Below are 121,896 nucleotides of genomic sequence, written 5' to 3'. Positions count from 1 at the left end.
CGAGCACTCGATACTTATGTTCATCGGACATCTTCAATGAGGAAGTCCGACCAGTTATTTATTTGCTTTGGATCACCTAAGAAGGGTCTTCCTGCTTCTAAACAGACGGTTAGTAAGTGGATAGTCGAGGCTATTTCACTTGCATACGAGTACTCTGACCATCCGTGTCCCTTGGTGGTCAGAGCTCACTCTACGAGGGGTATGGCGGCCTCTAAAGCCTTGTTATTTGGGGTTTCTCTCCAAGACGTTTGTGATGCGGCAGGCTGGTCCTCACCGCTCACATTCGTCAGGTTTTACAGTTTGGACCTGGATGCTGCCCCAGGTTCTCAGGTGCTTAGTGCTTAGTTCCAACAGACTGACACTCAGGTACTTGGAATTCTGGCGTTTTGGGTATTCTCGTTCCCAAAGCGTCGATGACGCATCGTGAGTTCCCTCGAAAGGGAACGTCTCAGGTTACTACTGTAACCATAGTTCCCTGAGAAAGGGATCGAGACGATGCGTCACCCTGCCATACTTCCTGCATCCCTGTGATCGGCTTGCTTCGACTTTTTGAAGCTAATGCCGCGTTTCACCGGATGTGCTCTTATGCCTTCCTGGTCATGACGTCACCCGCCCGTGACGCTCATTCTTTCCATTGGACTAGTTGACATTGATGCTCAGACGCATTCACGCTGGGGGCGTTCCCAAAGCGTCGATGACGCATCGTCTCGTTCCCTTTCTCAGGGAACTATGGTTACAGTAGTAACCTGAGACGTTTCCTTTGTTTGCTCTGTATATTGAAGCCCTCAGTTTGAGTTGGTTCCCTGTTGAAAGTGAAAGTGTTTTTTTTTTTCTAGTTCTTCATCTTTATTTATTGGCACCCTTGGTGAATATGATCAAAGAAGGCTGTGAAAATAAATCTGCATTGTTTATCCTTTTGATTTTTCTTAAAAAATCTAATCTTTCATTAAAGTAAAACTAATGAATGTGTGTGTAGGCAATAATTAAGAATAATCTGCATGGAAGAGGATAAGTGTGTTGTCTTAAAGTGCCCCTATTAAGCTTTTTCAGATATTCCATGTTGTGTGCAATAGATGTTTGTGAATGTAAAATAATTGTAATAAACATAATATTGTATTTCGCTTCGGAGCCGAACGATTCTACTGTTCCTGCTCTACAATCTTCTGACAGTGTTCAACTTCAAAAGAAGAAAACGAGTCTGCTCTTCAGCGGAACGCCTCTTCAAAGCTGGTGTTGGTGTTACAGCGCAGACAGTGCTGGCTGCGATCTCACGAGAGCCGGCAAACACGGTTTGACGGTCATTCAAACCGTGTGTTTCTGGACCCTCAACTCCTCTATCGCATCGCATATATGTTGAGACTCTGTTTGTGGGTGGTTGTATTCCACCCACAAAGAGAACATAAGAGAACATAACCACGTCAGCATGTTGTTCGTCTTGCCTTTTTCATTAAGGTTAAGCGATCAGCGTGCTGTGTGCCGTCCAGGTGACGGCCACATTCACTGTCTCACATGCCTGGCAGCTTCTGGATGGGATGCTGGTCATTCTCATGATAGACCTAGCATTTCATTCGGGGCTCCAGGAGAGGATAGACGTCGATTGCTACATCAGAGAGAGGGTTGTTACGCTCTGGAAATGAAGATGATGCTGAGCTCACACTATAATGGTGTGCATGCTCATGCTGAATCAGTTTCAGACTTGACAGCCATGCTTTCCCGGGTTACACTGGGGGCGCAGTGCGATGCGTAATCGCCTTTCCCCGCCGCCGTGCCTTCCCGGATGTGTGTGAAAAACTTTTTGCAGTAAGGCCACCCCTTTCAAATCAGATCGAAATTCCAATCGGATCGAGCTCAATCGGATCGATTAAGGTGTTTATGTAACCCGTGTCGTGGCAAGTGTGTTACCCTCACTCTCCTCAGTAAAAGACACAGAGGGGAGTGAAAGAAGACACTGCTTCAATCTATGGACCAGCGATCAGAAGACCAGAATTCGCTCAAGAGACTGTGTTAGCAGCAAAGAAGCACAGGGACACACTGTTTGAGTTAGAAAAACAGGTACGATATATTTAAAAGGAATAACAAGCAATTAAGACAAAAAAAAAGAAAATGTTCAAAAAGACAATAAAATTAAATTATTACCACATCACATAAAAGAAAATAAACCAGAAATAAATAAACTCTTATTTGAATCCTAATTGTAACCTTTTATTCTTTCTTTTTATCTACTATAATTTATACTTTCTATTTAGTTTTAAATCTAATTTCACCTAATTAGCTTTTATTTTGGTATAAGTAAGATATACGGTTTCTTTAGTTATTTGAATTATTCCTAATTTGACTTATTTATATTAAGAATACTTTTCTCCTCTGGTCTGATTTAAATGTAACTTTTCAATTTCAACCTTTCAAATTACCTTTCAGTTCACTCTTATTACCCAAAAATAGAAATTATGAACACTTAATAGACAAATCAAAAGAAATAAATCACAATAGAATTGAAACAAAATAACAATAAAGAAAATAAATCACCGTCCAATTATCTCAGTGTTCACAGAAATCTCAATGTGATATGAGATTTTATCTCAGTTCTCAGCTCCAGTTCAATGTTCCTTCACGAGATCCTTCTTCCGCAACTCAAGTTAACTCACAGTTCAATAGCAACAGGAAGAGAAAACCTGTACTCAATCCTACCACAATATTCACAGTTCGATTCGCAGTTCGATCCTTATTTGGGCATGGCTCGCCAGTTCCTGCTTGCACCAACTCTCGAACTTTCGCTGTGAAGCAGGGACATCTCACGTGCAGCTTCCTTGATTCTCGTTCAGCATCCAAACTCAGCAAATAGAAAATATCAGACAAAACCAAAAGAAAATCCAGAAAGGATATAAAAAGAAATGGAAAGCCCAAGGGGGGGAAGGAAAAAAACCCAACCTTGAAAAAACAAGGCCAAAAGTACAATTAGGCACTTTTCTCAAAAATACACATATTACCACACTTAATATCAATATATTCAACTATTAACATTTCAAACTTCACTTTTCATATAATGTTAACACATTAACTTCTCATTTATATTAAAAAAACAGGATTTCAAATGACGCGCTAGGCCACATCTGCTCATTTTTCACGTGCGTCACACTCATCCGTTAGCTCAAACTCAGTTATTCGACGAAAACTACAAATTTACATTTCACAAATCATCAAAAATAACTTCTCCCTTTATAATATCACTTATTTAACACATTTATGAAGAAATCTTCTATTATTTTTCCCTTTTTTTTTTTACAGAAGGTTGACTCTTACATAAATTTAGCTAAATATAACACACATATTTGGCATTTGAACACATTTTATCGGATATTTATACATAAGAACCTTGGTAATAACAATAAAACGAAAACTTCACTTACCAAGAGTACTCTAATATCAATTAGAAAAAGTTCGCGGCAGCTCTCTCAGCTTTAGGCCCGTACTTCAATGCACGTACAAAAGCTAGTTTCACTTTTACTCAAAATCAATCAATCACAGCATCAAGTTCTGTTTCTATTACTCAAAATCTTTATGTTCTATATCTCTAAATCTCTCTAAACAAACTACTAGCTCGCTCAGTCTAATTCTTTCTCTTCTCAGATCGCGCTCAGTGCTTCTTTCTCGGTGCTTCTCTCGGAAAAAATGATCATTGCATCATCTCTCGACTCCGATGACTCCACCCACTAAGGCGGCCAACTCTGATTCGTCTATTAGGACCAATCATTGTCTCATTTAATCAAATCACTCTTCTCTAATTTATGTATTCTTGTTTTCTCTTTTCTTTACAGATATTTAATAAAATAACTGTTTATTCACATAAGTGTCAGTTTCTTTCTTTTCTATTTCAAAAAAATAAAACATCTTTAGTAACCTGGGTTACACCCTCCCCTCTTGAATACATGCACGTCCCGCTGCATCTACACATTTTTGGGATTGAATCAAAACCACAGGTACATCAACAGAAGAAGCATTTACTTCCTCTAAGGCAGTACTGAATGCCACACTTAGACCTTGCAACAGAGATTGAATCACTACGGTAAGTGGGTTCCCTAACTGGGGATATTCAAGCCTTTTTGCAGGTTTTCGCTCTCTCTGCGAACGTCTGGGAATAGTTCCCTCTTCAAACTCTGTGTCGTTCTCTCGTTCACTTTGATCAAGTTCAACATCTCCAGCTTCAATCAAAACTGGACTCTCTTCATTTCTGTTCTCACCTTCACAACCAATTTCTGTTTCAGCTCCCTGGGAAGGAAACTCAGAACAGGGATCAATTTCTGGATCTTCTCTCACTGGAATCTCTAAATCAACACGAACAGGTTCTATCTCAACAGAAGGAGCTTCTGCTTCTCCAGATTCAGGTAAGTTCTCTCTCACAGGTTCATCCACAGTTAAGTCAACAGGGACGTTACAAGGATTTCGACAAGGCAAGTGCTCGGGGCTCACCAAAACTCGGGTTTCAAAATCAATTGTATCCCTAAATGCAGGATTAATGAATCGATCAGTGTCAGACTCATATTCACACTCAGATTCTGGCTCTTGTGAATCATTATCATCTGCACAGGCTCTAGTTCTGGGCCTGCGACCCCTTTGCTTAGGCTGTTTCTCATGTTGACTCGGCTGCAAAAATCCACAAGGTAACAACAAGTCACGATGTCATGTCCTGAGGGGACCACTCTGCCCAACTGGTCGGACAGTGTACACCGGTAAATCTCCCGCTCTCCTAACCACTTCTTGAACTCCTTGCTCCCACTTGTCTGCGAGCTTGTGCTTTCCTCGCAACCTAACATTGCGCACAAGAACTCTGTCACCCTCTTCCAAGGTTGAATCAACCACACATTTATCAAACCTTCCCTTGTTGCGCTTTGCTATCTTAGCAGAATTCTTCTTAGCTATTTCATAGCTCTCTCGCAACCGTTCTTTCAAATCTTTAACGTACTGAGAGTGAGATTTAGCTGGAGATTCTGCTGGCAATCCAAAAGCTAAATCTACAGGCAAACGAGGAAGACGTCCAAACATAAGCTCGTAAGGAGCATACCCTGTTGTATCATTACGCGTACAATTGTATGCATGTACCAAGGGCTTTACAAACTCCTTCCACCTAGACTTCTTCTCATTCTCTAGCGTTCCCAACATTTGGAGAAGCGTCCGGTTAAAACGCTCTACCGGGTTACCCCTGGGGTGATAAGGCGTAGTACGAATCTTGTGAATACCCGCTACATGACACAACTCTTTTATTGTACTGGATTCAAAATCAGGTCCTTGGTCACTATGTAGCTTTTCGGGAAACCCATAATGTACCAGGAAATTTTCCCACAGACACTTCGCAACTGTACGAGCCGTTTGATTCTGGGTCGGTACTGCTACGGCGTATTTCGTGAAATGATCCGTAATAACCAATATGTTACTGGTATTACTGCGGTCTGGCTCTAATGACAAGAAGTCCATACAGACCAATTCCAAGGGTCTACTGGTTTGAATGTTAACCAGGGGAGCGGCTCTGTCTGGAGGTCTTTTTCTACGCACGCAACGTTCACACGTCTTGATCTTCTTCTCCACGGCTTGGGACATTCTTGGCCAAAAGAATCTGGACCTCACTAAGTCTAAAGTCCTCTCAATACCTAAGTGCCCCATATCATCGTGAAGACTACGCAACACCATGTCTCTTAGTCCAACTGGCAACACTAACTGATAGTGAGAGACTCCGTTCTCTTGCTTCTTCCTATACAACACTCCGTTCTTCAACTCAAATCGACTCCATTCTCTCAACCACAATGCTAAATCAGATGGCTGACCCCTCAGGGTACCTGGCTTAGTTCCATTCCTCATCCACTCAACTATCACCTTGAGCTCTGGATCCTTCTCTTGCCATTCTGCCAATGCTGCCTCCGAGAGATTGGGAAGAACAGGCAACCCATGCTCAGTCTCATGTTGCAACTCCTTCGGCAAAGCATTAACACAATGAGCGAGAGACTCAACTAATGTAATAGAAGGGTGTGTCAAACTGAGACTTTCAGGTGAACTAATCACCTGATGCCTTTCACATATAGCTTTCACTACATCAGCCATGAGAACATCAGACTTGTTTTCAGGATCTGCAAGGTGATGAAGTGTAAACTTCTCAATTCTTTCTCGTTCTTTCTGAGAGACCAAATCATCTAAAGGCTCACCATGTGGACGCCGGGAAAGACCGTCCGCATCCTGATTCTGGCTCCCAGCCCTATATTGGAGCTTGAAAGTGTAGGTTGACAAACTAGACAGCCAACGGTAGCTGGTAGCATCAAGTTTCGCAGATGTTAAAACGTACGTCAAAGGATTACTGTCTGTTACAACAGTGAAGTCTGTACCATACAAATAATCACTAAACTTAGCTGTGACAGCCCACTTCAATGCAAGAAATTCCAACTTATGGGCCGGATATTTCGCCTCACTTTTTGTCAATCCCCTACTGGCGAACGCTATCACTCGCATCTGCCCGTCCTGCTCCTGGTACAATGCCGCACCCAGCCCCGTAGTACTAGCATCAGTGTGAAGCGTATACGGAAGTCTGGGGTCAGCAAAGCCCAGGACAGGAGCAGAGGTCAACTTTGAAATAACATCATCAAACGCATTCTGACATGCATCAGTCCATCGATCACCAAACTGCTCTTTCGTGTTAAAATACTCGCCCCCCTCTCGTTTCCCACTGCGGCCCCTGCGAAGTGGAGGGTACCCCTCAGTGAGTCCCGTGAGAGGTTTGACTATTTTCGAGTAGTCACTCACGAACCTCCTATAGTACCCCGCGAAGCCTAAGAAAGCTCTTAACTCTTTCAAGTTGGTAGGTCTCGGCCAAGTCTTTAAAGCTTCGACCTTAACTGGGTCGGTCTTTACTCCGTCCTTTGAAACAACATGCCCCAAATACTTGACTGATGTCTGAAAGAAACGGCATTTTTCAGGCGCTAGCTTTAACCCGTACTCCTTAAGCCGGTTTAGGACCTGTACCAACCGCGACTCATGTTCTTCTAAAGTAGTGGTTCTCAACGGGGGCGGTACCGCCCCCCAGGGGGCGTTCAGAGAACAACAGGGGGCGTTGGAAGCAAGATTTTTGAAAGGGGGGCGTTCAGGTGTTAATGGGGGGCGTTCATGAGTTTAAATATAACGCAAATATTTGTTCATTTACTTTTATTCATTTTAAGCATTTAATAATTTATTTGTAATAAACACTTTAAGTGGGCTATTTATATGTTAAATTATGTTGTAAAACATATGCGCAGAACGTGAGGTCATATTGTGTGTGCGCGTCTATGGTGCACGTAGAAAAATTCGTCAGCACAGCAGCCTCTCAAAAAACAACAAAAAAAAAAACATTCGTCCACTCTACTCCTGACCGCAAGTCCACCGTCAGTGTTGTAGGTAGGCACTATGCAGTTTTTTTTGTGTTCATTTCTATTGCATTACCATTGAAAGCAGTACCAATAATGTCAAAAATATGATGTGCAGTCAAGTTTGGGTGTGTGTATGCTGTTTAAATGAGTGTTCTCACCGATATGCTTGTTGTGATTGGCGAAGTTTTGACGAGTTGTATTTTGACGACTTGAATCCAGCGCTGACTAGAATCATGCAGCGGAGGAATGGAAAGTTGACAAGCCATTAAAAAGTATTGACTTAAGAAACACTTATTTTCAATAAATCATGTTCCCATTCACACTAAATTCTATTTATAAGGTAAAACCTTTTTTTTTTTTTACATTTTTAGTCATTATCAACCCCAATGCCTAATGCCAAAATGTTTTATTTGTTCACCAAGTAATTTACTGGTCAGAAATTTTTTGTTAACTCGCAAGATAGTAAGGAGAAAATGACAATTTGATGGATAATTTAAATATATTCTGTTTTCACATTTTGGTAATGTAATAATTCCGCCATCACATCTGAGCGCGAAACGCTGCTTGGATAGTTTCAAGATAGTTAAAAAATAATTAATAATACAATAATAATTTAATTGAATTTAATTAATCATATGTGTTTATTCTTGTTATTTTTTTTTACTGATTATGAACACAAATTAATCACGACAAACCAAATCAATTGTATTAATTATGCCATTGATGAAAACCAGCTGATACCAAGGTATTTTAGGCCTACAATTCTAACATAATTTTTCATGAAAAATCAGGATTGTATTTATTTTTCGAAAGTAAGGTTAATGTAAGTAGCTTCTTGCAATACTCTCCTAAATGAGTAATAAAACCTGCATGCAAACATTACCGCTTTAATGACCGTCCTTTATTTTTCAGTGCATTTGTTTTACAAATATATATTACTGTCATGGGATTAATATTATAACTATTATGTAGTAGTGTAATGTAGACAGACACAACTAAAAGAGGTTTGAATTTTCAAATTTTTGAATTTTTTTGGGGGGGGGGGGGTTAATCACTGTGGAGTATAGTTTAATTGTATAAATAAATTACAATTTTGTACTTATTTTTTATCTGTTAACTCTCGCTCGCTTGACTCGCTCATAACATGGCATTAGTTGGGGGGGGGGGGGAGGGGGAGGGGGGGGGGGCGGTCAGGGACCTGGATATTGGATAGGGGGCGCTGGCCCAAAAAAGGTTGAGAACCACTGTTCTAAAGTCTTTGAAAAGACAATCAAGTCATCAATGAAAACTAAGACCTGCTTCCTATGGAGATCACCCATACACCGCTCCATTAACCTCTGGAATGTACTAGACGCATTTGTGATTCCCTGAGGCATCCTATTGAATTCCCAGAAGCCTTGGGGACATACGAAAGCAGTCTTACACTTATCAGCTTCATCCATTTCGATCTGGTAGAATCCAGACTTCAGATCAAGTACCGAGAACCATTTGGAACCAGTAAGCACAGAAAAGACCTCCTCTAGATTAGGTAGCGCGTAAGCATCCTTAATCGTTTGAGAGTTCAACTTCCGAAAGTCGATGCAGAGCCGAACCGAACCATCTTTCTTCCGGACCACCACTATGGGCGAAGAAAAGGAAGACTCGGACTCGCGAATGACTCCGGCAGAAATCAATTCCTGAAGATGCTTTCGAACGGCATCGATGTCTTGAGGGTGAATTGGACGCGCCCTATGCTTAAAGGGTGTCTCATCTGTCAATCTAATCTGGTGCTTCACTTGACTTGTACAACCGAAGTCAAGATCATGCAAAGAGAAAACTTCAGGCATGGAATTTAGCCGGTTCGAAATTTGCTCTTTCCAATGTGAAGGCAAAGGAGAATCTCCAAAGTCAAAGGTAAGGTTGGCAGAGGTAGGTGCTGATGACTCTACTCCGCAATAACTCTTGGTGCTCTCTATCACTTTCTCTACAGCGTGGATCTCTGCAAGTATAGCTTTAGGAGGAATCGTTATATCAGTCCGAGTGTCATTCTTAAGCAGAACTGACAGCTGGGAGGATCGTCTGGATGGCAAAGTGTGTACACAACTCGCCACCGAAAGACCGCTGAACGCTGGGGTTGAAGGCGGTTCAAGAGCTATCAATTTCTCTAAGCAAGGTTCCCGAAGCTGAACATAACCATTCAAGACTACTGTGTTCCCGGCAGGCACAACCTCGGGTATACTTCCCATCAACTTCACATGTCCTAACGGTTCACTGCCAGCTTGTCTCCATCTCGCTTCAAGAACTCTAAGCACTGCTTGATACCCGTGAAAGTCTGAACAAGGATTGTTCTGTTTCTCGTTGATACAGTGACCATAAAGCACATCCAATGAGTTGGTACCTACTAGAACTTGCGACAGACTCTTGAGATCCGGAACTACCAAAGCTAAGGTAGGGATTTCAACTTCTGCACCCACAAACTCTTTCGGAAACTTCAAGACCAACTCTATGTACCCTAGATATGGAACTGCTTGTCCATTGGCCCCTTCTACCTCTAGTAGGTTTCCCAATGACTTCAACGAATGATCAGACAGATGCGACTTGTAAAACGACTGAGGAATGGTAGTAACCTGAGATCCTGTGTCTAGGAGACAACTAACTTCTTTACCCCCAATAACAATCTGCGCTGTGCACTTTACTCCTACTAACCCCTCTGGCAGGTTCTTTAATGGTGATCTATTCTGGTTACTCGTGACGGCCGCTTGTCTATAACACTTAGGGCGGTTCAAATTACACCTCGTCTCTGTATGCCCCGCTACAGAGACGTCCCTTGGTTTAAAGACAAGGAAGAATTCCCTTGCAGAGAGTCCCACTGGGCCTGCTGCTCTCTCAACTTACGACGCTTTTCTTCAACTCTCAAGGGGTTTGCTGGATTATCACAGGCAACAGCCAAATAACCATTCTCTCCGCATCGGAAGCAATATCCGGGACGAGGCCGATTGGTCATTGGTTGGGCCCTTCTAACATCTCGACCAGTATCTGTCTCTATTAAACTCTGAGGCGGAAAAACTCGAGGACTAGCAGTCACATGGGAGTGATCTCTAAAATTTCTCTGAGCAACATTCTGAGCTTGCAGTTCAGCTACCTGTCGTCGTAGGTTAGCGACTTCTAAGCTATCTGAATCTTCACGTTTTGCTTCTTGAGTCATGGAAACTCGCATAGCGGCTATCTGAGCACGCAACTCTTCCACTACTTTTCTCAAAGCATCAAATTCTGTTTTCTCAGAACATCCGCTCTGGCGTTTCTGATCTGAATTTCCACCTAAAGTAACAAGTTGGGCCTGAGCTTCTGCAAGTTGCTTTCTTAGAGAATCTGTTTCAGAACTACTGGCATTTGGTGCTTCATGAGAATACACTGCCACTTGCTGGGTGGCAGCTCGAGGTTTCGGGTAAACAACAGGAGTTTTTGGCAACCCAAGGTGCTTTTTCATTCTTTCTTCTTTGGAAGTACGTTTACTCTCTTCTGTTCGAATTAACACAACCAACTCAGCGAAAGTGAGTGGCTGGGCTCCGCTTTTCCCTAACTGAAGGCTGTCAATGAGACCATTGTCCCAACATCCCCTCACAAATTGCTTCAAAAGACAACGGTCATGATCTTTCTCCGCGATGCCTCCCCTCTTAATCGTTGAACTCAGAAGAACTTGCAACCGGTGTAAGAAATCTGATGACTTTTCACCTTGGTTCTGCAAGGTGCCCATAAACTTGGCCAACAGTTCGTCACCATCCTCTACAGAACCATACACTGATTCTAGCAACTCAAGGTACACCGCAGGCAAAGCGGGAGGTCGTACATGCTTCACTACGTCTGCGGCAGGGGACAACAAGCGATCTAGGATCCTACGTACTCTTTGCAAATCGGAAATAGCCGGATCACTTAGCAGGAGTTCTACACTTACTCGCCAAGTGTCAAAGTCAGGTTCATTTGGAGGACGCGGGCACCTCCCTGAGAAATTCCTAAGACGGACTGACGTTTGCTGTAACATCGTAGCATCAGCCGATTTCACTATGTGCTCTACAACCATCTTCTGAACACCTGGTGGGTCTACAATGTTCATGGGGAAACCAGAACGAGTAGTCACTGTAACACCATCAACGGTGGTTTCTGGAAAGGCCATAGGGCCCGTCTGTCTCTTGATTGGGTTTTTGAATTCTAAATCTCGCATTTCTACTGTTTCTGCTTTCCTAGAATCATCACAGCTCACATTTCGCACTCTCTCTGGAGTACAGTTGGTAGAGTGAACTTCCTGGAGTTCATTCAACTCCTCCTGAAACACATTTGAAAGAGGTTTCTCACTGGTCGTCTGGTTACGGACACTAGCCAAAGCTCGTACTTGGAACATGACGCTTGGATTCGAAAGACTTCCCAAAGTTATGGGTAACATTGGCGCTAAGTCCAGCATTGCAGAGCTGTGAGCATATTCTACAATGGCATGCTGATGGAACTCAGACGTTTGATCGTCAATTATCAAATTACGTTTAACCGAGCCATACCTTTGCAAGAAAATACTCAGCTCATCATCCGTTTCGGTCAACGTGAGACCTTTGACAAGAAGCGCATTTGCTACGTCCACACTCTCTCTCTCAATGATTTCCATCGTCACAATGTAAGATCAACACTCTGAGAAAATTTCGGTTACTAATTAGCTCGTTTCCTACTACTATCCTTGTTGCTAAGCAACAGTCTCCTGGCTGGCTCGCCAACTTTCTGTAACCCGTGTCGTGGCAAGTGTGTTACCCTCACTCTCCTCAGTAAAAGACACAGAGGGGAGTGAAAGAAGACACTGCTTCAATCTATGGACCAGCGATCAGAAGACCAGAATTCGCTCAAGAGACTGTGTTAGCAGCAAAGAAGCACAGGGACACACTGTTTGAGTTAGAAAAACAGGTACGATATATTTAAAAGGAATAACAAGCAATTAAGACAAAAAAAAAGAAAATGTTCAAAAAGACAATAAAAAATTAAATTATTACCACATCACATAAAAGAAAATAAACCAGAAATAAATAAACTCTTATTTGAATCCTAATTGTAACCTTTTATTCTTTCTTTTTATCTACTATAATTTATACTTTCTATTTAGTTTTAAATCTAATTTCACCTAATTAGCTTTTATTTTGGTATAAGTAAGATATACGGTTTCTTTAGTTATTTGAATTATTCCTAATTTGACTTATTTATATTAAGAATACTTTTCTCCTCTGGTCTGATTTAAATGTAACTTTTCAATTTCAACCTTTCAAATTACCTTTCAGTTCACTCTTATTACCCAAAAATAGAAATTATGAACACTTAATAGACAAATCAAAAGAAATAAATCACAATAGAATTGAAACAAAATAACAATAAAGAAAATAAATCACCGTCCAATTATCTCAGTGTTCACAGAAATCTCAATGTGATATGAGATTTTATCTCAGTTCTCAGCTCCAGTTCAATGTTCCTTCACGAGATCCTTCTTCCGCAACTCAAGTTAACTCACAGTTCAATAGCAACAGGAAGAGAAAACCTGTACTCAATCCTACCACAATATTCACAGTTCGATTCGCAGTTCGATCCTTATTTGGGCATGGCTCGCCAGTTCCTGCTTGCACCAACTCTCGAACTTTCGCTGTGAAGCAGGGACATCTCACGTGCAGCTTCCTTGATTCTCGTTCAGCATCCAAACTCAGCAAATAGAAAATATCAGACAAAACCAAAAGAAAATCCAGAAAGGATATAAAAAGAAATGGAAAGCCCAAGGGGGGGAAGGAAAAAAACCCAACCTTGAAAAAACAAGGCCAAAAGTACAATTAGGCACTTTTCTCAAAAATACACATATTACCACACTTAATATCAATATATTCAACTATTAACATTTCAAACTTCACTTTTCATATAATGTTAACACTTTAACTTCTCATTTATATTAAAAAAACAGGATTTCAAATGACGCGCTAGGCCACATCTGCTCAATTTTCACGTGCGTCACACTCATCCGTTAGCTCAAACTCAGTTATTCGACGAAAACTACAAATTTACATTTCACAAATCATCAAAAATAACTTCTCCCTTTATAATATCACTTATTTAACACATTTATGAAGAAATCTTCTATTATTTTTCCCTTTTTTTTTTACAGAAGGTTGACTCTTACATAAATTTAGCTAAATATAACACACATATTTGGCATTTGAACACATTTTATCGGATATTTATACATAAGAACCTTGGTAATAACAATAAAACGAAAACTTCACTTACCAAGAGTACTCTAATATCAATTAGAAAAAGTTCGCGGCAGCTCTCTCAGCTTTAGGCCCGTACTTCAATGCACGTACAAAAGCTAGTTTCACTTTTACTCAAAATCAATCAATCACAGCATCAAGTTCTGTTTCTATTACTCAAAATCTTTATGTTCTATATCTCTAAATCTCTCTAAACAAACTACTAGCTCGCTCAGTCTAATTCTTTCTCTTCTCAGATCGCGCTCAGTGCTTCTTTCTCGGTCGGTGCTTCTCTCGGAAAAAATGATCATTGCATCATCTCTCGACTCCGATGACTCCACCCACTAAGGCGGCCAACTCTGATTCGTCTATTAGGACCAATCATTGTCTCATTTAATCAAATCACTCTTCTCTAATTTATGTATTCTTGTTTTCTCTTTTCTTTACAGATATTTAATAAAATAACTGTTTATTCACATAAGTGTCAGTTTCTTTCTTTTCTATTTCAAAAAAATAAAACATCTTTAGTAACCTGGGTTACACCTACATGAAGGTTTTTTAGTCCGATTGAGCCGTCAATCCGATTATAAGTGTCCATGTAAACGCAGCTACTGACACTGTTTTCCGCCCTGCAAAAGTTCTCTTTGTAAACACTTCCAAAGAATGAGGATGTAAAGAGTCACTGGTTAAAATGACCACAGTGATACCAAAGCAGTAAAACCTTTTGTTCAATTCCCATCATTTTACTGATGATTGCTTCTCAAATCTCTGCGAGGTCTATGCGGAATTTGCAAAACACTTATCCATTAAAGATGGGACAGTTTATTTAGACCAGCTTGTTCCTATAAATCACAGATTAATTATTGATGTATATATATATTCTACCGAGTGTTTTAATGTTTAAAATATAAAATCTTTGTGAAATAAATGTAGGCAACATGGCACTGTTCTGACCTTGACAAATATCATGGCATGTTTCTTAAAATGTGTCTGTTATAAGTGAAACCTATCTGAATTATTACTTTAGTTCTTAAACCGAGTTAAATAGCATCTCTAGTCTTTATGATGGAACTTTCCACAAGAGATTTTTTTATCTTGTCATCTTGGTACAGAACAAAGCAGAAAATATGGAGAGACAATGTGAGTGTGTGGCAGAATGTTTGTGTGGATGTGAGTGTGCAAGGTCATAAAAGACAGACAGCAATTCAATTACTGTGACTATAGAGAGGTTATTCAGCTGCAAACCATCACCGTATTCATGTTTTCTTTTTGTGTTAAAATTACTATTGCATACATTTAATTGTTTGCCATAATTCATATATAGCAAAAGCTACACTTCATGAATGTTAAAAAAGGATCGTGATTTTAACGGTAAAATACTGTAAAAATGCTACAGTGAAAACCTGTTAATTGGTTAACAGAAAGTTTCCTTACTATATATGGTAAATAACTGTGATATATATAATGGTACATTTAATTTAATTTTACTGTAAAATACCGTTAAATTTACAGTTTTTGGAAGTGAAAAAGAACAAGTCATTGTATAATTTACAGTGAAAAAATTTAAATTGACATTCCCACAATTCTCTGCGTGACACTTCACATTTGATGTATTTTGTTTTTAAATAACTGTTTCTTCATAATTTTCTTAGTTTTTTTTCTAATCAGTTATGTACATTAGGGTTTTATGTTACATTTAATGTTGTTAAATTAATGCTTATTGCATTTTTTAAATTTCAACATGTTACCATGATGGTGTTTAATGTTTGTGTGAATGACACTGTGCAGCTTCTGTATATTAGTATTAACTTTCTTGTGGAAAAGCTGCTTATGATGAGCTTTGGTTGACCATTTGACTCTCATCACTGCTTTGATTGTTGGCTGTCAGTGTATTACAATGGAAAAAAACAGATATTAATACTTCAAAAGGTCAGTATATTAACATCATATCAGATAATGAAATACGGTTTATTGCTGTAAAATTATATACGGTTAAAAGTTGTAAAACCTAAAACGTTGCTACCGTATTTTTAACAGGAAAACTCTGGTAACCACAGCTGCCAGGGTTTTCCTGTAAATTTAACGGGGGTTTTTTTACAGTGTGTTTAGGAGCATTTGCATTGTTCCAAGAACAATTTTTTTTTCAATAATCCTTTGACCAAATACTCTGACTGAACTTTAGTTCCATTCTGTGTCTTGAAATGTTATTCTTTGTGTAGAGTAATTTGTTCTCTAAAGTGTCAAGATGATTTTTATTGACAAGAGTTTCTCTGTTGAATGGAAGTTGCTGTCTGATGTATAGTTTTTACAGAGCTGGTCTTGATAGCCTGCTGTTATCACCACAACTGTCTCAAAAGAACAAACACAGAATGTTGGAAGTGCTTTTGATTGCTGGATTTTTCTGATGACGTGGTTTTGTTGAGTAAAGCTTTGAAAGTTTTGAAGGAAATCAATGAATTATAAAATGAAATCACAGGGTTTGTTATCCTTGATCTCTCTCTCTCTGCATTTCTGTACTTCTGTCATTGGTAATCCAAGAAAAGTTTTTCAACATATTACTTTTTACAATAAAAATTCCTGCTTACACATCCATAAAATGATTTGTGCTATTATTATTGAAAATACTATTATATGTGAATCACAAGATCACAGTAAGATAAAATATAATATGTCATCCACACAGAGGACAGAGTGAGTATCATCTGCGTCATCTATAAAAGATGGCGTTCAAAAGACCCGCTAATGACCTTGAGATCAGAAAGATGTTGTGTTTTTTAGGTTCTAAGACTCTTTGATGTAATAAACAGACAGTAGATAAAATAAAAAAGTTAACCATGAAAACACAAAAACAAGATATCTCATCTCTGAATCTTTTGTTTGAATTCTAATAAAAGAAAAATCTATGTCTCTCTTCTGGTTTCTTTTTGCTCTTTGTTTCCCCTTTCTTTCCCCCCTTTGTTTCCCTACATCTTTTCCTCTATGTTGATGTAATGGAAATATACGGTATTATAAATATACAGATGAAATGTAAAAAAAAAAAAGTGCAAATACACAATATTAACTAATCAAATGCAATATTAGAGCAAAATAAGTAAAAATGAATTAAAATAAAATAACCTAGACAGTGCCAATTAATAAATAGAAAAAAAAATTAAAGTAGGCTAATATTAAATTAATCAATTAACAACAATAGACTAAATGTCACATTAAAGTCCAAAGATGATGAAGATGAAGGCAGGTTAAGAGTTTCAATATAGTAGCAATGTTTATTAACAAAAGCGGACAATGGTGTTTGCAATGGTGTATGGTGTTGCATAGCAAACACCAACAATACCGGCACAAAACAAAGGAAATGCGGAACTAAAATACTCAATGATAATGAACTCAATAATGATCAGCTGCGATAATTAAATTAATATCCATGGTAACAGATGACTGATGGGAAAACTAGAACAAAGGAAACAGATGATAAACAAACTAAAAGTCCATGAAAGAAAACTAACTGAACATAGTCGTAACAGAACACCCCCCTCCGGGAAGGTGCGTGAGGTGGAAGAGGGAAGCTGCGCAGGATCAGCGACAATAACTCCATCTCAATACAAGATGATGAAACCGGGCAGCGTGAAAAGCATTACCTCCATTTCCCAGTCTATCAAGCACTCGTCAGTGTCCAGCTCCACCAATGTCCCTCTGTCACAGATGTTGCCGGCTCACACACCTGGTCAGACTTACTTTGCAAAGCACGGACACACCGGCACGGGCACACGGACACACCAGCACGGACACCGGCACGGACACCGGCACAGGCACACCAGCACCGGACGCACCGACACGGACACCGATACGGACAGCGGCACCGACACGGACACATCGGACACACCGACACTGGCACGGACACGCCAGCATGGAAACCAGTACGGACACACCGGCACAGAAACCGACACGGACACACCGGCACGGACATCGACACGGACAAACTGGCATGGACACAGACACCGGCACGGACACGGACACACCGGCACGGACACACCGACACGGACACACCGGCACGGACACCGACACGGACACACCGGCAACGGCAGGGACACACCGGCACGGACACGCGGTCACCGGGACAGGCACTGGACACACCAGCACCGACACACCGGACACACTGTACGTTTTTTTCTGAGTATTGTTATGAGTTCACTGATTATGTTGCTTTACTTTCTTTATGCAGTGCTAATGTGCAAATTAATCAAATGTATATTCAACTACATGGACAAAATGGGGAAAAAAAAGGGACTCTTGTTTTGTCATTCTGGGGAGTCATAAACAGAATAGCGTACTGCGCATGCTTCCTCATATCACCAGAGGAGCTGCGAAAGACCAGACGCGACTCTCCTGATCTTCTTCTCACTTTATCCTATTTTACAGGCAACAGTTAATCTGTCAGCCGGGTCTCCTGAGCCGGGGCCTGCAACAATAACCTAATTACTAACAATTATTAGTCGAAATGTGTACAAATGTAAAACCCTACTATGTATTTCTTTCAGACATACTGGTGGTAATTTGTTTTGTGTGTATTTAATTTCATTTTATCATGGTTAATAAGGGGAGGTACGACTGCTTCATGACCGATTTAAAAGTTCTGTGACTACATCTCTAGGTGACAATCATACATGAATTTCGGAGACAGTGGGAACTAAGCTGTCTTAAATTTAGTGATGGAAACACAAACCCAAATCAGATCTGTCCCTGATCTTGTAGCAGTCGGACACATACTGTGTTGCTATCAAACAGCATTCCTTGTAATCATTATTTGTTAATTTATCAAACATGTTGTGTATAATTTTAATTTAGTTATAAAACCTTTCTGCAGATCATGGATTTGCTTTGATCACACTGTCTGACCGTTTAAATAGTGAGGTTGTGTCTGCTCTCTCTTTCTCGCAGTCTCTGTAATTGACGATCACATTCCATGAGCTGTGATTGTGAATAAGAATGGCAGCAGACCAGAGGCTTTAATTGGGAATGCCTGGTCTTGTCTGGTCTAGTGCCATCAAAAGGCCTGTAAAAGAAAAAAAACAGCTTATGACACAAGCCCACATTAATGTTCATATCTACTGCATGATATCAGTGACGCATGCAGATTCAATTTCACACTGGATATAAGAGGACATAAAAGGGATAGTTCACTCAAAAAAAAATAACATTCATCATTTAGATTAAAATATCATATGACTTTCATTTTTCTGTGGAGCACAAGATGATTTTTGAAAAGCATTTCTACTGTTGTTGACAGAAATGGTTAAAAAATGATGGAGCAAATAACAGCAGACTGACAGCAGCTAATAAGAGTGATAATAAGAGGACAACAGATGAGTAGTGTGATGAATGCTGAATGAAAGACGAAAAGATGCCATGTGATCTGGAACGCAGGATGACAAACTGACAGTATTGGAGAGGACAGATAGTGTGAGTGTGTTTCCGTGTGTTTTGCATGAAGTGAGTGTATATTCAAAGCCTGGGCCGGCAGCAATTTTCAGTGACATTGATCTTATTGCCCTCCCTTATTATCTTTCTCTTTTCCCCTTGCTTCTTTCTCTCACATTGAAATGCACCACACGTATTTGTGTCTCCATAACCAAATGTTTTCATCAGGTGTTGATTCGTCACACTTAGGTGTGTTGGATAAATGTGTCACTGGAGGCTAATGAAATAGGAGACAGAGCTCCTTAATTAAAGCTACTAAAAATTAAAGAGTGCTGTCATTGGGTCATGACCTTCCTTTTCCTAGAAATGTGGCATATTGAATTTGTGGAAAGGTCCTGTTTAGTATTCGGTGTGCGTGGGTTTAAGGGGGATGGGCAGAAGCCAGTGGTCTCCATTAGGAAAATATATAAATAATGGTGTAATGAAAATCTAAATAAAGGTTTCTGTTAGGGTTAGTTTTGAAAATAGAAAATATCCCTATAGTGTGCGTTCAGATTTTATATACATTGTGAGTAAGGTCCAAATGATCCTAGTGTCACAGTTCTGTCACCCTTATCTGTGTCTTCTCTGGGCTGGTTTGTCATGTGTTTGTGTTGGTCTGGTTTATTGTGAGCACATGGCTTGTCTTTTATTCATTGTGCCATGTGCTCTCCTGTCAATTGTCTAGCCCCTCCCATCTCGTTTCCTAGTAATTAATTTAATGTTTCCCACCTGCCTTGTTCGTTACCCTCCTTGTTTGTTCCCTATTTAGTCTCCCTGTGTTTGTAGTCCTGTGCTTGTTCGTTATATTATGTTTCCTAGTGTTCCTGCCGTTAGACCTGCTTATCTGTTTGCCTGCTTTTGTTTTCAGTTTGTACCTGGATTTATTTTCTATTTTTATTAAACCTTCATTCTCTGCTATTGAGTTCTCGCTTTCCTTTTCTACACCAATCCGTGACAGAACGAACAAGCCATTATGAGGACTCAGCGGAGGAAGGGTTTTTTCAAACCACCGGCCTCTCCAGTGTCATGCCCTCAATATGAACGCATATTGAGAGTCAGAGATCTGACATCTCTTCGCCAACAGGGGACCAACGTGAGGGAGTTTGCCCAGAGGTTCAGTGCTGCTGCTGAGGGACTGAATCTTGGTGATGCAGCATTGAAGGATTTGTTCAGTTATGCCCTTGATGAGCCCATATCCTTTGGGATCATGAGAGGATTGTCGTTTTTGACTTTTGAGGACTTTGTAAGCCTCCTTGATCGTCACAACAATTCTCCAACTAAAGGGATTATGGTTTCCCCAAAAGTGGCAGCATCTCCAGAGGTGGTTACTCCCACACCACATCAACCTCGGAAGCGCAGGAGAGGGAGGGCTACTGTTGCCTCCCCTGATTCGGAGGTTCCTAGTCTGGTGGTCCGGGAGAACCCGTCTTCGGTGGTCCGGGAGGAACCGACTTCGGGGGTCTCAAGTCCGGTGATCCGGGAGATCCCGTCTTCGGTGGTCCAGGAGGGCCCGACTTCGGTGGTACGGGAGAACCCGTCTTCGGTGGTCCGGGGGGGGGGGGACCGACTTCGGGGACCTCAACCCTGGTGGTCCGAGAGGACCCGACTTCGGGGGTCTCAAGTCTGGTGCTCCAAGAGGCTGCAGCATATCCAGTGGCGACTGGGGAGGTTGCAGCGCCCTCTCGCTCTAGAAGGAGGAGAAGGACTTCCTGCATCCCACAGGGCCCGGGGGTTAGGCCTAAGCCTACAGTCAACCCAGAGACCGTTTCCAGACTCCTCGCCCAACCAGCGCTGCCCCAACGCCTCGCCCTGACGGCGCCACCCAAGCGTCTCGCCCTGACGGCGCCTCCCAAGCGTCTCGCCCTGACGGCGCCTCCCAAGCGTCTCGCCCTAACGGCGCCTCCCAAGCGTCTCACCCTGACGGCGCCTCCCAAGCGTCTCGCCCTGACGGCGCCTCCCAAGCGTCTCGCCCTGACGGCGCCTCCCAAGCGTCTCGCCCTGACGGCGCCTCCCAAGCGTCTCGCCCTGACGGCGCCTCCCAAGCGTCTCGCCCTGACGGCGCCTCCCAAGCGTCTCGCCCTGACGGCGCCTCCCAAGCGTCTCGCCCTGACGGCGCCTCCCAAGCGTCTCGCCCTGACGGCGCCACCCAAGCGTCTCGCCCTGACGGCGCCACCCATGCGTGTCACTTCTGCCGATCCAGAGACCGTTCGAGTCACTTCTGCCGATCCAGAGACCGTTCGAGTCACTTCTGCCGATCCAGAGATCGTTCGAGTCACTTCTGCCGATCCAGAGACCGTTCGAGTCACGACCGTTCAAGTCACTTCTGCCGATCCAGAGACCGTTCAAGTCACTTCTGCCGATCCAGAGACCGTTCAAGTCACTTCTGCCGATCCAGAGACCGTTCAAGTCACTTCTGCCGATCCAGAGACCGTTCAAGTCACTTCTGCCGATCCAGAGACCGTTCAAGTCACTTCTGCCGAACCAGAGACCGCTCATCTCACTTCTGCCGATCCAGAGACCGTTCACGTCGTGCCTGCTGCACAAGAGACCGTTCACGTCGTGCCTGCTGCACAAGAGACTGTTTGCGTTGGGGTCCCTGAGCCGGTGTCTGTCCCTGAGCCGGTGTCTGTCCCTGAGTCGGTGCCTGTTCCTGAACCGGTGCCTGTTTGTCCACCATGGCCACCTGAATGGTCATCTCCACCATGGCCGCCCGAAGGGTCTACACAGCCTGATCCGCCCTGGTGTCCTGCACAGCCTGATCCGCCCTGGGGTCCGGCACAGCCTGATCCGCCCTGGTGTCCTGCACAGCCTGATCCGCCCTGGTGTCCTGCACAGCCTGATCCGCCCTGGTGTCCTGCACAGCCTGATCCGCCCTGGTGTCCTGCACAGCCTGATCCGCCCTGGTGTCCTGCACAGCCTGATCCGCCCTGGTGTCCTGCACAGCCTGATCCGCCCTGGTGTCCTGCACAGCCTGATCCGCCCTGGTGTCCTGCACAGCCTGATCCGCCCTGGTGTCCTGCACAGCCTGATCCGCCCTGGTGTCCTGCACAGCCTGATCCGCCCTGGTGTCCTGCACAGCCTGATCCGCCCTGGTGTCCTGCACAGCCTGATCCGCCCTGGTGTCCTGCACAGCCTGATCCGCCCTGGTGTCCTGCACAGCCTGATCCGCCCTGGTGTCCTGCACAGCCTGATCCGCCCTGGTGTCCTGCACAGCCTGATCCGCCCTGGTGTACTGCACAGCCTGATCCGCCCTGGTGTACTGTCCAGCCTGCACCACCCTGGACCTCAGCCAGGACTCCTGACAAGCCTGAGGTTACTTGGCTCAACCCTCCCGTCCCTCCCTGGTCTATGCTTAGGACTTTGTGGCCCGCTAGGCGGGTAGTGACTGGACTGGCTTCCCTCACTCCCCTCCCTGTATTGGTGTTTTGATCTGTCTGTCTGTCTGGTCCGTTGTTGTGTTCGGGTGCTTTGTATTTTCTTGTTCCTGTCTTGTTCTTGGTGTCCCTCCTTGGGAACGCCAGGTGGCGTCCCTTTGAGGGGGGGTAGTGTCACAGTTCTGTCACCCTTATCTGTGTCTTCTCTGGGCTGGTTTGTCATGTGTTTGTGTTGGTCTGGTTTATTGTGAGCACATGGCTTGTCTTTTATTCATTGTGCCATGTGCTCTCCTGTCAATTGTCTAGCCCCTCCCATCTCGTTTCCTAGTAATTAATTTAATGTTTCCCACCTGCCTTGTTCGTTACCCTCCTAGGACACCTAGGACAGTAAAATATTTGGGATACCAGATGTTCCCCACAAACCCAGTAAATTGTCTTAATGAAAATGTAAAAATGCTGAATGATTTAGGGTTGGGGGATACAAGAAAACAGCTCAGTATGGAACTCAATGGAAAGTCTTTGCCATGATAGAATGTGCGTGTGTACTGCCAGGATAGACAAATGGACATAGACCATTGAAATTAAAAACATATTGAATTTGTGGAGGAGCTAAGTCTTTGAAGACGTCAGGAACTGTTTTGTGTGCGAGAGGGTGAGAACATTTTATTCTTTCTGGCTTAAGTATCACTGTCTGCTCTACAAGGCAAAATATGTGCAATTACACCTGTCAGCATCTCAGCGGGTACACAAGACCCCAGATGTACAGGTGAGAACAGGTGAATGAACAGCCGAGGCCGGTTTTGTACATGATGTTCTACACACATGAGGTCGCATCCTCTGTGTAACTGCATAACCTTTTCAGACTCTGATGGAATTCGAGATATTTGTCATCACTTATTATATCACAACTAGAATAGGCTTAAAGAAGCTTCATACAAGTCATTGTGAGATTAATTATGTCTGCCATCTAGTGGACTAGATAGGACAATACATTAATGCATTAAATATTGTCATTTAACAGGTATTTGCTCTTTAATCCTTAATACAAACTATGTATTTTTAGTTAATAGCACGTAATCCCATACTTATTAGGCTAGCAGACTATATATTTGTATTTCAGTAGTAAATATTAATTAGGGGCTAATACAGTGGCTATTGCATGTAGTTACTGACTATTGTTAAAACAATTGAATCGCTAGTTTAATTCTGCTCACATCTCACATGAGTCTTTTTCAAATCAAACAGCTTTCTGTTGGTCAACGAATCCGCGTGACCAACTTGAGGGGGTGCTACTCGAGCACTGATAGTAGCAAAGCAATAGTTGTAGTAGCCTTTCTATCTACTAGTCACTATTGAATTTCTTATTAGTATTTAAAAATACTAGTAACATAAAATAACTACTTGTTAGTTTGAAGGAATAGATGAAAACAGCTGTTAAAAAGGAAAAACGACTTGTGTAGCGTTCATGGGGGAAAGAATGACTACATTTCCCAGCAGTCTTAGCTAAGCAGCACTGTAAACGACACGCCCAGTCGCAACGCTGGACGGTGACGTTTGCAAATCTGATGTTTGCGCTTTGTGGCTGTTAGCTGGAAACACCACACTCTCAAACAACAAAACAAGCTTAATTCAAGTAAAATGACGATGTTAGGATATTAAAAACATCAGCCGGGATTTTTGTTTCGGATTCACGGTTTCTGGCTTCAAACCTGTTACCTGAAGGCCTGTTGTGAGAGGAAATCCCCGGACTGAACTGCGACTCCAGGCCGGTTTGGGAGGACATGCCACCGGCGAGAAAGCTGCTCAAAACTCGCCTATCTTCGCGTGTTTTACCCGTAAAACATACGGCAAGTGCCTGAACTAAAGCCAAAAGACTTTTATAAGACATGAGACTGTCAAACTGACCTACAAAATGTGCTAAAACAGACCGAGGAGGGGAGGTTTATGGAGTGTTAGCAGACGGTGCTGATAAGCAGGTAGAGTACCGACTCGGATAGAAACGCATAAGTGATGAATTATATGTTAACAACTCTGAAACAGGAAACCCTGAGCAGGTAGATAGTCATAATAATGTTTTTTCAGTGAGGTCAACTACTTATTCAGCAACAGTTAACTTGAATAAAGCTTTAGTATTTTAAAGTATTTTGTATGCGTAACGTTACATGACAGATCAGATGTTCTATTTGCTAGGAAACAATATTATTTAAAGCAACAGTTCTTTGCTTTTTGAGGGAGGTTAAGGTCTACTTATCTCACCACAAGTGTTGCAATCACCTGTAAGACCAGTGTGAGGTAATCGTCATTTTCTCCCCCCATCCCAAAGTTTCTTATGTTGCAGAACCTCTGTTGATGAGGTCACACTGCATGCATGTTGAGTTTTAGGTTTCACCTCCTGCTTGTGTTCCTCATGTTTGACACAAGCTGCTGATTTCTTAGGGTCACCGTTTCTGGAGTGTTTGCAACTGAGGACTCGAATCCGTCAGGATGAACCGTTACCTGCCTGTGGCACGGCAGCACTTTCTGAGTGCTCTCGCAAGCACGAGTGTGGTGGTCAAATCCATATGTGCCACAGTAATCCTGCTGTACCTACTCTCCTGGGCTGCTAACACCACTTACCTGCTTGCTGTCACACCTGGCTTCCTTTTTCCTCCCAACTTCTGGATTTGGACACTTCTGACCCATGCGGTGGTGGAGCAGCACATTTTTGGTGTGGCAGCAAACATTGCTACTGTGATGGTTGCCGGGCGGCTTTTGGAGCCATTATGGGGAGCGCTGGAGCTGCTGATTTTCTTCGCTGTGGTAAATGTAGCAGCCGGTCTCCTATCTGGACTCTCCTACCTTCTCACCTACGCTGCGACCTTTGACCTGGACTACCTGTTTGCCGTGCGGGTGTACGGCGCACCTGCTTTTCTTGGGGGCATTCTTGTAGCGCTGAAGCAGACTGCAGGAGACACCACAGTGCTTCGAGTTCCTCAAATACGCTTGAAAGCTGCCCCAGCACTAGCTCTGCTTGCAATAGCTGTGCTGCGGCTAGCGGGGTTGCTGGACACTTCAGCTCCACTAGCAGCGTGTGGGTACGGAGCACTGTCTGGGTGGGTTTACCTGCGCTTTTACCAGAGGCACTCTAGGGGGCGTGGAGACATGTCGGACCACTTTGCCTTCGCCTCTTTCTTCCCAGAGGCTCTCCAGCCGGCTGTTGGGTTTGCAGCCGGGCTTGTGCACTCCGTCCTTGTGAAGATGAAAGTTTGTCGTAAAATGGTGAAGCGCTATGATGTTGGGGCTCCATCCTCCATCACCATCAGCCTGCCAGGCACAGACCCTCAAGATGCAGAAAGGCGGAGGTACGTTTACCTTATTTTAGTATTATATACTATTATCGTATTTATTAATATTTTGATTTGGCTTTTATCATATTTTTGGGATTTAGGTTTTCTTTTTCCATTTTATTATATTTTTTAGCAATTTTCTTACATGCTTTATTTCTTTTATGTTTAATATTTTTGTTTTACTTCAGTTAGTTGTCAAGGCAACATTTCAAATTTTTGTTTGTTTACATTTAACACAAATTAACTCCACGAACATGTAAAACAGCGATTTGAAACTCTACTTTGAAGGGACCAAGCGAAACATAAGATAAGATAAGATATACTTTATTGTCCCAGGAAGGGAAATTTGTTTTGGACCCTTCCGCAGTTTTTACAAAGACAACACAAAGTACAAAATACAAAAAACAGACGTCTCTCAACACATCCTCTCACAAACATGTTCTCATATACATTAGATGGGTACGTATATAGTAGTCAAAAAATACAAAGCTGGTGTGCACATCCCAAACACCCAAATTGGGCTCAGGTGCAGGACAACTAAGTGAAATAAACAAAATAAAGAAGTGTGAAGTCCGCACACTGAAAAATACTGCTCCAAAAGAAATTTATTAAAAGCAAGCAACGTTTCGACCCTCAGGTCTTCTTCAGGCACGATGAAGAGTACGTATATAGTAGGCACATTAACACTTGCCAATGGAAGGTTTTAAAATTGATTTCTGCTCAGCTAGCGACATTGGTCATCATTTGGGTTTTTTAAGCTACCGTTGCCAAATCAATAGTTTTAAAACGGTACCGGTGCCTGAACTGATACTTTTAAAAAGCCACAAAATGACTATGGATTTATTTGTAAAAAAAAATCTAAATCTAAAGTTTAAAGTATACTTAAATATATAAATATAAGTAAACACAAAACAACAAATTTACAGTACAAATTCACAATAAATCCTAACCCAACTACAATAATTTAACACTAAATAAGTTACAGTACTAATAATAGGCATTAGTAGAGGAATGCAAGCAAACGCGATATTCACGTTTTTTCATTGTTTCCATAAGGCTATGCCCTTCTTGTTTTGCACTGTGCATGTGTATTGAATGTTAAATCAGTTAATAATGGTAAGACTGTGTTTATCATGGTTATTTATACCGAGGCTCTATGGATTTGCACTTAACAGGCCTAAACAGACACTAGTGTTGTCAAAATTACCGACTTCGGGTACCAAGTACTAAAATTTAAAAAAATATGACGATACCAGCATTTCCCTCTAGCATTTTGAGCGCTGTTGAATGGATTCTTAAACACCTCTGATTGGCCATTGTGTTCACCCGCTCAACATATATGTCTGTGATTGGCTACAATGATCAACTCTTCAAAAACATGTTGTAAATAGACATTTTTGACGCTCTTCACCGAGCACTTACACAGATGCACACGGGAGCGTTTGAACGCAGGCGTCTATCAATGGATCCATCTATCTATGCTTGCGTTCAAACGTTCCCGTGTGTATTTGTGTAAGTGCTCGGTAAAGAGCGTCAAAGATGTACGGTACTTTTGACAACACTAACAGACAGTGAACAAGAGAGAGATTGACTTAGCGCGTGCGATTACACACCTCTGTCCTTCAGGTCAAGTCATATATTCATAAAAAGTTGCCATGTCCAAGAAAAGCTAAATCTTTGTTGTATCATTCTTTTAACGTTTAAAGGGCACCTATAATGCCCCTTTTCACAAGATGATAAATAAGTCTCTGATTTCCCCAGAGTGTGTATGTGAAGTTTTAGCTCAAAATACCCAACAGATCATTTTCTACAGCATGTTTTAATTGTCACTTTTTCAAATTGTCACTCAGAAAAACTCACCGTTTAGTGTGTATCCCTTTAAATGCAAATGAGCTGCTGCTGCCGGCACAGCGGGCGGAGCATCACGAGCTCGCGCTGAGAGCCAGGACAATCTCATCTCACCGAATGATAATATCAGAACAGAAACTCTCAGTAGCAGTGTTCATTTCTACCCGGAGTCGGACAATAATGCCCACAGAGCCAGAGAATATATGCTGTATGGCGGTAGAACAGGTATAGTTTAGGTTAATTACGGTTATAACGTATTTGTCATCTGCTTTTATCCACTACTAATACAAGCCTGCTGTAGCGGACCCCGTCGGAATGATGGGCAAAAATATACTGATGAGTTCCACGAAGTTTATTGTACATCACACAAAACTTGAAGCGTTAGTTCTACTCCAGAAAATCACTGTAAGAGCTGAATAAACACAGTATAAGAAGTATGCATTAAAGTCTTATCCATAAACTCTCTCTCTATCCCTTTCATTATCATCAACATACACAGCGAAGTGCACAAAACACTCATTACAACTAACTTTTCAGTGGGTGCTTATGAACTGGTACACTTCATATTCGTAAAACGACTCGATGAGCTGTGATAAAGTCTGTGCTCTCACTTTCATTACTGCAGTGATCAGTAACATTAGGCCTATCGCTGAGGAGACTGTAAACTGGATCACGAACAGTTGCTACAGATCCATCTTCAAGTAACAACGAGAGTAAATGAAGACTACTATGTTCATTCTTACATCCAACAACAAAACACCTCAATCGCTTAGGAGACATTCTTGTCTACAGCTGCTCTGGCGTCGAAACATTGGCAGTCTTGTTTATCTCACTCAGGGCGGGTCTACGCTAATACTGCAGTGTCAGTCAACAGTTGTGGGAGGGGCTTGTGCAAAAGTACATCACATTGCCCCGAATCTGAGAACAGCTTGTTCTGAGACAGTCCTTATGATTTATGGGGATTTTAAAAAAAGCACTGGGTGGATTTTTATCATTATAGGGTGGTTGTGTACACACACTACCAACACACATTTATGTTCAAACGCCATATAAAAGGGAATTTTGCATAATAAGGGTATTCCCCATGAATGGCTGGTCAGTGTTTTAAATCAATGCCATTGATCTCTATAAAGTGAAACACCAGTTTCAGTGTTGCCCATGCAGTGTGTTGCTGCTCAGCCGAGCCTTGTAAAGTGGCGCTCAGTTAAAATAATTTCAACACCTTGTTTCATTACATCTGTCTTTGAATGAATCTGCGCTTTGGATCATGTTAGTTGAATGAACGGTTTAATGACTCACTTAAACATTTAAGTGGCATCGAAATCTGCGTCTGATTTGTACCGGTGCCATATTGGCACCAGGTTTCGGTACCCAACCCTAGGCATCACCGACACAGCAACCGCTATAATACTTTTTAGTGTACTATTAGTTATTATTATTTTTCAATACGTTTGTCCTTTTCTCATTTTACAACCACAGAACAAGTACACATGCTTACACTCTTTTACATATACATCTTCAATTTACACTTCTTAAAAGAAGAGGAAAAAGAATAAATTAAAAATAAAAGCAGAAAGAAATATTTTTGCAGCCTGGTACAAAAATTGGTTTTGGTCTATATATCTAATTTTGCCCTTCAATGACAACTGTGAGGGGGGTGAATTTTTTTTATAACTCATCCATTTAAATTATATTAAGCCTTAAAGTTCTGCATAATTAAGGGCGTGGCCACTTGAGTGACAGGTGGATTGCCACTGCTGTCACTACTAGCCGTTTGCCTGCTGACAACCAGGCACCTCAGCTCCACCCACGTCCCGCCTCTTTGACCATTTTCTGTTATCCGGGAGTGATGCGCAGTAACGTGGTGCCAAGATGGCGATGGCCGGCTCCGCCCACTTTTAGACTTTAAAAATGCTCTTCAGAAACCTACAGGTGATGACACAGACACTACGTCCATATTTTTTTTACAGTCTATGGTTTAAGACCTATACTGCATTTAGCCACCAGGGGGCGATCAAAATGCTTTGGCTTCACTTTTCAGGACTTTTCAGTCCGACACACTTGGATGAAGACGAAGAATGGGAGCACTGTGTGTGCGCCATCAAAATAAAAGTCCCGCACAACAACCAGAGTGGCAGGGCAGTCACTTCAGAATAGGGCTGGGTATCAAGTTTTGTACTTTTTAGGCATCGACTGAATTGCCTCTACTATCGATTATCAAAAAATGTCTTGTAGTTCGGTACCAAATTTCGATAGCTTAAGGGGTTAATCTTGTCAACGTCAGTGAGCAATAAGCATGTAGTATGATTGGCTGTAGCGAGGGATCAAGGAAAAACACTAGTTACGCCCAGAGACGTGGCTCACACGTGAGGCTGTAGTGTGTAAGCGTCCCAACACCCATAGATGTAAAAGATGTGGAAAACATCAAAAGCGTAGCTACATTTCACCAGGCTCGATGCCAACAGTGCGTAATGCAATGTTTGCCATAAGTTAACTGCTGCCAAGACAGGCAACACAACAAATCTGATGAAGCACTTGACACTGCACGGAATAAACATAAGAGCAAAAAATTGCTCCGTCTTCGACTGCAAGAAATGGAGCGCGTCATATAAATGAACCGAAACTCAGCGTATAGGCTACTTGCCTCACAGACATGAGAAAGACATATAGAAAGCTTGAAACCAACCAATTCGAATCGAAAACAAATTCTCTCTGATTATGTAATCCAAATGAAAGGTGCATTTCTCTCTATAGGCGCGCGTGCGCTTTCATTATAATGCGGAGATGAGTCAGCAACGTCAGTTTCATCTTTGCAGCCAACACTGACTCAGAAAACACCAGATTATTAATACAAAATTAAATTGTCTCCTTGATATTTTTCCCGACACATTCATAATCAATAGGTTACTTTTGCCAGTGCTTTGCGGCAAGCTTTACGCGTACGCTTGAGTGCGAGGCATATATTCCACCCCCCAGTGTCCTATATGAGTCTGAGTAAAAATAAAAAAAACGTTTTTAGATAATATGTAATGTAATCTTGTTAAAACAGTTTTCATAAAATTGGTATTGGAAAAAAGATCAGGGCCGGTATCAAAAAATGTTGAACGAGACCTAGCTCTACTTCAGAGATCCTACTGGCGGTGCGAATGCAACTAGAAAAATGGCCCTATGGGAAACTGCAACTTCATTGTCTTGATAGCAGCATCAATTTATTTTCTTGTTTTCCCATAGGCAATTGGCATTGAAAGCTTTGAACGAGCGCCTGAAGCACGCAGAAGACCAGTCGGCTTGGCCCAGCATGGAAGATGAGGAGGATGACGAAGATGAGGAGGTGCGGACAGACACTCCTCTCCTTTCCAGCCGAGAGACTTTGCCACCAGCACCCAGCACCACACAAAATCCTACGGGACAACAGGAGTCCAGCATCATAAGTTTCGAAGATGCTCCAACCCATTCCTAACACACAGACACACACAGTCCTTCTTTTTGTCCTGCAGAGTTCAGTTTAACCTTACACAAATGCTACTGGAGACATGACACACACACTATCTTGGTAAAGTTTTACATAGACAAACAAGGAGTTGCCACTAAATGAACACATCACCCAGATAAGTAAACTGAATGACAAAGACATCCACACTCAGTTTTTCAGCTGTACAAAAAACCCTGGACTAGCCTGAATCATAGCATCTGCAGTGCTCCAGTACTTCTGCTTTGTAAAAAGAATATCTTCTCTCCCTCTGGCCTCTTGTGTAAGGTTTCTGGGATGAATTGTTTCTGAATAAATGCTCTAATGATTGATGGGATTAAAACTTTTTAAATGTATGGCAGACTCTAAAAAAATTGTATGGGTTGCCTTTTTTTGTTTGGTGTTTTTTGGCCTTGTATCAGGAAAAGGCAATATTCCTGATATTTATTGAGCAGACCATGGGACTTATTGCTGCTTACTGATGTAACAGCATCATAAGAATGTCTGGAACATCAAGGGCTGGATTGCTAAAGATAAGGATTGTTTGCAAATGTTGGGACTTTTCAAAGAAAGTGATCTCTAATTTAAGGCTCTCCTCTCATTGGTCAGGATGTAGCCCTCTGATTTCCTGTTTTCAGTCACGGCGATTTAATAGGTGGAGGCATAGAGAGGAGAGAGTTGGATACAGTCATTTCAAAGATATTTTTGTTCAGAATAGTTTGAAATGATAATAGCAATATAGAATCTGAATCTGTTCCCTGTTGTACCCTTTTCCTCTTGTACTTTAATGATGTCTATATCTGTTGGCTTTGATAAGAGTGTTGAACTCTAAATTATGAGCTTACATAATGGACCTGTTTTTATAAAACACAGATTGTCTACACAATGTGGCTTGAGTTTGAGTTTGTATTCTGACAAATAGCTCAGCTATTTCTTTGGAGAAATGTGGTTATGTATGATATTTGGGTAGGGTTCCTAAATCTTTGTTTTCATTGATATTTTTAACCTTTTTTTTCTTTGGGGTTTTTACTAGTAATTGTTGATCTGTTTTACCATGGTTCCAAGGCGTCAACCTTGATGCTTCTCTGGTAGTCACTTTCTCTGATTCAGATCTCAGCCTAATTCTCTGATTTCTCCATCTCTAATAAAGACTAAATGAACACACCTGCACCAGAGGACCTTATTGATTCAAAACAAATGATCAGTTATTTATTAACATTATTTGTTAGTGTTTATTATGGTGTGCAAACTGTGCATATATATATAAACTTATACATATAGGCCTATGTACATACATTAACATTAATTTGAGTCGGTAAGATTTTTAAAATGTTTTTGGAAGAAGTTTCTTTAAGCTCAACAGTGCTGCATTTATTTGATAAAAAAATACAGTACAAAACAGTAATATTATGAAATGTTATTACAATTTAAAAGAATGTTTTCTATTTTAATAGAAAACATTCTTTTAATTTTGATATGGCTATAGCCATATCACCCTGTAGCCCAGGACTGGTTGCCCACTGAAGCCAAGCAGGGTTGAACCTGGTCAGGACCTGGATGGGAGACCTCATGGGAAAACCCATAGTTGCTGCTATTAGTGAGGCCAGCAGGGGGTGCTCACCCTGTGGTCTGTGTGGGTCATAATGCCCCAGTGCAGTGATGGGGACACTACTGTAACAAGCACCGTCCTTCAGATGAGACGTTAAACCGAGGTCCTGACTCTGGTCATTAAAAATCCCATGGCACTTCTCATAAACGAGTAGGGGTGTAGCCCCGGTGTCCTGGCCACATTCCATCCATTGGCCCTTATCAATCATGGCCTCCTAATAATCCCCATCAACTGAATCTCTCCTCTCCACCTGTGTGGTAAGCTCACTGGTCCCGTTGCCCTGTGGCTGCCATCGCATCATCCAAGTGGATGGTGCACACTCATTTTTGTCACTTTTGATCAATTTAATGTATCTTTGCTGAATAAAAGTTCATTAAGAAATCTTACTGACCCCAAACATTCGAATGGTAGTATATATACACCTTAAAAATGTCAGAATACTATTAAAATAATTAAAAATCCCATGATTGCAACACATTTAGGCCTTAATCAGAGATCATTTCTTTGCATTGACCTTAAATAATTGCAGTTAACAAAGGCTCTGCATGAGGCTTACTGTGTTTTACAACAATTGAAGCTGGACCACAGTAAAGCACCCCCACTCCAACATTCACTTACATTAGCCTATATGGAACAAAGATGCAATAAAAAGTAGATGGTGACTAAAGCGTTCATTCTACTTGTGTCTCTTTTTGTGTTCCACAGAAGAATATAGGCTTGGAACAACGTGATATTAAGTAAATAATTACAGAAGTTTCTTTGTGGCATAAACACTAAAACATGGGTTTGTTTGTGGACTAAAGGCAGTGTAATGTGGTACAGTCGCCAATAGATGGGGCAACCTCCAAATACGCATTTCCTAATCCACTCAAAACAACAAACTCATTCAGCCTGGGGGATATCCTGTTAGTGTTAAATGCGATTGCCTCCTATAAAAAAACAACTGTTAAACATAATATTTGGTGCTGATTATTACCTTTCACGCCGCGATACATTTCCTCTTCCAAAGAAACTTTATTAAAAGGTATGCTTATGTGGTAGAGGTTGTTTTAGGCTGGAATAAAAGTTGTGCGTTGGTTAGATTATAGTCATTTTTGTTCCATGAACGGCACACATTTTTTACTTTTTAAATTCATATATAACACAAAACTGCCTTGTTATAGTGGTTAAGGGTGGTCCGTTTCTCATAATGACTCATTCATCCACCGCCAAATAAACTCTCTTCAACGTGCTCGCGCAGGCGTGGCTCAAGCTCGTGCACGCCATCCCTTCCCCCTTCTGAATGCCCGCGCTCTGCGCGTGCTCGTCAACGGTTTATTGTATCGGACAGAAGAGGCGACGGAGCTCCACCGTTGGAATAAAACCAAACGGCTAGCCATCTAAACTGCTGGTAAGATTAGTTTATCTTCTCGTCTCCGTGTTTATACACCTGTTATAAACTTTATAAGCCCAATTCGACGCTGAATGGTTGTTTTAAAACTACTTTTTGATATCATGGAAAGGTACGAGCTTAGCGACTGACCATTCGCCGCTTCCGCAAGCAACCGCCGGCCGGGAGTAACGTTAGCAGCTTACCCTCGGCGTCCAGATTTTTAAAACCGTTTCAAGCTTTATCCATGTATCTAGACATGGAAAGGAGATTTTAAATGTTTGGGGAAACTGGTGAAGTTTACACAGAAGTGTTTGGTCGTAAATTTCATCTGTATTACCGGTAGCAGCTAACAGTTGTAACGTTATCTGGTTAGGAGCTGTTTGTTTTTTTAAAGCAGAGAGCTAACGTAACGTAAAGCTCGACCTAGACATGCGCAAAATCTCAGATTTAGACGTAACTAGAGGATTAATGATTTTATGTATCTTTTACCGTCCATTGAACCATTGTTCTACAGTGGTAACTTATATATAAAAATATAGATATATAATAAGATTAGTATTCTAAAATAAGCATGTTTCATAAACTGATTTTGGAAAATCTTGTAAATTATAATCTGATTGATTGGTTTGTTTTATTAACCTTTGATGTATACTTATCTGGTTATTGATCATTTGAAATGTATGAGTTTCTCTGGGATAATCTTTGGTATTGTTTTAGTTTTGGACAAAGAACTTTATCTTTTTATCTATGATTTGCTTAATGTAACGTTAGTGTAGCATTAAACAGTATTTAGGTGTGTTCAAGTGAGATATGTTTATCTAAAATGTCATTCAAACAGATTTTTTTTAAAGTTGGAGACAAAAGCATAGGAAGTCAGAAGCATTGACCCAAGCTTCACTTTTTTCCAGTTAGCTATGATACAGTAATGCAATCCTTTGTTTGAATGCATTAAATTTTCCCAGTGACCATTAGAAGTCATTGTGAGTAATATACCTATTAATATGTGTCATTAATCCTATACAGTGGTTTGAAACTCCAATTGGGCCTTATTTACACTGTCCATTGTAAATCTTTAATAATTCTATGCAAATATACATTGTTGATTGATACCACAGCCTTTTTACACAGAAACGTGTTCTCCGTGTTTCACGAATGAAGGTTTATTGAGCCAACAGGTGTCATCCAGATTAATCTGTATCACTTTAAATAATTGACTAACCTTAGTGTTGCCATGCAGTTACCAGGAGGTCCCAGAAGCCATGTGGCCACATGCAACCCAATGAAGTTTGACTTCCATGAGGATATAAGAGTATAAGTTTAAGGAGGTGTTGATAAACATCATGTTCATCTTCAGGTCTTGAGCTTCCTTGCCTTTTCCAGGCCCTCGGCCTGCACAGCATCTTATATTAATATATCATTAGTATCTTGTCTCCATTTAAGTAGACATGTTGAAGTTAAGAGTGAGAATCTCCCACATCATTACACATTTATGATTAATATAGTGGGCCATATGGAAGATAGAACCAATAGTTGATATTTAGTGCGCAAGGCTTTGTCTCTTCTGCTGTTTTTCAGACTTTGATCTTCAGATTTGCTGCACTGTGTGTGTGTGTGTGTCAGTGTTTAATCTACTGTCCATCTGAGCTGCTCTCATCGCCACGGGCCTGTTCATCAAAAATGTGGGCTCTGTTCTGTAGATGCCAGCTTTATCTTGGCCACTGGGGTGCAGCTTGCACTTCAAAGACATCTGGCCCAGTTAACAGACACTTCCAGATCTGCCTCTATTTAAACGTCTGTTCTGGATCAGAAAATGAAGTGACGCATCACGTTGATGCGATCGGATGGTTCTGCTGTGGTCATGTTGAAATGACTCTGGTGAAGGCTTGTCGGATGTCACCGTTGGCGGTGATGAGTCAACTGAGGACTCAGGATTCTCTGAACGCTGGGTGGCTTTGATTACTGGGCCTAAGGGATGGGATGGTGTGTCTTTACAGGACTTTATAATAGCGGAGGACTGCCACGAAGGGTACTGTTCATATTAGAGATTGAATTTTGCAGGACATGACATGGAATACTTCAAAAATGAAGTATACCAGCATTTTAACCATGACGATTATCCCGGCTGCTGCGGAAAAGATGACGGAGTGTAATGCAGCAGTGTTTAACTGTGTACGTGTGTGTCTTTTGTAGGAATGGCAGCTATTCGCAAGAAGCTGGTGATTGTAGGAGATGGAGCGTGCGGTAAAACCTGTTTGCTTATCGTGTTCAGTAAAGACCAGTTTCCTGAAGTCTACGTACCCACGGTGTTTGAGAACTATGTTGCCGACATCGAGGTTGACAGCAAACAGGTGAGCAAAACACGCATGAGAAATGCAATGTGCATAAACATCCTTGTTTTTCTGCTGCTTTATGTAGTTATGTATCAAATAACATCACTTACTGAGGTTAATTTATGCTGGTTAATGAAACGATGGATTGTTAAATGAAGATGGAATTAAAGTTTGGCTCATTTATGTGTTCACATGTAAACCCCAAAACCCAGTTTAATAAGTTAAGTCTTTGCCTGTCAGTTGGAGGTCTTAGATGTGGCTTTAATGTGAAAATATTGACCTGATTCACTTTCCTTATTTAGCTTAACATGCTGATGGCCCCTCCATCTGTCCTTTTTTGCAGTGCAAGTCCATTTTAATGGTTTGGGATGTTCAGAATGTGCATTCAAGCTCAGTGTGTCTTTTTACCCGATAGGTAGAACTTGCTCTGTGGGATACCGCAGGACAGGAGGACTATGATAGGCTCCGTCCTCTTTCATACCCAGACACAGATGTCATTCTAATGTGCTTCTCTATTGACAGTCCTGACAGTTTAGGTAAGGATACACTTTTTGGTATATCTTTCTGTGTTCCTTTACCATATGTGATTGCTTAAATTACACTTACTTTCTCATTTTCTAATAAAACTGACCTTTGTTCTCTGACCTCTGTATAGAGAATATTCCAGAGAAGTGGACACCTGAGGTGAAACACTTTTGTCCAAACGTTCCCATCATCCTTGTAGGCAACAAAAAAGACCTACGGAATGATGAACACACACGCAGGGAGCTGACCAAGATGAAGCAGGTAAACAAATACAGAGTGTTTGCCTGTTCGAAAATAGAAACGCATACTGTATTTGGTCATTTTTACTATTGGCATAGACAAAATGAATGTGCAGATATTTTGTACTGACAGCGTATTTTGTGTTGGCTGTCCAATAGGAGCCTGTTAAGGCAGAGGAAGGTAGAGACATGGCCAATCGGATTGGAGCATTTGGTTACATGGAGTGCTCAGCCAAAACAAAAGATGGAGTTCGGGAGGTGTTTGAAATGGCCACTAGAGCAGCGCTGCAGGCACGCAGAGGAAAGAAGAACAACAAATGCAGTCTGCTGTGAATACTCGCCATCGGACTTTATGCCTCTACTGGGGCTCAAAAAGAGTGTGTGTGAGGGGCACACTCCTATTTACAGTCATACATCCCCCTCACATTCGCCAAATGCTTTTGGGAAAGATCCCAGAAAAAAGCTTTTTGTCTGTTTTTTCCTCCCTTTTGGTCTTATATTTTTAGTCATGGAGATGTTTATCAGTATTTAAGAGAACTTTGAGAAATGGGACTTTTTGTTGATGCTTTACCTGGATTTGTGGTATCATTTAAGCTTGCCCATCTGCCAAATGATGTCATGTGACCCTGTGGGCTGATTGGAAAGGAGTGATCCTGTGAGCTGCCAATCAATACTTCAGCCCATCCCTCATATGCTGGGCTTTTTTCTGCAACATGAAACAGGGCTGAACTTGATTGTTTCTGTATGTATGAATCATTTTAAGGGTTTCTTTTAGATCAGGGCAAGATTGGGATTTTAGAACAATAACTGTTTTAAAGCAAAAAAAGGGCATGGGGATGGGGACGGGGGGGGGGTTGATATGTATACATACCTGTACATATGAGCATGTGTGTATTTATATGTACACACATTCAGGACTGGAAACCGTATTTGTAAACTAGACTTGGTAATCTTGTGTAATAAAAGATGTTCTATAAGGAGCAATCCTGTTTTTGTGTGCATGTACAAAAATTATTTACAGACAGTTCATGTCTAAACCTTCAGAAACTAGCAGAATGTAAATGATACTAACAGAAAAAACATTTTGTTTGTCCTACCTTTTTTTTAAGGAGTAGTTAACTGCAAAAGATACGGTTCTGTTATTTACTCATTCTAAACCTGCCGTTTGAGAAGTGTAGACATTTTGAGGAATGTTCACACTATTTTTTCCATTCAATAAAAGCATATAATCACCACAGTCATGAATGGACTTTATGCACACCTACTGCATACATATTCCTGCTTAAATGTGCTATGTGCGCTTATACCATAGCAAACTGATAACGGCAATATTTTTTTCAGATTTCCATTAACTGTTAATCACAAATATATATATTTCAATTTTAAGTCCCTTTGGACAAAAGCATCTGCTAAATGATTATATGTATGTGTATATATATTAATAATTCTAAATGTAACATTTTAGTATATTATATTGAAGCAACATTTTAGTAATGAGTTCCAGAATTTGAAAATATGACTTTTTCCGTGTTTAAGTGCTATAATCGGGTCCCGGTGCATCTACCAACCCAGAAAACGTGAAAAGTGACAACCCAGTAACTCAGTTTTGGCAAGCTTTTCTCTACAAGCATGTCAAAAAATAAGCCGATCAGATTTCGCTCCCATTCTGACATAGAAAGGGGATCTTATTATATTACCGCCCTTTAATCTGCACGTTTCAACCCACGGCGGCGCAATTTGGTTTTCGCAAGTGACAACAGAACAGAGTAACCAGTTGCAATGGTAAAAGTTCGAGCAAAGCATGCAAACTGTTCTGGCTGCACAGACAAGCAAAGAACACTTTAACCAAAAAATGTCACAGCTGTCTTAAGACTTCAGGGAACTGTGTCAACTTGTGTAAAAGTTAAACATGACGGTACATGCAAGTCGATGAGATGAATCAATGTAACTCCACAACAACTACATAAATGTATCCACTAACCATTCAGAAACGTCCAGGTGCAGTCTAAACGTTGCAACCTCTTCCTGAGTCTCTCCGGACGGCTGCACTCCCCTGCTGGGTATTTCTGAGATTTTGGATTCAGTGAAATTCTTGTGTTTTGTTGTGGCCGGAGTATCCGAAGCTCATGTAAATGATCGGCCGTCTTCTGAACGGAGGCGGGGAGCAGCAGCTCATTTGCATTTAAAGGGACACACACATAAACGTCCTGTTTTAGCCCACACACAAATTTAACAAGCTATAATAAATGATCTGGGGGGTATTTTGAGCTGAAATTTCACAGACACATTCTAGGGACATCATCTTGTGAAAAGGGGCATAATATGTCATCTTTAAATACCTTTAGCGCAAAATTGGGTTATATCAGTATCGCCTTTGTCCTGTTAACTTGTGACACTTCCTCAAGATGTAATGTTGTGCTTAAAGAGGTGGTATTATGCCCCTTTTTACAAGATGTAAAATAAGTCTCTGATGTCTCCATTGTGCATGTGAAGTTTTAGCACAAAATACCCCACAGATAATTTTTTATAGTATGTTAAAATTTTCCCTTTTTGAGGGTGAGCAAAAAAACGTCGTTTTGTGTGTCCCTTTAAATGCAAATGAGCTGCTGCTCAGAGGGTGGTACAGAGGGTGGTGCTTCAAGACAAGAGGCTTGTTCGACTTGAACCGGTGCTGCACAGACCGATGGGTTTATGACATCAAAGTACCGCGAGAGCACTTCAAAAGCATAATGAGTTGTCTACTTTCTATTCGCTCTCGCGGTACTTTGATGTCATTCATGATCGGTCTGTGCAGCGCCGGTTCAAGTCGAACAAGCCTAAAGCCTTGTTTATACTCGACGCGTCCGCAAGAGCGCGAAGTGCGCGCGGCAAAAATGACGTCATTGCGGTGTGGGCGGTCGTGCGCGTTGGGTGCGCAAGACCCCATTTCGCCTGGCGGTGTGCACGGCACTTTTTGTAACATCGCGCGCGGCGCCGCATCCGAAGATGAACGACTTCGAGCCGAATCTGGCCGAACTGGTGCGTCTGTATCAGCATGTTTATGATCCTTCTATACACAGATACATTTGCATTGATGGGCGACCATAAAAGCCTCTCATTTTTTGAATAGGAACACATTTACATTAAGCACCCAGTTTGCACTCTAAAGTAACTGCTTATATTTACAAAATAAGCCTACAATAGCAGAAGTAAGCCCTGCTGATGAAATTAAGGTTTAAACACTCTTCAATAAGGCTTCAGTTGTTTACTAGTTTACATGCAGTGAAAGTACAATAAACCTACTGCATTTATTACTCTTTTTATATGAATCAGAAATTAATAAACTACTAATAAATGGCAAACTACTTCTTCACTGCTGATTCCTGGTGGTTTAGAGGAGAATTACTCCGAGTCGCCCCCTGTCGTTTCACAGAATAGCACAACGGCGAGCGCGTCAAGTATAAACGCCTCGTCCATATGGAGAGGTCCGCGCGCAGTCAGCGGAGACTCGCGCTCGTGCGGACGCGTCGAGTATAAACAAGGCTTAAGAACTTGTGTGTTAGCAGGTAGATTGCAGACATGCACTAAAATCAGAAACTGATCTGCCTTTTATGTTCAAACCGAAGTCGGACAATGTCACAAGAAGAAGTGACAACATGTAGAATGCAACAGGACATTTCTGAATGGTTAGTTGATGAATTTGTGTAGCTGATGTGGAGTTAACTATCTTCTAGTCATTGATTAGCATATTCTTTCATGATAATCTATAAATCACTAGTGTGAGAACTATTGTAAGATGCCTACAGAGTGACATGCTATTGCGTTTGTGTTACGTACTGTATTGCAATAAATGTGAAAAGACAAATGCGACAGCTTCTCAACACTGCTTGCGTGTTCCCGAGGGCGGGGTTTATGTAAATTTTAGGGTTTGTGATGTCACTAACCCGGGAGGGAGCTTGTGTAGTCCCTACCAGCCGTTTGCTGTAGAAAATATCTCCCTTTGCTGTGAACTTTGAGTGTCGTAACTTTGCAGATGTTGTTTATGCTCAAACACACACTAACACACTAACTAAAGTTAGAAAAGTGAAATCATAATCAACCACCCCTTTAATGTTCTCACAATTTCCACACACTACACTGCTCCAGAAGTTGTGGTGGCTGCTGAGGCTAATACAGAAGCGATCATGTAGAGTCCATAGGTGTCAAGTTCCAGATGGACAAAAAGTACAATAGAATAAATCACATTAATAGATTATTGGTGAATAATGACGTTTTGGTGCGTTCCTCGCACAAAGCTCCTGTATAACTTTAAAGTTATATGGACTACATTTATGGTGCTATTTATGGTCATTGTATGTGTTTATTTTATGTAACTTAGTAGTGTAAACATTGTTCAAAATTTGTGTTTCACAGAAGAAAGCCATATTTCAAATGACATGAGGATGAGTGAAGATACTACAGTTTTCAAACTATTCCCTTAAACTCACAGTATTTTGCTTCCAAATCCAGAATTGTTTGATTTCAGTAAAAGTGGAATAGATATTAATGTTGCTTTTTTTTAATGGTGGGATCACCAAACATTGTAAATCTCAGTTCCTGGTGTAAAATCAGGAACTATTTTTCATTTCAGATTTATGGCTGTTTCTTTTACACCGCAACAAAATGTAGATTGGTAACATATCATCATAATAGGATCTGTGTAGAAAAAACTGAGCCTTATGGGGTCATGAAAATGTAATAGGTGACAAGACAATTACTTCACGGGACTGGAATGAAAAAAGTTTTAATGGAGGTGGAAATTCTGCTTTCATTTTGTCAGTGAACAGTATGTTCTGTTTTTACTCTGGTGACTAAGCCTGCACTCCAACTAATGTTGAGAGAGCTTTTGATTCAAAACTTGGTGAAGAGGAGCTGTAATTTATTTTGAGTTGCCACCCACTGGATAATCCAGGATTCAGAAAAGCCTGATGAAATTCTCCAAACCATCTTTACCAATATGGTTAATGATAGTGTAGTGGATAATTATGCATTATAACACAGCTTGCTTTTATTTGACTGAAGGGGAGAAAAAAACATGACTTGTTGAGGAAGGAAGGAAATAGTCATGCAGCCCCCACCCCCAGCGAGAAACACCCAGACTAGGCTGGCTGAAAAACTGAACGCATTGCCATTTTTCTGTCATTCTTGTGAAAGACTTCGCCGTGACGTGGGACTGAGAGAAAAAAGGCCGCCGCCCTTTCGCAATCTCTCTCTCTGTGTGTGTCTCTCCGAGAGCTCCAACCTTCCCCGCGACTGCTGCGTAAGTGCAGCGAGTCTCAGTGAAACGCCGGGGTTTATATATGCGCCTATTTTTAGCCTCAGCGCGTGAAGCTATTTTTAACCAATATGAGCTCATCGCTTCCCTGCACGTCCAATCAGAGCACAGGAGTGAGCACGTGGGCGGGAAGCACAGAAAGAGAGAGAGAGAGAGAGAGAGAGAGAGAGAGAGAGAGAGAGAGAGAGAGAGAGAGAGAGAGAGAGAGAGAGAGAGAGAGAGAGAGAGAGAGAGAGAGAGAGAGAGAGAGAGAGAGAGAGAGAGAGAGAGAGAGAGAGAGAGAGAGAGAGAGAGAGAGAGAGAGAGAGAGAGAGAGAGAGGGAAGAAGAAGAAACGGACAGCTGATGGAAAGCGTGCTGGCAGTACGGGAGCGCGCAATGCCCTGCGCGTTCTCATGGTCGTAAAATTAATTAATACATACAAATTTTATTAAAAAAATAAAATAACAATAATAAAACATTATTAAAGATGCATTATATTTACACATTTGCATAATTTAACCCAGTAAAGCCTGACATATGAAATAAAAGTCCAAAAACGGTGTATTTTTAAATGAACTTATAAACCTTTTTTGTTGTGTATCATATACAGCAAAAAACGAGTACCGCCACCTGAAGGGAGACTTTAGAATTATACTAAAAGGCCTTTTACTTGCTAAAAAATATAAACTTTTGAACATTTTGTCAATTTAGAGGCCTTAGAAATTTGTGTATCAAATATGATACAGTAGGCTTTATAGGGTTAAATAATGACAATTACCATTATAAGATAATCACAATAAAATCAATAATAAATGGCATGGACCATTCAATGTATGCACTATAGTATACAGTACCATGATGAATATGTTCTATGTCTCTGTGGTAGCAAGTGCTGTTTTCTATGAAGTGGTGTGTTGAAGAATCAGCATTAAGATGCCAATAGAATAGAGAAAATTCAGAGGAAGGCAGGGTCTGTCCTGGAGACTAAACTACTCACAGAGGGTGGTGACCGAGGGGAGGATGCTGTCAGTCCAGACTCCAGCAGTGTCCAAACATTTAAACATTATGGATATCCCCTCGCAGTACAATAAGAGCACCTTCTCCTTTACACTTATCATGCCCTGGTGTACAACTGAGACACGGACAATCCTCTCTGCCCACTTAGTCTGTAGGCTACAACTCCCTATAGTGTGAATCATATATTGCCACTTCCCTATATCGCGGTTTATTTATTTATTTTGTTTGTTAGTGTGTGTGTGTGTGTGTGTGTGTGTGTGTGTGTGTGATTATAGGCTACATTATACTGTATTATGTGTACAGGCTACTTTAAATGACATAATGTGGAGATTAATAAAGCAATCAAAGTAACAAAGATATAAACTTTTAACTGTTAAACAGTTAAAGACTAGGTTTATACAATGGCGACACCTGGTGGCCAATCATCATAATTCTACTTGTATTTTGCATTCTATAATTGAAATAGAATTGTATTCGGCCTATTTAACCGCATTCATGCTCGCAACGTTTGATATTGAATTAAATATGGTCGTTTATGCTACTGCATATTCGCGTATTTAGTGGTTTTCTCAAATTATAGATGCTGCTCAATCCAGCTCTATATTGTGAATGTGATGCTGACCCTTTTCCTGTATTCTTACACTAAAACACAACACTATTGTAATGCCATGATCTTTTGGACAGATGCCATAACAGCCTGCACTCTATTCTTTGAAAAACCTTGGGGATACTATGGTAATATGGTAATCATTCAGCAGACGCTCAGGAAAAAGAAGAAAACAATTCTCAGAAGAAAAAGAAACCGGAAAGAGACAAGAAAGAACTTAAAATAGACGTCTTATTTGTAGCAAATGTATTTCAGCCAGCTAGTAGACAAAAATAACATGGATGCAGATAGGCTAACTATAACATTATATGATCAAATATATTGTAAAATGTTCCTCTATTGTGTGTTGCTGCTCTGAAGATGTATCCTGTCAATGTACAAGTAAGAAAGATAAGAAAACAATTTCAACTACATACTTTATTTGGTAAGTAGCCTTTATGAGCAGTATAACTAGGCCTACAGTTAGTCTGTCATTGTCACAAAACAAACTTCGGTATAATGCAAGATCTCTGTGTAATTTGTCCAGGGTTAACACTGCGGCTCCTTTTCTTAAAGTCACCATGAAATCAAAATGGACAATTTTTTAATGGAATATTGCTGTTTATTATAAATGATCAGTGCACATTACATTGTTATTATTTTAATTTTAATTCATGTGCCCCTTTTAATCTTTACTCAGACAAACTTCCCCTCCCACTTGCAACAACATCTCTTTGCCTTGTCAACACTAATACGTTTTCGTTTAAAGGGATACTCCACTTTTTTTGGAAATAGGCTCATTTTACAACTCCCTTTTACTGAGTTTTACTGTTTTTGAATCCATTCAGCCAATCTCCGGTTCTGGCGGTACCACTTTTAGCATAGCTTAGCATACATTGAAGTGGACAAGACCATTAGCATTTCTCAAAAAAAAAAAAGATTTAAAAAGCAATTTTAAATTTTCCTATTTAAAACTTGACTCTTTTGTAGTTACATCGTGCACTAAGACCGATGGAAAATGTAAAGTTGCGATTTTCTAGGCTGATATGGCTAGGAACTATACTCTCATTCCTGCGTAATAATCAAGAAACTTTACTGCCGTACCATGAGTGCAGCAGGCGTAATGATATGACGCAGCGCCTGAAAATAGTTCCCAGCTCGGTAACTTCCAACGTGACAGGGACTAAGTTTGTCATATCATTGCGCCTGCTGCACTCCGACCAAGACAGACAGAGAGAACTAAATACAGACACTAATGAACACTAACGAGGTGAGGACAGGTCACACAGATGGCGATGAACAGGTGTGGAGACACAAGAAATTCTGGGAAGTGAAGTGAAGACGAAGACAGGATGGTGCAGACGACGACTGTGACATTACTCCCCCTCCTGGAAGGCGTGACCTCACGCCGTGGAACCACAGGGGTGGAGGGGCTGATTAGGGCGTGGCAGGAAGCCTCCAGGGCGGAGCTGGCAGATCAGGGGAACAGGGTTGGAGCAGGATGAGCAGGGGGCCATGGCGGAGACGCCCCTTCGGGCGGCCATGGCGGTGAAGACCCTTCTGTGCTGGACGGGACCAGCGGTGAAGGCTCGGCAGGGCTGGGCACAGGCTCGGAAAAAAGGTCAATTAAGTCCTTATCGTCCGGTTTCTGGACGAGGACAGAAACAGGAGACACTGGACAGGCGGTCTCGGTGGAATGAGACTCAGGACGGGTGGTGACGGAGGCTGGTGACAGTGGTTGAGCGGCGATGTTAAAATCAGCCTCACCCACAGTGCAGGCTGAGCCGCTCAACAAAAGCACGTAGTCCAGATAACGAGCGAACGTCCCTAGGATCGCTGCTGCTGGAGCTTGCTGGTGCAGATGATCGTCCAACCCGTACCAAAACAGTCTTTTGGACGTCATCTACCCAGCTTACCCCATCCTAGAGCTCCAGGAACTCTGCGACATATTGCTCTATGTGACGGCCGTCCTGGAAACAGGTCAGAAGACCGTCGGTGGAATTGGCAGAGGTGATGAGTATGCCCATCTTGTCCCGTTGTTTGGTCGGTTCTTCTGTCAGGGGAGGTGTATGCAGAGGAAGACGAGAAGTCGAATTTCCAATAACAATAAACTTTACTTACAATAATAAACTCACAGGGTACAAACAGACAGAAGATAAACACTCTGGTGATAACAACTCATAACATAGACACCTTACATAAACGAGAACCGACCAAGACAGACTTAACAGAGAGAACTAAATACAGACACTAATGAACACTAACGAGGTGAGGACAGATGATGATGACGATAAACAGGTGGGTAATGAGGGAGTGAGTTCAGGTGTGGAGACACAAGGGATTCTGGGAAGTCAAGTGAAGACGAAGACAGGATGGTGCAGACGACGACTGTAACACCTTGTAAGGCGCTTTGGATAAAAGTGTCTTCCAAATGCATAAATGTAAATGACTGAGTGCGACCTCGACGCATCAGTGAATGGTGAGATATTTTTCTATATAAAATTATCCTGTCAGAAGAATTGCGCGATAACTTTATTATTTATTTTTCCTACTGTATCATCTCAGTGAGCTTTTGTGAGGTTTTACGCATAAGGTGAATTGAAAGTTTTCAGGCGTTTTCCAAAAGTTTCTCATCCACACTGAAATGTCGGAAAACGCCTGAAAACGCTAGTGTGGACAGAGAGCGTTTTTAAACGAAAACGCCGTTATCAAATGTATCCGGATTAATGTAGACGTAGCTTCTGATGACTTGTTCACCGACGAGACATATCACATGAGATCACAGCACTAGCAAACGAAAACAATCCGATGATCCAATCAATTCCTTATAGACAAAATCAAGTCCCACCCTATATTTTTTCTTGTTCAAGAAGCCATTTCATTTGGATATAGGTCATAGGGAAGAAAAGACTATCGCAACTTCGGTTTCATGTAGACTTTAATTTTACTTGTAATGAGGGGTGGTGTATTAATCCTGGTTCAGTCGCTAGAGGGCGTCAAATCCACACAGTTGCATTTCTGATGATCTCAGTGATATTCAGTAAAAAACTATGATCCCTCAGAGCTCTCTCTCTCTCTGTATTATAAGTCTGCTAGGGGAGACTTCTTTTTGTTAATTTTTTATGTGACCTGATTTAGCTACCATTAATTCTGATGCTGCTAGATTTAATTGGAGTGTTTCGAGTGTGTGTGTGTGTGTGTGTGTGTGTGTGTGTGTGTGTGTGCATAAACAAGACAGTGAGGGTGAGAGATGAAAAGAGAGAGAACCAACATGAGATTTCAACAGTCGTTAAGCAAATGAATCCTAAGAGAGGGTCACATTCAGCAGCTGTCTTATTCTTTAAAAAAAGATATACACATTAATGGAGGGAGGGAGAGATGGAAAGAGAGAGTGAGAGAGGGGTTGGGCACAATTGGGACAGTTCCCTCCTTCCCAGCAGGGGAGTGTTTGAAAGAAAGGAGTGAATGATAAGAGAGACTGAAGGAGAGAGAGAGAGAGAGAGAGAGAGAGAGAGAGAGAGAGAGAGAGAGAGAGAGAGAGAGAGAGAGAGAGAGAGAGAGAGAGAGAGAGAGATCATAAAGAGTTAAAAGATGCAGAGAGAAGCAGAAGGAAAGACAATAACAGAGTGAACAAAACAGAGAGAACGGAAAAGACAAATAGAAATGCCAGCAATATTATAAACACAGAAGACAGACCAAGAGAGGATTTTGCTGCAACACTGACCTGAGCAGGATCAAATTACACTGCACTGCACTGCACTACACACACACACACACACACACACACACACGAGGTGTTTTATGCTGACATCAGGTAGACACCATTTGTGTGTGTGTTATTTCTGAGCAGAGGACGCAGAGTGTGTGTGTGTGTTTACTCCTTGCTAGAGTCACATAGTGTGTGTGTGTGTGTGTGTGTCAGACAGTCATGAGGATGCTGGCTCTCTTCTGTTTAATTTCACTGGCGGCACCTCTAACGGACGCATGGAGACCATCTAAACCACGACTGCACTTCCAACACTCAGGTGAGGCAACCGACTTTCTATTGACTTTTCAATCTACTAACCTTTACACAAACCTTTCTGCATTTAACATTGCAATCCAGACATTATATGTTCATTTTCAACCACAATATAGATGATATATAATAGATTTCAAATCATTAACAAAGCTTAGGTCATTTAACATATAGTACCACATTACCACATAATTCTGTTGGTCTGGATATTTCATAGTGCAACACTAAGGTGAGACAACAGACTTTCCATTGACTTCTGATGCTTTTCTATTGAGCAGTTGGTATTTTATTTTTTAACTCTTAAAGGGATAGTTCACCCAAAAATGTAAATTCTGTCTTCATTTACTCACCCTCAAGTTGTTCCAAACCTATATGAATTTATCTTTTCTGCTGAACAAAAAAAAAGATATTTTGAAGAATGTCAATAACCAAACAGTTGATGGATCCCATTAACTTCCATAGTGGGGAAAAAAATACTGTTGAAGTCAACGGGGCCCATCATAGGGTCATTCATCATATGCCCTATGCGGCACCACAGTTCCATTATGAATATGTTCTATTGGTCTGGTCTGCTTTTCCCAAAAGCATCGTAAGCTTAAGTTGATCGTAGAACAATTACCACCAATGGTGTCTACGATCAACTTATAGGCTTACGATGCTTTTGGGAAACGCAGCCCTGCATAGTGCAGACAACTGACCTTCTATTGAGCAGTTGGTATTCCCTAACCCAAACACAAACCTCTCTGCATGTAACATTCTAATCCAGACATTATTTGTATGTTCATTAAGCTATTTTCTTTCCACAATGTATATATGATTTTAGGTTTTACTATTCTTGTGGACTCGCATACACAAAAATGTTTAGTCTTTCTTTGCTCCACACACAAACTCTTTCTCTCTTTTTTAACCCATTACCCTAATGCCATCTGTAATCAGCCATGGTTTGACAGGAGTATATCATGTGTGACATTGTGTAGACTAAAACTGTCTGTGCGTTTCTCCATGACCTAGAAAACCCTGCACAGATAGCTATTAATCCGTCACACCTTTCTGCCTATCAGGGACAAACAAAAGTGTATGTGGGACAAAACATTGTGTGTGTGATTTGTGTATAAAGTGTTTGAGTTTAGAAATTTCTTGGAGTAATACATATCCTAATTCATCCGTGTGTCGTGTGTGTGTGTGTGTGTGTGTTTTCTTAATTACCCAATTAGCCTTTCATTCACGCAGACTCTCAAAGGGTATGAACATAAGTGTGTGTTTGTGTTAGGGAACGTCTGGTGGTTGATTATTATACAGCTCATTTTGGCTTGATTTCCCTGATGAGATGATAAATGACAGCTCTTGAGTAGCGCACACATACAAACAACAATTTTGTGGGATTGCATAAGTGAAATCACATATCTAGTAATATATAGTCAGAAAATCCTTCAGTTCAGCAATATAAAATCTATTTTCCATCTGGTCTGTTATGATTGGTCAATTTGCAGTTGATTGGCCTTCAGTAGATGTGATTGATTGAACATGAGCATAAATCAATTAGCTAAGCTCTGGAAGTATGTGTGTGTGTGCATTTGAGTGCTATAATTATGATGTATACTATTTTTCTCAGATCAAGGGTCAAGGTTAGTAGGTCTGACTGACAGAGATTTGAGAAATACCAGAACACAGCAATGTGTGTTCACCAGTTTATTTTAACTGTGTGTTTATGCATGAACCCTGCTGAGCCTTGTGTTCCCCAGTCACAGACCTATAGTCGCACGACTCGCACCTGTTAACATTTCCACCACACACATATAAACATGCCAGCTGGTGGACTGAGCAGTAATAGCTGATAACTCAATTTGCACAAGAAGTATGTTCTGTTTGTTCTTGTCCACCAGTAGCACTATGGGAAAAGATGTGCTCAAGGAAACACACCCTAACTTTCATTCACACTTGCAGTAAAGTGTATGCTTGTGAGCAGGTTTTTTAAAACAAATTTCCCAATTCGATTCCGATTCACAAACTCTTGTTTGGATTCCCATTCAAATTGACTGTAATGAACTCTGTTTGCATCATTGAATCATTTACAGTACTGTAAATCTGCTAGAAACAATCTGTATTAATAAAGGTGACATGACTTGACAAGCTTTCTAATCGATTTAGGTTTCATTGTGATTCATATTTCAGAATATTCATTTATAATGTCCATTTTGCTTAGAAAGGAATCTCTCTCTGCTAATGCTGTAAAGAGCTTGGTTTTATTTATCTTTCATCATCATGTTGTGTTAAACATCTTACTTTTAAAGAACTCAGATGACAAAGCAAAGGGTTGGATCCCATCTCTCATTGTTCACCCTCCTCATTGTTCAGTGAAATCTGAAAGACCTGAAACACAAGAATTTCGATGGGAGCCCTTAGATGTCAGGATCCAAATAAGTAGTTGTTATCAATTAAGGTGCAAAACCCTGTTCTACAGAAATAGTATTATCTATATACTATTTATTAATATTAATATTTTTTGTTATAGTTAAAGTTTTAGTCATTTTGTTATGTTGTTTTATCACATTTAGCCTATTGGCCCTTTCCACAGTAATCAACATCGCAAATAAAGTTTTTAATATTTTAATTAAACAAAATCAATATACATTTATAATGGTATACTTTTTGTTATATTACCTTGGCAGTAAATGACCAAAAAAATTAATAACGCTGGTGCGAGGGACGTGTTTCTAATACAACAACGGCTGAGGGAGTTACCGCAAATTTGGCATCTTTCTCTCTTCTGACTACTGTAATCAATCTTTTGATAATTTTTCCCTCTTTTGGAAAGTCGTGAAAACGCTATCATGGATTTTTTTTCTTTTGCTTTTAGAGAAAATGCAAATACAAAAATTATATTTGCTGTCATCTCCCATTCACTGCAATAGAAGTTTACCCAGCAATGAGGACTTCCACTTCTGAGAACCTGCGAAAAGGGTCCTTTTTTCAGCTTTCATTTACATTTATTAAAGTTTTATTTTAATACTTCAGCTTAAACTTATTTATTTCAGTTGCCAATGTTTGTTTTTGTAAATTTAAGTTTTTCATCTGATATTTATAAATTATTTTATTTTAGCTTTATTTCAATTAACGAAAATTTTAATAGTTATAGTTTTAGTTAACAATAACAATGCAATACGGATTCAAACAGGCAACTCTTTATTAAAAGAACAGACTCAAAAGAAAGAGTCAGTTGTTCATGAATCGGACAACACAGTTGCGTTGTATGGTTGTATGTTAGTTTTTGCGTGCAGTCCGCGATTTAATGGTAGGCCTACAGTCTTTTTATTTTATCACATTGAATACAGACTGTACACTCACATTCACAATTTAGGTAGCCTACCCTTTCATTTCTTTTTGCTGACATCTACAATAGAATATGGCGCTGTAAAAAACACATTAGGCAGACACTGAAAATAGGCATAAAGTAAAATATTGATCTTAGAATTTTAATTGATATCGGGATTGTTCAAAGGAAGATCACGATTAATTGTAAAAACAATTTTTTTAGTTTTGAAATATTGTTGGGTTGGGTTTGTGCTCGTGTGCATCGATGTAGTAGGCATCTATGTTTCTTAGCTGTATCACACGGCACACATTTGTACTAATCGAGTAATCCAACATCAGTCTCCCTCATGACTGAGGTAATCTAAGGTTCAGATATAGCCTACACTTACAGCTTGTGTGTGGTTAAATATACAACACTAGGTCTCTATGTGGCTAAATATACCCTCAGCTGGTCATAGAGTGATGGACAGAAAGGGTTTGTGACTCACTTTGTGTTCATATCTGTGTGTGTGTGTGTGTGTGTGTGTGTGTAAAGGAGTAAAATGACAGTTGTAGTTGTACTAATGGTATAAGACCATCAGAATGTCTCACTGTTTGTCTAATTTAGTTTATGACTAAAAAGGTCACGAGTCAAACTAAGACTAGGGATTTCTAGACCACCTAGTCATGAAAACTCACTTCCTGTTAAACACACAGGAGACAGGTGCACACCATCCCATAATCCACCTGAGTGATTTTAGCACACACATACACACACCCTTGTTGCCACAGCAACTGCCCCCAAGAAAGGGGACAACGAGTAGGACTGGTGCCACTGAGAAAAAGCCAGGAATGTGTGTGAGGTTGCAGGCTGTGACAGATTGTGTGCATGTCCCTCGTGAACAGCTGAATTTTTTTTAGTGTTTGTGTGGGTGAGAGAATATTTTAAAGGAGTGATGAACATGCAAGCCTATAGAAAAACCAACATGATATGTGTGTGTTTGTATGTTATTTTTGAGCGACTCGATTTTTGGTGAAGCCTATTAAGATAAGATATTATCTGACACACTCTTACTGTAAATTCATTTCCCATTATTCTCTGGCATATTTTCAATCTTTTTATCTATTCTATTCATCTCATGGGTTATTTTATCTCTCTGTCTCATCAGCTGTTCAGATTTTTGAACAGGTTATTCTGGCCAAAGGTGAGTCTGTCTGGTCCACATATGTTTATATCATAGACCGTAAAAGAAATGGACACAGCGACCCCATAGACTTCAATGGAGAAAAGTGAAGTCTATTAGAAGCACTCACTTCCTGATTGCCAAGCGTACTGCGCAGGCTCAAACTGAGCTTGATGACGTAGATGTGACGTGAGCAACCTGTACGTCTTCTAGTAGCTGTGCCAAGAGGAATCTGAATCATTCCCTTCCGAATCTCACAGACACGGAGATTGTGAGTATTAGCTGTCCATGAGCTAGCACCAGGAGCAACTTTACAACTCTCTATGGGCTTCTCCCTTGACTTTATGCCTCCACGTCCCCCCGATTGCACGCGAGCTTCTACTTCTGTCTGTACGGTAATTTCTCTACTGTGCGACAGAGAGTCGCGTGTTATGACGCAATCGTTAGCCTATTTTTACAAATACTGCTTCTACGGGGCCATAAAGTAAGATACAAGGTAATGGAGCCTTTTATACATTGTCGTGTTTCTTTAGAAATAAACAATGGACAAATGGAGTCTTTAAACGCCTCAGATGTAAAGTTATTCGCTGTCAAAGTGATGCCAAAATGAATGGGAGTCAATGTTGCTAACAGCAGGTGAAGGCTTGCTAGCCAATGGCGGCCCCCCGGGGAGACTTCAGTTTCCGGCTGGTGGATTACCCCCTTGGTTTATATGAGTTCATTGAATTAAGGAAATGTAATGTTACTCTGGAAGAGAGTTTTAAATGTATTTAAAGGGATAGTTTACCTAGTGCTGGGCAGTATATGGCCAAAAATCTGTATCACAGTATATTATACAAGATTCTGTCAGTTTCACGGTATATCATGTTTTTTTTTTCTTTATATGTTTATAGTGGCTTATTTGACTGTCAGGAGTACATTAAAATGTTATTAAAGTATATTATTAAAGTATTATTAAAAACATTGTATTGTATAACTTTGGTAATCAATTTATAAAGCGAACAATTTAGTTAATCTTTTAAAATGTAATCAAATGAAAATTTAAGTATTCCTTTTTTTTGTTGGCAGGTTTACTGTTTAATACACGTATGAAAACTTGTGTGATATTCCTTAAAAATTATGTTTTAATAAATTGTATTATTATTATTACTTTTAAAAGTGTGTTCTACTGTGCAAAAGTAATATTGTTGTTTCAAAATTCCTTGAATTTGACCAAACTTTTATTTTGGTGTGTTATAAAGAAGACATTTGAGTTTCACTGTGTTTTATTAAACTGTATTATTATTATTATTATTATTATTTCTTGAATAATCTACTGTGCAATAATATATTTCTGTTATAATTTCTTCAAGTTAAACCGAACTTTTATTTTGACGGGTTGTCCTGAAGGCCTTTGAGTGTCTGTGTATATGATATAGGCATAGCGATTGTTTTTCTTTAATAATTTCCATTACACGAGAGTAGATGTTAAAACGTCATGCTGATTTGTACTCGGCTTTCGCCAAGATAAAACTAAGACGTAGCTTTACAGTAACCTACAGTAATGCTGCCCATAGACAGCCACTCTGAAGCGGTCAGAGGCGATTCTAAAATAGTCAAAAAGTCGGGTCAGGACACCGCCCATTGTCAAAATTTCTAAGTCCACCACTCTAGTTCATCCAAAACAAACTAGAAAATAGACTCAAAGTGCTAAATACCGGAATTATCCTTTACACTCCTCGGTTAAAGCAGAGACAGGCAGCTGAAATGAAATGGTAAACTGCTTGTAAAGTGACTCTCAGAGTAGATCTCGAGATTAAGTGCATGTGTTCATGTCCTCATACAGACAGACAGTTGTCAGCGATTTGATTCATTGTAATATTCTTGATCTATGCGTTCAAAAATTCCATGACATTCTGTTTTATATAGTAAATTCCATATTTTGTGACTGGATTCCGTGCGCGCGTTTTCTGCATCGCGGAAATAAGAGTATTCTCTGTATATTCTCTGAGTATCTGTATTTGCCATGTTAAAAAGAGTTGTGTGGATTATTTATTGTTGTGTTAAAACGTTATAACTTATAACGTTTTAACACAACAATAAATAATCCACACAATTTATAACCATTAGTAGGAAGGTTATGCAGTTAAAGGATTAGTTCACCTCAAAATTAAAATTTCCTGATAATTTACTCACCCAAATGCCATCCAAGATGTTCATGTCTTTCTTTCTTCAGTGGAAAAGAAATTAAGTTTTTTGAGGAAAACATTTCAGGATTTTTCTCCACGCAATGGACTTCAAGTTCAAGCGCAACCAACATGTTGAAGTCCAAATCAATGCAGTTTCAAAGGGCTATGAAGTGCTTCAAACGGCTCTGCACGATCCCAGCTGAGGAATAGGGTCTTATCTAGCGAAACGATCGTTCATTTTCTAAAAAACAAACAAACATTTAGATAGCCTACTTTTTAACCACAATTGTTCGTCTTGTGCTGGTCTGGGACGTCATCACGTTGGAAACGTCACGCGGCACGTCATCTATCAGTGTACTCCGGTTCAAAAAGGCAGGGAAGGGCGAAAAATTCCATCTCATTTTCTCCCGTTTTCTCCTCCAACTTCAAAATCGTCTGACATCTTTGTTTTAATTTATTATTATTATTATTTTTTTTTTAAAATTCGTGACGTTTCCAACGTGATGACGTAATGCCCGGCGCGTCGCCGACCAGCACGAGACGAACAAAAAGTATATAAATGTTTTTTTGTTTGTTTTTTAAATGACTGATCGTTTCGCTAGATAAGACCCTGTTCTTCAACTGGGATCGTGCAGAGCCGTTTGAAGCACTTCATAGCCCTTTGAAACTGCATTGATTTGGACTTCAACATGTTGGTAGCGCTTGCAGTCCATTGTGTGGAGAAAAATCTTGAAATGTTTTCTTCAAAAAACTTAATTTATTTTCCACTGAAGAAAGAAAAAGAAATGAAAATCTTGGATGGCATTGGGGTGAGTAAATTATCAGGAAATTTTCAGTTTGAGGTGAACTAATCCTTTAAAGGGGACCTATTATGCCCCTTTTCACAAGATGTAAAATAATGCCGCGTTCCAGGCAACCTGTAACCCGTGTTTTTCCAACCTTATACCCGTGAAAGTGTACTGGAACGGCAGTCAAACCCGTGACTTCCCACCCGTGAACTCGTACTAGATCGATGTACTCCCAGTTACGAGCTCTGACGTCACATAGCCCGTGAAACCAATCAAACCATACAAAACAACAATGGCAGCCCCGGATGCAGTGTTTCTGCAGGCGGTACTGGGTGAGAATACACTTTAGGACAATATAACGCTGCAGTCAAATTAATAATAATTATAATAATAATACACACGATTATGTATTACAATGTTATGTGTCTGAAACAATAAGTATGTATATTGCGCTCAGGTAGTTTGGCGTGACTGGCCTGGAGCGCTACAAAGCCGTGAGTCGTGGTTTGAAGTTGTGATTTACGTGCTCAAAAATCTGCCTGGCATTAGTCTCTGATGTCCCCAGAGTGTGTATGTGAAGTTTTAGCTCAAAATACCCCACAGATAATTTTTTACAGCATGTTTAAATCGTCATTTTTGGGGGCTGAGAAAAACACACTGTTTTAGATGCTTTGATGCTCCTTTAAATGCTAATGAGCTGCTGGTTCACAGCACAGGGGGCGGAGCCTAACCAGCTCGCGCTCAGTGAACAATCTCAACTCACGGAAAGATGATAATATCAAAACAGAAACTCACAGTAACGGTGTTCATTTCGAGAATATATGATGTATGGAGTTGGAACAGGTATAGTTTAGTTTAATTACGGTTATAACCTATGTGTCATTGATTGTAGCCACTATTATCAAGCCTGCTGTAGGACTATGTCTGAATGATTAACGTTACAGAAAATATACTGATGAGTTTAATAAAGTTTATTGTATGTCACACAAAAGAATAAGCGTCAGTTTTACTCCAGAAAATCACTGTAAGAGCTGAGTAAACACAGTATAAGAAGTGCGTAGGTACATAAACACATTTCGGTAGAGTTGAGGGAGCATTTTTCAAAGACAAAATGAACCCACCTCGTCTTCAGCGGGTGGCTCAGATTTCAGGAGTAAATAGAGAGAGCTATGTGAATGAATACATCCAGCCACAACACCTTCAACGTTTGGGAGACATTTGCTGCGTCCCAATTCGCCTACTTTTACTACGCCCTAAAAGTATGTACTCTTTTTGTGAAGAAAAAGTACATACTTTTGAGTGTGTAGCAAAAGAATAGGCAAGCTTTGGGACATACTACTTCGTCATCTTTAACGGACAGATCTGTCGCGTGCATCCTATCACCGTAAACTGCCCTGTCAATCATCTCGTCACAGTTAAAATCCTCCATTCAATCTATTATATAACTTCTTACCATTTCGGAGAGAATTGTTGTCGCACGTTCATCTGCCAGTCATGGATCTTTCATGCGGAGACTCTCCTCATGTGTTTGGAATTTGAATATAAGGCATTTAAAAGTTAATGGCTAAACGTATCTTTGCAAAAGTTCACAATGCTGCTGCAGATGCAATATAATGTGGACAACATTGCATAAATACATTTTCGTCAGGTTAGATACTGATAATTAATCACTCAAACCCCTTTATCTAAACCTCTCTACATAACCGTCGGACTCGCGCGTCCTCCATGTCTGTAGTTTTTGAACACTTTTCATTCGTGTTTGTAGTTCTAACCGAATCCTCGTCCAACGCGCGATGGGTTGTGGGCAATATCAGCCGTTAGAGTGCGCATCGATCTGCACTTCGGATTCTGACCGGATATAGTAGACCATCCGGGTCTCTTTGGGACACTCATTTCAACATTCTACGATTTGGGACCTACTAATTCTATTTTCGAATACTATTTAGGACGGATAGTATGCGAATTGGGACGCAGCAATTCTCATTAGTGCAGCAATGGCGGATGTGTACAACTTGCTGTCTGTGAACTCGATCAGGGCGGGTCTATGTTAAAACGGCAATGTCTGGCAACACTCGTGGGCGGGGCCTGTGGCTTTAGTGACGTCACTAAAGCCGCATTCTGAAAACAGGTCGTTGGGAGACAGACACTGCTTATGATTTATGGGGATTTAAAAAAAAAGGAGTGAGTGGATTTTTATCACTGTAGGGTGGTTGTGTACACACACTGCCAACACACATTTCTGTCCAAACACCTTACAAAAGTGAACACTGACTACATTATTTACTCAATACTCACCCTCATGTTGTTCCAAACCTGTGGAAACATGTGGCTTGGCTTTCTATCTTCCATGGAGCACAAAGATGATTTGAATAATCTGCTACTTGTTACACTTTCCATGCAGCCTAGACTAGAGCTTTCAGGTTTTAAAGGGTCCTAATGCCCTTTTCACAAGATGTAAAATAAGTCTCTGATGTCCCCAGAGTGTATATGTGAAGTTTTAGCTCAAAATACCCCACAGATATTTTTTTCATAGCATGCTAAAATTGTCACTTTTTGAGGGAGAGCAAAAACGAGCCGTTTTTGTGTGTCCCTTTAAATGCAAATGAGCATGTTCAAACCAGAGTTGGACAAAGAAGGAGACTCAAGAAGTGACAACATGTAGAATGCAACAGGAGTGAATGGTTAGTTGATGAATTTATGCATTTATGAATTTAATTATGCATGCAGCTCATGTGGAGTTAACTATCTTCTAGTCACTGATTAGCATATTCTGTCATGATTATCTATAAATCGCGTTCCCGGGGGCGGGGTTTATGTACATTTTACGGTTAGTGATGTCACTAACCCTTGATGAAGCTCATTGTAGTCCCTACCAGCCGTTTGTTGTCCTTAAAAAGCAATTTCTGTAAAAATAAAATATCTCCCCGACCCTTTGCTTTGAACTTTGAGCATCGTAACTTTGCAGATGTTGTTTATGCTCAACAGCAACATTACAAGTGAAAAGTGAAATCATAATCAACCACCCCTTTAAAAAGGATGCAAAAGTGCCATAAAAGTCTCATTAAAGTGGTCCAAATGAATCATGCACTATGTCCCAAGTCTTCTGAAATCATATGATAAACTTTGCATCTTTTTTCTCATGCAAAGCTGCGTCGTTATTTACATCTCCTCGAGTGTTGTTAACTATTGAAAAATGATTATTTGAAAATTCTGTTATTTCCTGTAAATAACAGTTTAACATTCAGTCTATTCCTCGAACAAAGCTATCGTATATCTTCAGAAGACTTGAGATTTAGAACATGAGTTTTAGACCTTTTTCTTTTCTTTTCTTTTTTGTCATTTTAGAGCTTGACAGTCTATTCACTGTTATATTGGAAAAATTGACCAGGATATTCTTCAGAAATTCACCTTCTGTGCTGCAAGGAAGGAATAAACTCATCTTTCTCAGTTTTTTTTCTTTTTCCTATATAAACAATAAAGCTAAATTGCATTATTTCTTTGGCCTGTCAGATATAAAGGATTTGTGATGGAAAACAGAAATCCTGCATATAAGCTGAACTCACATCAGCCAAGAGGGTCTTCAATCATAACAGATATATATATATAATAAAATAACCTGTTCTCTTTCTTTCTATCTCCCTCTCTCTGCCACAGAGCTGGTGCAGAGCGGCAGGCTCATGTCTCTCTCTGTGCCTGCTGGGGATCTGAACTCTCTGCTGCCGGATGAAGACGGTCGTCGCCTTTACATTGGTATGAAGGACCATCTGCTGTCCACCAGCCTGGATGATATTACTCAAAACCCCCGCAAGGTATGTACACACCCCCACACATGCTGTTTCTTTTATATTATATACCGGTACTCAAGTAAGGGACGGTTCACTTGAAAATAAAAATTATTTCATTATATACTCTCGTGCTTTACAAAAGTGGAAGTTTAACAGAATGTTGATGCTGCTCTTTTCCATACAATGAAAGCGAATGGTTACCATGGGCTGTCAAGCTTAGAAAAATACAAACCACTTGTTTCTCACAGAAAAATATCATATGGCCTCAGCAGATTTGGAATAGATCACATATTAACCATATGGAGCGATGTTATGGTACTTTTAGTTTTTTAGTTTTTTTAACTAGACAATCCAATTCCAGTTCAATTTAATTGTACAGAAGAGAGAAGCAACTTGAGGAAAAGTTAATGAAAATAATTTTTATTAAAGGATTTTACAGCATAATACGGCAGTATCAAACAAGGAAGCTTTTTTTGCAAAATTATTCGCATTTGAAATTGAAAGACACAATAAATGTATGATTGTTTTTTAAACATTTGTTTTACGCTTGTTTTGCATGTATGAGGCCTGTGAGTGTATTTGTGCATGTGTGAGTAAGAGTGTGTGAGCCCATCCCTGCTTGTCTATGTGTGTGTTCATAATCATTTCATCTGAGTAATGCCAGAGTGGCATTCAACTGTAATTCCTTACATGCTACTTGATGAAATCAGCATATGCATCCACATTTAATATGAGTAAGAGAAGCTTTTATGCATACTTGGGCACCAAATTCATATGTGTGTGTGTGTGTGTGTGTGTGTGTGTTTTGGTACTGTATTTCAGATATACTGGCCTGCAAATCTAGATCGTATTCAGGATTGTATAATGGCTGGAAAAAATCTGCAGGTAAAACATGATTTTATGTACCACAGTTGACCATGTAGACAGCTTTTCTTGAAGTGTCTAATCACAAACAAATTAAATCATCTCAATCCTCACTGTCTGGACAGTTTATTAGTTCTGTCTGTATTGAAGCTCAGTCGACCTCACAAGCAGGCTTTGTTCATGAGTGCTAGTTTCCTGTTTATGTCACAGATGGACTGTGCTAACTTCCTGCGTGTGTTAGAGCATTATAACCAAACACATCTTTACGCCTGTGGAACTGGAGCGTTCAACCCTCGCTGTGCCTTCATCCCTACCAACCTCTTCCTCAGGGTAAAGAAGGACTACATTTTTCCACCATGCACCTCTCTCACATAACTGCTTCCTGTTGTGTTTGTGTACTTATGTTATTTGATGTGCATTTATCATGTACTTTGCATGCAAGTCTCAAGTGATTAAATAGAAAATGTCAGATTAAATGAATTATTTGATCAAAATGATTACAATTTAATAAATGTGTTTATTGAAATAAAAAGTGTGACATACAGATCGAAAATAAAATAAAATATTGTTTTATTAAAATGTTTATAATCTACTTAATTGTTTTTTATTAAACTAAAAATGTGTTAGATACATATACAAATGAAAAAAATAAAATAATAATTATAAAATATTTAAAACCTTAAAAGGTTTAATAAAAATAAAGTGTTACATACAAATCCAAACAAAAATAAAATAAATATTACTGTAGTAAAATAATTAAAACAAAAAAGTTGCATACCGTTCCAAACATCCTTTTTTTAATGTGTATAGATAAAAATAAATTACTTGAACTGTAAATAATGTAACTGGGTTTTTCAGGCCGAGGAACTAACGCTGCAGTATGAAGACACCGAATCAGGGAAGGGAAAATGTCCGTACGACCCTCACCAGAGAACAGCTACAGCTATCATAGGTAAGACAGTGTGTTTATAGTTTGTTGGTAGTTTATATGTTTGTGTAAGAACATGCCAGTTTAACTCTGATCCAAATCTTTGTGTGTGTTTGTTCAGACGGTGAGCTGTACGCTGGAATCTCATCTGACTTTCTAAGTCATGATACTGCTTTTATTCGGAGTTTGGGGATGCGACATGTGATTCGCACTGAACAATATCACTCTACATGGCTGCAAGGTGATACATGTGCAACCACACATGCACCTCAGCTAGCAAAAAAAAAAAAAAGCTAGACTACGACTTACAAATATACACACACAGCATGTTGTTGACAACCATTAAGAATGGACTGTGCTCTATAGGTTAAACACAATAAAATACCACATTATATACACAATAACAGATTTATGTGTTAGTTTAACTGTATTTTTGTCTCTCTCCAATTCCTCTCCAGGCGCGGAATTTGTACATGTTGCAGCGATGTCAGAGAGTGATAATGAGGAGGATGATAAGGTCTACGTGTTCTTCACTGAGCGCGCTCAGGAGGTAGAAGGGGCTGCTGGGAAGGTCCTCTATTCTAGAGTTGCCCGCGTCTGTAAGGTATCTAGCAGTGTGTTCCTACGTGCCTAACTGCACTTGTGTGGCCACTGTGCCCATCTCTGTGAATCTGATTGGATGTGCTGTCTCTGACTGTTCCTCTGGTTGACTTCTGTCATTTTCATATGAAATATTATTTTAATTAAATAATAATAAAAAATATATATATATACTTATTTTTTTTTATTAAAATAAAAAGTGTGACATGCAGATTCAAACAGAAAGGTCATATATATAATCTCCTTACAAGGCCACATATTAAGGTCTGGTTAGATTAAATGGTAAGCAAAAAATCAGTTCTTGTAATCTTTGTGTTGTCCGAGGAGGGACAAACCGGCAAGAGGGTATTGGGCGCCCAAGGATCATCGATGCAGGAGGGCAATAAAGGCTATCCCAGCTAGTTTGAGCCAACAGAAGGTCTTTTGTGGCACAAGTCACACAAAATTTTAATGATGTTATGGGAGAAATGTGTCAAAACACACAGTGCATCGCACTCTAATGCGTATGGGGCTTCGTAGCCGCAGACCAATCAGAGTGCTTATGATGACCCCTGTCTGACCACAGTGAAAAGCACCTACACTGGGCACTCGAGCGTCAGAACTGGACCCTGGAGCAGTGGGAGAAGCTGGTATGATGAGTCCTGCTTTCTTTTACATCAAGTGGACGGTCGTATACGCAGTTTACCTGGGAAAGGGAATGTGATGGGAGTGTGATGCTCTGGGCAATGTTCTGCTGGGTAGTTCGCCCTGGGTCCGGCCATTCATGTGGATGTAAATTTGACACGTGCTACCAACCTAAACATTGTTGCAGACCAGATGGTGTTCCCTGGTGAAAGTGGCCTCTTTCAGCAGGATAATGCACCCTGCCACACTGCACACATTGTTCAGGAATGGTTTGAGGAACATGATGATGAGTTCAAGGTGTTGCCCTGGCCTCCAAATTCCCCAGATCTCAATCCAATTGAGCATCTGTATCACTGTATGATGTGCTGGTGGGCCCACCAGTTTGATTTACGGCAGCTCCACCTTGCATGCTTTGGCTCATCGGTGTATATCTCAAAATTCTGAAAAAAGAAGTCAGAATTGTGAGTTATAAACTCGGAATTGCAAGAAACAAAGTCAGACTTGTGAGATGTAAACTCGCAATTCTGAGGAAAAAGTAAAAAAAAATGAGGAAAAAAGTCCTAATTACCTTCTTTTTTTTAAAAATGTGTGGCGGAAAGCAGTTTTCATAGATTTCTGTCAATTGAACTTTGCAAAATTATTAGTAATAACCATACAAAAAGTACTTTAGTGGTACCAGTGGTAAAGTGATGATATCAGATGGTAATGCCATAACACTGTCATATATGTCATTGAAAGGAGTGATTACCATATTCATGCACAAGGGAATTTATAAAAGAACATTATAAAGTATTAGCATGGTACATATACAAAAACATAGTATAACCAGGGTACATATATAAAAAACATGGAATTAGTAGAATACATGTCCCAGGTACATGTCAGAAAAACCATGATATTACCAGGGTACATGTCCAAAAAAACATTGTATTACCATGTTACATGTCCAAAAATCCATGGTACCATTTCCAAATAATCAGTTATAACATGGTACTTGTTTTGTTAAAGAAGACTAGCAAGAAAGGGATATTATGGTACTATATCAGTGTGTTTATCTCTCTTTTTTCTCTCTTTCTAGAATGATATTGGTGGTCAGCGTAGTTTGGTTCATAAATGGAGCACCTTTCAGAAAGCTCGAATTGTTTGCTCCGTACCAGGACCTGATGGCATACACACACACTTTGACAAACTCCGTGAGTAATACACATGCCACATGAAATGCCACACAAAAAAAAACATTTCACTCCCACATGATTACCTTACCAAAGTTTAAGCAAATCTCTCAAATTAAATAAGGCTTTGAGATAACCTTGTACATTTTTTAGAATATTATTTATACTGTTGATAATGTGTGTGTGTCATATATGCCCAAACGTCCCTGATTTATGTAAAAAGTTTATCAGTACACTCACACACACACACACACACACACAAACCACACACAGAGTCAGTCAGAAACCGGTTTCTTATCAATCAGTCTGTGTAAACAAAGTCCTCGCATAGAATAAACAATTCTTGAATCCTCAGTCCGACTAAAGTTTTACTATAATCTCATGCTCATATTATATCTATAAGATATACACATTAAAACACAAATTACATATTCAAATGTTAATCTCAGTTATTAGATGACTACATTGACGATAGCACACCCCCTAAACAATTTTTCACAAAGATGATATAAAACACGCTCTGCAATAATCAGAAATCAAGAATGGCTTCCGTATCTGACTGCAGCTTTATCAAATCAGCAAGCGGCTCTGAACAGAACTATTCATTGTCCAGCGCCATGGTAATCTTTAAAGAGCTAGGTTTACATAACTTGTTTAAGTGTTGGAGAGTTGTGAAATGTGTTTATTTCTTGGCCTACCAAAGTATTTAGAATGTGTAAAACAGCTTTGTTCTGATTGGTGAACACTTTCATGTTTACTTTGACTGTAAAGAGTTAATGATTTTATATTATAAACCTGCTGTAATGCTAATATGCATCTCATCTTAGCTGTACTTTTGCCCTATGGTGGTAATCTATAGAATTCTCTTCAATGTCAAGTTTACATTGTGCTCCACGGCCCCTAAACAACTACATCTCCCATAATCTCTCCCTGCATCAGGGACCCTCATGATGCCATGGCTATGATGAGCCAGACCATACTGCTGCAGACAGTAAATGTTCATCAAGAATAGTTAGTTTATACTGCAGCTTATGAGAAGAAACATGCAAAAACTGACAATCAGATGCGAGTTAAGAACTACCAGGTTGCTGGAACAGTAGAGTTAGAAGAATTGTATAGAATTTTATGTTTTTATGAAATATGGAACAGATGAAGCTTCAGTCTGGTGTAAATAAGTTTAAATAAGTTTGTGTGTGTGAAGGTGATGCTGCTAGTTGTTGTGGCTCTGATTTTAAAGCTGTTGAATTGTTATGTATGATCTGTTCGGAAGTTTAAATAATGTGTGGTTGATTGATGAATGGGTGTGTTTATTATCTGCCATTCAGATGGATTAGTCTTGTGTTTGTGTGTGAGTTTTCGGTAAGATTTTTAAAATGTCTTTGAAAGATGACCGACCAAAGCTGAATTTATTTGACCAAAATACAGTAAATACTGTAATATTACCACAATTTAAAATACTGGTTTTCTATTTTAATACTTCTTTAAATGTAATTTTAATCCTGTAATGGCAAAGCTGAATTTTCAGCATCAGTACACCAGTCTTCAGTGTCACATGATCCTTCAGAAATCATTCTAATATGCTGATATTGACATAGTGAGGAGGACAACTGATATTTACATATATGTTGACTTGACGCTAAAGTGTTTAATGTTAGATGTTTTAACACAAATTAATAGAACACCTAAAAAGGGAAATTATTCCTTATTGTTATGCACATTGTATAGGATCTCTAGAAGTTTTGTCACACAGTGGCCCAATTTCTTCAAATCCACCCTAAATGTTTAGCATTTTTGAACCGCATAATGATGAATATATCTCAAAATGAGTGCGCCAGTGAATATGCCATTTGTCTTGGTGGTCTGCTGAATGTTTTGAAGACCGTCAGTATCTGTGTGTGTGCATTTTCACGTCTACGGTGGCACCCCCATCCTGTTTTCACATAGTCTACTGGCTAACTCTAGATGGGGATGAGGGAGGACAGCAGAGAGCAGGAGAATCAGAGGTTAGGATGGATAAGAATGGATAGGGGCAGGATAGAGAAGTGTCAACAAGTGCAGGACAGACAAAACTATCTGTCCTCAAGGGGAACATAAGCTTTTGTTGGAGGAAATTGACACAACTATAGCATCCTCGCAAAAGTGAAAGAGAAGAAGAGCCAGATAATAGGGGGTGGTGAAAACAATCTGGAAAAGAGGGGAGGAGAAAGAGATGGAGGAGGGGTGGGACAGAAATGAGGGATAGTAATGGGATTGAGAGGGAAAGATGGAGTGTGAATGCTTAATTAAAGGGATTCTTTTGGTTTGAGTGTAAAATATGAGGGAAAACGAGCGGCTGTGTGTTACCGCAGAGCAGTGTGTAATTAATGTTTCAACCATTTTATAGTGCAGATCTAGTTTATGTTCTCGGTTTTAAACAGTTTACGAGAGTCAGTAAATTTGTAGTAACATGTCCGCTATAGCATGAATGTTTAATACTGTGGTTTCCAACTGGTGGGTCGTGCCCCTTATTTTTTGTTGATGTCAAGGGCTGTGTTTGATCAAACTATACAGTATTTTTATTGGTTTCGCTAAGATATTTTAATGTTTTTGAAAGAAGTCTCTTATGCTCACCAAAACAGTAATATTGTGGAATATTATTACAATTTAAAATAACTGTTTTCTATTTTGATATATTTTAAAATGTTACCTTTTTAAAAAAATGTTACTCCAGTCTTCAGTGTCACATGTTCCTTCAGTATTCATTCTAATATGCTGATTTGCTGCTCAAGAAACATTTCTTATTATTATCAATGTTGAAAACAGTTTTGCTGCTTAATATTTTTGTAGAAACTGCAAAAAGTTGAAAACAGCATTTATTTGAAATAGAAATCTTTTGTAACATTATAACGTTCTTTACTGTCACTTGTGATCAATTTATGTGTCCTTGCTGAATAAAAATATAAATTTCTTATAATCTAAAAAAAATCTTACTGACCCCAAATGGCAGATTGTTTCATGTTAATCATTTTGGATATTGTTGAGTCTGTTAACTTCATAGTCATTTGCATGTTACTTTTTTTGTTCTCTTTGATAGTTTAACAACTACTGTATTTTGTCTATGTTTTGGGACAGCAATATCCACTGTCAAATCTGGGTCCTGAAGAAAAACCAGTTGAGAACCACTATCTTAATGTGTGTGTGTTTGATTTGATAAGGGGTTTGATCATATCTGACATGACTGGAATGTGAGAATGCAGAAATGAACTAGCGTACCCTCAACAGCAAAAGTTCATTGTGAAGATATAGATGTGTGTGTTTTTAAACAAAAGTAAAACCGCAAATATGCTGCGTTACACACGTTTATTTGTATGAGTAAGAGAGTGTGACCAGGTAAATATTCTTTTCATTAGTTTATACAGCCTTGAGAGGAAACCAGAGACCACACACACTCTCTCATTAGCATTGACTGAAGCCCGCACAAAGCATGCTTAATATTCTAACCCTGTTTTCTGTTTTTCCATAGAGGATATTTTCATTCAACGTGGAAAGGACAAAACAAACCCCCTCATCTATGGGCTCTTCACCACTACCAGGTGAGTAGTAACACACTGACCTGGTATCACATTTTAAACCAAGACCAAGAGCTGACTTTAAAATAGGAAATTTCTGTCAACTTTTTCTCACCCTCACAACATTCCAAACTTGTTTGACTTTCTTTATTTCATAAAACACAAGAAGAGATGTTTTTTAGGATGTTGGTTCTGCTCTTTATCATAAAATGTTCTGACTAGGGGCTTTCAAGCTCCAGAAATGTACAAAAATCATCATAAAATCCATGTCCATATAATGTCCATATAATATGACTTATGTGCTATATTTTAAATCTTCTGAAGCCATTTGAAAGATAAAAAAAAAAAATGATCAAAAGTGACAGTAAAGTCATTTATAATGTTGAAAATGTTGAATTGCTGTTACAAATAAATGCTGTTCTTTATCTATTCATCTATCTGGGTCTACACAAACATATTAAAGGTGCAGTAAGCAATTTCTGAAAAACTCTTTTTGAAAAGTGGATCAGACCGAACATCAAAACACACTTCCAATCTTCCAACACTTACTGCCAATCAGCAGTAAGGGTCTTATACACTCATGATGGGGGAGGAGAGAGAGCTCAGTGCACAAGACAGACATTAGCAAAACAACTATTGAAAGAGCAAGATGGCAGTGAAAAAACAAAAGAGGAAAGGGCCAGGGGAATATAAGAAGGGTTACGTTCAGGCAAGAGGTAGCACCTGCAAAATATCGGAGAAGCTTTCCAGCACTGGAGAGACCTTAAGGAGTGGGAAGGCCTGAAAACGTTTCTGCACACATAGCCATTGTATGGCTTCAGAAGTTTTACTTTTTTAATTTTACTTTTATGGTGCTGTCCTGTCGTTTTTTGGAGCTTGACGGTCCCTGGTCAGCCTTCACTTTAATTGTACAGAAAAGAGTAGTGTAAAAATCTTGAAAACTGTGTGTGTGTATGTGGTTAAGGGTGTGGATAAAATTGCAGTATTACTGAGTCATACTTTCCAGCAGGTCTGTGATGACATTAATGATGCACCCATGAAGTTTAAAACACTTTAGAAGTTGAACCAATTTTACATCAGCCATCTCAAATAGCATATGCATTCATCTTTCTTTGTGAAAATGTGTGTCTGTGTGTCTGCCCAAGGTTTTGGAGAGGGTTGCTTAGGGTGGAGTGCACATGAAGTATGGATTAGGAAAAGGCCGTTTGGAAAGAGTGACAGTGTTATTGCTCTCTGTTGAGCTGTTCCAATGAGTGTGTTAAATCTCTCAGAGACTCGTAAAGACTCCTGCTTCCACGGCAGATCCAAATTCAATTCACTTCAGACCAGATGCCACTGCCACTTTCATTTGTGCCACAAGAGCTGGGTTTTAATTGGATGTATAGGTCAAAAACTCGTAGGAGAATTGATTAAGATGAATGCTGTTGCTTTGATACATTGTGATTGATTCCCAAATGTTTCTAGTGGATGCTGTCTACTTATAACTCTCAATCAATTAATAATTCATGTATCTATTTATTTGTTTGTGTTGGTTTCCTCTCTCTACAGCAATGTCTTGAATGGATCCGCTGTGTGTGTGTACCGCATGCAGGACATTATTAGAGCTTTTAAAGGAAACTTCCTTCACAGGGAGGGACAACAGTACAAGTGGACAGAGTATGCAGGCCGAGTTCCCTATCCCAGGCCTGGCACAGTGAGTCTTCTCAAACGATAAGCCAATAATTATTTTTATGTTATGGCCGATATTCAAAATCTGTACTATTTTGTCTAAATAAACTAAAAAATAAAATCAATAATTTTAAATTCTAGGAATTAATTTAGGCATCACAACAGTGTAATGTTGTGCAGTGTGAATTTTTTTTATTAATTTTGAGATTTGCTAAAGATTTAACAGTGTCATTAAATTATTAGTATTTTAAAAGATTAACTTTAAATAATAATAATACGTTTTATTTATATAGCGCCTTTCCAGGGCTCAAGGACGCTTTACAATGAACAAGCAACAATAATGGCAATGGATAATGATAACAAACAAAACAACAGTAGGTAAATGAGAGTAAAAGTACAGTAAATGATAATTATGTAGATGGGACAGCATACAATCAGACACAACGAAATGTAGTACAACTTAAGAATGGTGACATTCAGAAAATAAGTGAGTTTTGAGCATAGTTTTAAATTCAGAAATGGTATTAACACAACAGAGTGATCGGGGGAGAGAGTTCCATAGTTTGGGTGCAATGACACTGAATGATCTGCCCCCCATTGAAGCTATGCGTTGCCGAGGGACAACGAGAAGGCTAGAGTCCGAGGATCGTAGAGAGCGAGTCGGGGTGAAGGGGGGGAGCAGGTTACAGAGTTAGGGGGGAGCCAAGCTGTGCAGAGATTTAAAAGTGAGCAGGAGGATTTTGAATTTAATACGGTAAGCCACTGGAAGCCAGTGAAGATCGTACAAAATTGGGGTGATATGGGCAGAACGTTTGGTGCGAGTAAGTATTCTAGCAGCAGAGTTTTGAATGTATTGCAATTTGGAAATGGAGCTAGCAGATCAAGTAATCTGCTACGTAATCTGTTACAGTAATCAAGACGTGATGTGACAAATGCATGGATGACAGTCTCAGCGTCATTGATACTGATGAAGGGACGGAGCTGGGCGATGCGACGTAGATGAAAGAATGCTGATTTAGTGATAGAATTAATATGAGCCTGGAAAGAGAGTGAAGAGTCAAAGATTATACCAAGATTTTTAACAGTACTAGATGGTTTGATGTGAGAGCCAGCAATCTCACAGGTGAAGTTGGTAGAAATTTTGCTAGTGAGTGACGGAGGTCCAGTAAAAATAATCTCAGTTTTGTCCATGAAGCCAATCTTTTATTTCAGAGATTTTGTCGGTTGTGACAGATAGAGCAGGTGTACAGATAGTGTATAATTGGATGTCATCAGCGTAAGAATGATAATTAAAACCATGACGGTGGAAGATCTGACCAAGAGGTATTATGTAGATTATGATTAATAATGGCCCGAGAACGGATCCCTGGGGGACACCTTGCTTCAGGGGGACAGTAGGTGAGTGAAAATCTTGAACTGAAATTTAGAATTGTCTGTCAGAGAGATAGGAAGAAAACCAAGAAAGAGCAGCACCAGAAATACCCACGTCAGAAAGGCGAGATATGAGTAGTTCATGGGAGACCGTATCGAAGGCAGAGCTGAGGTCGAGCAGCAGGAGTATAGACAGAGAACCAGAGTCAGCAGAAAGCAGCAGATCATTCAGTAGCTTGACTAGTGCAGTTTCAGTACTATGAAGAGAGCGAAAACCAGATTGAAAAGGATCAAAGAAATTATTTTCGACTAGAAAAGACTGATGCTGGGAGGCAACAGTACTTTCAAGTAATTTTGCTATGAAGGGTAGATTTGAAATAGGACGATAATTAGATAAAACTGAGGGATCAAGGTTGGGTTTCTTGAGAACAAGGTAACAGCAGCAGTTTTGAGTGGCAGAGGGAATGAAGCAGAGGTAAGAGATGCATTGATGAAGTGAGAGATAGGTGCAGAGATAACTGAATGGCAGAGTTTTAAAGTCAGCATGAAATTAGATTTCACACGATTTTCTAATTGTATGTTATAAATCTTTTTGTGAATGTTTCATCCATGCATATGTTTAATTATTTTGACCTTGTAATTAAAGCTGAAGTCAGCAAGTCTGGCAGATTGAGTGGACTTAAGGCAAAATGTTGAATGTTTACAACTCTCATGCCCCTCCCCCACTATCAACGAATACCCTCCCACCGTGACCGAGTTTATGCTCGTCAGTGCCTGTGCACCAGATTTTCAGTGAACGCGCCCGTCTCATCAGCATCCATCAACACCATCCATTATTTGGAGCTGTCCTGGCTAATCTACCAATAGATTACAATTGCTAACGTCATTTACTCTAAATGAGCTTACTTGATTTTCCGCCATTACTCTTCGTTACTGCGCGAACTTCCGCGAACTTCAGGCGTGTGCATGTGATTGTAACGTGCGTGAGGGGTGGCGTGTGCCCGATCTGTGATTGACAGTCAGATCTCACACCCCCCTGCGCTGATTGGACCCGATGATCCGGGAGTTGTGGATTTTTGCAAAACAAATAACACGCTCCAGGTGGAGTTAGAAGCTCGGGTTTTTTTCTAAAACCACTTTATTTATGTTGTTCTGTCGGATTATAGTGTCGATTTCACTGAATATGATAAAAAAAAAATGTTGCCGACGGCAGCTTTAAAATATAATTTAAAAAAACTTGATCCTCTGGTGAAATGACAGGTGACGTATGCTGGATTTCTCCAGTTGTATAGTCTACTTAAACTCCGCCCCTTTCTTACAATCGACTGCAAGGTCACATTCAAAGTTGCCTCCAATCAACAACCAATGGATAGAACCAAGTCCCGCCCTACATTTTCTTTTTTTTCACTTTTTTTTTTCAATAATCGTTTCTCTCACATATACGTCACAATACAGAAGAAAAGATTTGTCGCTACATTGCGACTTTAAGTGAGCATTAGATGATGGCAAAGGTAGTCTAAATGTAAAAATTAGGCTACTCTGCATGTACTATTTAATATACATTATTAACCCATACTGATAAATTATGTGTATATATATATATATATATATATATAGTCTACCCAAAATTTTCAATTTGCTGTTCATTTACTCACCTTCAGGCCATCGAAGATGTAGGTGACCTTTTTTCTTTAGTAGAACAGTAAAGAAACTTTTTCAGCTGAAACCATGGTCCTTGCGGATTCATATAATGCAAGTCGATAGCTGCCGTCACTTTGAGAGTCAAAAAAACATATGGGCAAAACTAAATGAATATATATGCCTGTGGCTTCTTGTGAAGCAAAACGATCAGTCTGTGCAAGAAACATTATTTACAGCATTATTACCTGTAATCCAAAGTCTCGGCAAACGGTCCTGAGTGTGTTCATGGCAGTCTGGAGCTAGGCTTCCTGTCGTATAGTGTTGTTTTGCCTGTATATGTTTTTTGACTCTCAAGTGACGGTAGCCATTGACTTATACACTCACCGGCCACTTTATTAGGTACACCTGTCCAACTGCTCGTTAACACTTAATTTGCAAGCAGCCAATCACATGGCGGCAACTCAGTGCATTTAGGCATGTAGACATGGTCAAGACAATCTCCTGCAGTTCAAACCGAGCATCAGTATGGGGAAGAAAGTTGATTTGAGTGACTTTGAACGTGGCATGATTGTTGGTGCCAGAAGGGCTGGTCTGAGTATTTCAGAAACTGCTAATCTACTGGGATTTTCACGCACAACCATCTCTAGGGTTTACAGAGAATGGTCCGAAAAAGAAAAAACATCCAGTGAGCGGCAGTTCTGTGGGCGGAAATGCCTTGTTGATGCCAGAGGTCAGAGGAGAATGGCCAGACTGGTTCGAGCTGATAGAAGGGCAACAGTGACTGAAATAACCACTCGTTACAACCGAGGTATGCAGCAAAGCATTTGTGAAGCCACAACACGCACAACCTTGAGGCGGATGGGCTACAACAGCAGAAGACTCCACCGGGTACCACTCATCTCCACTACAAATAGGAAAAAGAGGCTACAATTTGCAAGAGCTCACCAAAATTGAACAGTTGAAGACTGGAAAAATGTTGCCTGGTCTGATGAGTCTCGATTTCTGTTGAGACATTCAGATGTTAGAGTCAGAATTTGGCGTAAACAGAATGAGAACATGGAACCATCATGCCTTGTTACCACTGTGCAGGCTGGTGGTGGTGGTGTAATGGTGTGGGGGATGTTTTCCTGGCACACTTTAGGCCCCTTAGTGCCAATTGGGCATCGTTTAAATGCCACGGCCTACCTGAGCATTGTTTCTGACCATGTCCATCCCTTTATGGCCACCATGTACCCATCCTCTGATGGCTACTTCCACCATGTCACAAAGCTCTAATCATTTCAAATTGGTTTCTTGAACATGACAATGAGTTCACTGTACTAAAATGGCCTCCACAGTCACCAGATCTCAACCCAATAGAGCATCTTTGGGATGTGGTGGAACGGGAGATTCGCATCATGGATGTGCAGCCGACAAATCTGCGGCAACTGTGTGATGCCATCATGTCAATATGGACCAAACTCCCTGAGGAATGCTTCCAGCACCTTGTTGAATCTATGCCACGAAGAATTGAGGCAGTTCTGAAGGCAAAAGGGGGTCCAACCCGTTACTAGCATGGGGTACCTAATAAAGTGGCCGGTGAGTGTATTATATGAATCACCAAGGACCACGGTTTCAGCTAAAAATCATCTTTACTGTTCTACTGAAGACAAAATACACCTACATCTTGGATGGCCTGAGGGTGAGTAAATTAACAGTTTTTAATTTAACAATTTTAATTTTTGAGTGAACTATCCCTTTAACAATCATACATAATCATGTCCTTCAATAATCTGCCAAAATGCTACATTCAAATTATTAATTGTATTTTTACAAAAAGAGACCACACAGTTTAAAAAAAAATTAATTGTATAATAGTTTTATAATATTTTGATTGACCTGTAATATTGAGGGCTCTGAAATCATGCAAATAACAGTATTGGTGAACTTCCTGTCAATATTCAGTGTCCCAGCAGCACATACGGAGGCTTTAAATCAACGAGGGAATATCCTGACGACGTTATCTTCTTTAGCCGCACGCATCCTTTGATGCAGGAGCCGGTGCATCCTCTTGGGGGTCATCCTTTGCTGATCAGAGTGGGCGTGTCTTATAAACTGACCCGCCTCCTTGTAGACAGAGTGGAAGCGGTAGATGGACAATATGACGTGTTGTTCATCGGCACAGGTGTGTGTTTGTGGTCAATATTAAAATAAGCTGCAGGTTTACTGAATTTAGAATGTATATTACGTGAGATGTCCATATAGTTTGTAAATATTGTGTGTATTGTGTGTGTGCAACAACAAAATATTCCAAGGCACACATGTGGTTAAGCATAAAAGGCCTTTAATAAATTCAGTCATTAAAACAGTAAAAAAAATGGTTGATCAACACTTAACACAGCCTTCCTCAGGACACACACACATTTTGTGTGCGAATAGCATATTTATGTTCGGCCACTCTCAATCTCAACTTCCTTTTTGTTTGATCTATTTAAAATGTCCACATTCACATTCCAACCTATAAATTACATAACAACAATTAATGAAAGACTCAATTGGATATACTTTACCAGAGAACACCTCAGTGAAAGTTTTATGTGTATGTGTGTATTCAGATTCTGGCCTGGTTCTGAAAGCGATTCACCTTCCTAAAGCTAATGGACAGAATCAGGAGGTCACTCTGGAACAGCTGCAGGTTTTTAAGGTAATCTGCTGCTTTAGCATTCCAGATTCATTAGGATGGCCTTTTAAACTTTAAAAATGAACTGCTCATCTCCTGTCATTCAACAGAACAAGTCACCAATCACTGCCATGACGATGTCCAAGAAAAAGGTACAATGTTTATCAATGAAAGCACACATAAACACAAATGCAAACGTACATGAATATACACACTATTATAAATATTCCTATCCTGTCACCATGGCAACTTGAGAGGGTGGAAGATACTTAAAATGAAACTGAGAGTTTTCACACATTTTTTCCCCATGAAAGATCTAGGATGGAAATTCTGAAATTCTGCGCTGTAATTCTGGAGCTGTATATGGGAATGTGGTTTAAATGTTTGGGTTTCTGGCCCAGTTTTCCTGCTTACTGAAGAAAGCAGTAAACAGGATCACAGCCCATATCATTGTGCGTGTTGTGTGTGTGCTTTGTCTCCAGCAGTGGCTGTTTGCTGGATCAGCAGAGGGTGTGGTTCAGTTGGGTCTGTTCCACTGTGATCTGTACGGCCAGGCGTGTGCTGAATGCTGTCTCGCTAGAGACCCATACTGCACTTGGGACGGGCACTCTTGCAGCCCATACATGCCAACAGCACACAGGTGACATACATCTCACACTCAGGCATATTTTAGCTGGATTACAACTGACTAAGAAATTTAAAAAGCCTATTGTATGGGCAGCTTGTTTGATAGAATCCATTACATCAGCAGTTTCTCGTACATTGAAACCACGTTGGTATTTGGGACATCTCAAATAAATCTGATCTGAAACATTCCTCCCTGTCTACAGAAGAAATATTTGTCAGGTCAATGATGACGGCAACCCGCTGAACCAGTGTGTCAGACATGGAGGTAAGAGACACGGACACCCAGACATTTAGTGTTGTTAAACACAACACTGTCATTTTAATGCTTATTTTTATGTGTTTTTATGATCTCTCACCATTTAAGCCTTTAGAAAAACACAATTAACGTAAAGTGCGCATAGACAGACCAACAATTAATTCAATTTGTAATTATTTATTTAAATTAAATAACCACATAAAATAATAAAGTATAATTATTATAATAATAATTAAGTATTATTATGATAAAGTATTATTATTATTAAAATTAATTTAAATGTAATTGTATATAATAATAATTATAAATAATAATATTATTATTATTAATTACAGTTTGATTGAAAGCCCTATTTATTTCATTTAAATTATTCTTTAATTTAGTTTGAATTATTTCATTCGTTGTTATTCAGCTGGTCTTCAGGTGGAGGCAGAGGAGAAGACACTAGTTGTTGCTGTGGGTAACAGCACCTACCTCGAGTGTCTACCCAAATCTCACCATGCCACCGTCACCTGGTATAAAGACATAGCCGAGAACAGCTTGGAGCAACATAAGGTACACCCATCCTTAAAATATGCATGCACACTTTAAAAACGTTATCAATATTGAGGAATCTCTAAATTGAACCATCTGTCTGTCTTTCAGGTCACATCTGGAAAGCAGCTGGTTGTCTTCGACAGGGGCATCCTCATTCCCCGGACTGAACTCAATCACGATGGCGTTTATCACTGTCAGCTAGAAGAGCATCAGTTCCGCTGGACAGCCGTTACTATCCGTTTAATTGTGTGGAGCCCCGTCCTGCAGCCCTTCCTTGGCACCGCCCAGCCATGGTACCAGGATGTGATGGCACTGATCAACCACAGCAAACTGGAGCGACACTGCAAACAACTCAGCCAACGTCACAACAACAAGGAATCAGGGGATCACAAGCAGAACAAACCAGACAGAAAGAGAGTAGACCGGCACAGAGGAGGGGGGGAGAAGGAGAAAGGGAGGGGGCGGAAGCACCGGAGCAGAATGCAGAGTTCAGCACAGAGGCTGCCGAGGAGCGCATAGGCAGGTGTTTAAGAAACAAATAAATACAACAAAACACGCAATATACCGTCATATTAAGATTTTGCTCCATTCCAAAACCTAATGAGCTGCCTTGCATGCGCCCAGCATCAAGCTCCGTGAAAGGAAAGAAAGATTTTGATAAATTAAGAAGAAAAAGAAAAATATCAGTATTGTTTGGGATTAGTACGATTTTTTTTATACTTTTATTTATTTATTAAATTGATCAAAAGTGACAGTTAAGACATTGTTACAAAAGATTTGTATTTCAAATAAATGCTGTTCTTTTCAACTTTCTAGTCATCAAAAAATGTATCACGAACTGTTTGAGATTGTGCCCATGTAGCGAAACAGCTCACTAAGTTTTGGAACATAGTTAATATTTGAATCATGTGAAGGACTGTCGCTAAGCAATTTAAGAATGATCTGGAACGGGTTTGGTCAAGAAAAGTGTTTACTTTAATATAAAAAACTAATTGATTAAATGAGGACTGCATTGAGCATATTTGAAAAATCTTCTAAAGCAAGGGAGTGTCTCCAAATGATCTTCTGTTGAATAAAAGACAAATCTTCCAAAGTTTGGGAGAATCTTAAAAAAGTTCTTTGTTTTAAAAAGACTTCAGTGTTGATGGCACTTTTTTCATCTGTACTGAAATGTATTGTCTTATTTATCTTTCATGGTATTTATTTTTCTTGTGTTTTTGTGCTTTGCGTTAACATTGTCTTGCGTTTTAAGTGTAAAAGGTGTTCTTTTCCTTTTTGATATTTGACTATGCTGTAATTCTGTCTCTGGTGTCACTCATTAAGGTTTCAAGAGATTAATTTAACTTAATCAGCAAAAGCAAACTCGCAACAAAAAAACCCCCAGAATGCAACAGATCCCATAAGACGATAAACAGCATATTTCTCTGGGGAACGATGGAGGCACAAAGGGTGTGTTTTATTTTATTGGACTGAAATGCCAGCTTCTTTCTCCTGCACATGGACACATGCATTGATTGCCAAGAGGTTTGGCACCGGCCCTGAACTGCATCCATTCAGAAGGATGGAAAAATGAAAAATAAATTAAGGAAAAAAGGATTTAAAGGCTTTAGAGTACAGTAGAGACAGAGAGAGGAGAAGAGCAAATTAAAATGTGGTCAGGCCAACACCAAATGACAGACAGAACCAGTGATCTGTGTATATGTTGGAGCAGCTTGGTTCGCCAAGAGACTCAAAACAAATAAAACAAAAAATGTCATCAGCCATAGCATAAACAGAACATGTAGAATAGATGTTTAATGTTTTACATATAAGGAGGTAAATCCTGCCATCAGTGATTTGAACCTTGTGAATTGTGTGAGTTATAATTTTCTTTGTTTTGCCTTTTACTGTAAATCTGGTTTTCATTAATGGACTTTGAACCTTGAATAAAGTGTTTTGGAAGACTCATGAAATTGAGAGAAAAAGAACAGAATTCAACATTGCACTACTTGCTACTTGTGTATACAGCTTTGTAATAATAATAACATCAGCATATTTAGAATAGAGTGCTGCAGGGATGACATCAAATCCTGGAAGACTCATTTGCCAGTGGTTCCCTCAAGATTTTCCTATGGGTTTTTATAATGGGGTTTTTCAATTTATTTATTAAAAAAATAACTTGATAATACTTGGACGTTTGGTTCTACAATATAAACTGCACACACTCACACCCCAAAATTTATTATCTATTTACTTATTAGAATATCTATTAGAAATGTTTTTGTTTTTTTTAAATAAACAGTAGCTTCAAAATTTGTGTTTTCGATGAGACAAAATGTCCAAGTATTGTCAAGTTATATTTACCACAGAGGCACATAAGTTATTTATTATAAATAAATTAGAAAAACCCCATTATAAAAACCCATTTGAAAACCTTAAGGGAAACAGTGGCGAATTAGTCTTTCCGGCAGCACCCTATACTTGCTTTATGCAATCCCAGAAAAAACATGACTACATTAGTACTATTCAACAACTGACGCATCTCTGAACTTATAATTTTCTCCAGACCATTTGAAACCGAGCAACAGTCCTGCTGTAAGCAGAAAATTATCATTGATATATCATCACAGAGTCAAAACGTGTTTTTTGTTGTGCTTTTGGTTCAAACACTATTAACAGAAACACTCTCACATTCACAAACAATTTTCTCTGGGCTCTGCTTGCGATGTGATAAGCATTTGAATTCCATGAGCACATCAGTGCATATTGCATCCTTCTTATATAAAGGACAGGACACTGGGAAATTGACTAGGCGGGTTGCCTTGGATACGGCTGCCCCTTAAAACACTCACAGAACTGAATACCAAATAGACTTGGAGAGCCTATGACAGTGAATGAGATTGGCGAGGGGGTAAGATTAAAAGAGAAACACAAGGAAAGTCAGATTTAAAAAAAAAACATTTCTGTTAAAGATAATTGCTTTGATGTTGTTGAATATTGACAATAAATAGGCTAAATGAATGTAGGCTACTGTCTTCATACACGTTGGTCTTATTTAGGCTAGCACAATTCCTCAGCATACATTATACCAAAGTAAACATTTTTTTTTAAAAAATGTCCATGAATCACTTCCTCCACCTCTGAAACAAATTCCTTTTCAGCTGATGTCATCTAGGCGGCACTGGCTATTGGTAAATATTAACCAATAGCCAAATAGTTTTTGTCTGTCTACAATCTTGCCAATAGTTAATGTTGTAGGCTAATTTAATGTTAAAGTTAACATTAATGTAGAGTACGGCAAAACAACGACATATTTAACATGGATTTATACATTAAGTAGTACGTACCAAAGGTGAACTTGTCCTTCCGACTCCACATCCTGGTCAAAAAGCTTCCTCATAAGTGGGTACTGGTAGTGTTTGAGGAAGAATGTAGTGTTTTTAAGGAAGTTGTGTGTGTTTAGGAAGTGTTAGGCCTATCGATGTTTTATTTTATTTTATAGAAAGTTCTTAATAATTGCTCTATTCTGCTATGAAACTGCCACTTTCGCAATCTAACACATTTCCACTGGATAATAATTATATCCCACACTACACTTTGTTGTTGTTGTTGTTGTTGAAGAATAATATACTGTCTGTTCCGCTCTATAGCCTATCAAACTTCAGATGTAAAATGAGAATGTTGTTTCATGTTGACTCTACTACAGTCCCCTAAAGAGGGAGAGAGAGTATGTGAGGGTCAAGACTAGGACTCGGCATTACTTTGGCTCTACTTCAGAGGGCTTAATTACAAGGGTAGGTTTTATTTTTTTGGATAATAACAGGATCTTAGAGGTTTTGGTCTTGGTCAGGGTTTTGTGACAGGGTCAAAGCTGGCCTAAGTCTTGATGATGTGGTTGACAATTCCTGTAATTCAAGCCAATAAAATGACAGCAGGGTAAAAATACACACACAGCCCTCTCCACGCTACGCCAGTACCTGAATCAATCGGATTCGGCGGAGTCTACCGCCCCTTGTGGTGAATGTGAGTAGGCTACTAAATGTCTGTCTGGACATACTGTCTAGACATCTCTCTTTTTCTGCAAATGAATGAATAGATTAACAGATTTGTTATTTAATAATTCTACAACGCAGTCCTCTGATAACTATATTAAGGTATGAGTATATAAACACACAAAATACTTTTCTATGCGATGTAATACACGCCTGTGTCATGAGATTCATCTCTGTTTGTTATGCGGAACTATAACGTCAACGTTGTGTTTCCATACGACAAATATTTGGTGCGGACTCAGTTGGCAACCTTCATCCTGGGCGAAGAGCTGCAGGTAAATATTTAACTTCATAAATCATCCAGTGAATTACATCCTGTTGAAACATGACAAATGAACCCAAACTCAATCAGTAATTGTCGTAAAGCTGCCGGTTTTCGCTGATATCTCGCGGAATAACTATGAATTCAGAGGCCAGCACTACAGCTAAAGCTTATCGTAAAGCTAACGTCAGGTGACCATTGTCGCTTCCTTAAACAGTTTTGTTATCTTTCTATTTATTATTTGGCTGATCTATGTCTGGTTCGTCTGGCAGGGATGCTAAAGTATTGAGAAAATGTCGTCGTCTGTAAGTTAAGCCATGTCATATAAGACCCGTCATATAAGCAAATCAGTGTTTTTGGTGATTTTTTTAGCGTCATATGTTTCAGTTCCTTTTTTTTAGAGACACGCACATTATCACTAGCTAAACTCTGTATTTTTTAGGTTTTTAGTGATTATGTCACTAAGTAAATGTCCCATTAAATTGATGACCAACGAATGAACTGACAGCTGTCAAAACAGATGCAGGAAACTGAGACAATTCATAATGCCTGTTATGCCTCAGTGTTCACGTGACGTGGAACCTGCAAGATCATTCACGATAATGAGGTTTTGAGTTTATTCTCGCAAAATTAATAAACGAAGAATAAACGTATTTTACGTCAGGGTTATTATAGTTAACTGAAACTAAGACAAAAACAAACATTTTGTTACTTTACATAAAATAAATGTTAACTGAAATAAAAAAATATATAAAAACTTACTATTATATTACAAAATGTATTTATTTCAACTAGTTTGCAACATTTCTCATTTTCATTTAGTTTAACTTGATGCACTAAAATAACTAAAAAGCTAAATTTTAAAATAATAAATAATAAAACTGATAAAAACTAATAAATATTACAAAAACCCGCAACAAAATTACCAAAACTTTAACTAAAATTAAAACAGAATATATATAATCAAAATTTTGATTAATAATAATAATTCATTAGATTTATATAGCGCTTTTCTCTGCACTCAAAGCGCTTTACATAGAAGGGGGAATCTCCTCAACCACCACCAATGTGCAGCATCGTCCTGGATGATGCGACGGCAGCCGTATTGCGCCAGAACTCCCACCACACACCAGCTTACTGGTGGAGAGGGATGAAGCCAATCAGTATATATGGGGAATATTAGGAGGCCATGATGGACAGAGGCCAAGGGGCAAATTTGGCTTTTTATGACCACAGAAAGTCAGGACCTCGGTTTAACGTCTCATCCGAAGGACGGTGCTTTTTGACAGTATAGTGTCCCCGTCACTACACTGGGGCGTTAGGTCCCACACAGACCACAGGGTGAGCACCCCCTGCTGGCCTCACTAACACCTCTTCCAGCAGCAACCTGGTTTTCCCAGGAGGTCTCCCATCCAGATACTGATCAGGCTCAACCCTGCTTAGCTTCAGTGGGCAACCAGTCTTGGGCTACAGGGTGATATGGCTGCTGGCATAATATTTTGCTGGCATTGATTAAAAACTAATATTTTCTCAATGATAATAAATGAACTGTCTTAAATGGATCAGATATGCTATTTTGTTTTAATTTCTCCATGGTGTACTTGTGTAAAAATAAAAAAAATTTATGCTGTTACAAATAATTTGTAATGCCTTTTTTTCTCTACCTTTTGTGTTTTTGGAGGGAAAACATTGATTAATTTATTTATGATGTGGAATGTTTAATGAAATGTATCATTTTCACTCTTTGAATGGTAAATGTACCTTAGAATACTTAGAATACTAGGCATGTAATAATAGAAATTAGATAGAAATAATAGAAAAGAGCCGATAAACTGTAATTTGTAAACATTTTATTGAGAATATATGACATGCATCACAAAGCTTTAGCTTTACATCACTGATGATGATTAAATTCTTTTTATTTATTTTTTGCAGTGGGTGGAGGGATGAGCCGCTCTCCTGTGACCGGTCAGGATGCGAAGGAAGCAAGCAATGGGGTGGAATCCTCTGATTCTCTTAAGGCCTCTGATTGGTCAGGATCTCATGGCTTCACCCTCCAGGGGATAAAGTTCATTGATGGGGCTGATTTTGAGCCTCACATGGAGACGCCTGCCCTATCAGAGACTCTCAAACACACACCTCACCACATGGACTCATGTAGAGACACACACACACTCCAGCCACACACAGATCACTCAGAATCACAGCCTACAGAGTCACTGGTTCAACACTCCCAGTACAGACATATTCCAACTGAAGATGGCACAGACGAGGACACGCTCTCCAGTGAGACCGAACAAACTCACGGTTGCTCTAAAAGAGAACTGGAAGAGTGGAGAGCGGAGAAGGTGAACAATGCCAACAAGAGAGATATCAAGCAAAGGAAAGAGACGCTTATTTCTGTACAGGTAAGAGGTTAAATCGAATGTTCTTTGGTACTAATTCAGTTACATACTGATATATAATGTAATAAAATGCTAACTTAATATTAATAATAATAATATTATGAAATGTTTTAATTACTTTAATATTGATAAATAATTTCTATAAATTAAATGATATCTACATTTAAGGAGTTAAATGAATCTATGCTTTGCTACTCAATTAAATTAAATACTAATATACAATATAATAAATATTAACCTAATAATACTAATTAAATATATTATTTAAATAATAATTAATAAATACTAATCTAATAATAATAATTAATAATATTTTTATATAAATTAATAATAAATAATAATTACATTTAATTAATTAATAATTACAAAATTAAACTTTTTTGATGCAAATATCTGTTGCTGTTTATCTTGACCTTGTTAATAAATAAACTAATCTGCACATTCACAGCCAGTTGAAGCACTCTCAACTGAACACCCTCCCACTCACTCTGAACCTAAAGAATGGTCTAATCCCGATGCGTCGGATGAAGTCCAAGCAAATACTTCCATTTCTCCTGATGAGGCCCCTCCCCTTGTTCCAGCCCCTCCCCCTGACCAGGCCACACCCCCTCTGCTGCCAGACCTGGACGATTCTCCATGCCCAGCTCACGTGATGGCGGAGGTACGTGTGCGCTCTGTCCCAGAGCGAGATCGAGTCGTGCGTGGCATGCAGGACAGTAAAAGTCTGGATGAGATCAGTGGGGCGTGTGGGGGCGGGGCACGTGGAGGCGGAGCTAGAGGTGGCCAACCGGAAGGACGCAGAGCCACCATATCCAGCGCCCTAGAATTGGAGGGAACCGTCAGCCATGATGGAGATCTTACGCACTTCATCGCCAAAAATCTTGAACAGAAGATTAAAATGAGCTCGCGGCCGAGTCTGGATACTGATTGTGAGTATATGAGGGTGTCAAAAAACAGTTTTGATCTGTTACAATGCCTTTGTCGTCAGTATCAGTAATATTTAAACTTTGTATGACCACTGCAGCAGACTGTTCTGGGCCTGTGGTACGTGGTCGTGGCTCTTTGCGTCGTCCGGCTGATATTCCGCCCATTGACCCATCAGTGCTGGAAGACCTGCATAAACACACACAGGATGTGGCTCAGAGTGTAGAATTGATGCTGCGAAGCCTCAGTGGAACTATACAGAATGTGAGTATTACTCTGTATCAAATACAGCCACCCAAGAAAGTACTTGGACAATTAAGCCACAAAATATAAAAAAAGTGCAATCTGTGAACAAAAGATGCTATTTCTTTTTTCGGAACTAACTTAGCCATTTTTTAGCCTGTTTTTACCCAACTGCTCTCAAGGTGATTTTCATTGGTTGTATGAAGTCAGTTCCACTCAACTACACACTTGCCCTTTTTCCACTGACGTGATTGCAGTGCTGGTTCCTGGCCCATTCGTGAAATGCTACACAGATTTCTACCACAGAAATGGTTCAGCACCAGTCTTAAATACTTGCTGGAATTTTTTATTTTATTATGCTTATGCTCATCAAGGCTGCATTTTTTTCAAACACAGTAAAAACAGTAATAGTGTGAAAATTAATAGAATTTAAAATATCTGTTTGCTATTTTTATATATTTTAAAATGTAATTTTAAATGCTGCTCAAGAAAAAAATTCTTATTATCATCCACACTGAAAACAGTTGTGTATGTATGTATGTATATATATTTCATTTGAACCGAGTTATCTGTAGTTATAGGAATCTGATCACAATGTAGGTCACATTTTTTGCAGAAAAACAGGAAATCCTCAAACTTTCAAGCTTTTTCCGTGTCCAAATACTTTTTCGGGTCACTTTTTATGTAGCTGACCCTCATTACAACCAACATATGCATTTATACAAACCTATGAAGTGCACATACTGTTATGAATGAAAATCTCTTGTCTCTTCAGATGACTGCATTAAGTGTGGGTTATATCCAGACATATAGAGATTCTGTGGACAGTTTGGGAGAGTCAGTGGACATGAGTATAAAGGTGAGAGTGATTTATCTATTCAGTGAAGTTTTCAATTTTATTTTATTTAGTTTTAATCTGTGTGTGCTTGTTTATTTGTTTCCAGGGAATGTACACACTCATGGCACGGTGTGAGGAGCTGGATCGCTCCATGCAACCTATACATACTCTAGCTGCTCAGATCAGAGACATCAAACGAACCCTTGATGCCCTGGAAACCATCTGCAAGTAACTATGGCAACAAACCACACCCCCTAACCGAGTGAGGACCCCGCCCTCTGCAGTCATTCTGCCACATACTGTGCAATGGAACCATTTAGCTAATTTTAATGTTTTCTAGCAAGGCTCTGCAAGTGCTCGCCCCCTTAGAGACAGCTTGGTTCTTGCCCTTCCCCTCGGAGACCACATCTGTAAGCACCTTTTTTTGTTGTGGCTCCTCCCTGCTAGAAAGATCGCCGGCAAAACAGCATTGACTCCTCCTTGTGATTCATGCCGTCCAACATCCTCCACATGACCACAGGAAGGACCCTGTGTCATTGGTGGCTTTTGGGCAACTGATTGGTGTTACCATTGCCCCTGTTTATGAAGTGAGTGAACGCACGTATCGGTGAGTGTTTTCACAGATTGCGTCTATTTGTAATGGCCTCAAATTTAAGACATAGAGTAGAAGTTTAACACCAATATTGGCCAGTATGGAAGCCATGCTCTGTGTGAATTTGTTCCACTTGGATGTCTGTGTTTCTGCAGGATGGATGCTATGCATCCCAGGTCAGTTCCAAAATATTTTCTGATATCATTTCCTTACCCTCATGCTGTTTTAAACCTGTATGACTTTCTTTCTTCCATGAACACAAAAGAAGAGATTTTGAAGAATGTGCTGATTGCTCTTTTCCATGCAGTTACAATGAATGGTTATTGGAGAGTTAAAGCTTTAAAACAGATGCAAAATACCATAACACGTGTATAATGACTTACATTTTGGTCTGTTTCTCACACAAAGCTATTGTACGACCTGGGAAGAGTTGTGCACACATCACATGGACTACTTTTATGGTGCTTTCATGAAAGCTTGAGTCTCCATTTAATAATTGCATGGAAAGGATGTTCTTCAAAATATCTTCTTCTAAGAAAGTCATACAGGTTTGGAGTGACATGAGGATAATTAAATGATGCAAACATTTTTAATTTGTTGGATGAATTATGCCTAATACAAGCACCGTATAGGCTCGTCTATGAATTTTAGGCTCTTGATTTCCATATTGAGAGTCATGACAGATGTCCCCTTAATTGATTTATTGTCTGCAAGTGTTTACCAATAGAAACAACCCCAAAAATCAGAGGAAGGCGAGGAGAGATCGGAGGTGGGTGTGAAAAAAACAACAGGATGGATGAAAGTTTATTTTTGAAAATGATCTTTACATTTCTCCGTTTGGCCCTGTTTAAGCCGTCTCTCTATCTCTTTATTGCTGTCTTGCTAACTATAACCCTGATTTGTCCAACAATCTGTCATTAATGTGTATTTTAAATTATTATATAAACCAAAATAAATTTGCTAGAATGATCTACTTGATTTTTCTCTGCCTCTTTGTTCTACATTTTTAGGGTTAAAATAGTTTGTTGCTCTTTGACATACATTTGTGTTCTTTTGCGAGTTTTCTCCTTTTGCAGAGTTTTCCAAGTTACAGCTGGATCCTCTGCACTATGATTCAGGGCTAAATTATCGTGTGTGTGTGTGTGTGTGTGTGTGTGTGTGTGTGTGTGTGTGTGTGTGTGTGTGTGTGAGAGAGAGAGAGAGAGAGAGAGAGAGAGAGAGAGAGAGAGAGAGAGAGAGAGAGAGAGAGAGAGAGAGAGAGAGAGAGAGAGAGAGAGAGAGAGAGAGAGAGAGAGAGAGAGAGAGAGAGAGAGAGAGAGAGAGAGAGAGAGAGAGAGAGAGAGAGAGAGAGAGAGAGAGAGAGATTGTTACACTGGTGGATAAAAAGGTTGTGTTTGTCAGCCCTTATCACTGATGAATTCACAGATACGTAAACATGTAGATACGCACGTGTTTATTATTGAGTTGGACATTGTAGTTTTTCTTATCATCCTCCTCTAGTTAATATTTGTTTATTTAATAAATTACCAGATTTCCCTTGTAGTCATTCATATCTGTCAGTAAATGTTTAAAAAGGCTTTACGTTTTCATGACGGAGAACAGTGTTGTTCTGTACAGGCTGCTCAGATTAAGTGTAAACCTGACTGGTTTCTGTTTTTTTCAATGTCAAAGATAAAATGGAGACTAAACATTTGATTAGATTTCAGTTTAGGCAGATAGAGGCCAGTTACACTCTGACCCGTCTCTGCATTCCGGACATCTCGTGATTGTGATATCGCTTTCCTGTTACACAGGTTTGACGTTGTAGCATGAGCAAATAAATTCACTTTTTTTGCCCACGTCTGAACTGTTTGTGCTACAAGTGTTAATATCTACTGCACTAACGTTCAAGAGTTGGGGGTCAGCAAGGGTTTTTTTTGTTTTTGAAAGAATACTCTTATGCTCATGCTCACCAAGCAACTGATGCATTTATTTGATTAAAAAATAAACAAACAGTAAACCAGTAAAATTGTGAAATATTACTACAATTTAATATATCTTTTTTCTATTTGAATATATTTTAAAATGTAATTTATTCCTGTGATGGCAAAGCTGAATTTTCAGCATCATTACTCCAGTCTTCAGTGTCACATGACCCTTCAGAAATCATTCTAATATGCTGATTTAGAGGTCAAGAAATATTTCTTATTACTATAAATGTTGAAAATAGTTAAGTTAATATTTTTGTGGAAACTGACATTTTTCAGGATTCTTTGATGAATAGAAGTAAAGAGAACAGCATTTTTATTTGTAATAGAAAATGTTTTTTTTAACGATGTAAATGTCTTTTGATCAGTTTAATGCATCTTTTCTGAATATAAGTATCACTTTTTTTACACCAAACTTTTGAATGGTAGTATATGATATAAAGTAAATTGTATTCATGATGGAAACAGACGGTATAAAGAAGACATAAGGTATTGACTTTAGTTTCAAGTCTTTTGGATTAAAAGCAGAAACAAAAGAATATCATACTTTATCTGTATAAAAATTTATTCGGCACTTAGCTAGTCTGTTTGGACTATTAGTTTTATACAGTACATTATTGACCTTAGCTAGTTTTAAAAACCATTCAGATTTCTTTTGTATTTAGATTAAAAAACTGTATCTCAGTTATTTTGTTCATTTTCAAGTGCAGGTGATTCAGAACAGATCTGTTCATTCAGTCATATTCAGATTTAAATCCATCTCTGAGATTGTCTTTCACAGAAGCTCTTCTCTCAACAAAGATATCCCTTTGGGTTTTTATGATAAAATCATTTTTTGCAATGAGCAATCAAAGTCAAGGCTTGTCCCATCACACTCCAGCTCCCAAAACCTCAAACATATTGAAGCTGAAGAGAACCAGCGAGGAGAGAAGGATTACGGGAGTTTTAAGTGCAGAACTTCCACTGTCCACCGGCTGCTTGGTTGGCACTACTGTCACTGGAACCACTGGAAGCACTGTACTCTGACTCTGGCTCATCTCGATCACTGTCTTTATTGTTGGCGATGTTATTTTCCCTCTGTTTTCTAGCACCGTGCCTGATTCTTGATCTGCTGCTGCACCCTCCAAGGCTTCGAACCACTGGCAGCGGAAGTTCTTCTTCCAGAGGTCCACGCAAGCAGTGGGAAGCTCTCCAGTGGCTCGGACGCCTTCTGCCCCGTTTGGCGGACGCCTTCTGCCCCGTTTGGGAGCAGCATAAAGTGGGGCGATGGAAGATGCAGGTATGTGGGGTCCTCAGGTTTCTTCCGCACGCAGCGTCCACGGCCCTGACACAGTAAGACTCCACAGAGACGTGCTGCAGTGGTCACATTGACAGCGTAAGGGCCGAGAACCTGACGGACGTACAAGCCAAACTCTGAGCAGGATTTCTGTAGGAGGCATTTATCCAGATATAAAATAAATATCATCAATCGTACAGCAATCTGTTATGGCTAATGAAAAGAATTAAGATAGGATATACACTTTTTTTTTTCTTTTTTTTTACCAGTTTGTAATGTTTTTGAAATAAGTCTCTAATGCTCACCAAGGCTGCTTGATCAAAAATACAGTAACTACAGTAATATTGTGAAATATTGTTACTGTTTTTTTAATAGCAATCTGTTTGAAAATGTAATTTATTTCTGTGATGCACAGCTGAATTTTCAGCATCATTACTCCAGTCTTCAGTGTCACATGATCCTTCATAAATCATTCTAATATGCTGATTTGTTGCTCAATGTGATTGATGTTGAAAAGAGTTGTGCTGCTTAATATTTTTGTGGGAAAAATGATTATTTTCTTTAAGAATTCTTTGATAAGTTGTGAAAGAGAAATCTTTTGTAACATTATAAAAATCTTTACTTTTAATCAATTTAATGCATCCTTGCTGAATAAAAGGATTAATTTCTTACTGACCCCAAACTTTTGAACGGCAGTGTAAATGGACAAATGATTAAATGATTACCTGTGTTTTAACTGCTAAGGATTTTTCCCATATAACGACTCCAGATGCCCCCATAGCAGCACTCTCTCCAATTGTATTGACCAGGTCAGTCTGATACATGTACAAAACAGAGTAACAACAAAGTTCATAGTCAGTATACTTGACAGCCATCTTGGTCATACAATTACAATTACAACTTGTATCTACTTGGGGCAAGACTGAAATCTCCAAAAGTGTTTAATGTTTAAATAACATTTCAAATCAGGAATACACTCAGACAACTATAGTATCATAAATTGTGCTTCTTTAGGCCAAATTGAGGCAAAAAAAATGTTGAGGGCTGATTCACCTAATGTAACATACTGTACAACATACTTTTAATTATAATGTGGGACTTTTGATTGTTATAATTTCTCCCACCCATTTTTACGTCTCCTCCCTATGGAAGCTGTTTCTGTCGCAGAGTAAGAATATGAGGTAAATGCAACTTTATATCTCAAAATTACAACTTGAGATCTCACAGCTGACTTTATATATCATTTATGCTCATTTATATCTCACACTTGTGACTTCATATCCTGTACTTGTGACTTTATATTTTGTTTACACTTGTTACTTTCACGTAAATATATCTTGTTGTTATCTATGAATTTTGACTATTTTGGCTTGGCTTGTAGTTACAACTTATACAGAATGTAGGCCTACAAATGTACATATATATATATATATATATATATGTACATATATGTAAATACATCACAGTTCTTTTAATTGCACTTAAATATATCACAGTGTCAAGTTATTTCTCAGTTTTATTATCTCACAAAATGTAAAACTTTTTTCTGTATATATATACATATACACTCACCGGCCACTTTATTAGGTACACCTGTCCAACTGCTCGTTAACACTTAATTTCTAAGCAGCCAATCACATGGCGGCAACTCAGTGCATTTAGGCATGTAGACATGGTCAAGACAATCTCCTGCAGTTCAAACCGAGCATCAGTATGGGGAAGAAAGGTGATTTGAGTGACTTTGAACGTGGCATGATTGTTGGTGCCAGAAGGGCTGGTCTGAGTATTTCAGAAACTGCTAATCTACTGGGATTTTCACGCACAACCATCTCTAGGGTTTACAGAGAATGGTCCGAAAAAGAAAAAACATCCAGTGAGCGGCAGTTCTGTGGGCGGAAATGCCTTGTTGATGCCAGAGGTCAGAGGAGAATGGCCAGACTGGTTCGAGCTGATAGAAGGGCAACAGTGACTGAAATAACCACTCGTTACAACCGAGGTATGCAGCAAAGCATTTGTGAAGCCACAACACGCACAACCTTGAGGCGGATGGGCTACAACAGCAGAAGACTCCACCGGGTACCACTCATCTCCACTACAAATAGGAAAAAGAGGCTACAATTTGCAAGAGCTCACCAAAATTGAACAGTTGAAGACTGGAAAAATGTTGCCTGGTCTGATGAGTCTCGATTTCTGTTGAGACATTCAGATGTTAGAGTCAGAATTTGGCGTAAACAGAATGAGAACATGGAACCATCATGCCTTGTTACCACTGTGCAGGCTGGTGGTGGTGGTGTAATGGTGTGGGGGATGTTTTCCTGGCACACTTTAGGCCCCTTAGTGCCAATTGGGCATCGTTTAAATGCCACGGCCTACCTGAGCATTGTTTCTGACCATGTCCATCCCTTTATGGCCACCATGTACCCATCCTCTGATGGCTACTTCCACCATGTCACAAAGCTCTAATCATTTCAAATTGGTTTCTTGAACATGACAATGAGTTCACTGTACTAAAATGGCCTCCACAGTCACCAGATCTCAACCCAATAGAGCATCTTTGGGATGTGGTGGAACGGGAGATTCGCATCATGGATGTGCAGCCGACAAATCTGCGGCAACTGTGTGATGCCTTCATGTCAATATGGACCAAACTCCCTGAGGAATGCTTCCAGCACCTTGTTGAATCTATGCCACGAAGAATTGAGGCAGTTCTGAAGGCAAAAGGGGGTCCAACCCGTTACTAGCATGGGGTACCTAATAAAGTGGCCGGTGAGTGTATATATATATATATATATATACATACACAGACACACACACTATTAACTATTTATTAAAATATGGCAAACCTGTTTATTACCTCTGAGAGAAAGGCGTTAGAGGATGTGTACACAATCTTGATCATCGGAAACACAGGAAGATCAGAGGTAGTCCCTGCAAGAGCCGCCACTCTTAAAGCCTCTCTGATCTGATTGGTTGCATAAAGCCACGCCCCTTTGGTTCCCTCTGGGAGCTTCTCCAGAGAGAGGACTGGATAAAGGGCACCGCTACGCTTCCACAGCCACATCAGCTCATCATTAAGGGCCATTTCCGCCGCAGGGCACCGTCCAGTATAATTGGCTAATGCTATCTGGGTGGAGTCAAAGTTATAGCAGTTAGGATACGGGGCCATGCCCCATAGTCTCTGTGGGCGGAGTCTCTTCACCTCCCGCAGCGTTTCCATCATTATGGACTGTGCTGCTGCTTCAAAGTCAACCTGACAGGAAATGACATCATATAATCGATTAATACAACAGAATTCAGAATGGTAGTCTTTGTAATATCATTATATGTTGTGATTGTCATCACCTGAGACCATTTTTCCACTTCCTCTGCGCTCCAGTCTGGAAAAAATCCCCGGAGAAGTGCCCTCGAATCCACAAGATACTTTGCTTTGTTTCCCTTGTTCCTGTTCCACTGAGGTGCCCACTCCTGCCAGCGCAGCACCCCCAGCCCAGGCGCTCCTGTCTGGGGTAACGAAGCTGTCAGGTCGCCCTCAACCCTCTGGAGGTGAAGGTCAAGGCTGCTGTGTTGTGGTAGGCCGCCGTTGACAGGACGATCCTGCACAGTGAAATACGGGTAAAGTCCTAGCGTGTCCTCATAAAATATTGCAACACGGCCTTCCCACTCCATCCCAAATGCCGCTGGGTTCGGCCGACCCAAACAGTCTTTATCTGGAACCCCCCACAGCACCAGGAAAGGCTGGCCGGCGAGCAGAGGGGCCCGGGCAGGACCGCAGACACATGCAGGAGTGAAGAGACAGAGGCGGAGGAATAGATGAGAAAGGGAGAGGAGGTTGAACGTGTGTTTTCTTCCAGCCATGGAGCTGAGCAAGAGGTTTCAGGGCCCCTCACCCAAAAACTCACTCAAAAGCTGCCTTGGAGAGGGATAATGTCTGGAGAGAAAGACAGAGGGTTGGAGAAATCTTTTTGGTGAGGTGCTTATTGCCTTATTTTATATAGATAGACATTTCTTTTGTGAGGATTTGTTATGTGTTTGTGTCCTTAACGAAAACAATGAATTCAGCTCAACATTTTTTATTTGATCTGCATTCTCATGACATAAGGGCATGTTGATCATGGGGAATTGTCACAAAAGGTCAACACCAGTTGTGTGTGTGTGTGTGTGTGTGTGTGTGTGTGTGTGTGTGTGTGTGTGTGTAATAATCCCTATATGTATTATTTATTATTCCTGTGGAAATGTTTAACCGCTTTTGTGCGTATACAGACTGTAATAATAATATAATAATAATAATAATAATAAAACTCACAGAAAAATTAGCTTGTGTAAAAGTGTGACCACTACTCCCTATTTACCAACTGAAAAGATAGAGCTGCGACGCTACGTCAGAGGAAACAAAGGGAGGCGCTTTAGGATAATTAATCGCTAACAGGATTAATTAGTGCTGCCCACATTCAACGCTAATCACTCTTTAAAGTGTACTAATACGAGTCTGCAGATAATAAAATTCTCAACAGAGGGCGCCAGAGCGCAAAGCATTGTCTCACATAGCCTACTAGGGCTTCTCATAACTGGCGCGACATATTTATCGAGGTACTTTGAAAACATACTTATTTTTTTACTTCAGTAGCCTACTTGGTAGTTATAATTTTATTTATAGTAGATTTTTTTTTTTTTTTTTTGGCATAGGCTACTCTTCTAGTCGTGTAGTCCTTGCTACCCTACTGCAAAACCATTATACTAGCCTAAAATGCCTCAGCTAGTCGCCCGTCCTGCACAGGCTCGTTTGAGAGGCGTTTTGGGCTGGTCAGACTGAGACCAGCTTTCTGACCAGCTAAACCAGCTGAGCTCTAGCTTAGCCAGTCTGGGAAAACCTGCAAACCATCGTTTTCAGCATGGTAATTATTTACTTTACGAGAGAAAGAGAGAGACAGAGACAGATTTATCGGTGCTGCTAAACACCCTTTATAGCCTACTACAAAATACCACAGTTGAGTTATTGGGTTAAAAGAAGTAACAATAACTATTATGTATATTATGTATTTTGGGGAGAGGAATTTGTGGCTTTCCATGCTAAATGTAACATGTAACGTTAACGTTACCCGTTTTACCCGTTCGAGTTGTGATTTTGACCACACACCCATGCCAGATAATAGCCGTGACACACACAGAGGAGAGCCAGTTATATGTGTAATTAACTGAATGCAAAGACATCTTTCTGAGTCAAATTACTGTCTTTCTTTGAATAGGCTATCTGAAATTGAAATTGAAACTGAAGGACCTGAAATCTTCGCTCACACACGTTTAGAAGTTGTGTTGTTTCTCATCCAGTTAAACTTGGCAACATTTTGTTATTGGGTGTGATAGTTTTAGGCCAGTTCCTGCTTTCGAGTAAGCGTTAAGGAGTTGACTAAGCTTTTGTGCTACCAATTTCCATCTGATTGATCTAACATTTTGAGCAAAACTTCTTTCCTTTAAAAAAAAAACTAAATAAAATAAAAAATTCTGTTTGTTTTTTAAACTTATACTTGGTTTGGTTTCCCTCATCAGTTTCTTGAGATGGGATTGTGTTACTCACCTCTGCATTGATAGATCAGGTGTGTGTGCCTGGAGCTCCAGGTCAAAGAATCCAGAAGCAAAGGTCAAGATGAAGAGCACTCCTCTGGATGGGTAATAATAAGAATTTAAGAATAGAATATATAAGAATAGTAATAATTCTGTGCAGGTTTGAGTGGTCGGGTGGCTCAGAACAGGATGCCACAGAAGGGAGAAACTTCAGCCCAACCATGAGGGATGAGAAGACAGGCTGTCCTGACAAAAGGATGGATGAAGTGGCAGAAGTAGGAAATAGAAAGAAAATCAGGCTACCTCACCTTCACCAGGGTAATCTGTTTGTAAGCAGGGTCACCACGGACCATGACAATCACATGATCAGACTCACCATAATCCCTTAATCCATCACTCCCTCCAAACAGCAAACACACCTAGAGTCAAACACACACACACACACACACACACAGCTACTCAAAAAAGTAAATACTAAGTAAAGACTGTGTTTCTTCCTGTTTTCTTTTTATTCTACATCATACATGTCATGAAACTGAACATTAAGGTTTCATGGATGACCCTCATATCAGACTTTCATATCTCTACTTTTTTTTTTATCTCTGATTTTTGCCTTTCTTCTGTTTATTTTTTTCTCATTTCACTGTCAGTTTTCCAAAGTCTAATCCCATTTCCTGAAGAGGATCACTAGCAAGATTGTTCACAATTATATCATCCGAACATAATCTGGCGTAATCCTGAAGTCTCTATTGTATTACTTCAGATATGAGAAGAGAAGGATTTGGTTTTTGTGCCTGCTGTCATTCTAGGTTGATGGTTTGGTCTTTCTTATGTCTAGACTGAAATGTGACATTTTTGGTGTCTAAACACTGAGCATTTTTGAAGAGTTAATGAGAGGTAGTTTTATCTTGACAGGGTTGAAAGTGTTCAGAACAGAACAGGGGAAGTGATAAATATATACCCTACCATCAAACATTTGGTGACAGTAAGTTTTTCTTTTTTTTTTTAAATACTTTTATTTAGCAACGATGCATTAAATTGTTCAAAATGGCCAATACAGACATTTACTATGTTGCAAAATATTTCTATTTCTATTTTTCTTGTTCTGCTTTCAACATTGATAAGAATATGAAATATTTCTTGAGCAGCAAATCAGCATATTAGAGTGATTTTTGAAGGATCAGGTGACACTGAAGACTGGAGTAATGATGCTCCCCCCCCCACACACACACACACATTTGTATAAGTAGTATTTATTGCACTGAATTTAATTTATTCTGATTAACAAAAATGCATAGTGTCCAGACAAGATGATTTATATTACTTTGTTAAAATAATATTTAAAACAACAGTTAGAAAACAGATTTTATTTTCATTTTCTTTGTGGATTTTTTTGTGGGCAAATGATCTTGTAGGATTCACTAATTTTTTTATTTGATGTAGGTTTTGTCTATTCTCTGTTTAATCATCTGAAACAGTCCACGAATTTCAGATTCACTTGTGTTTGTTATCTAAACTCAATGCTATTTTGTTATCAGTTGTATGTTCATGTTATGTGTGTGTGGATTTGTTACCTGGTCAAGGTTTTGTGTGTTTGCTGTGCATATGTTTAGTTGAGATTATCTGTTTGAGGTATCTAAGGTGATGCCTGCTCTCCAGGTCCCGTCACCATGGTAACGGCTCAGATGAGTCCGGCCCAGACAGCGGATGGGGGTTAAGGATGTGTGTGTGTGTGCGCGTGCTTGTGCGCGTGTGTGCTGTTGATGGTTTATACACGGTAGCAGGTTTGACAGTGATTGCGTGTTGTGTTGGTTTTGTTAAGATTGACCTTATGTCGTCATGGTTGATGCGCAGTTAAATTGAACACTGGTGATATGAAAAGTGATTTAGTGAAGAAGACAGATAATCAGAACACAGACTCCCCTCAAGTTAACATCTAACTCACTTGTTATTTCTTTCTGTCTCTGTTAATGCAGATGGAAACAGGTGTGGAGGCTTAGACTTGACCTCGGTCTCCCCGCTCAGTGTCAGTGTAAACACCTCTTTACTCCAATTCATTCTCTAAGTCCTGCTTTTTATACAATCACGAATCACAGCTCATCGTGTTTTTGCTGTTTTCTTGCTAGGCAGTTAGAATTAAACCATGTAAACATTTTTTTAAATGTATTTTACAATAATTTATTTTATATGTGAGCATGTATATGACTTCTGTGTAGATAGAAAAATTGTCGATCATCTTCAAAACAACATGCATAACACCTTTCTTAGTAATAGCCAGGTATTCTGATGGTGTGGTTGAAGCTTTTTGTTTTCCGTGAAATGTTTTTCATGTGGATGTTTGTGTCATACCAGGAAAATGTGTGAGCGGTGTGACTTTAAATATTGTATTTGATCAAATGTGCTTATATATACTAGAAATGTGTCCTGAATGTGATCAATAGAGCTTCTATGATATATATATTTATTCTCAACTACCTTTTTTTTTTTTTTTTTTTTTTTTTTTTTTTTTTGCTTTAACTGCTTTCAAAGAAGCTCTATTGATCACATTCAGGACACATTTCTAGTATTTATAAGCAAATTTTTTTGTGAATGGTATCTAGGTGATGAATTCACCACTCTTGAAACATTTTTCTTTTTTGAAACGGGCTCATGTTCTTCTCTATTTGATTGAAATGTCACCTGGATCACCAGGTCCATCATCTTCATTAGCAGATGGACCGTGTGTGTTTGTGTGTGTGTGTGTGAGAGAGAGAGAGAGAGAGAGAACAAGTTTGACTGTACTTGAGGGTCAATTTTGTTTCAACTTGTGAGGACATTTGAAGTGCTCCTCACTGTTTGAAAGGCTCATAGTTCATGTTTTACTTTAAAAGTAGAAGTTGAAAGTAATAAAATAAATTACAAGTATAAATTATACTTATGGACTTTGGAATGTTATTTTAACATGATTTAATTTTTTATTGCATGGCTTACTTTATAAGCAAAAACAAATGGACAAATTTTCCTGTAGTAATTGACATATTCCATAAATGTTATCGACAGAACCAAGAGCATTCCTTTAACTCAAGACTGAATCCCAAGCTTATTCTCAGTACCAGCTTCAAACTGAAGGCTAAAATCAGCCTTGCCCTTAACCCGTGCTTCATTCCTAACTAACCACAGCCACAATCTGAACCGGAACATAAAAAACACCTTCATAACCTTAGTTTGAACCTCAATTTTGACCTCTGTCTCAACCTGAACTATCACGTCACTGATTGTTGCTTGCTTATTATGCTGTTTACTATAGTATTTTTGTTAGCACAATCTGTCACTTTATTATACTGTCACAATACTGTGCTTTTCTATACTGTATACGTACCCGGTATATATACACTTTAAAAAAAAATGTTTTGAACTTTTATTCAACAAAGACATATTAAACATTTAAAAAATCTTAACATCCCAAACTCTTGAATGACACTTTATTTGAATTAGCTCTTGTGTGTTGTTTCATAGCATGTCAGTGTAGTTTGCAATTGTCTGTACTTCTGCTGTACTGCAGTCTGAGCCTTGTCACAAGCATTCAATGCCCAGTGAACCCTGTGTAAGCTGTGCAAATGACAAATAAAAATAAACTTCACTTCACTTCTCTCAGCCTCAAAACAAGCCTCAGCCTTAATTTAAACCTCAACCACAAATCCCTTGTAAAGGAACGTTCCGGGTTCATTACAAGTTAAGCTCTATGGACGGCAGCATGCTGTCAGTATCCACAGAAAATAATTTTGAATCATAATAATAATGTCTTATAATACTGTATATAAAAAATCATGACTATAGTAATAATACTTAATCTTGATTATAATTGCCTCAGTTTGCTAAAATAAAATAACAGTATAATGTTTACAGTATAATACACTCTCAGTGCAAGTTGATGGAGCAAGCACTGTCCTGGAATAAACGTTAAAGCTACTCAGTAAGTGGAATAAAACGCACAAGCTGAATCACTTTCATGATACTTTGTTCCTTTAATGTCCGTTTTAGGACGGAAAGTTCCTGTTTCTTGTAATTGCATCGAAAAGAGCAACTAGTACATTGTTTATAACTTCTCTTTTTGCATTCCACAGAAGAAAGTCTCACAGGCTTGGAACGACATGAGGGTGAGTAAATGATGAAATATCACTTTAACATTGTGCAGCACTGCCCTCTTGTGATTATTTGAGTTGACAGGCTCTCTGATAGCATAGTCATCCAGTTTGTTGTATGTTTTTGTGTGTGAGTTTAGTTATATTACTATAATCATGTGATTTCTGATGATCACTGATGCTACTGAAACACTGATGCTACATTTCCAAAATTAAACCCATCTTAACTTTGCAAAGTTTTGTGTGAGTGGAAGAGTCTAAACAGTGAACTTTCCCCAGGACCCCTTGCTTAGGTCCAAAAATCCTCCAGTCACTAAGACTTTGAACCACACTGAAAATCCCTCTCACTCCTCAGGTGGTTTATTCCCGTTGTGTGTGACCATGTGTATTTGTGTGCTCGTGTGTGTAAATGTGTTTTGGAGCCAGATGACAAAAGGAGAGTTTGAACATGGCATGAAACCGGAAAGGTCCACAAAGAGCGAGTGACAGAGAGATGGGGACAAAACCTTCTGGAGGAGAGAGGAGGGGCTGAGCCTTTGATCTGTCTGCTTTCTGAAAGAGGCGGAACAGAATCACAGGAGCAAGACGAAAAGAAAGCGAGAAAGAGAACGAGAGAGAGAGACAGTGAGGGAGATGGAGCGAAACAGGGAGAGAGACTGGAGCAGATTGTAATTCCTCTACTGGTGGAGCAGATTGGGGGGGGGGGGGGGGGGGGGTATTCAGGAGCAATAGAAGTGGCTGTAAGTGCTAGAGGAGGAGGGGGAAGGTCGGAAAGAGAGAGAACTGGGAAAGTGGAGGGACAAGGAAGAGGGTGGGAGAGAAAGGGGGAATCTGAGGAATTTCCAAATGAAAGGAGAAGGTTTTTCTTTTAATGCGATTAAAGTTTTCCATCTCACTGCATCTCCTGCAGACAGTTCGACTCTGGGAGCAACATCCCTCAAGAGTGTGACAGAGTTTGTGTGTGTTTCTATGCGTTTGACTCTGTGAACTTGGTGGCTTTGAATATAGCAAGTGTGGGTGGAGTTTGGAAAGTGTTTGTGAGTGAGCAAATATACCACAAAATTAATTTCAACTTGTCCCTCCTTTTCTAGGTTACAGTGAGGCACTTACAATGGAAGGGAATTGGGCCAACCTGTAAACGTTAAGGTACTCACTTTTTCAATAGTATTGGCACAAGAAGTAAACAATATATGTGTGGGAAAAAAATGCTTACTAAACCTTTCTGTAAGTTATATCCAATTGTACAACTTTGTTGCCATAACACCATAAAAACCCAACCTGACAGTATAAACAAATAATTTAAACTCTTTGTCAGTCAAATAATACTTTTACTGTATACTTTTTGTATACTTTTTGTATTTACTTTAATACTGTATTTGAAGGAGTCTCTTATGCACATCGAGGCTGCATTTGTTTAATAAAAAATACAGTAAAAACAGTCATATAGTGAAATACAACTACAATTTAAAATAACTGTTTTCTATTTTAATCTATTTTAAAGTGTAATTTATTCCTGTGATGGCAAAGCTGAATTTTCAGTGTCACGTGATCGTTCAGAAATCATTTTAATATGCTGATTTGGTGCTTTCATTATCCTATTTGATTCAGGATTCTTTGATGAATGGAAAGTTCAAACAGCATTTATTTGAAATAGAAATCTATAGGGATGCACGATATATCGGCCACCATATCTGTATCGACCGATATATATGTACGTTTTTAATGTTATCGGTATCGTCCCGATAAGAAAATGTGGCTGATATATTAAAACCGATAAATAATGGATGATTTCCTTCAGCTGAGACACTTCAGATGCGCACTGTTCGCCATGATGGCTTTGAATTGTTTGAAAAAATAATTAGGTAACACTTTACAATAAGGTTCATTAGTTAACATTAATTAGCATGAACTAATAATGAACTGCACTTATACAGCATTTATTAATCTTTGTTAATGTTCATTTCCACACTTACTACATTATTCAAATCTTGTTAACATTAGTTAATGCACTGTGAACTAGCATGAACAAACAATGAATGACTGTATTTTTTTTTATTAACTAGCGTTGACAAAGAGTAACAAATACAGCAACAAACCTTATTGTAAAGTGTTACCAATGACTCACTTCAAAAAAGGAAAATACAGTTAAGTGTGACATGTGCTGTCATATAGGCTACGTAAAATTCTAATGAGAACATCTAAAAAATTATATAAATTAAACATTTACAAAAATTTAGATTTGTCAGCCAATATATCAGTTTGCAGCTTTCAAATATAAAGAATGATCTGTTTTCGGTATCGGCCAAAATTTACATCTCGGCGCATCCTCAGAAATATTTTGTAACATTATAAATGTCTTATACTCTCACTTTTGATCAATTTAATAGATCCTTGATGAATAAAAGTATTAATTTCTTTACAAAAAATCTTACTGATTCCAAACTGTTAAACTGTAGTCCTCACAATAAATCCAACATGGGAGAAATTGAAATGATTTTTTAAATCAACATTATGCCACAGAAGCCATTAAAGGAATGTTCTAAAGGATGAAACAGAACAGCACACTGTATTCCACTCTAAATGTGTTCATCTCAACCAGGATTCTTCCATCCACATATCTAAAGAAACCTTCATCCGTGAATTCATCCATGTGTGCTGTCTTGCTGACATCTCTCTGTGACTCATGAACCTCGGTTTAGGTTTGTGTGGGTACAGAAATGGCCTTTCGATTTAAGGGTTCTCTACATCTGCGTCTGGGGAGTGGGAGTGTGTGGAGATTCTGGTCTCGCTCAGGAAGATCAATTTTAGGATGTCCTTGTGTTTACTGGGGTCATGTAAGTGTATGTTTGCCATATGTAACAGGTTTTGGATTTAAACCGAAGATTTTGAGCTGTGATAAAGAGAATCTGTGCGATACCTCAAAAACAGAAGCATATCACGACCGTGCCTCACATTTTATCAAACAAATTATTTCATCTAGCACCTTAAAAGAACTTTACAAAATGCCTCAACAATTACCTCACAGCCCCAAACTAATTTCTCCTCTTTGTTATAGCAACACAGGGGGTTTTCAACTCTGAAGGCACCACTGAGAACGCTCTCTCTCTCTTTCAAACTCTCTCACTTAAACACACACCCAGCAGGATTCTCCTCCCAGCATGCACTTCTGTGTGCAAACACATTCCCTTAGCCGCTGACCCCCGGCCCAGCTGTTACTATGGAAACCAGAGCCCCTCTCCATGACGACTGCTACCACCTCCCTATGGCTCAGCCCAGGCCAGGGATCTCCAGGTGACCAGTCCCGCTTTTTCTCTTTTTCTTCCCTTTTCACTTGTTTTCACTTTTGGGGGTTTTTCCCCACTGGTCATCTATCCCCTCACTCTTTTTCCATCTTCCTTCTGTATGTTTCCTCTTGTCACATTTAATTAAAATTTACAAGATTTTGGTGGCACGATTACAGGTAGTAACTGCTTTTTGCCAACTGTTCAGATTAGAAGAATTAATCATAGCAAAATATGCAAAGTAACCAGAAACAAACTCTCAGAGCTGTGTATGAATTACGTAGTTGTAATTGTTTGATACAAAATACAGTAAAAACATTAATATTGTGAATAACAATTTTAATGTTTCGAATGTTATTCATTCATGTGATGGCAAAGCTGAATTTTCAGCATCATTACTCTTCGATGTCACATGATCTTTCATAAATTCTAATATGATGATTTAGAGCTCAAGTAACATTTATTATTATCAATGTTGAAAACAGTTGTGCTGCTTCATATTTTTTTGTAAACAGTGACACGTTTTCTTTTTCAGGATTTTTTTAAACCTCATCCTTCCCTCTGGTCATTTTGACTCTAGATGAATTTTTAAAGGTTTTTTTAAAATTGAGTGTTCATTGGAGTAGTCCAAGATCTAGGACTTTTGTCGCACTTGAATCACGAAAACACACAATGTGTGTTTATGTGGTTGAAATGAAAAAAGAAAAGAACAAATCCTTCCCTCACGGGTCAATTTGACCCCCTTAGAATGAATGGAATGCTTCAGTATATGTAGAAAAACCTAAAACATGCTCAAAATTAAAACTAATCTTTAGCTAAAAATGATTTTATAATGTCTACATTATATCTTGTATCTTAATGCATTCTGAAGAGAAAAAAAATCGAGAACTGACTTTAGGACCCAGCGGAACAGCTCATTTGCTCCATATAGTGCTATAAGGCCATCTAGTGTCAATAGTCATGAAATTTCATGTTATATTTTTTTTTTTCTCCCAATGTGAGATATTTTGATCTGAATTAACAGGGTTATGCATGAAATGTTGTTATTTTAAATTTAAGTTAAAAGAATGTTAAAGATTGTGATTAAATTATTATTTATTTGTTGTTTATTGATAAAATCTAGTAATTTAAAGGTAAATAAAATTAACAAAAAAAATGCATCAAAAATATTATCAAAATGAAAATGGAATAAGCTTTCTGGAAAATAATAATTTTAGGGCTTCGGGTCATTTTGACCCGTGAGGGGGAAGGATGAGGGTTTTAATGTATAGAAAGTTCAAAAGAACAGCATTTTTTTGAAATATAAATCTTTTGTAGCATTGTAAATGTCTTTACTGTCACTTTTAATCAAATGAATGCATGATGCAAAAATCTTACTGACCCAAACTTTTAAACGGCAATTTGTATCAAGCATGGTTGCATCATCACAGATGTTATTGAAGGCAATTTTGTATGTAGGATGAGCATAGACAATTCAATAAGCAGCTCATGTATGATCAACATAGGAATTGTCTTCTGTTCATTACATGGAATAGATTTAGCAAAGTCTCTAACATTGATCGAGTGTCTTTAATTGGGATGCAAAATTTCATAAACCTAATCATAAACTTCTCTGCTGATACTACTAGCGTTAGATTTCAGCCCCCGAGCAGCTATTAGCGACTAATAACATGCACACTCAGGAAAACACATCTGCTTAATTGTACACAACCTGCAAACATCACCACAATGGTTACTTAACAGATGCATTTCGTCCAATCAATAACTCTCTAGTGCCTGGACACCCGTAGCTAAACTTGAATACTTAACCTACGACTTGCTAGATTAGTGCTGGTTTTATGGATCATTCCAACAAATCAAAATATAAAAATGGTTGGATGTTCATGTTTTAGAGCGAGTTTGTTTTTTCCCTGCTTTTCTCATTGCACTTTTTGTGGTGTTTTTAGTTTGGCTTCATAATTAGATTTTTTTTAATAAAACAGTTCCAATAGTTCTTCCAGCGAGCATCAGTGCTGGCTGACGGTTAGGTGTTGAGGTTTATGATGTTCTCCTCAGCCCTCAGCCAAACTACAGTTTTCTGTTATTAAAATTTCAACCTTCATTTAAGTTCCTCGAAGTTCAGTGTGTTCGAATGAACGAAAGAAAAAAAAAAATCCACAACATTTAACGTAGACCACTGCCACACTTACTGCCTACTTCTCTCTGTATTTTACTGTCTCCTGCATGTTCTGACCTTTATCCCAAAAGTGTGTGTGTGTGTGTGTGTGTGTGTGTGTGTGTGTGTGTGTGTGTGTGTGTGTGTGTGTGTGTGTGTGTGTGTGTGTGTGTGTGTGTGTGTGTGTGTGTGTGTGTGTGTGTGTGTGTGTGTGTGTGTGTGTGTGTGTGTGTGTGTGTGTGTGTGTGTGTGTGTGTGTGTGTGTGTGTGTGTGTGTGTGTGTGTGTGTGTGTGTGTGTGTGTGTGTGTGTGTGTGTGTGTGTGTGTGTTTAAGTGTGGCTGATTGGGAAATAGAGATATTTACCGCATTCCATCTCCCTGCTGTAGCCATGACAACCACTCAGCGGGAAGAGCTGCCTGTCTCACGCAAAAACACACGCACGCACTGACTAACACACCCACATCCACACACACACCACTGCCCCATAACCTGGACATAGAGAGTGGGAGAGAGATGTTACATAGTTGACAGTAGCCTAAGGCCTCAAAAAGGTATTGATTACCTCTCACCGTTCAACTGTTATTTCTCCAGCTGCATAACTAGCACTGTGTACTTATTGTTGCTTTATGCCCCTGTTAATGTTATTAACGGTTTCTATGGACACTTTAACAGATTGCTGTTGCTGTCGAAAAGCTTTGGCAACACTTTTCCCAGTAGGTGAATTGGCAATGAAGCTTCCTTTAATTGAAGAGTGAGACAGAAGGAGAGTGAGAGAAAGAAGGAAATTATCCGGGGACCGTTAAGGACTTCTAATGTAAGTCCAGGAACCAAGAGTCTCCACAGGGACAGATCATGACCATTTTCAGAGCTCAAAGGCTGCTGAAAATTTGCAATGCATCGTGTAGAAAATAAGACATGCATTAACTGACAGCGACAAACTTTAGTCGCAATGTCACAGAAGTTGCGGCAGATTTTTTTCTTCTGTATTGTGATGTATCCGAGTGAAACGGATTATTGAAGAAGTCGATTGTGGAGAGGTGGTGTTTATGCTGACTAAATGATCTGCCATACATCACCAGAGATAAATCTGTCATTTCAACAGAACATTGAGTTATGACATTTTGATTAAAAATTGCAAGGCCAAAATTGTTTTTAACAAAACATATGCATGATTCATTTACAATAAGATAAATAAAATACATTTACAAAATAGGGTGAAATTCCATTTCATGCCAACTTTAAAGGTAAACTCTCTTTTTTTTTTCAATTTCAAATAAGCTTTATTAGCATGACTGTGTAGCAAAATGGCGACAAAGCATTAATATATAAATAATAATAAAAACATGCATGCATATAGATAGTAGTAAAGAAATAAATAATCTATATCTCTCTCACATACATATTTTTGATTAAGTTGTAAGTAACTAATTGTTCAAATAAAGAGATTAAAAGTCTAACTATTTCTCTCTCAATTCAATTCAAATTAGCTTTATTGGCATGACTTGTACAGAATGCAAAAGCATTGGGCATTACATTAGCAATGAACAAAATACTTTAGTTTTGTCTGCTGGCTGATTTGGTAGTGTCATAAAATCTGGTACTATTTGTGAAAATTCTGTGAAGTAGGCATATCGAATGTTCTCAGTTCTCGTGGCTGCCATCTCGATCTGTTCCGCCCTCTCTCTCTCTCTTCTGCTGGCTTGTAATCTCTTTTCAGGTGTAAATAGAGTTCCATCTTCTTTTTTAATTTAGTGGCATCTTTCCAATAGGAAATGCAATTTTGTTTTTGTAATTGTATAATTGTATAATTTGGTTGGGCCAGATTGTGCTGTGCTGGTTTGGATGTAGTTTCAGCAGCAGCTGTGAAAGTGCGCTCCTGGAACTGCAGGGCTTCAGCCTGGTATGAGCTCAGCTCACTGCATTTTAGGTGCTTCTAGAATTTCAGAGCTCTTTTTGGATACTGATTTATTAGGGGTATTGCCCTAATTCAGCTCTGCACGAGTTGTTGCTCTGTTTGCTTTTAGGATGCGTTTGCAAATTTGGGTATGCAGTTTCGGTTTCCTCTTTTTTCCATTTCAAAAATCTTGGGTTTTTAGGGTCACCATATCTCACTGCCAATTGGTTTGATTATTATTTTTAGCCAGATTTGAATTGGAATTTCATGTTGAATTGTATTTTTAATCATGTTAAAGATTCTCATTGCTTTTGCTTTGAATTCATTCAGAGCCAGATTGAAGCTTCTTCAAATTTAAACTTATTTTTAGTCCCAGATAGGTGTATTCGTGGGTGTGTTGAAGGACTTGGTTTCCTGCTCTGAATGTGTGTTTATTTCCCTACACCTGGATCAATTTTGAAAAAACATTATTTTTGCTATAGGTTAATTTTAATAGCTGCACGTTTGACTGAAAGTCTCTATGATGTCAAGGAGCTGTTGTTTAGTCCCTCTTGTTTTTGACAGAACGACTAAATCATCTACAAAGAAGAGACATTTAATTTCTGATTCAGTCAGGGTTAGACCGGAGGCAGTTGAATTAGTTAATGCTTTGGTTATTTTGTTTATGTAAATGTTAAATAGAGTGAGGCTCAATGGGCAACCTTGTCTGACTCATTGTTGAGAAAAAATGTTTTTTTTTTTGTCCCTGTTTTTACAGCACATGTATTGTTTTTATACATGGTGCTGATTAATTCAAATGTTTTCCCTCCGAACCCATTTTCCAGTCCTTTGTGCCAGATTGAATCAAAAGCAGCAAGCAAAGACTTTTGTTCGGGTGTACATGTTTATCAATGATAGGAGGGTGTAAATGTGACATTTCTCCAGGATTTTGTGGGTTTGAGAAAGTTCTACAATCTTATATTAATAATCAAACAGAATATTTTCCCCAGTTTGCTTTTGACTCATACGCCTCTGTAATTGTTTGGCTCAAATTGTCTCCTTGTTTAAAGGCCTTGATTCCAGGTGTCGGGAAAACATCCTACACTCAAAAAAATCATTTCGTTCAATATTCCATCAATGCCATGCGCCTTGTTGGGTTTTAATGCATGCATATTTTAGCTTATTTACTGTTTGGGTAGTTTTATTTTGAGCATAATTTATTCAGTTGTTTTGTACAGATTTTCAAAGTGTGTCCTCCATATGTTCCCATTCTTTCTCCAATTGTTCCAAAAGTTACTGGTATTTATGCATTCCTCCATTGCATGAAATTACTGTTCTGTTTGCTCTTCCTTTTTTGCTCTTAGAGTTTGTTTGTACACTTTAAGAGGTTCATAATATTGATGGCAGGGTTCTTGATCGTCAGGATCTTTGTGTTTTTGATTTGAAATATTTCGTACAGTTGTTCTAATACTTTTAGTATAATCATCAATACACTATAATGGCAATTGTAACTATTTTATGGTTTCGCAAATTGGTGGCGAACTGGCATTTTTTCATGCAATCTCATTTGTATGTTTACACTGATGGGTAAGTTTAGTTTTAGTAAGGTTAGTTTTAGTTTTCTTTTCTAAAAACTGTATGTTTTGTACAAATTCATATAAAATAACCAATTCGTATAATCACCAACATATGATTATGGTTGACTTTATCCTGTACTCTTGCTGAAAATCAATATGTATACCGTAGGCTACATATACGGTATAACGAGAATCGTATTGGACAGAGCCTCACAAACGACATGCGGAAAATATATAGGCCTATATATATATATTGTGGCCACAAATTAAAAATGTCTTTCCCACTACTTAAGTATTTCATGTCCATGTTTTAAATTGTGGCTAAGAGAACAAATTAGTACAACTTGGCCATGATTTAACCAAAACAATGGAATGAATTAACGTAGCAAATTAACAAGTCATGGAAATCTATTTTGTCTTCCGCATGTCATGTGTGGGGCTCAGTACAAAACGATACATCTTACAAAAACATTTTCCGCAACAGTACATGATTGTTGGCCAAATCGTGGTCTTGTTCGATATCTTGTTCTTTCTTCCGCAGGCCAAGCTCAAGGCTCCGTACTTTTGCAATTGGATCGAATTCTAACCCTACTGAGCTCACCACTAACTTGAACAGGAATTGAAATGGCTTCTGCAGGGTCCGAGTAGAGAAGACTGCTTTCCCAACATTTCTGGATAAAAAGATAAGAAACAGAGATTTCACTCTTGACTGAATGAGGAGATGGTCTTATGAACTCAACCCTGACAGAAATCTACAGCAGACGTTACTAACAGTCATGCTCCTCTCTCACTAAATAAATGCGCACTGATGATTACTTTCATCCATATAGTAGGCTACTTTGAGTTTGGGAGTGATTACTAAAACATAAAAAGGCTGATTTAAAATTGAAAGCACTGAAAATAGTGTTTAGATGTGTGCGTGCGTGTATGTGTGTGTGTGTGTGTGTATGTGGGAGGGGTTGCAGAGCTCTGTCAGAACTTCTCTTCCGCAGGCTGTCATGATCAAAGAGCTGTTGGACCCCCTATCAGACTCACACCTCATGCTCACACATACACACAAAATGCCATTCACATCGCACTATACACACACACACACATAGCCTACTACCGTACACAATTTACCCAGCCATCCATATCACTAGTATACACAGAGCTCTTCACTTAAAATTACGTAAATAAATCACATCACAGTCACTAATTAAAGCGTGTGAGTATGTTGTGTAGCCTAGTCGTGTGTGGTTGTGTTCTCGTTTACTACTGGCACTGGTCTAGCTGCTGATTCAGTGGTTCTAAAACTGTTAGTAGATGCTTATTTCAGCTGTGCGTGTGTTTGTGTGTTTGTGCTTGAGCGAGTGTGTTTCAGGTGCCGTGCGTGTCTGTCCCTCCCTGGTGTGTGCCCATGTGTGGCGGGCTGTTCTTTGTTAGGTAAATCCCAGTTGATTATGCAGTTCATTGTGTGGTTGTGCTGGTGCGGCGTCCAGAGAGCTGAGCGTGGAATTCTGACGGGGAGCCTCGCTGCAGACCAGATGACTCTCATGATTTTCCTGTCCCTCTTTTTGTTCCAACGGCCGACGCTGCTGTTCGCACAATCCCTCCGTCTAATCGCACATGCAGGTGTGTCCAACTTTCAGCTGTGAGACTCAGGTAGTGGTTTTCACAAGAGAAACCACAGTCCTCTGCCTGGTAAACCGACAGACAGGCTACCAAATTACTGATCAGCCCGCTGTAAATACGGCTATTACCGAGCCTTGTCCTTCCACGCAATTGCTTCCATTTGCATTTCTTCAGGTTTGTGTGAACACTTACAAATGTTTCAAACACCTGCATTCTCTGGCAGAATGAATTCAGGGTCCTTCAAGCATGCAAACTCTTAAACTATTTTTATTATTATCCTTGAAGAGATGCACAATTGTGTCTCGGCTCTTTTATCCTCATTACTGATGGTGGGAGAGTGTCTCTTTGGTGGATCAGTGCTTGTGATATTTCACATAGATATCACAAAAATCTCCTGCTGTTTATTTAAAAATAAATAAATAAGTCTAAAAAAGTGCAACTTTTTTTTCTCGTAATTGTGACTTTATATCTCACAATTGTGATTTTTATATCTCAATTTGACTTTTACAACGTGTCTATTTCATATTTCAGAATGCACAATTGCCTGTCCGATTTTTTATGAGGCATTGGAATTTGATAGCAAATTGAATGTTAATCAAAAGTTATATATCTAGTAGCCTACTAGCACAAATTATACATTTACTCCTAGTCCTGTTTATTTTTCTACACCTGATCTCCGGATGTTTTATTTTTCTACACCTTCTCCGAGTTCTAACCTCATCAGAATTATTCTAAAGTATTAAGATTTGTTGTTCTTTTGGGATTATGATAAAAAAGAAGTCACATTTATACATATTACTTTTTGAATAGGTGATATTTATGAATGGATTTGAATCTGTATAAAACACACATTAGACCAACAATTTTCCTCTAATGTTGATCCAACATAACAGAGTTGTCTGAACAAAGAGTTTCATATTGGAGAATGTTTCTGATTTGTTTGGGGTTTATGAGCTCCCAGCATGCATTGCATTATGAATAAATTATGCAGTTACTGTTAGAATTATTTTCGCTGTTTGTAGACTTTATTTATGCTGTTGTTATTTTTGTTGCCACCATTTAGTGTTTTTTTCTTGTGTGGTGATTATTGGAACTCGTCATTTAAAGGGATAGTTCACCCCAAATTGAAAATTCTGTCATTTACTCACACTCATGTTGTTTCAAACCTGTATGACTTTTCTTTCTTATGGAGCATAAAAGAAGATAGGCTATTTTGAGAAATGTCTTATTTTCTGTCTGTACAGTGGAAGTCAATGGGCACCAAAACTGTTTTGGTTACCAACATTCTATATCTTCTTTTGTGTTCTGCAGAAGAAAGAAATGGTAAGAATGACAGAATTTTTCCCCCTCAATATGTTTTCTTCATAGGCAAATATTCTAGTGTTTACTTCATTCAAACATCATATAAACCATATAAAACATAGGCTATCTATTAGCCTAATTATTACTAAAAATGGTTTTAATTGGTCATATAAATAATATACTAAATAAATTCAATTACATTTAAAAGTTATAGTTCCTTAGGATTCATACAATTCCTAAGATGCATGTTACCTTGTTTTACTTTTCTCTATTTTTTTTGTGTGCATGTTTTGTGTGCCCTCTAAGACCACAAGACCACTCACTTCAAAAAAGCATCAGGTTTATCCCAATTGGCAGTGGAAGTAAAGGCAGCCTCTTCCTGCCTATGTGCCAACATAATTATTTTTTTCTACAGGCACAATGCAAAACAACAAAAACAACATGCAGCCGATGGAAGAAGAGTGACATCATTTGACATTTGCCTCGAATGGCTAGGCCATCGCCTAAAGAAAAGAAACCCTCGGCCTCCAAAAAATGCCTTCGACCCCATCTTTCCATCCCTCTCCCTCTTCGTTCCACCGTGATGTGCCCCGCTCGGCTCAGGGGAGACAGCAGTGGAGGGGCAAGAGGAGAGAGGGCGCGAGGAAACACTGTGGAATGTGCTGGAGAAAAGAAGGGGGGCAGTCAACCCTCCAAATGGCTGTGGAAGGTTTTTTTCTTCTTCTCTCACTAGACACTTGGAGCTGTCTTTTGTCTCAAGAGTCTGAGTCTACACTACAGTGTTGTTAGGACAACCAACCTGCCAGACAAAGTATAAAAAGGGGAACCACACACACATAGATTGGAGAGAGCAAAGAGGGAGGAAGAGAGACCGAACAAGTGCAGGATGTCCTGTTGAGGTGTTCATAGAATGAAGGGGCAAGATGAAGGAAGAGGAGCCACACACACCCATACACACATATTTTACTGCTCACACTCCCAATGTCTCTCCTGTACTATTAGAGGCAGAAAGAAACTGCTTTCTGGCGGTATTTGAAAAGAGGGTTCAAAAAAGGCCCTATTCAGCGGCCGCAGCCCTTTATTAACGCGCGCTTCTCTAACAGATGAGGGGGGGAAATCCCCCGCGCGCACACGGAGGTTGGTCTCGTGCTCAGGTATGATGTCCTTTCTGTTCTCGCTGCTCGCCTGCCATTGGTCGTCCGGGCTGCAGGGGAGGAGGTCTGTCCGCTCCCCACCCCTCCTCGCGGCGGCCCCTCGCCTCTGTGCGCGAGAGTGAATGGAGGAGCGCACATCTGCTCAACGCTGCTCAAACTCCGACTGACTGACTGACGCTGCTGTGCCCCGTGAAACCGGCACTCTGATTGGGCGAGGCGACATCCACCTGCTGGCTCACAGTCGCTAATACCGATACCTATTCATGATCATCCGAATGAGGCACTGGAGCTGGAAACACGGGCATTTGGGTCGGGAGGACGTGTTCCGATCCATGCTTTGGAATGAGGAATGCCGTTCCGCTAACTTTTCACCTCAGCCGCTGCTATATCAGACTTCTCCTCTCCGGAGTCTGGAGCAGCCGGACAGACTTTCACCGTTCATCATCTCTCTCCTGTCAGACTGCTGCGCCATGGCTCCTCTCATCCGGTCACTGATATTATCGATCAAGGGCTATTCTGTCTATCTCTGTCTGACTCACTTATCTCTTACAGGGCAAAACTCGTTTCAAATGAGTCTACGTCGAACAGTTAAAACAGAAAAGAAGGTATAGTATGGCACGCAATTTTAACATTCATGCCGTAACTAGTTTTTATTTTTATATTGTTGATGCATAAAAAAAAAAAAAAAAAAAAACATTTAGCCTACTAGGAATCCATAAAAGTCAGTAGGCTACTGTCCTCTATTAAATACGACCAATTCCACATTTCATTATAGGCTAACTATTCATATTCAGATGCTAATCTATTAAATTGGTCTCTTCTCTAGTAATTAGGCTACTCCTTTGGTATTAGTCATTATCCAAATAGTGACGAGTACTATTCCTTTGTCATTTGTAATTGAAACCTATGAGGAGCTGTGGTTCAAACTATTATTTTACAACTATTTCAACTAATGATTGTACATATTCCAGTTCTAATAGTTTTACCTATTCATTATATTCTAGTAGCCTATTATTTTTTAATTAATAGCCTACTATCCCTGCCTATTCTAGTTTTTCAAGAACCTACCATTAGTAGCCTATTATGAGACAATAGTCTATCCCAGTTATTGGGATAGACTTGTTAGTAGCCTAATGTTTTATTAATTACATCTAAAGTCAAATAGTTTAAGTAATAATATTGAATTAGGAAAAATTGATTGTAACTAGTGAGGTAAAAAAAAATTAGATCATGAATAAATGTTAATTTAGCCTACCAGTATGTAGTGAACTGAACAGGAATGTTGCAAGGATGTCACACGGACGTTTCCAGTCGTTTCATCATCATGTGTTGGTCATCCTAATGTCATGTATGACGGGAGGCGATTTGCGCGGCTAATTTTTTACGCACCGAACTGTAAGTCTGCCGCTGGAGAATATAGCTCGACCTTCACCACGATGTGTAGTTTTGCTTAACCTGCCTTGTATTTAATATATTTTACAAGTTTTTTTTAATGCAGAGAGACTCTCGTCGGTTTGTACTCCTCCTGTTGCGCGTGCACGGATGGACAGAAAATACTCGCCAGCGCTTTCACGTTTTTGCTCTCAGACACCGCAGTGGCTGGACAACAGGTGCATGTGCCGGAGATCCGTGTTATAAAAATGTGTCTACTGATGCCATCGATCTTATAATGGATCGGTTTTGCTATAAAGGGAATGTGAATTTTATTCACAAAAAATGCGGTGTCTTCTCACACTTTGGCGTTGACATTTTAGCTCCAGCGGGTAAAATCTAGCGCTATTTTTTTGTAAAGTTTAGGGATATGACGTTATTTTTGTCAATGTAGTATCGGAAAGATTGTCCTGTAATGGTCACAACGGTAGTGGTGACGACTATTGCAGTGCGATATAAGAGCACAGGAAACTTGTAACACCGGACATGTCCACTGGATGTCGCGCTACACCATACAACCAGAGCCCTGATACAACTAAGGAATCACGTTTTCTGTTTGCTGGCATAAAGATTAGATGGGATTATTGTGTGTTAATGTTTGAAAGAGATCTCTCTCGTTGCTCTTTGCCCCGTATGGCTTTTTATTCCTATCTGAGAGTGCTCAGGACTCATATAGGGATGGAAGCCATGCAGGGCTGGGGGACTGTGTCGTCATAGAGACTTGGTGCCAAACACCACTCTTTCTATGCCAATCATGTGACACACATACACCTGTCCTGGCATCGGTCCCGGCACAGATGCCCATTGAGTCTGGCTGGTTGCAGGGAGAATATCTGATTCTGCTCTGCCAATCAAGTACACAGACGGTTCTCTGAAGTCTCTTTCTCACACACACACACACACACACACACACACACACACACACACACACACACACACACTGGCTGGACATCTGCTGCCAAGTGATGCTAAAACAGCTGTTCATTTGCATCAGGTACACACACACACACACACACACACACACAAAGTCGGGCCCAAATGTTAATGAACTTGACTGAATGAGGTTAATGTCCTATAATACAAACTGCAGCAATTTTGAATTTAAATAAACAGAATTGCATACCATTAACACTTCTTGTCTGTTCTATGGCAAGCTAATATCACACCGCATCATAAATATGATCATCTCTATGATACCTGTGTTTAACAGCACTCACTATCACAGCTCAAATTTTCCCAAGCTTAATTGACAAACTTCAAATAATAAAACAATAACTACAATTGTCTATGTGTGTTCATTTATTGATCTATAAAACATAAAATGGGATTGTGTTGTTAAAAAACACTATCCTAGTGGTTTAATGTCAGGACCATAAATCATCATTATCAAGCTAGAGATTTATGATTAAAGGGATAGTTCACTCCATAATGAAAATCCCTCAAGTTGTTCCAAACCTGTATGAATTATTTATTCTGCTGAACACAAAAGAAGATATGTTGAATATTGACCATAGTAGGCCTATGGAAAAAATACTGTGCAAGTCAATGGGGTCTATCAACTGTTTGGTTACCGACAATCTTCAAAATATCTGCTTTTGTGTTCAGCAGAAGAAAGAAATTCATACAGGTTTGGAACAACTTGAGGGTGAGTAAATGATGACAGAACCTTCATTTTTGGGTGAACTAACGTTTTAACACCTTAATAACAATAAAAGAAGTCGGTGCAACATCCCCTCCTAGCGTTTAAATCACCACATTGCAATTATACAACGTTAGTCGAGGCGGATGTGACGTATCTTCGGAGCTCCTGCAAGCAAAGTGCATGCTTTCGGTGTTATGAAAGGTGGGAAAGGGATTGTGTTGGGTAACAGTGGTCTTCAGGTTACATTACACAAGACGTTGACGTGTAATGCAAGTCTATCACTCTTTCTCTGAATGCATCAGAGTTCATTTGTCCTGAAACAGTCCGCGATCTCACAGAAACAGAAAAATGGCAAAGAGAAAAGAGACACAGCAGAAAACGGACACAAAGAAACCGAAGCAGATTGCAAAGAAAAAACCGGCATCCAAAACCCTAAAAAACAAAGGTATTTACGCTCCAATAAAATGTACGTTGTCTCTCTGATGCTCAAACTTAGAATAATATGAATATGAATGAACAGTAATAGTTTGAATTTAGTACACGGTTGATGCAGACAGCTGCAGTGCAGGTGTGCAGCCACTCTCGCTCGAGTTCTCTTGCGGTGCTTGTTTTTAACAGATGCATTTCAAATGAAGCTCTTCTTGTTGTCAGTTCATTGAATGAATGTCACCAATAAATTAGTGTGGGCGTGTCCAGTGTACATATTTGGGATCATGCGTGTTTTGGGTGCTTTAGGGTCAATTTTAAAGGGATAGTCCACACAAAAATGAAAATTTTGTCATCATCTACTCACCCTTATGTTGTTCCAAACATGTATGAGTTTCTTTCTTCTGTTTAACCCAAAAGAAGATATTTTAAAGAACGTTGGCAACCAGACAGTTGACTTTCATAGTATTTTTTTCCTACAATGGAAGTCAGTGGCTACCGACAACTGTTTGTTTACCAACATTCTTTGAAATATCTTTGTTTGTGTTCAACAGAACAAAGAAACTCATACAGGGTTGGAACAACTTGAGGTTGAGTAAGTGATGACCGAATTTTAATTTTTGGGTGGACTATCCCTTTAATGCTCTGACAGTATTCAGAATTCTGTATAAAACAATAACAACATTTTAGACTAAAATACATATTCAAGTAATAAAATGGAGACTGAAATGTCAATCAAGTGTGTCCTGCATTGACTGATGAGGTAATACATGTTTTCTGCTCTCTAGTACATCTTTGTTCTGCTGTCATCCATGTCCTGCTTGTCTGTTTCAGAAAATGGTATTATGGACAAAAACAACCGCAAAAACTCCAGGGTGACGTCCCGTGTGTCCAAAAAGGTCAAAGATGCCTCTGACGAAAGGACAAGCAAGTACTTCCGGGACAGTGAAGTTAAAACTGAAGAGCCAGAGGACATGAGTGACAACAGTGAGGAGATGAGCCCATCAAAACAAGTGAAAGAAGAAGAGGAAGAGAGTGAAGATGAGGAGGACTGGGAGGAAGTGGAAGGTACATAGTCTCATTTTGTGAATTAATGATATTTGTTTAGACTGTATATGTTTATGCATTTCAATATCATTAAGTAAGCGTTCTAAGCTGGTGTGTTTTTCAGCACTCATACACACTGATGTTACCCTGTTTTGAACTGTGTGCTTTCGCAGAGATAGCAGAACCGCTGGGTCCTGTGGACTCGACAGAACTAGCAGAACTGTCAAAACCTGTGGAGATTGAGATCGAGACTCCAGACATGGCTCGCAAGAGGCAGAGGAAGTGAGTGTGTGTGTGTGTGTGTGTGTGTGTGTGTGTGTGTGTGTGTGTGTGTGTGTGTGTGTGTGTGTGTGAGAGAGATAGAGATAGAGATAGAGTTTAATAAGTGGCAGATTGCTAAGTGATGAAATTCTTTAATGTGGTAACTGCCCACAAGATCAAAAGGGGCTGTGAGGGTTAGAAAGATTAAAAGGAAAATCGTAACACCATGGCAACTGTTTCCAGGGAGAAAAGGAAGGTAGAGTTTGAAACTTATCTGCGTCGAACGGTAAAACGATTTAACAAGGAGCTGCTGGTGGATACCCACAAGGTATGTGTGTTTATGTCTGTTTTTATCTTTTTCCAACTAAACATACACATACTAAAAATTTTTGAAAGCCTTGAGGCCCTGATATACTCACAGCGAAGTTCTTTTTCGTTCTTCTTTTTGGGGTAAAAAGAAGTTCAAAATACGTGAGCAGTCGTATACTAACCCTAACCCTGTCGAACATCCAACATCCGAACGCCACCCTTTAAATGAATTTGTTAATATGTGCTGCAAGTTTCACTTTCAATAACAAAATAAACACAACAAAAATGTCAGTATTTCTGAAAGCATCTGATCATAGGCTTTGTGGATGTTTGCACAAGCTCTCTAATTCGGCACTCCAGTAAAGTCAACCCACATTTATTTATATACCCCTTTATACAATAGATTGTTAAAAAGGAAGCATCTTTACAGTATTAAACATGAAAAAAACAGTGTCAGTGTCTCAGTTAGAAATATAAATTAATTTTCTATTATAAAGCGGCTCTCCAGTGTGTTCATGTTTTTACTTGCGAACGTCTGACCTCGGGCGAACTGAACAGAAGAAATAAGCCGGAGAAGATTTTCATGTGAAAGAAGGTGGAGCCTCAGAAACACAACTACCGATTACATAATTTGCCATGGACCAGTGGTAGTTCAAAGGTGTTTACCAGCCAGAACAACTTTTCTGGAAAGTTCGCTTTGGCAAACTGTTTCAAACTCGCGAAAACAAGAACAAAACAAACTTCTTTTTGGCCTGATGTTCGAAATGACATCACACCAGTTTGTTCTTCAAATTCGCTTGAAGTATATCGGGCCCTTTATGCTCATCAAGATCAGTAAAATAGTAATATTGTGAAATATTATTACAAATGGAGAGAAAATGAAAATAATTGTTTTCTATTTTAATATATTTTAAATGTAATATATTCCTGTGATGGCAATTCCTCTAGTCTTCATTGTCACATGATCCTTCAGAAGTATTTATTTCTTTCAGAAAAAAATCGTACTGATCCCACTTTTTTGAATTATATAATTAGGGCTGTCAAACAATTCAATATTTTTAATCTAATTAATCTCAAATTAATTGCACATCAAATTTGGCAGAGAAATTACACCCAAAAGATAATTTAAAGTCATTATTGTGTTAAATGAGAAAAGCATCAAATAGACATTGCAAAAAGTTGTTTTAGAAATAAATATTTTATTTGAATCAACATACATTTTTAAGCTACAACAGCCATGATTTTTTTCAGAAGCTTCTTCTGAATTGATATTTAGATGTATTTACAGACCAAAACAGTTTGGTTACCAACAAATATCAAATATTCAAAATATCTTCTTATATGTTCCGCAAAAGAAAGAAAGCCATACAGGTTTGAAACGACACGAGCGAGTAAATAGACAGAATTTTCATTTTTGGGCACAATACCCCAAAAATAGGAAGTTCGTTTTTTAATTAGGGGAAAGGGGGAGGAGGTGAAATAAAATTACATTACATGTATATAAACAATTATTTTATTATTGAATAATTTATTTATATAATCATAAATTATTAGGTAAGCTAAGCATCATTGTGTTTTTTTAATCATCATGTACGATAGATTCTGACAATTAAAACAAAAATCAGGCTCATGTTTTTATAATATGATTTATTTGTGTATTATATTTTCATATTTTTAGCATAGTAAAGCAAAACTACAGCGCTGCCAGTAAGCTATTTTATGGAACTGTCAACACTGGAAACTCCCACGGCATGCCTTCAGTTGACAAACAACCCATTCATATATAAAACTATGTGCTATTAAATTGTACATAAAATTATTTTATTTTTCTATTTTCGTGCTTGTGATTGATCAATATTCAGAAACAGGTGCAGTTATTATTTTTTTCAAAGTGAGTAAAACAGTTAAATTTCCTCGAAGTGGAACCAACAAGCCCCCAACCCCCAAAAACAGACTATATTGCATGTAAGAGATATCACAACATTATTATTTACTGAACCGTTGTATAAAATCAACATCACATTTGCACTCCTGCTATACGGGATAAATAGAACCCCACTCCTGTGATATTGCTCTCATTTCTCATGTGATATTGATGTTGCTTAACTAATACTATATCATATTCAGTTCCTTCTCAAAAAATTAGCATATTGTGATAAAGTTTATTGTTTTCCATAATGTAATGATAAAAATTAAACTTTCATATATTTTAGATTCATTGCACACCAACTGAAATATTTCAGGTCTTTTATTGTTGTAATACTGATGATTTTGGCATACAGCTCATGAAAACCCAAAATTCCTGTCTCAAAAAATTAGCATATTTCATCCGACCAATAAAATAAGTGTTTTTAATACAAAAAAAAAAAGTCAACCTTCAAATAATTATGTTCAGTTATGCACTCAATAGTCAATACTTGGTCGGGAATCCTTTTGCAGAAATGACTGCTTCAATGCGGCGTGGCATGGAGGCAATCAGCCTGTGGCACTGCTGAGGTGTTATGGAGGCCCAGGATGCTTCGATAGCGGCCTTAAGCTCATCCAGAGTGTTGGGTCTTGCGTCTCTCAACTTTCTCTTCACAATATCCCACAGATTCTCTATGGGGTTCAGGTCAGGAGAGTTGGCAGGCCAATTGAGCACAGTAATACCATGGTCAGTAAACCATTTACCAGTGGTTTTGGCACTGTGAGCAGGTGCCAGGTCGTGCTGAAAAATGAAATCTTCATCTCCATAAAGCTTTTCAGCAGATGGAAGCATGAAGTGCTCCAAAATCTCCTGATAGCTAGCTGCATTGACCCTGCCCTTGATAAAACACAGTGCACCAACACCAGCAGCTGACATGGCACCCCAGACCATCACTGACTGTGGGTACTTGACACTGGACTTCAGGCATTTTGGCATTTCCTTCTCCCCAGTCTTCCTCCAGACTCTGGCACCTTGATTTCCGAATGACATGCAAAACTGAGAAACAGTCCAGTGCTGCTTCTCTGTAGCCCAGGTCAGGCGCTTCTGCCGCTGTTTCTGGTTCAAAAGTGGCTTGACCTGGGGAATGCGGCACCTGTAGCCCATTTCCTGCACACGCCTGTGCACGGTGGCTCTGGATGTTTCTATTCCAGACTCAGTCCACTGCTTCCGCAGCCCCTCCAAGCTCTGGAATCGGTCCTTCTCCACAATCTTCCTCAGGGTCCGGTCACCTCTTCTCGTTGTGCAGCGTTTTTTGCCACAATTTTTCCTTCCCACAGACTTCCCACTGAGGTGCCTTGATACAGCACTCTGGGAACAGCCTATTTGTTCAGAAATTTCTTTCTGTGTCTTACCCTCTTGCTTGAGGGTGTCAATGATGGCCTTCTGGACAGCAGTCAGGTCGGCAGTCTTACCCATGATCGCGGTTTTGAGTAATGAAACAGGCTGGGAGTTTTTAAAAGCCTCAGGAATCTTTTGCAGGTGTTTAGAGTTAATTAGTTGATTCAGATGATTAGGTTAATAGCTCGTTTAGAGACCCTTTTCATGATATGCTAATTTTTTGAGACAGGAATTTGGGGTTTTCATGAGCTGTGTGCCAAAATCATCAGTATTAAAACAATAAAAGACCTGAAATATTTCAGTTGGTGTGCAATGAATCTAAAATATATGAAAGTTTAATTTTTATCATTACATTATGGAAAATAATGAACTTTATCACAATATGCTAATTTTTTTAGAAGGACCTGTATAGGCCTATAGATGAGACAAAAACTCATACAGGGGCACTTTTGCCCTGATATTTTGAATTTTAGGGGCATTCTGCATTCTATAGGCTACATCACGCAGTGAGTTGTTGCATTGCATCACGTTCATCACCAATCAACTATGTGAACTGTAAGATGAACTATGTAGGTCTGGGAAGGGGGCGGGTGTATTAAATGCATTAAATTAATTATTATTTTTCCATTAGTAATTCATTTAATTAATGTGTTAAATCGACAGCCCTATATATGATATAATATAATATGTTTATAGCAATAATATGCAGTAGTAATGTATAATATGGTCTCACTTTATCATTTTTTTGGCTTTTTACTTACTTGTATTGTACTGGTATATGATTTGATTTCTTATTCACTCTGTCTAACAGGTTCATTTGCTTTGCTTATTGGCTGGCGGTTTGTTTCGAAACAGACTCGTCTGTGAGCCTGACCTGTTGGCTATTGCCTTGTCAATACTGCCTGCCCACTTTACCACAGTTGCTATAAAACGCATAAACACTGGCTTCCTGGAGGGGCTTCTCAAATGGTAAGCCTGATTTGCCTTCTTGGGGGAAATTACACTTGGTCACCTAAAGGCATATTCCACCCCAAAATTAAAATATCATCATTTACTCACCCTCATTTAACTCCAAACTTGTATTACTTTCTTTCTTTTGTTGAACATAAGAGAATATATTTGAGAAATGTCTCCAAAGTAGAAAAAGTCATACAGGTTTAGAGCTATATGAGTGTGAGTAAAAGATGACAGACTTTTCCTTTGTGGGTTGGTCTTAGTGCCGGTTTACACCTGAAACTTGACAAGTGTAAATGCATCTGGTTGTTAAAGCCACATGTAAATTTTACTCCTCCCAAAATGTTAAAAAATACACGCGTGAAAGCGTTATAGGATATATAACATGTTATAGCCAGATATGACAGCACTACTGCAACACGCATCGCCGCAGATGAGTAGCTGAGTATCTCTTCAGCAAGCCAACGTTCAAACTGCTGCAAATGAAACCAAAAGTAAGTTGCAGATGCTTAACACATAATCATCTTAATTAAAAGTAGTGAGACTAAAGGATCTTACCAGTGCTGATGCCGCTCTTCTGTTGTGGTCTTTGATCTTGAAATTAGCTGATGATAGATAAAATGCTGCTCATAACTGTTGGCCTATGTGGCCAAGTGTAACTGGAACCCTTTTAACAAATCAGATAGCTATCCAGTCAGTAAAAACATTTGAAGTAACTAGGTGTAAACAGGCTCTTAAATAGTCAGATTGCTCTCTGATTTGATATGGACAATTTACATTTAGCCAGGAAAATGTGCCTCTGCAAAAGACAAATTTGATCAAGTATTCCTGTGCTATATGCAAATATTGGATCAATAATCTCCGATTGTGTTTTATGTAAATTAATTGTTTTTGTGGTGTGACCCTCTCCCAGGTTTCAAGGGACGTTTACATTAAACCCCGCCTTACCTGATGAGAAGGGAGTGGAGTTGAGGACAGTGCTGGAAAAACGAATTGGCTGTTTATCAGCAAGGGACCATGAGGAGATGACCTATGTGAGAGAGATCTTGCTTTCCTTGACCTCATAGTGGATGAATTATGCATAAATCATGTATACAAGTATAATGTAACTTAAGCTACATTACTGTTCAAAAGTTTTGGGGTTGGTTAGAATTTTTAAATGTTTTTGAAAGAAGTCTGTTAAGCTCAACCAGGCTGCATTTAATTGATCAAAAATAGAATAAAAACAATAATATTGTGAAATATTATTACAATTTAAAATAACAGTTGTCTATTTTAATTACTTTTAACATTTCATTTAATCCTGTGATGGCTAAGCTGAATGTTTACTCTGGTCTTCTGTCACATGGTCTTTCATAAATCATTCTAATATGCTGATTTTAAGCTCAAGAAATATTTCTTATTATTATCATTTCAGGGTTCCTACAAGTTTCTTCAAGTTAAATTCAAGTCTTTTTAAGACCTTTTTAAGACCATTTATCAAAAAAAATTATACCTATTTCACGTCCCTACCAGCAAAGAAAAACAAAATCCTTGAACTTGTGTTCATTTATTTTTCAAATGTGGAA

At 39.3% G+C, this 121,896-nt stretch overlaps 6 protein-coding genes and 1 long non-coding RNA gene across 9 annotated transcripts in view; 6 read left to right on the top strand and 1 right to left on the bottom strand.

The window, feature by feature from the left end:
* The first annotated feature begins 23,980 nt into the window (after window positions 1–23,980).
* Window positions 23,981–32,262, top strand: tmem115 (transmembrane protein 115). The gene is made up of 3 exons (XM_056260908.1): window positions 23,981–24,431; window positions 24,892–25,796; window positions 30,861–32,262. Exons 2-3 carry the CDS (start codon window positions 24,940–24,942, stop codon window positions 31,087–31,089), a joined length of 1,086 nt encoding a protein of 361 aa, XP_056116883.1. The 5' UTR covers window positions 23,981–24,431; window positions 24,892–24,939; the 3' UTR covers window positions 31,090–32,262.
* A 1,683-nt stretch (window positions 32,263–33,945) lies between these two features.
* Window positions 33,946–38,410, top strand: rhoab (ras homolog gene family, member Ab). Its single transcript, XM_056260900.1, has 5 exons — window positions 33,946–34,097; window positions 36,270–36,427; window positions 36,825–36,945; window positions 37,065–37,195; window positions 37,333–38,410. Exons 2-5 carry the CDS (start codon window positions 36,272–36,274, stop codon window positions 37,504–37,506), a joined length of 582 nt encoding a protein of 193 aa, XP_056116875.1. The 5' UTR covers window positions 33,946–34,097; window positions 36,270–36,271; the 3' UTR covers window positions 37,507–38,410.
* Window positions 38,411–47,556: 9,146 nt separating this feature from the next.
* sema3h (sema domain, immunoglobulin domain (Ig), short basic domain, secreted, (semaphorin) 3H) lies at window positions 47,557–76,538 on the top strand. Of its 2 annotated transcripts, none has more exons than XM_056260879.1 (17): window positions 47,557–48,075; window positions 59,154–59,308; window positions 60,107–60,169; window positions 60,359–60,478; window positions 61,007–61,100; window positions 61,198–61,317; window positions 61,535–61,680; window positions 63,379–63,493; window positions 66,975–67,044; window positions 68,569–68,713; window positions 73,645–73,864; window positions 74,295–74,383; window positions 74,470–74,511; window positions 74,845–74,999; window positions 75,190–75,251; window positions 75,655–75,797; window positions 75,888–76,538. In XM_056260879.1, exons 1-17 carry the CDS (start codon window positions 47,979–47,981, stop codon window positions 76,296–76,298), a joined length of 2,247 nt encoding a protein of 748 aa, XP_056116854.1. In that variant the 5' UTR covers window positions 47,557–47,978; the 3' UTR covers window positions 76,299–76,538. The 2 variants fall into 2 exon arrangements, with proteins under 2 accessions (XP_056116854.1, XP_056116852.1); XM_056260877.1 differs by having other exon boundaries at window positions 74,842–74,999.
* Window positions 76,539–79,995: 3,457 nt separating this feature from the next.
* borcs6 (BLOC-1 related complex subunit 6) lies at window positions 79,996–86,047 on the top strand. The gene is made up of 6 exons (XM_056260890.1): window positions 79,996–80,085; window positions 82,008–82,480; window positions 82,926–83,406; window positions 83,502–83,665; window positions 84,420–84,503; window positions 84,589–86,047. Exons 2-6 carry the CDS (start codon window positions 82,019–82,021, stop codon window positions 84,712–84,714), a joined length of 1,317 nt encoding a protein of 438 aa, XP_056116865.1. The 5' UTR covers window positions 79,996–80,085; window positions 82,008–82,018; the 3' UTR covers window positions 84,715–86,047.
* Window positions 86,048–88,125: 2,078 nt separating this feature from the next.
* si:dkey-72l14.3 (Glyco_hydro_56 domain-containing protein) lies at window positions 88,126–92,283 on the bottom strand. The gene is made up of 4 exons (XM_056260841.1): window positions 91,660–92,283; window positions 91,172–91,567; window positions 89,043–89,132; window positions 88,126–88,467 (listed from the first exon to the last, which is right to left on the bottom strand). Exons 1-4 carry the CDS (start codon window positions 92,170–92,172, stop codon window positions 88,126–88,128), a joined length of 1,341 nt encoding a protein of 446 aa, XP_056116816.1. The 5' UTR covers window positions 92,173–92,283.
* Window positions 92,284–93,867: 1,584 nt separating this feature from the next.
* On the top strand, window positions 93,868–94,328 carry LOC130094572 (uncharacterized). The gene is made up of 2 exons (XR_008807986.1): window positions 93,868–93,952; window positions 94,037–94,328. It is a non-coding gene; the product is annotated as an uncharacterized LOC130094572 (long non-coding RNA).
* A 16,736-nt stretch (window positions 94,329–111,064) lies between these two features.
* Window positions 111,065–121,896, top strand: part of xpc (xeroderma pigmentosum, complementation group C) — a 22,513-nt gene continuing 11,681 nt past the window's right edge. The window contains exons 1-6 of one of the 2 annotated variants that reach the window (XM_056260869.1): window positions 111,065–111,559; window positions 115,288–115,521; window positions 115,674–115,782; window positions 116,005–116,089; window positions 120,186–120,343; window positions 121,242–121,362. In XM_056260869.1, the coding sequence (XP_056116844.1) occupies window positions 115,299–115,521; window positions 115,674–115,782; window positions 116,005–116,089; window positions 120,186–120,343; window positions 121,242–121,362 (696 nt within the window). In that variant the 5' untranslated portion in view covers window positions 111,065–111,559; window positions 115,288–115,298. Of the gene's footprint in view, window positions 111,560–114,182; window positions 114,473–115,287; window positions 115,522–115,673; window positions 115,783–116,004; window positions 116,090–120,185; window positions 120,344–121,241; window positions 121,363–121,896 lie in introns of those variants that run through there. The other variant, XM_056260868.1, reaches the window with a different exon arrangement.

This window comes from Rhinichthys klamathensis, unplaced genomic scaffold (assembly GCF_029890125.1).
Source record: "Rhinichthys klamathensis goyatoka isolate OS25496 unplaced genomic scaffold, OSU_Roscu_1.1 h1tg000180l_1, whole genome shotgun sequence".
Taxonomy (NCBI): domain Eukaryota; kingdom Metazoa; phylum Chordata; class Actinopteri; order Cypriniformes; family Leuciscidae; genus Rhinichthys; species Rhinichthys klamathensis.
The sequence above is the reverse complement of the archived record's forward strand: the minus strand, read 5'-3'. Positions and strand labels throughout refer to the sequence as shown.

Excerpts from the sequence above, each read along its gene's own strand:
- tmem115 (XM_056260908.1), top strand. The coding sequence starts at position 24,940 with ATGAACCGTTACCTGCCTGTGGCACGGCAGCACTTTCTGAGTGCTCTC. Across the intron at positions 25,797-30,860 it reads CAAGATGCAGAAAGGCGGAG|GCAATTGGCATTGAAAGCTT; the intron begins GTACGTTTACCT and ends GTTTTCCCATAG.
- rhoab (XM_056260900.1), top strand. The coding sequence starts at position 36,272 with ATGGCAGCTATTCGCAAGAAGCTGGTGATTGTAGGAGATGGAGCGTGC. Across the intron at positions 36,428-36,824 it reads TCGAGGTTGACAGCAAACAG|GTAGAACTTGCTCTGTGGGA; the intron begins GTGAGCAAAACA and ends TTTACCCGATAG. Across the intron at positions 37,196-37,332 it reads AGCTGACCAAGATGAAGCAG|GAGCCTGTTAAGGCAGAGGA; the intron begins GTAAACAAATAC and ends GCTGTCCAATAG.
- sema3h (XM_056260877.1), top strand. The coding sequence starts at position 47,979 with ATGAGGATGCTGGCTCTCTTCTGTTTAATTTCACTGGCGGCACCTCTA. Across the intron at positions 61,681-63,378 it reads GAGTTGCCCGCGTCTGTAAG|AATGATATTGGTGGTCAGCG; the intron begins GTATCTAGCAGT and ends CTCTCTTTCTAG. Across the intron at positions 73,865-74,294 it reads CGTGTTGTTCATCGGCACAG|ATTCTGGCCTGGTTCTGAAA; the intron begins GTGTGTGTTTGT and ends GTGTGTATTCAG.
- borcs6 (XM_056260890.1), top strand. The coding sequence starts at position 82,019 with ATGAGCCGCTCTCCTGTGACCGGTCAGGATGCGAAGGAAGCAAGCAAT. Across the intron at positions 82,481-82,925 it reads AGACGCTTATTTCTGTACAG|CCAGTTGAAGCACTCTCAAC; the intron begins GTAAGAGGTTAA and ends GCACATTCACAG. Across the intron at positions 83,666-84,419 it reads TCAGTGGAACTATACAGAAT|ATGACTGCATTAAGTGTGGG; the intron begins GTGAGTATTACT and ends TTGTCTCTTCAG.
- si:dkey-72l14.3 (XM_056260841.1), bottom strand. The coding sequence starts at position 92,172 with ATGGCTGGAAGAAAACACACGTTCAACCTCCTCTCCCTTTCTCATCTA. Across the intron at positions 91,568-91,659 it reads AAGTGGAAAAATGGTCTCAG|GTTGACTTTGAAGCAGCAGC; the intron begins GTGATGACAATC and ends ATTTCCTGTCAG. Across the intron at positions 89,133-91,171 it reads CTAACGCCTTTCTCTCAGAG|ACTGACCTGGTCAATACAAT; the intron begins GTAATAAACAGG and ends TACATGTATCAG.